This window comes from Artemia sp. Qi Xiang Cuo, chromosome 8, assembly GCF_049724085.1.
Source record: "Artemia sp. Qi Xiang Cuo chromosome 8, ASM4972408v1, whole genome shotgun sequence".
NCBI lineage: Eukaryota > Metazoa > Arthropoda > Branchiopoda > Anostraca > Artemiidae > Artemia > Artemia sp. Qi Xiang Cuo.
This window is the reverse complement of record NC_142801.1, coordinates 69,773,703-69,886,583: the sequence shown is the minus strand read 5'-3', so window position 1 is coordinate 69,886,583 and position 112,881 is coordinate 69,773,703. Positions and strand designations below refer to the sequence as shown.

The 112,881-nt window shown below is 37.6% G+C and overlaps 1 protein-coding gene across 1 annotated transcript; it reads right to left on the bottom strand.

Annotated features, from left to right (window-relative positions):
- Positions 1-5,675: 5,675 nt before the first annotated feature.
- Positions 5,676-72,526, bottom strand: Kaz (E3 ubiquitin-protein transferase Katazuke). The gene is made up of 7 exons (XM_089093726.1): positions 72,373-72,526; positions 40,280-40,474; positions 36,124-36,313; positions 28,250-28,490; positions 17,047-17,289; positions 13,389-13,581; positions 5,676-5,839 (listed from the first exon to the last, which is right to left on the bottom strand). Exons 1-7 carry the CDS (start codon positions 72,409-72,411, stop codon positions 5,738-5,740), a joined length of 1,203 nt encoding a protein of 400 aa, XP_088949852.1. The 5' UTR covers positions 72,412-72,526; the 3' UTR covers positions 5,676-5,737.
- Positions 72,527-112,881: the final 40,355 nt, after the last annotated feature.

The window sequence follows — 112,881 nt, the reverse complement described above, 5'->3', positions numbered from 1 at the left end:
TCTTGTACAGGAAGGGGGTATTTCAAATTAAGTATCGCTACAGTGCCAGTTGTGTCCCGTCATCCTAAATGAGGGTAGGTATGGCCTTAAATTGAAAACGCGAATCTCTTCGTTAACTGGCATCTTATTCTTAGCCTGGTATATAGTAACATCACGTTTTTGTAAAATACTGAGAACGTTTGGATAGCGTTTATTTAAAATAATTTAAAAACGCATTGAAAAGGAAAGAAAATATGTTTAATTGAAGCGCTTTGGATATTATAAACTTGGGATTTCATTATTGTAGTGTTTTCGTATATAGCCAAGGGCTAGATTTGATCTCAATAGGGAGGAGGGAACTTTTGTCACGATAGCGACCATTATATTTGGAATGAGTGATGACTGTTAAACCGAACGCTATAGCTCTTCTGCTATTGTATTTTCCTCAGCAGAGTAAATTGCCTAGAATATTACCTAACTAGCAACTACTTCTACTACTCTGAGTTGCATAAAATAGTCAATATAAAAATTTAGGGAATTCAGGAAATAGATTATACAAATAGAATGTCTAAAATTTGTAAAATAAACTTTGCAAAGTAAATGAAAAAAAAGGGGAAAGAGGAAAGAGGAATAGCAGATCCGCTTATTTAACACCAATTATGTAGCGGGGGAAGATTTTTTTCTTTATTATTATATGGAAAATTTCATTGGGGTAAAAAAGGAGATTTTTGTAAAAGTGCAGCGGGGGAGAAGTGATCTAATAGGGGAAAATTGACTAGGGAAAAACGAATTTAAACGGTGGTTATGGAGAGCATTATTGATGAAATGTAATGAAATTTAGTTCTCCTTTTCTCAAGGGTTGCCAGATTGACTGTGGGAAGAAGGGAGATAGAAGGGACTTTACACTCGCTAAAGCTAATTCTTAGGCATCTTGTTTAGATTGTCCCTTCTCCTCTATATTTTCGTGGATTAGTGTCCCCGAAGTAGCCTGTGCTACTAGATTCATGTATTCATAGAATTTCTGTTATTCTGTCCGCAATTCTTATGAGATGTCAGGATGCAAAACAGAACAGATTTACCACAGGATTTTGCGTGCAAATGAAGAATTTATGATCACATTAGTAGAAACAGCTTAATGTGATATCTGTTCCAGGATATCCATTGGGCTACTTTTTAAATTCTTTTAACATGTCTCTAAGACGTCAAATCATGAACAGATTCAATTCGTCTGAAAATCAACACCAAGGCTTTTTATCATTACAAGGAGTAAAATTGGGCCTAACAGGGTTTTCTGGGGCAGGTAGTTTCTTTATTCCAGAAATTTTCGAATCCCAACAACAAAACATATGGAAAACAGGAGAAATTATAATAAGAGTAATCCCAAAAATCTTGAGAGGTTAAAAATAGCACGATCCCAAAGGTCCCCTTCAGCATGCACCCGGCCGTCCTAAGGCTATTCTAAGGATATTTTGCCGAGAATATTCTATAGGATTAATTTTTATATTCTATTTGTTTTAATTATCCTTTTTGTGTTTTTGAGGACTTGGGGGTTGAGTTATCTTAACAGCGTAAGATAAACGTTAAAGAAATTAATTTTCTTTGCTTATTGAAATATCAGGGGAACGAGCTTCGCTCGGCAAATAAAAAGTTTTATACCGACAATTTATTGCTATTCTCTAATGAAATGATTTTCTATGATTTTTATATATTTCTTACCCTTGAAATTTTCACTTACTAATTACACTCTAGCCGGCACTCGGCTATCCATATATATTGTGTGTTCAATGGAAGCGACTGTCCCGCCCCCCCCCCCCCAAAAAAAAGAAAAAATGGCCGTTCAAAAATATCCCTGAATATTATCTTTAACGAAAACAATCTGTTTGTTTTTCCTGTTACGTTCATGTATTTATGAACATTAATTTCTGAAGAATTTAGCAGAACCCAATTTTCTTTCGAGAAAATTCGGGGAATTTCCGCAGATTTGGGTTTAGTACTATCGATATGGCGCTGGTCTTGACTTTTTTTTTTTCTTGATACTGGACTGTCAGGTAAAGGTATGCTCTCGTTCAAGTACATTTCGGTATCAATGAAGGTTTATTTTGGTCTATTTTGTCTTTAGTTTTTCATTCGTTTTGCCCTTATTCTTTTTTTTCAATTTTCGATAATTAATTTCTAGTATATGTTCATATTTTAAGTAAATTTCTTAGAAATTTATATTCTATTTCAAACATATTGTTTAAGTCAACATCGCTACTGAAGTAGCACAATCTGCTCTGTTTTAAAATTTCCAAGAAAAAACACTCGTGATTTTTAATTATGGGGGGTAACTCAGAGTCGGGTTATCATCTAATTAATGCCTAATTTATCTGTGCTTGTGACCAGGGGATGACTTGACTTACGGCTTTTGCCAGGACGGCGTAAAGAACGATGGGACCAGGCGCTTCCAGATCGACCTATCGCTTGCCAGACTCGCGGCTTTTTCCGCTATTCCGCTTTTTCCTATTCCATGTTCCTTCCACTATTGGCATTCCACCAGGAAATGCCTAGTCACGATAAACTAGCAGTCACGGACGTGGCTGTATCTTGGGAAGGAGATTACCAGGTTTCCAACCCCCACCCCACCCCCCCCCCCCCCCCCCCATTTTGTCCGACACGTACTAAAGTAGCAAAAATATATACATATATATACATATATATACATATATATATATATATATATATATATATATATATATATATATATATATATATATATATATATATATATATATATATTGTCTACGGTAAGATCATTTTTGCACCCCCCCCCCCCAAAAAAAAAAAATCTGGACACGACCCTGATAGCAGACAAGGGTTTGTCTCAATTTTTCAAGTAAAGATATAAAGTTTATTTTATACTCGGGGGGGGGGCGGGGGTTTGTGGTTTTTTTCTTTTTTTATTGAAAATACCAAAAAATAATTGGTGCCCCTGTATCTGATAATCCGTTTGCTAGAATGGGAAGATACTAGTTGAAAATACTAGGCTTTGCAGACTAGACTAGTGCAGACTTCAACTAGACTAGTTGAAAATACTAGGCTTCGTGGTGCTTCACTCGCCATGGTGCTTCTCGGCGTTTTGCATTCAACTTTTCAGTTGCCACGGCTGTTGTATGTAGTTCCGAAGGCGACATGCTACAATTTATCACTTTTTTCTGAAGGAAAACTTGGCGATCTTTTGCACTCACCTCTTCAATCGCTGTGACTGCAGTAATTCTAGTGGCTTTGTACTGCAACCAGGGCCGTATCTAGTATTCTTGTTCAGGGGGAGGGGCTACAAAAAAACGCATAAAAAATTAGTTTTACGACTCGTTTCTACGAGTCGGGCAAACATTTCGGGAGAAAGGGGGAGGTGGGTTGAAAGCCCCTCAGTCTCCCCTGAATACGGCCTTGTAAAACAAGTTAGTCTTATAGAAGGGCTACAAAACGAAAATCTAGGTTTGAGTTTTTTTTACTATTCTTAAAAAGCAGTTGATTGCGGAAAAACTTATTTTTTGCATCAAAAGTCATTGATACAAAGGTCAAAATAAGTTCCAAGTCATTAGCTTTGTTTTCGAAACAGAAAGGAGATGTCATCCCTGTCACACACAAAATTCCTATTTGACTTTTTCACTCTTCTCAGATAATTGTCAAAAACTATTAATTACTTTTTTCTAAGGGGGAGGTCACCAGGACAATCTAGATCAGGAGGATCAAGGTGTGATAGAATATTGTTGCTTATTGATCTCCCTTTTAAGAATAGCTTAGAAAACAATTTTGGTATATCTGGTTGAATATTAACTGCCCTGCTAATCTTCCTTGCAAGGAAAATAAACACTTCGACACAGAGCCATATGCAGGGAGGGATTACAATGTTCGAGTCCACCACCCCAAAAAATTCGCGATTCCAGTAACAAAAATGCATGTTAACAAATTTGTGTTATGTTTTGTAAAGTTTGTTTGCAAACCACCCCCCACCCCCACCCGAACAAAAAACCAGGATAAGGTCCTGCTTAGACGTATTTATGACAAAAAAAAATACGACTATATTGGCTGAACCAAAGAGTATGGGTAAATTTAAGAGTGGAAACTGGCGCTGGTGTCCACAAAAAAAACTATGAACACCATCTAACGTTTGGTAACACTTGGAATTTTTCAAGCTTCGTAATCGTTTTTTGTCAGGAACTGTGATTAAACACTTATTTTTACCCTAATTTTACCAATTACACTACTTATTCTGATTACTGCACTAAAAAAATGCCAAGCGTCGCCGCTAGATGGCGTGATAGTTTTTTTTTTACACTAGCACCAGTTCCCACTCTTATAAGCTACCCATACTCTTTGGACTGGTATAGTCGATAGACAGGACAGGATTTAAGAATTTTACCTGCATATCTCAGAGTGACAAAAAGCGGCGTTTATTGTCTTCTGAATTACTGCAGCCATACTACTTATGCCTTTTTAGTGGGTCTTGTTCAAATAGTAACGGAAATTTTCCAAAGGGTTTAGTTGATCAAGCATGGCTAGCCACATTGTTTTTTGTTTTTAATTTTTTTTTTTTGGAAAGCAATTGTTGAAAAGCAACTGTTAAATTTTTAAGGACGGTGCCCGTAAGGTTGACTTTTATCAATTTTTGAGTAGTTGAATCAGGTTATTGGAACGAGTTCCCAGGTGATATCTGCTAAACATTTTCAATGTTTTTCTCGTGTTTGTTCTTATTGTAAATAATGCCTGTATTTTCAAGTGCCATCATTCATCAACCTCTTTCTAATAATTTCTAAGAGTGACTTAATACCACATTTTACAAAAACTCTTAGGAAAATGAGGGTAGATGCCAATAAACAGGAGTGAATAAAAGATTAAGTCAGAGTGGTATTTGTCCCTACGTTCCCGAGTTATATTTATCCCCCCTCCTCCCAACATAAATAAAAGTTATAAATAATAAAAATTACACAACAAATAGCGAAAATTCAAGAGGTTGGAAAGTAAATAAATCCACCCAAGTTATCCACCAAATTATATTTCTGATGAATTTTCACAGACCAAGTAATTTATTGGTATTAACAATAAATTTCGATGAATATAAATAATGGGAACTTTGACGGAAACATCAAGAAATGAACTTAGATCTATGATTTAGTGTCAGATTGAGATAATTTTGCATAATTGCCTAATCGTTTTTGTAATATATTTATACTGCCCAGACATCAATTATAATCTTAGGTGGAAACATCCCTGATCTGAGGGAGGCCGTGGTCAGAGAGTAGTTCAATGCTTGCGGCTTGAGTAAAATCAAAGAAAGTGTTGTTTTACACAGCTACTCTTTAGGAGGGGGGGGGGCTACGTTCCTACTCCACTCCAATCAGTAGGTTTGTTGTGCATTAGTAAACTAAAAGCTTGGTCAAGACATATAAAATGAGAAAAGAATGGGCCGGAAATGATGGCACTTTAGGGAAAACATTGAATGGCGATCAAGGGCGTATCCAGGATTTTTTTTTTTTTCGGGGGTCCAGCAAACTTTGTTTATATGCAATTTTGTTACGTTTTTACGAGTTGGATAAGAATTGGGGGGGGGGGGGGGGTCAAGCCCGGAAACCCCCCTTCCCCTGGATACGGCCTTGATGGCGATTGTTTGACACTTAGAGTGTGTTTTTGTAATTTTGAACTGTGATATATGATAGTAACGAAATAAACCGAGTTTAATTGCAAAAATAATTGTCAAAAAAGGTAAAGCAATAGAAATTCACATAAGGTAGACTTTTTTCATTTCTCGGATGTCATAAATCTCCTTCGTTTTGGGGCACACAACGATTCCCTCATTTTCAGCAGCCAGGGCTTGCAAACTCTGCAAAGAAAAATTAAAGATGAATAGGTGTTGCCGCCCCCATAGCCCCCAGGTCATGTTAAATTGATTTTCTGTTACGCTTTTAACCTTCTAGCCTCCAAAAAAAAGTCTTGAAACTATTAAAGGTTCTCCGATTCAATTCTGACACTAATTGATTAGCAAACACTGTTTTAAATAAAATTTTGCTGGAATTCGTCAGCTTTCCCATTTGAATCCGGAAAATATTCAGTAGATTCCATGTCACCCAGTGATCATAAGAGGAACCTTGTGATGAAGTGAAAGGTAGTCTCAGCAAGAATCTGGATAAAGCTGACGCAGGAGTTGAGCCGGCTAGCAGAAAAGGGCATGGGCGGTAGGCTAGCTGCACTCCAGTTAATTTTTGCCTGTAAAAAGGACAGTAGAACTCTTAATTGAATAGGCCCTTTTCAAAGTTTCTACATTACTACATCTCAGCCTGGTAGAACTCCGGCTTAAACATAATACTTACATAGCAAAAATGTACTTACCAATATGTATGCAATAGCTCTGTGGCGTATTTATCGTTCATGGGTTATGGGACGGAAATAGATCAAGTGAAACCATTCAGTGTGAAAATCAAATTAAGTTTAGTAACAAATAACTCAAAAATTGTCTCACAATTATGCAAAAAAAACGACTTAAAGTTAGCCAAAATCTATTTCCAATTGCCCACTTATGCCAAAGAAGTTAACCCTAAAGAAAACAATAAATCTCAGAAAAAAAAGCATAGTCTATTACGAGTAATCCGATCGTTCATGGTAGCGAACCGTGAGTGAAGAGTGGGAGATATCAATCGCCCAAGTTAAACGAAGGTCTTTTTTTTAAGGTTCATTGAGTATATTTAAATAAAGAGCGAACGAAAATTAATTCAAAAACTAGTTTTTCTTGGGAAAGTGAAGAGCGAAATTGAAACTTAAAACTAAAATAAATTATTGTTTTGCCAATAAATGTTTTTACTTTTAAAACTTTAATAAATCAAGTAATATTAACATTTTGAATAATAAATATCAGTATATGTATATTGAACTGACAATGCACATTCTTTTGTATTTTTTTCAGTAAAGTGCAAATTACGTTCTGGCCTTGGAAAGGCATAGAGGTTTGGAGCCAAACTTATGTTAGTTTCTGCTCGTTTTGAGTTTGACTCGGTTATTTATTGTAATTTCTGTTTGTTTTGGGTTTCATTTGTTTATCGATGCTGATTTGTGGTAGTTTCACGCTTGGTAGATTATTTGATTTTATTTTTGCTCATTTTTTGGTTTAATAGAGTTCTTTAATTTTCTTTGAAAAATTTATTTTGTGGAAAAAGTTTTTTTTAATTAATTTCTGTTCGTTGTATATTGACATAGTCTTTTCAGGGAAAAAGAAAATAATAGTTTAAATCTTTTCGTTTTTTTAAGACTTTATAATTTGGCCTGCTATTTGTATGCTGGAGAAAATTTTTCAGCAATTTTTAACAACATACGCCCTTTTAAAAATCTGGACACAAATAAGTGTTTAATTTAGTTTCATACCTCCTCTAGTTGACCTGAAATAGAAAACTTGATACCATTCACAAAACAAATCTGTTTACTTCCTTTGATAGGTTTGATACACTTACAATATTTTGATTTGATAAAATTTTAAGAGCAGAAGTAGCCCCAAAAGTTTGAACATAATACCCTCAGTCGTTCTTGGAATCCTGCTGAGATGCCTTATTGGAAATTAGCATTAACACAGTGCATTTTGATTTAATCTTAAGGCAACATTTAGTTTTTAAACATAATGGGCATATGGGAGGATGGGCTTGGGAGGGGGATTAGGTGCCCTCCAATCACTTTCAACTATTAAAAGGGCACTAGCCCTTTCTATTTTCAATCAAATGAACCTTTTTCGAAGTTTTTGCGACAATTCCTTCGATACGAAGTGCCCTGTTCTAAACAACAACAAAAAAAAAATACATTGTACCCACACCGCTCTTTACTATAAAATGTCAAGCTTTCCAATCACTTCAATTATTAAAAAAGGCACTAGCCTTTTCAATTTCCAATCGAATAAGCCATTTTTGAGTTTCTACGACAACGCTTTCTATAAACACCTTATATGCCCACAGGGCATAAATTACAATCCTTGCCCTGAGGGCTGTGATATATGGAAAACAAATTACTCGGACGAATTTGAAATTCCTGAAAAATGAGAGCCAAGAGAACGTCATGGAGGACTTTCTATGAAAGTATAGTCAGATGAAGCTAGTAATAGGCTACTAAAGACTCTAAAGTAAGATCACCGGGCACACTTGGGAAGTATGGCGAGAGTAGATGGTACTCTCACAGAAGACCCGGAAGAAACCCTGAACCGCATGCATGAAATACACGTAAAAGACCCTGAAGAAAATAGTCCCATGCCAGCTTATTTTATAAATCCACATATGGAGGAGGAGGAGCTGGCGTTCCGAATTGTAAGGGAGGGCTGTGTCAAAAAAGCTGTGGATGATTTTCAGCCAAGACCCTTGGATAGGATATACCCTATAATGCTACAGAAAGGATGGGAGAAAATACAAACCTATTATATAGGTATTGCAAAGACAAACCTCGCGTTGGGGTATATCCCACGTGCATGGCTCAAGGTCATGGGCGTTTTCATACCTAAACCAGGGAAAGAAGACTACTCAAAGCCCCGGTCTTATAAAATGATTGCGTTAGCCTCCTTTCAATTGAAACTGATGGAAAGATTGATTCCTGAGTTTCTGATAAGTAATCCGGAGACGAGGAACACGATATTCGAAGAGCAAACGGGGTTTAAGATAGGAGGCTCTACAGACTCTGCGGTTCACCTATTGGTGTGGCGGGTAGAGCAAACCTTAGAATGTAAAGAACACGACTTGGGCCCATTCCTTGACATAGAAGGAGCATTTGATAATGCTGCTTTTGAATCCATAGAAACGGCCACTGAGCAAGCAAGATCGGATATATCTATTCAGAAATGGAATTCTTATATGCTCATGAATCGACAGATAGTCTTTGAGCTATGGGGAATAAAAAATCGAAGACTGTTCAGAAAGGATGCCCATAGGGGGGGGGGTAATCTCCCCATATATGTGGAACCTGGTCCTTAGCAGCCTGCTTTATTAAAACAGCAATCCGGATATAGGTAGGTATATGCGGATGACCTACTGTCCTTACTGAGAGGAAAATGTCTAAGGACAGTGTTTGAATTGGGACAGGACACGCAGGACAAAATCCAAATGTGGTCACAGAACCATGAAGTATGCTTAGAACCTGAAAAGAGTGGAGTAGTAGTATTCACAAATAAGAGGAAATGACAAGCTCCCTTTGCTGTAGAAATATATGATCACCCGTTTTTCCTGAAAAAGCAGATAAAATACCTAGGGGTCACAATTGATCACCAACTAAGTTCGAAAACTCATTGTCTTGAAAAGGCACGGAAAGCCACAACTTCTTTAATTCAATGTCAACGAATAATGGGAAAGAACTCGAGCTTGACTCCCAATGAGACAATTTATATCATGTATATAAGATGGTAATTAGACTGATTCTGTAATATGGAATAGTGGTTTGGGTGAATTTGCACCCTTAATAAGGGTACAAAGACTAGCATGCCTAATGATTACATCAGCATATCATGGAACCGCTACGGCATCCATGGAGCTTATCTTGGGACTTTGACCGGTAGAAAATTTTCTAGAGGAAGAAGCAGTAAAAAGTGCTGTTAGACTAAGGATAAATGGTCAATAGACCCAAACATAGCAGATACAAAATGGGAAAAGTATAGACCATGTTGGTATCTGTAGCCAGTGCAAGAAGCTGTAGATGCCTAAAGATAATACTATCCCAAAAATAAAACTGGAGAGGCAATTCAAAATTGTCAGGAAGGACAGAAAGGAAGTGAAGCAGGAGATAAAGCTGATCCACGTAAGTAACGCGATAATATGTTATACTGATGGTTCGCAGTTTGATGGAAAATCTGGGACAAGAGTAATACTTTATCAGAATACTATACTACTATATGCAAACTCCGATTCAACCGGCTGCTTCTAGCAAGCTTGTACAGCGTCATCGCTCTACCTTACATTTTATATGCCACGCCCTTCTGGAAACTTCTCACTAAACTGACAAGAATAAAATCGGAGCGATGTATTTTCGTTTTGCGAAGTATTTGCTTCGTCTACCTCCGTGGTATAGGAATTCGCATGTAATTGAAAAATTTAAAGTCGCAGACCCTGACGTTGCCGTCGCTAGACGAATAGCGAAGCATAATAGACAAATACGCCGAAATCTACACGAATGGTCCCATCTGCTCATTCAGTGGTTCAATGATTCGATTTCTTTGTTGGTTCAGTATGTTTTAGTTTGTGTCTTTTTTATTCTTTTTTTTTAAGTGCTCCGTCTTGTTGTGTGTTAATTTGACGGGGTTTTTCAATAAATAAATAAACACTCCTAATGTGGACAAGGAGGTAATCAGTTATACCTGAGAAAGGAATAGAACGGGCAGCTGGAAGACTGTTGGAAAGGGAAACTACAGGAAAAGGTATATGTATCTTAACTGACAATCAAGAATGCCTAAAGGCTCTTCAGAATGTAAAGAGCCAGCAAAAGAGAGAATTGGAATGCTAGGAAACCTTAAATAGCTTGCCATTCAAAGGAAACTAAATACCCCGATGTGGATCCCAGGGCACTCTGGAATAAAGGGTAATAAGATGGAAGATGAAGCAGCTAAGGCTGCGAAATCATTGAGATACTATGGTCCAGAACCTTCCATCCCAATTTCTGGAGTTGCTGGAAGGCGGCAGTGAGGGGTTACAGTGATGAGAGAGCGGGACAAACTTGGCATAGAAATGTGGGGTGTAATGAAACAAAGGAACTACTCACCAAATTCAACCCCACCCTGACTTAACATTTTCTACAACTGAAAAGGCCCGAAACAATAATGGTTACAGAAGCCATAATACGAATTGAACATTTTGGGAAACATCTTTCCCGAATAGGGAGGGCTGAATCCCCACTATGCCAAAAGCTGACATTGCCACTGTGGAAACAAGAAGGTGTCTGATAGAAGAATGTCAGGATTAGACACCGACTTGAGATATTTCAGAATGTTATTGTTAAGCTGGAGGACATAGTAAGGTAATGAGAAGTTCGACAGCTGGCAAGATACATGGTAAGGGTGGGGAGGCCAAACTCATCACTGCCCCCCCCCTCCAACCATAAATAGAGCATAGTTTTTGGGGTGTAGTACTGTAGAGGCAATGGGCCTTGAAGGCCTGAGCCTTACTGATAGTGGGTCCACCCCTCCTAATAATAATAATAGTATCTTCCTTATTTGAAAGCTGAACCTTAATGAATTTCTGTTGGTTGCTTAATTGAATAGCGCTAAATAGCAATTTTAATAGCAACTTATTATTTTAATAGCAACTTAAATGAGCTGAACTGTGCCTTAAAGGCAATTTTAAATATTGGGGTACTAAATGATTAAATGTATCAAAAGTTGGGAAGATGAAGTTGCTTAGACTAGGAATAAATGAAGGGAAAAGGTTGAAATTTCTATTATATAGCGTTAGAAGTGTCAATTGGACCACGTAAGCCCCGCCCCCCCCCCCCCTGGAATTCAGCTTATGGTCGCCCATATATGAAACATTAAGTTGTACGAAGAATGTGATTTGAATCGACTTTCCGTGGTTGTATTGAAAGAAAAATTAATATTTCTATATCATGTTTTATGGATGGAGGGTGACAGGTTGCCAGAGATTGTGCTTTTTAACCATCTATCTGAGACCAAAAAAAAAAAGATCGTTCCCGAATGGAGTGGGTAGATCTCATAAGGACGGATTTAAAGGAAATGGAACATAGGAGGGCGTAAGAGTGAAGCATTGAATAGATTAGAATGGAGGAGGAGAGTCGGCACTTATATTGTGCCCAGGCGCCTTGGTGCTGCACTGAGTTGTTAGTCGTATTAGCAGTAAAATATGTAACAAAAGTATGTTAATAAATTACATAGGTAAGATATAGGGAGACGCTTTCTAATGGGAAACCTTCTAGGAATACTTCACAAAGTTTCGCTTTCAATCAGGTATACCAGCCAGATTTCGAATGACGACGTCGCTAAATCGTTTTCACTCCAAAAAATTTATAATCCTGGTTTCACTCTTCAAATCATATTCTAATAATTTTTCAGGTTGCGTAACTCTTAATTTTAATTTTACGTAACATGGCAATTTCGTTTCTTTCCTGAAAAGGAGATCCGGATGGGGGAATGTGTTTCAACAAGGTACTATATCTCTTCCTTCCATTAAATAAATTAAAGAGGTGTGAGTTTCTGGGGTGTTTAAAGTCCAAAATCACTTAGTTACTTGATTTTCTTATTGCGTAAAACGTGTTTTTTTTTTTTTTTTTTTTTTTTTTTTTTTTTTTTTTTTTATTGCGAAAATTATTTGGATTACGGGTACTCAAACAGCAAAACACATGAAATAGAAAATATGGTTCGTAATACTTTGAAGTATTTAACAATTTTTGGGGAAGTAATCTTTATCTCCTTAAGTTTCTTCCAACCAATAGATAAAAGCCAAAAAGGCAGGAGCATTGACGGCCGGGCCCCCAAACTACTATATTTTACATAATTTCTAGGCAGTTCTTATTCAAATTATGAAATTTTGTAAATCCCCCCCCCCCCCAAAAAAAAGAAAGAAATCCTGCGAACGTTCCTGTAAATAATTTCTAAGTATTCCAGGAAAGCAAACTCATTCTCTCCCCTTGCGCTTGCAGGACCCCTTGACTAAATTGTTTCGAGAATAAAAACAAAGTGCTCCTTCACATGTCAGGGATTTTAAACAAGACGAACATTAAAATGTTGTCCCATGTCCCATTATTTTTTTTATGATATTTTTTATTTTTTTTTTTTTTTTAGTTTCTTGAATTACAAAGTATTAGAATAATTTAGATTTTAACTTGGCCGAACTAGGAAATAAAATGCACACAAAAAAACTACTACTACTACTTACATTTCACTGCAGCACCATCCACCTCAAACCAACCTAGCTGCGCCCACTCATCCTTCACCCCAATCTATTCAAAGCTCTCCTCTTTACCCCTCCCTTAAAATTCCAATCTCCGTTAAAACCTTCCTTATGGTGTCTTCTAACTCCATTAGAGAGCAACTAGACGTCGATAATTTCGAAGCCCACACTGGCTTTCCATGACGATGAATAAAAAGTGCAAATAGGGATAAATCCTTTTAATAGACAGTGATAAATTTCATAAAACAAATACTAGATATTTCGGTCACATATGCAGTGACCGTCATCAGTAGTTTTTGTGAAATCTATCACTGTGCAATTAAAAGGATTTATCCCTATTTGGACTTTTTATTTATCGACTAGACGTCGATTAGAAACTTTACTTGAGAGTTAATAGTGAAACCAGGAACACGGTGGGATGAAAAAAGGGCGTAGGCACTGTGTAACCTCAGGTGACTTGATGTCATGATGAGTAAGTAATAAGGCTAACTAGAAGACCCAAGATAACTAAAACCTCATTACCTTTTCTCCATAGACATAACCATTAGGAAGCATCATTGGTACATTATCCGAGTTCATAGGCTGACCTGAGATGGAATCAATGAGTCGCGATTGAGAGCAATGAGCATAAGGTGAGTTTTTGGCGAGCTCATTGAGTAGCTCCTCACAAATGGGACAATCTGGATTCTTCTTGTCACGACTGCCGTAGCATTGTCTACAATTAAAAGTTCGATTAAGCGAATATGAAAATGGGAAAACCAATTTCGACTTAGATTTACGGATTTGTGCATCAACCAATAAACTAATATTAATAAGTAATAAATTGAACAGTTAAAATATAAAACAAGATAATTTAAATAATAAATTAAACAAAAACAAATAAACTAAATAACAGATAAAACTAAATACACAAACTATTTCAATTTGGATTTCAAGTCAAACACTTCGTGACAACGAATTGTAAGTAAGGAGCAACTCGGCCCAATACAGAACGAAAACTAAAAAAAAAGGAATTTTGATAAACCAAAGTTTGATACGCACTTTCCGCTAAAATTTGATTTTGTCTGAATTTTTTTAAGAACGACTCTTGAAACACAAGGGCCGTTGAATTAGGACAAGAAGTTGTTTTGAAGTACAAAGAAACTTTAGCGTAAAGAGCGAGGGATTGAAGAGGGGGTAGCCCCCTTCATATACAGAATAATACCTGTTTGTTTCAATTTTAATGTTACTCCTTATGTTCAGTTGGTGTTTTTTTTTTTTTTTTTTTTTTTAATAACAAAGAAGTACAAGAATCACTGTTTTAACCGGCTTACACTATATTTCTATTAGACTTGTTATAAATGCTATATCTTGCGTAAACAGAATCGATGAGCATATAAACAACGGTGTCCCACAAGGGCCGCAAGTGACCCGCCTTGAACTTTTTGTCGGCCTGCGAGGTGCATCACACTTACAAAAATTATGGCCAAAGTAGTGAAAACCAATCTATTATCAAAATACATATTTTTGCATCCATATATTTAATAATTCACTTTCAAAATAATGTCGCTGTTCAAGGCCGTATGGACTTACTGGGTTTGAACCCCCCTTCCCCCCAACCCGAAATTTTTCTCCGACTCTTAAGAAGTAATCAAAATGCTTACAACAATGCAAGTTTAATCATACTTACAAAATATAATGGCCAAGGTAGTGAGGACCGATGTATTAACAAAATACGTATTTTTGCAACCATATACTTAAAAATTCACAGTCGAAATTATCCTCACCGCTGAAGGCTGAATACAGGGCTTGAACCCCCCCCCCTCTCCCCGAAATTTTTTCCTACTCGTAAAAATTTAACAAAAATGCATATAAACAAATTCTTGATAATTTTTTTGTAAACTCTCCCCCGACCGTATCTGACATTTTCACACTAAAGCGGTTTCTAACAACCGTTTGCACAGCTTTTTCTCAAATGAAAGATAGCAAGTTAATTTAGATCATGGGAGAGGGATTAAACTTTGATTGGACAGTACATTGCCTGCTGATTCTCCTTTTGAATACAGCGCAACAAATAGTTTTTGGAAGAAATTTCATAGGTTTGAAAATTTCAGATACCTTTTTTAGCTGTAACAGCGACGTTGTGAGAAAAAATCAATTTTGATGTTTAAAAGATTTTGGAAAATTTACCAAATTAACAGTCAAAATCGAAAATATGTTTTTATATCACTTGCTTCACAAAGGAGGAATTCTCCAATTGGAAAAACCTGGCGCAAAAGCTTGTTAGCGATTTTGGTTCCACTTTCACTTGCGAACCTTTTTTTCTTTTTTTTAAGAAAATTGACCTAACAAAGAACACGCTCATACATAACTTACGCAAACCTGTCAAACCAATAAGGATGTGTAAATTCACAAATTGACATTGATTTGCAAGAACTAAGCATTTAAAAAAACACATTAATGAAAAAAAAAGTGTTTTATGATCTACATTTAAGTTATACTTATATATTTATTTTTATTTTTAGTGCTACACACTTCTTTACAGAGTGCCTTTGATATCATCGCTATTCCATTATTTGTGTTTAGATATAAGAATAATAGTAAACACAACAGTAGCTAACTATGTTTCAATTTTTCATTCCAAATGTCTATAGTGGGTTTCAATATAAAATGAGAAGAGATAATTTCATAAAACAATTTATAAAATAATTTTGATTCCATGAACTAAACAGAATAATAATGACCTGATATGATCTATATGTAGTCAGATATCCACATTCTCATAGAGTTAGAAAGCTAAGCAAGTCTAAAAATCTTTATACGCATAAAAAAGTTGTTACGTTTTTTTAGTCGACTAATTTAGGACGAAAACTTACAAAAATTATATTGTTCATTAAATATATTCAATAAAAAGGTCATTCGTTATATCTAACATTTTAATTCATAGGCGTGACTCAAACCGAAATTTCATGGTGAAGTAATAGAATTTGGCCTAGGTTGGGTCCTAGAAGAATATGCGCCTCCAATTTTTTTTTATTTATCAAAATTCTTGAAGTCAACCCGAAAGATGAGGGAATCCCCCCTGGTTTAAAAGCAAAGCTCGTATTTCAATGTAAGGTCTTAATTTCAAGTATTAGGCTACAAATTACTCGATTTCAAATTTTTGTTTCATATTCTTTTGGTTATTTATGTCTTCATTGTAGTTTCCATGTTTTGGCTGCATCCTTGAACTCTGGGGAAAATCCCGGAATTTTAAATACCAGCATGGGACTTGATTAGATTGTACCCCAATGGATAAAGTAATAGATATCCTCCCAAACCATTGCTAGCGCTTAGGGCGTCGAATTAACCTTGCTGCGGCAGGGATAGAACTCGGGACCCGTAGTACCAAGCAGAGCATCAATTTACTGCGCTACAATATCATCACAATAGAGCCTTAGGCTAAATCTAATTATTTTTTGTTTGGAACGAAAAGAAAAAGAAATTAAACAAAAGAAGAATTAATGGCCACTTATATTGAGAGGAGTGTAAGTTAGGATTAGGTTTCTTATAGTATCATGAAAACCGTTGGCTTGGAATGGTTCAATGTAACTTAAAACTACTTGTTTTTAATATCAAGAAAAAACTAATTTTAAAGACCTAATTACTTAATTACCTAACAGAAATACCTAATTAGAAATACCTAGTTTAAGTACAATAAACATTAAAAATTGAATCTGATAGTTTGTTTTGATTAATTGGAAACCTAGACACCCTATATATATTCTTTAAAAATTAGGAAAAATTTGGGAATTTAACATTAAAGCGTTACTAAAATTAACTAATTCGTTTTGCTTCTTTTTTTTTGCTATTCAACCTGACAACACTTAAGAAAATTAAGACACTCGTAAAAACTTCCTCATTTCGAAACAACCAAAAATTTAGATATATTTGGTAGTTTAAGAATTTACGGTTATGAAATAGGAGACAATAAATTAATCAAAAACGGAAAAGATGAACACTATTTTCGGTAGAGATGCTGTAGAAGAATAAATCTTGTAGAAGAAATAAAATGTGCCATCGATACAAAATGAGAAATGTTTTTGGCATACTACAAAATTACTCATTATCATTTTTACATATTAATAAATGAAGAAAATGTCAAATAGATAAGAAAATAAATTAATGATAACTCCACTTAAAATAGGATTAGCTTCCTTACGGTGTTTTAAGAACAGAGAGTCCAGCTTGAAGAACAGCTGAGAAGACAGACTGAGTACTCAGTTGAAATAATCTGTAGTTTTCTGAACGAAACTCTTCAACTAGATGGCTCCATCGATCTGGATCTAAGAGATGTTTATAGGGTGAGATTGTATCTGAGGTTGAGAAGGCAAACATGCCTGTGCACTGTTGAACTTCCTCAAAACAAACATCTTCTTGACCTACTAAGTATTTACGCGCATGTCTGAAAACAAAACAAAAAAATAAGACACAAATCATACTTTTTTCGCAATTTTGTCGGGGCAAATGAACACTTATGATGACATGACATTTATGAGAGGGAGGAGGTCGTAAGAAAAGATTTAAGACAAATAGGAGCTTCAAAAAAGGGAGTAGAGAGTCAATTTTTGAACAAACGGGGGCTGAGGGGGAGTATTCGCAGATGTTATGACCTTAGGTGGTTTGATATTGCAAGTTGTCTGTATTATTATTATTCATTTATTGCCCGTAAAAAAAGGAACATAGACGGAGTAATCACTAAAGTAACAAAAAGATAGAGGAAAAAAGCACACATCAAAATCCAAATATATCACAAAAAAAAAATAAAAAAAAAAAAAATTTAAAAAAACAAAATAAAAAACAAAAAAAAAAAAAAATATAAAAAAAAATCATTACATACATTGCATTAATACAAACAAACTACTGTGAATAAATTGGTGATCATGGATGATTAAACTTACTTTGAAAATGGGATAGAGATTTATCAATGCTAATGTTAGGGTCAGATAGCTTATACAAATGAATGATTTTACGGTTTCTTGTCCAAGGGGGCAAATGTAAAAGATATTTAGCAAATCTGAAGAAGTATTGATCGTAGGTACTTTTTATCTGTAACTGTAAATAATCTCCAGAAAGGAGCAATGTAAAGCAGATATGGAAGGGCTGTGGCGTTGTAAATGGATGCTAGAAGGTAACGGTGGAGACTTAGTTTACTTTTTACAATTCCAGCGTAAGAAATGCTAATTTTACGCTCAACGTTAGAAATGGGCCAACGACATGTGTGGCCAATAGATGTGCCAATTGGAAGGCTCAGGTATGTAATATGGTCTGCGGGTTTAACAAGAGAACCGTCCAGATTTAGAAGAGAAGTAGAAGGATTTCTCCAATTGAAAAGGACAACTGAGCTATTAGTAGCTTAGCTTTGTTTCTAAGGATGTATGAAGTGTTCAGCGTTAGAATAAGGTAAGTCCAGAAAAAAAAATTGAGACTGAGGCCCCCCAGAGTAAGAGACTGAAAACGAATCTTCAATATTGTTAATACTTTGTACAACCAGTACTTTACACAATTACAAGAATAATTTCTAAACATACCCTGATATTATAGAACCGCTGGAAAACGTACTTACTCACCGCCACTGGTACGGAATTTTGTAACCGTCAATTAAAAAAAAAAACAATTACAAGAAAAAATTCCAACTTGAGGATTACAATATTGAAAATTCAATGAGCAATGCAAATTCAATTAAATTCAATTGAAAAAATTCAATGCAATTGCGTCCCCTTCTCCTTCCAGGGACTCTTTATACTTGGGCAATGCCTTTAATGTTCTAAAAAAGTCACGGCTGGAAACCCTCGGGACCCTGGTTCGAACCTGCCTTTCGCAAGACCAAGGAACTTTCGCAAGGTCAAAGAACTGGCACAGCTGTGGGGTGTGTTGACCTCAGATGGCTTTCTGCTACGATCAGTTCCCTCTGACTCAAGCTTACCTGTGACAAGACATTCTCTTTCGAGGAGTAGCAGCCGTCAAGATAATTACAGCCAAGGAACTGGCACAGCTGTGGGGTGTGCTGACCTCAATTGGCTTTGTGCTACGATCAGTTTCCTCTGGCTCAAGCTTACCTGTCACAAGACATTCTCTTTCGAGGAGTAGCAACCGCCGAAATAAATATAGCCAAGGAAGTGGCACAGATGTGGGGTGTGTTGGTCTCAGATGGCTTTGTGCTACGATCAGTTCCCTCTGACACAAGCTTACCTGTCACAAGATATTCCCTTTCGAGGAGTAGCAACCGCTGCGATAAATATAGCCAAGGAACTGGCAAAGATATGGTATGTGTTGGTCTCAAATGACTTTGTGCTACAATGAGTTGTTAGGAGCAGTAACTTCAGATAGCCAAAGTGAAGGGCAGATATACTCAGAAATATCTGTATAGTATGAGCATTCCCGATCCGAGAATAACAGTCGCTTTGGCTGGGTAAACTGTTGACGTTTTTCAATAGTAGAAAAAAAAACAGCTGACCATTTTCCCTTCCTTTGTTTATGTTCACATAAATTATTTGTGTGTTGCTTATCCTTGCTATATTGCTATAGACGTCTTTGTCTGCCAGGAGAATAGTATATTTTAAAGGCGTGTTGGACTTTCAGGATTTAAATTTACCAAAAGTCTTGCAAGTTTATCACATGAAAAATAAAGCTTTCTAGACTCTGACACTAGAAGACATACTGGAAACATTGAAACCTCATAATCTAATTGGTACAATGTTCATCCAAAATCAAAACGGAATATGAGTATTTTTATGGCTTTGATATACTCTGTTCTTGGTTCCTCGGTAGACATCAGTGAAACCTTCAGGGCTTTGAACTTGTATCCTTATTGCAAAATAATTCTCTTTCTTTTCAGTTTTTAATGCAGGAATTCTTTCTAGAATTATTTTCCATCTTTTCTTATTTAATCTAAATGATTTCACCATTTTCTCCTTTTTAAAGAGCACCCTCCCAATTGCCAAAGAATTCGTCAACCATCCTATCTTAAAAACTATTTAATAGATCCCTATGAGTACTCATGAGTACCAAGTACATATGATGAACAAGGTGTTGTTAATTAAAAAAATGTCGAGATAACCAACTGAATATTCCGTTAGAGTTCCAAAGAAAGAAGCAACAAGTGATACAACAATTATACACCCCCCCCCCCCCCATAAATGAAATACCTTCTTTCTTGCTTTAAAGCTTATTAGTTACTGAAGCAATTATTTTTATTCTTCTGCTAAAAATAATGACTCAACCAAGGATTATGAATTACTGATTACGCTACTGATAGAGATGGACTTTGAAAATAAATAACGAAAAGTGAGAAACACCTGATAAACAGTTGTACGAAATTTTATATTAAAAAACAAAATACATTAATATGTCCTAGAGAAGTTACTCAAAAGCTAGTGAGCAATCTTAACCTCTTTTTTTTCATGTTGTCACGAACCAAACATTCAAAATTAAGGTAAAAAAGAACAGTTCTAAAGTTCATCACTATTCAAACTGTTATCAAAGCGTATACCGCAAATTGCATTTTTCCTCAATAGTAAATATTTATGTTTGATTTTTTACGTTATTCTCTTTTTTGCAAACAATGGAATGTGAATACCAGTCCAAAATATTTATTATTATTCTTTTTTCTCGGTTAATCCTAATGAAATAATCAAACAGTTCGTGGTAACGAACTGTAAGTAAGGAGCGACCCGGCTCAATAGTAACCGAAACTCTAAAAAACGGAATTTTGATACCAATAGATGCATCAAAAGAATCAGATTTTTATGCTTATTTCAAATATATAAGTTTCATCAAATTTAGTCTTACCCATCAAAAGCTACGCGAAAACAGAGAAAATTTGCCTTATTTCTTTATTATTTATTCTTTAAACTTTACTTTTTACTTTTACTTATTACTTTTTTATTATTCTTTATTATTATTCTTTTTCTCGATTTTCCTTGATCAAGCTTGTTTTCAATTATTTTTTTTTGTTTATCGTTCGTAATTTAGTCAATAGATTTTAGCGCGTTTTCAACTATTTTGCTTTCTCAAATGGAATTCAAATTGATTATGAAACTTTTTAAATTTAGACCGATTAACGTGGCCCCTGGCTAATTGACTATACGTCTTATCTCCTACACCTTCGGTCTTGAAAGAAATAATAAAAAAAACAAGTTTTTCAAATGAAAATAAAGAGCGACATTAAAGCAGAAACCGAACCAAAATTAGCCTTGTAATGGGGACGGGTTACCGTCCCCATAAAACCCCCCATTTACGCTAAAGTTCAACTACTAATTAAAAAAATGTTTTAGAGAAAAAAAACATAGTCTTCTGTTAATTGTAAGTCTTCTATTTATGCATTTCCTTTCAGGACATTTGAAGTAAAAACTTTAGTGTTTAAAGCGAATCCGACTAAGTAAAGATTTCCATCTTCGAGGCACTGTGAAAAATAAATATTGTATCAACTTTCTTTTTCTATAAAAGCAATCGATCTTCCAGCTTGCGAGAAATAAAGTCAAACTTTACCTCATAGAGTCTGGGATTCAGAGGGTGGGATCCCCCCCCCGACCTTTTTACGGGATAATTTGTGTTCTTCTTCAGTTTTGATGTTGCTGTTTACTTGTATTCGAGTAAAACCGGGTTTTTGATTTAATTTGATTTGCTTCCTTTCAGAATCACAATTTTAATATATTTCATCCTTTCTTATCGAAATAGCTATTTCGATACTGATGACCATCAGTATCACATCACGTTTTGTCACGATGGAACCCTGGCCTTTCATAACCCCAAATATCATCCGACTCCTAAAAAGGGCATTAGATCTCGTCTATAAACCCCTCTTCTAATATTCTATTGCTACTGATTTAGTTTAACCATTCCTTGTTATCGTATTTTTGGGGAGATAGGTCTGTCAATCATGCAGGACCACATCCGCTCCTCCGAAATTGACTATACCTTTCATAATGTCACTGTACGGTGACGTTTCTTCCAAAGTTCATTGATTAGTTTTTAGACACAGAGCCTATCCTAGATCTATTTGTAAATAGGCCTATTAAAAATGAACAACCATTCATAACTTTTGCCCTTGACCCGATTCAAGGCCTGCCTTCTTGATTGAAATGGCTGCTTATAAATTTTGACGTAACTGTATGTTGGGCTCTGATAAGCCCCGGGGGTCGACAAGAGGAATAATTGTATCATGCGAGAGCCTTTGGCTTTTGCATGATGAATTGTTGTATCATTCCATGTCAAGCTTTCTATATCTTTAGCTGCAGTGATATTTTGTTTTAGAGGGAGATGGATTTCTTAACGTCGTGGTTGTAAGATTGTGCTGCTAAATTGTCACTTTTACTGCTTAGTCTTATTAGGTTAGTCTTCGACGTATTGTAACGGGGGCAAAATGAAAGAAGTAAAAAAGGAATCTTAGATTCTCTAGTTCGTTTTGTATTTGCTGTTTTGTTTTGTCCCTGCTCTTGCTTGTCTGCTTAGGAAAGTTGTTTGAGATTGGGCCGGAATATTAAATGTTTCCTACGATTGACAACGATGTAGGTAGTCTTGTAATTTTCATTAAGTGTGCAATAGAAGTGGCATAATCGTTTGGACCTTAAGACTATTTTGAACAAAAAGGCTGTCTCAAAATTTTGATCAGATATCTTTGGGGGGAGAGCAGCTAAAAAGGGCTTAGGAGGGGGATTGCTGCCCTCCGGTCACGTTTAGTGTATATATATGTGTATACTCAGCGAGTAAGGTACCTCCATAGGAAACACAGACCAAGGGGGAACCTTGTCCCTGGGGGTCCATAATAGAAACTGGGGCACCCCTCGCCTGGGACCGTAAATACAGATGGAGGATGAAGTAGACCCCTCAAATGTACACTCAACAGGGCCCACCGGCGTGTGCACACGTCCCGTGACGTAAACATCTTCGCCCAGTAATGGGTTAAATTGCACGGTGACGCCGAACACCATCGTGGGGGGATCCCCTATATGAGGACAACTGCGGCAGGGCTTAAAATCTAGATCTAAGGACAACGTCCTCTCCAAAGGGCTGCCACAACCCTTTCGGGGTACCTGCAAGACTGGGTACCTTGCGGCCACCTCTATTCACACTTGAGGAATGGCGCCCCTCGAAGAAATTATAGCTTAGTAAGCGACACAGCATTCGCACGGGATCTGATTTGGTATGCTTTGGCGGGTGTTTTCGGGCTGAAAAACCTCTTCCTAGCTAATTTATCTACTATGGGTTGCCTCCCCGTAGTAGCATAATATTTGCAGGCATACATATATAATGAGTCGGAGGTAATAGACTTGAAATTGTCTGGGCAGGATTTCAACTCTTGTTGATAGAAGAGCATCGCCAAGTGCTAAAAACCATGTTGTGACCAAGATGGGTCCAGGATTGCACAAAACCTCCATTCATACTGGAGGTCCCAACAACTTCTTGCAGTCCAGTTCTAAACCGGCTTAAGTGCCTCGGTGTAGACTTGAGAAGATATGTTGGTCCCCGTCCTGCACTGGTGTCCGGGACCATTGCTTTTCCTAAGGCCAAAACAATTTCAATGATTTGGAGAATATGAAAATTGGAACTTGGAATGTTACGACGTTAAAAAATAACTATCGTATCGACGTTTTGACTGACGAATTCAGACAACTTGAACTGGAATTATTAGGAGTTTCAGAAACTCATATCCCAGGGGTAAAAAGCATGAAATTAGGTGATATAGAATTTGTTTACTCAGGCAGGAAGGATGGGGTACATAGACAGGGAGTAGGGCTCATGATGAATAAGGAAGCTGCTAAGTCTTGTTTGGGCTGGGAAGGCATTAATAATAGAATACTAATTGCTCATTTTATGACTAAAAAGTCCAGGGTATCAGTTAAAGTAGTATATGCTCCTGCAGAACCGACTGACGGACATACTATTGACTCAGATGAATTTTACTTACAATTACAGGAGCAAATAGGCAGGGTCCCAGATAGAAATATGATGTCTTTATTAGGAGATTTTAACGCCCAGGTCGGTAGAAATAGGGATAGATGGTATCCTAGCCTACGTAAATTTGATATAGGAATGAAAACAGTAATGCTGCAATTTTGTAGCTATAACAATCTAGTTCTAACCAATACGGTGTTTGGTCATAAAATGGCCCATAAGTTAACATGGTATTCATATAATGCTAAGACGGCAAACCTTACTGATTATGTTATTGTAAACCGAAGACTGGTAGATCTATACAAGATAATAGGGTATATAGGAGTGCTTTTATTGACGTTAAAAGTAAAGATCACCATTTAGTAGTGTCTAGGGTTAACTTAAAGCTGATATTTTGGAAGGGTAACTACCTCCCGGGAAGTTATGATGCTGGTAGATTCCAGGATGAGAATTTGAGAGAAACTTTCCACAAGTGAATACTAAACTGGAAAGTTTAAAATTTGACAATGTGAAAGATGGATGGAATAATTTTTGGAAAGCAATTTGTGAAGTTGTTGATGGTATCTTAGGGAAGAAAGTTGGGAGCGCAGCTAGGAATACAAGTGAAGCTTTATGTTTAATAGATAGGAGAAGGGCTTGTACAAGAATTACCTGAGTGATAGATCATATGAAAATAAGAAGAATGTAAAGAAAGTAGAGAAAGCATTAAAATATGAACTAAGGAGGTGTGAAGTGGAGGCCATGGATAAAATAGCCGAGGATCTGGAAGATGCAGCTAGACGGCATAATAGTATAATATTGTACTGACATGTTAATAATTGACATGTTAATTAAAGAGAGATGGGCAGAACATTTTGATAATGTGCTAAACCGAGATAGAATTGCAGGAAAAGATATAGAGGGAAATGAAAAATTTTGTGATACATTGAATGTGAAGGAAAATTTGTTTTGTGAGGGAGAATTAGCGACAATATTAAAAGGTTTAAAAAAAATAATAACGCCCCAAGTGTTGGGTGTGGTAAATGAGTTTCTTAAATATGGTCGCTCTGAGGTTAGAAGTAAGTTATTGAAGATTATGAAAATAATTTTTGAAAAAGGGAAGTACTTAACAATTTTAGGAAAACCTTAATTTAGCTAAAAAAGATGATAAAAGTGAGTGGGGTAATTATCGAGGCATTAGTTTGATCTCTGTAGATAGCAAATTACTTAGCAATATGATACTTTTTAGACTGAGAGATGCTGTAGACAAAATTATAAGCAGGCACGGATCCAGAACCTTGATTTGGGAGGGGCAGCCGCGTTAGGAGGGAAAAGTGGGACATCACCCCTCAATCTAGAATTTCGTTCGAAATAGGTTTGTTAAGGCCGGGGTTACAATCGACGTAACGTAATGCAAGGGAAAGTAAAAACCAGGTGTTATAATAATTGTTGTAAATTTTTGTGAAGGACGGGACGCTAGTTAGGGGTCCATGAGGTGTGAAAAAGCCTATTTGGTCCAATTTGCCATGATTTTTCATTTTCGAAAATTTTACCAACCCTAATTTTTTACGCAATGTAAAATACATTAAAAAAATGATTATGGCACGATATAATCACACTTAGGCAGGTAGGTCCTACTGGTCTCTTGGTTGAAAGCACATATACCCCAGTAAGGCCGCTGTGATAACACCGATATAATTAAAAACACTAATCAAATAAATAGTAATTACATCGTGCAGCAACTATTTTTTATATATTTTTATATCACAACATCACTGCCAAAAATCTATTGATAAGTTAAAAAGGTGTAATATCATATTTACGATCTATATACAACATAGTTACAAAACACATCATTCCACAGAAGTAACGGCTTTATGTTTATTTTCAGATGTAACTTAAAGAAATAATACCTAATGAATTATATATTATGGTGCAACTTTAGTGGTGTTATATTATGGTGCAACTTTAGTGGTGTTATATTATGGTGCAACTTTAGAAAAAGAAAACGCATAGAGTCTTTTCATCTTTTGTCCTTACATCTAAAAGCCATCATAAATTTGAAAGCTTATATATACAATGTATTGCGTAAATAGACTCCAACTTCTTATGACCACGATAGTGGTGTTATTTTGTGTGGATTTTGCTAATATCCCTAAAAATCTAAAGGAACAAAATCTTTATCGAGTTCGTTAATTACAAAAATCGGACTAAGGTGGTAGAAATAGGAAGGGCTTTTTCAAAAGCAGAAAATCCACTATTGTCCCTTAATACAAGGGATACACCATTAATTTAAATTTATTAAAATGAGATTTTTCTAAAACTTATGCTTGGACACATTTTTAATAGAACCATTTTAAAAGTCAAAGGTGAAAAAAGCTTTGGCTGAAGAGAAAAAGAACATTTTTATTAAGCCAAAATTTATGTTTGAGCTATGGGGTTAAACGAGAAACAACATCTCAATTTCGTTATTTATTAGTAAAAGTAGATCAAATTTGTTTATGTCAACATGAATCAGTTAAATAAAGCGTACAATTTTTATTTGAAACTGTTTTTTACAACTCTGTTAATACTCATGAGCCCAGTTTGTTTTTTTAAGCCGACAAGAATCAGCTAAATGATGCTAACAACTGTTGTTTAAAACAGTTAGGAAAATGAAAGGGAAAGAGAAAGAGATAATGGTAGGGAAATGAGGAGATGCGTCAGGTTGGTCCGCCTGGACTCCGGCAGCGTAAGTTAGCCACCCTTACTTTTAAAATAAGTAACGGTGCCACCGTTACTTTTATAGTAAGGAGCCGAGCTCCTTATTTAAAACAATATTTTTCCTTCTCTGGCTCCTTATTTATTGCAGCCAAATGGCTGAATTCAATATTATTATCGAAATCTAGGCCCTCCCGTTGGCCAACCTGAAAAGGATTTCTTTCAGTTATGTCTCTCTCAAATTCACAGCAAATAGTTTATAGGACAGAAGAAAGACCACGAAGCGTTAGAAACCTTGTAAGGTCAGAGTAAGTTTGGCCAGTCTTGTTCCTGAAAAACTCTTTATGATGAAAGTTTTGAGAAATAGAGGGTAGAGGCTGTTGCAATGTAACTCACTCTGCAAATGTCAATCCCGACCACAACTTAGTAACACAATTTACACTACGTGTAATTTAAAAACCTTTTTAGAAATTATTATAAACTATCAAGCAAGAGAAATAAACTATAGTTTATAACTATAGATATATAGTAACTACTTGCTATACAAAGTAGACATGAAACTTAAAAAATACCGAAACTCATTCGTTCCATCTGCTATTCCTTTTTCTGAATCAAGAAGTAAACATATAGATATATACGCTTCATTCTTTAATAATATAAATAAAATGGAACTTACCGTGGCAAACTTTACCAAGCCAGATGTAAAGCAAAATAAGACGCACAAACAATTAGCCACCGACAGACAATTTGTTTTTTTCCGTCTCCGGAGAGCACTGATAAGTGTTACCATATCATAACGAACCACAACCAGGGATGCCCCCCGGTGAGGGAAAAAATCATTAGATTTTAGTGATTTGTTTGTTGGTTTAGTGATTTTCTTCAATAGTCTAGTAATTTATATGCTGATTTAGTGATATTTTGTTTAGGCAATATAAAAACCACTAGAAATAGAAATAGTGATAAATCATTAGGGGTGGCAACTCCAGCCACAATACTGTCACCGTCGACAACCTCCTTGCTCATGGTTTACCCTCCGCTGGTTTTTTTTCTCACTTCACAGAAATGTTTCAGTCTTACGTACATAACACTGACTGTGTATGAATAATTTTACTGTTTGTGATAAAATTTGAAAACGATGGGTATTTCTCAGTTTTTATTTCTCGAATATAAATTCTTAGTACTCAATTTTATAATTTAGTAAGGAGTCTTAAAAATTTTGTTTGGAGGGGGGATAGCCCCCGTCGCCCCTTTCTTGACCCCTTGCTTGGTTATAAGAGAAGAACAGTGCAGTTTTAAAAGGGTAGAGGATGTGTGGACCAAATTTTCCCTCTTAGGTTAATAATTGAGAAGTGCCTGAATCATCAAACACCTTTAGTCCTCAGTTTTATAGATTATGAGCAAGAGTTTGATTCTGTTGACAGACGAGCTTTAAGGGAAATGGGAACTTCTTGGGAGGGTTTAAAGATGAAGGCTTTGAATAGATTGGGATGGAGGAGAAGCGTGCGTAGCTGTGTTGGCCTCAGGCGGCTTGGTGCTGCGGTGAGTTGTTATTAGTAGTAGTAGTAGGCTAATTAACTAAATTAGTTAATTTAATTTATATATCAAACAGGATCAAAATCACAAAGATTTTGCCGTTGGGTGCGACATTCATTGTCCATACTAGAATATTAGCCAAAACCAGATTATCAAGTCAGATTAAAATTGAAAGGGGTCAAATTCCTCCCCCGTGTGCAACATTCATTATCCTTTCTAGAATAATAGCGAAAGTTTTTAAAATGAACTAAATTTACCTGACTGCTTCCACTCTACGCCCAGTACGAATGAGCTCAATAAAATCTTGCTTTCTCAAATGAAATTCAAACTGAGAATGAAGCTTTTTCAATTTAGAGCGATTATCATGGCACCAGGCTAACGCAGTAGCTGTTTCTCTATTCAACAAACTAGTTTCAACGGCTTGAGCCACCAAATAAATATCTATGTTGGTTAAGCTCTTCAATTGTAGATTATCATCAATCAATTTCATGGCAGTAGCTAAAAATAAACTGAATTAGTTTCAACGGCTTGAGCCACCAAATAAATATCTATGGTGGTTAAGCTCGTCAATTGTAGAGTATCATCAATCAATTTCATGGCAGTAGCTAAAAATAAACTGAATTAGTTTCAACGGCTTGAGCCACCAAATAAATATCTATGTTGGTTAAGCTCTTCAATTGTAGATTATCATCAATCAATTTCATGGCAGTAGCTAAAAATAAACTGAATTAATTTCAACGGCTTGAGCCACCAAATAAATATCTATGTTGGTTAAGCTCTTCAATTGTAAATTATCATCAATTTCATGGCAGTAGCTATAAATAAACTGAATTAGTTTCAACGGCTTGAGCCACCAAATAAATATCTATTTTGGCTAAGCTCTTCAATTGTAGATTATTATCAATCAATTTCATGGCAGTAGCTAAAAATAAACTGAATTAGTTTCAACGGCTGGAGCCACCAAATAAATATCTATGTTGTTTAAGCTCTTCAATTGTAGATTATCATCAATCAATTTCATGGCAGTAGCTAAAAATAAACTGAATTAAATTCGATTAAATTGAATAACTAAAATTTAACAGTTAACCGAACAAAATTAAATTCATGGCAATCACTAAGAAATAAACTTAACTGAATTTCATTCAACCGAATTAATTACAACTAATTGAAATTAATCAGTTTTGTGCCAGTAGCTAAAAAGCAAACTTATTTAAACACGAATAAATTAAAATTAGTTATTAATTTAATTAAATTGAAAGAACGGCATGGCAGTTAGGAAAAATAAACTTGACTAAATGTGATTAAACTAATCAAAATTGTTAATTAATTAAATTAAATTAATTCCATAGAAGTAGCCAATTAATAAATTGAATCGAATATCATTAAATTAATAGCTATTCACTGAAATAAATCAGTCTTGTGGCATTAGCTAAAAAGTAGACCAATTTAAGTGTGACATAATTAAATTAATTACAATAAACTATTAAGAAGTTAAATTTAATCAACTTTATAGCAGTCGCTAAAAATAAACTGAATTGAATATGACTAAATCAATTAAAACTAATAATTATCTTAATCAAAACTAATTTAAAGACAAAAGTTAAAAATAAACAGAACTAAATTTGACTGAAATGAATTAACTGAAAATTAATTATGAATTGTATTAAACTGTATCAATTTCATCACAGCAGCTAAAAATAAACGAATGAAATGTGAGCAACCTAATTAAAGTTAATAATCAATTGAGTTGAATCAATTTCATGTAATGGCTAAAAGATTAATTGAATTATATCAGGCAAAACTAAGTCAATTAAAACTAAAATTAAACAATTAAATTTGGCCAATTGAATTAACTCAGTTTCATGGCAGTAGTTATACATGAACTAAATTAAATGTGTAAACATGAAAAAGTTCAAAGTTCACATTATTCCTGATAGAAAGAATCATGGGTATATACTTTTGTCTCCCTCAGTACAAAAAAAGAGGAGTATTCACATGAAAACAAAACACATACTACAACTTTAATAGGACAATAAGGCAACACGTCCAAACAACGATCATGTTCAACCGGGGAAAAGTGACCGGATCAGTTCACTAAAGTGAATGAATTTCTTAAAAGATACACCATAAAGTCAAATCTTTTTTTTAATGGAACCTCTTTTTTATCACACAGATAATTCTGTGCTTTTTTAACTAAAGACTTATACTTTTTCCTCACAGCACTGGGTTCATACTTCTATGCATATCTGTTTAAACCTGCAAGCCGGTAAATATCAGTGGTGGTCCTGACCTCTCTTGTGCTCTGGGCCAAATTTTGATTAGCACAAGCCCCCCCCCCCTCCGTCTCCCACAAGATTTTCAGGCCAAATTTTAACACAATTTTAAATTGTTAATAAAATTATTTTCAATTTATTAATTAGTTAATAATTATTATTTTTTATTATTTAAATTATTTAATTATTATTCATTATTTTAATTTAATTATTATTATTTCATTAATTTTTATTGATCTATATTTATTTAACCAATTAATTAAAGGTTTATTAATTACTTTCATTAATAAACTTCACTCTCTACTTTATTTTAATAAAAATCAAACTTTAGAAATAAGAAAATGATTATAACCGTTAGATTATTTATGTGAAATTTTGCGCCTGGTGCAAGTATCCCCTCTGTCCCTCCCCTAAAACCCTCACTGGTAAAGATATATTACAAACGCTTAGAGAAAATCCGAGTAAAAACTAAAAAGTACTATGGACAGTGAAGTTGAAATCTGGGTACTTGTATGATAAACGCCCTATCTAATGTTGTTCATTCATTGACAAATTATACAACCGGTTCTTTTTTCGTTAGTTTTTTTCAGCTTAGCGTGAGACAAGAAAAAGAGAAGTGACAGAATAGATGAAAAATAAAATTTGGGCTATATATTTGCACATTAGGGGGATGGGTAAAGTATTTGGACAGTGTGAAGTTAGAAAACAATTCTTACTACATTATATGCAGAATAATTGTACCAAACACATTAGGCATGCAGACCCGCTATACTTTACCCACACACCCCCCCCCCCCCCTAATGTGCAAATATATAGCCATAATTCGTTTCTAAAGTATTATATTTTTATCTTACTTTGGTATATTTCATTAGGATTGAGCGTCAGAGAAACACATTGGAAGAACATTAGATAGGGCGTACATCATATAAGTACCGAAACCTAATTGTCTTAATTGATTAAATTGAAACTTATACAATCTTAAAATTAAAAAAAAAAGGAAATTCCAATTTTAATGCAATACCTATACACTTGAACTTGAATTGATCCATTAGCAAAATAAGACAATACATAGACATATTCCCGTACTGCCAAAATACCCGAGGCTATAAACAACCATTCGCAGATTTTGAGAAATAAATCACTTAGCTAAATTATCGCATCGAACAGGACAAATACCTTATTCACAGAACATTAAGCAAAACTACTAGACAAACAACAATGCATAATCTGCAGTTAAGCACGCACATGGAATTAAGTTTTTGGTAGTGGCGGGCATAAAAAAAAGAAGGAAATATTGGGGGAAAATAAGATAAAAACATATGGCACAAAATCGCTTAAGACGGCACAGCTTTCCTTCGAAGGAATCACCCAAGATACTAGGAATCACCTTGAGTAGTTTTTGGGAATCACCAGTTTGTTAATGTTTGAGTTAATGTTAATAATAAATTAATATTTTTATTAACATTTTAATAATGAAAATATTAATAATTAACATATAATAAAATTATTAATATATTATTAATTAAGCTGTTAATAAATAATAATTAAATTGTTAATGTTTTCAATTTAAACAGACGAATAGTGTTGTCAAACTTAGTTTATTAGTTTGGCTTATTTATTTTCGCTGGTCAGCGTTACGACACGTAAGAAACATAAAAAAGCCCTAAAAATGTTAAAATTTTGAAACAACCAAAAGAAAAATCCAAAGAAATTGTGGTTTTTAGACCTAAGAAACGTCAAGGAACAAAAAATACTACATTTTGTATCCTTGGTACTTCAGGATATTTAAAATTATGCCACTTTATTTTGGGAAGACTAAAGTTATTTTTAATTAAAATTTTTATTTGATTTCATTTGAAATTAATTTTTTAATATATTTCACTAACTTATTTAATTTCTGATTTACTTATTTTATCAATCTATTAATTTTTTATGTACTAATATTTCTATTTTAGTTAATACTAATTTATTTAAGTGAATATTTAATTTAGCATTGATAATTTTTATTTTATTTTTTAATTTCATTTATTTAGATTTTAATTTAATTAAAACAATTTTGAATTTTTTTTGGAAAACTAAGAATTTTTTTTTAATTACTGGGAGAGAGCCATCGGCTGTATGAAGTGTGTCTAGATAGATCATTTCTTATACTGCCATACAAATGAACAGAAAATCGAACGCCTTTTGAATTTTTAATCTCTACTCAACTTATTATTGAATAGGATGAAACATTTCTAATAGAAGAATACAAAACAAGGTATATCACCGAATCCAAAGCATGGAAGACCTTTGTTAGGTATTCTTTTGTTAGATATTCCCATTGAGCCCGAAATTGATATCTATTAGCACGGCAACCTTATTCAGGCTTAGTTTAAATGAAGGGAGATGAGTGATTAATTCCCCCCCCCCCTGCACACATACTTTTACCTATACTTTTGTGAAGGTCCATAGACAGTTGGACAATTTAGGCATTGAAACACATTCTTTCAGGCTTGTGATACCTCTCCCCCCACACAATACCTACCAACCATCTTTAATAATAGCTGATGCGTAATCATTTATCACAGCACAGAATTTCACGAAAAATCTTGGAAATGAACTTAGTTAGGGCAAGGATTAAGATAATAAATGCCAATGTTTAGTGCTTCTCTTATATGGACTACATTACTTTTCAACCACAAATGCCCCACAGCACAGCTTTAACCATTTAATGCCTTTGTTTGGTGCTTCTCTTATATAGACTAAACTACACTACTTTTCAACTACAAATGCCCCACAGCATAGCTTTAACCATTTAATGTCTTTGTTTAGTGCTTCTCTTATATGGACTAAACTACACTACTTTTCAACTACAAATGCCCCACAGCATAGCTTTAACCATTTAATGCCTTTGTTTAGTGCTTCTCTTATATGGACTAAACTACATTACTTTTCAACTACAAATGCCCCACAGCACAGCTTTAACCATTTAATACCTTTGTTTAGTGCTTCTCTTATATGGACTAAACTACACTACTTTTCAACTACAAATGCCCCACAGCACAGCTTTAACCATTTAATGAATTTGCTTAGTGCTTCTCTTATATAGACTAAACTACACTACTTTTCAACTACAAATGCCCCACAGCATAGCTTTAACCATTTAATGTCTTTGTTTATTGCTTCTCTTATATGGACTAAACTACACTACTTTTCAACCACAAATGCCCCACAGCACAGCTTTAACCATTTAATGCCTTTGTTTGGTGCTTCTCTTATATAGACTAAACTACACTACTTTTCAACTACAAATGCCCCACAGCATAGCTTTAACCATTTAATGCCTTTGTTTATTGCTTCTCGAATATGGACTAAACTACACTACTTTTCAACCACAAATGCCCCACAGCACAGCTTTAACCATTTAATACCTTTGTTTAGTGCTTCTCTTATATGGACTAGACTAAATTACTTTTCAACTACAAATGCCCTACAGCACAGCTTTAACCATTCAATGTCTTTGTTTAGTGCTTCTCTTATATAGACTAAACTACACTACTTTTCAACTACAAATGCCCCACAGCATAGCTTTAACCATTTAATGACTTTGTTTATTGCTTCTCGAATATGGACTAAACTACACTACTTTTCAACCACAAATGCCCCACAGCACAGCTTTAACCATTTAATACCTTTGTTTAGTGCTTCTCTTATATGGACAAGACTAAATTACTTTTCAACTACAAATGCCCTACAGCACAGCTTTAACCATTCAATGTCTTTGTTTAGTGCTTCTCTTATATAGACTAAACTACACTACTTTTCAACTACAAATGCCCCACAGCATAGCTTTAACCATTTAATTCCTTTGTTTAGTGCTTCTCTTATATTGACTAAACTACATTACTTTTCAACTACAAATGCCCCACAGCATAGCTTTAACCATTTAATGCCTTTGTTTGGTGCTTCTCTTATATAGACTAAACTACACTACTTTTCAACTACAAATGCCCCACAGCACAGCTTTAACCATTTAATGCCTTTGTTTGGTGCTTCTCGTAGTTTAAATGAAGGGAAATGAAAAATTAAGCACTCGCTAATGTTTTTTGGAGAAAACTAAGAGACAAGAGTGGAAATTCAATATTGGTATGATATACTGACCAATCATTGGTCTTGATTTACAAAGCAACTATACTCATCAACTGTGCATGCATTAATAAATGGAAAAGAATGGGTTCATTCACCATATGAATATATAGCAGGCCTCTAATAAGTAATTCTATAGGTTTGTTAGAAAACTGAAGAAAAGAATATTTTTGTGTTTTGTGTAAGTCAAGTTTTCCAACCAGCCTTAAGAACGACCTAGCAGAGCTTGGCTATGAGTTGGCTACCTAGCAGAGCTTGGCTCGGCTATGAGTTGGCTACCTAGCAGAGCTTGGCTTGGCTATGAGTTGGCAACCTAGCAGAGCTTGGCTTGGCTATGAGTTGGCTACCTAGCAGAGCTTGGCTATGAGTTGGCTACATACCAGAGCTTTGCTTGGCTATGAGTTGGCTACATACCAGAGCTTTGCTTGGCTATGAGTTGGCTACCTAGCAGAGCTTGGCTCGGCTATGAGTTGGCAACTTAGCAGATCTTGGCTTGATTATGAGTTGGCTACCTAGCAGAGCTTAGCTATGAGTTGGCTATCTAGCAGAGCTTGGCTACATAGCAGAGCTTGGCTTGGCTATGAGTTGGCTACCTAGCAGAGTTTGGCTTGGCTATAAGTTGGCTACCCAGCAGAGCTTGGCTATGAGTTGATATAGCAATGATAGCTATTTTATTTTATTGATACGTGCATAGTCACAGGAAACTATAGAAGTAGCCTACTTGTCAAATAAAAAAAAAAATACTTCTTGAAAAAAGGCAAATCAAGAAAAGAAGGAAGAACGGACGCAAATCACAAACCAATACCAAATTTCCACCCATTACTAAAAATTTCTGAATGCAATCAGCACCATCTATATGAAAACAAATCTCTATATTTTTTTAATGTGAGAAAAAAATTCAAATTTATGATTGCATGTCACCTCTTGTTAAAATATAAACTTATTTTTTAATTTGGATTCATTTTTAGCATTCATTTTAAAATTGCTAAAAAATTTCCATGTGACCGTCTTCTTTAAATATAAATTTAATCTCGTATGTATATTAAAGAAATTAACACTTTTAAAGAGTAAAAATATTTAAATTCATCTACTCAAGAAACAATCAATGAAAACATTAGTATTTTTTCAGGTCATAATAAAGGGCTCACGAAATGTTATCAAAGGGAAGGGTTCAGGAAAATTCAACCAGGTAATAAAACTCAAATTTTACCGATTATTTTTCTGTAACAATGATGGTTGGTTCGATTTTTTTCTACCATTCTGAAAAAAGAATTTCATCAACGAAAAACTGTCACCTAGCCAATGGTAAGGAAGATAATCTTCATATCTGTAGCTATATCGTTAAGGCTGTGTTCCACAGACTTGTCATTAAAGAAACAAAACAGAGTTCAGTTTTCGACACAACACCTTAGATTAGATATCCTTTTCCCAGACCACACTGCCTTTCTATGACGAAACAAATATCCCGATTTGATCGTTTATTTGTTTCGTAACAGGGTTCAGGCATAACCCCTCCCAGCCCCAGGTAAGTAATAACCATACATTCAGTGCAGTAATATCCTGATCGAAGAAGATGTTCGACCAAAAAGCGACCCAACTTAGTTTTTTTCTATTCCGGCAACAGACGGGTTGCATTTAACACTTACCATAATACCCAACAGGAGCAAACTGTTCAAGAAAAAAGCAACCTTTTCTTTCATTGTGGCAACTTATTCAGTGCGTGCAACACTTACCATAATGTCCAGTGCGAAGAAGGTGTTCAACCAAAAAGCGATCTAACCTAGTTCTCTTCCATTGTGACAAGACTGGCTCGTTATTCGGGTCACTAGCATTTTCAAAAGCCGATGCTCCCATTCTCAAATGCTCAATCCGACGCTTACAAATTTGGGCCGCGTCAAGCTCATCAGTAAAAGACTCTTCAATCTAAAAATATAGTTGAAGTTAAACTTTAATATATTCTTTATAAAAATCAAGAGATACACCTACTGAATGTTCAAATATGCTCCTATGAAAAAAAAACCACAAATCTCCATTCCCTGCTCTTTCTTACTTACTTTCTGCGGGACCAGATGTGGACGCCTCACACGGCATCTAGAAGACTCTGTATGGCTGACTCCCATTTGCCGCGATCTTGTGCTAGTTCTACAGCAAACGGGAGCCAGCAGCTCTCCCACTTTCTGCCAAGCTTTCAAAATTCACCAATGGTATCAAGTTCGTTTTTGACATTTGCCCACCAATTCTTCAATTGACCGCCAGGACGTCTGCGCCAACCTGGCGAAGGAGCAGTTACAAGGAGCTTGCTTAGTGATATATTCATTGTGTCTTCTTAAGGCATGGCCAAGCCAACACAGTCTTCTTTGTTTGACAATCATGGCTGTGGCCTCGATGCCCACAGCCATGTTTGACAGCAGCGGTGACGCACATCAGCATTTGAGATTCTGTCGGAGCATCGAATCCTCAGGATTTTTGTAAACAGCGGTGGTCAAAGACTTCCATATCATAGAGATGAAGCTACTTCAGTGGCCAAGTTTCAACTGCACAGAAGAGAACAGACCAAACAGCCGCTTTATAAACAAAAATTTTGTCTTCATGCTGATTTCCCGTCGGTTTCACGAATGGCGGTTGAGTTTAAAGAAGATGGCTTGGGCCTTGTTGATTCTGTCCTGTACGTCAAGGTTACAGCCTCCAGGAGAGTCTATTAGCGAGCCAAGATAAGTAAAGCTATCGGCTTTTTCCAATTCCTTTCCGTAAAGCACAAGCTGGTAATGCGACTGTATATTTAGGTCAATGACTTTATACTGTTTTAATCTTCATACCCAGCAGCTGAGAGAAATATATTATTTCATTTAGCATTTCTTGGGCAGTTACTGGATGAGCAGCAAGAGCAACAATGTCGTCCGCGTAGTCCAGGTCAAACACTTTTATGCTCAATCCCATAATGACACCATCAGAGCTCGAAAGTTCTCTTTCTAGAATCCAATCTAAACAGTAGTTTAACAAAACGGGGGAAAATATGCACCCCGATTACGCCGCTATCCAAATTGAAGGGCTCAGTTTCTTTACCTAGCACCCGCCATGGAAAAAGTGGGGTAGCATAGTAGCAATGCTAATTGGCAGTTTTCTTGGCCTAGTGAAATTTGTTGGCAGATTTGGCAGCTTTTGGAATTCTACTACTGGCTGCTTTGGAACTCTTTTCATACCTGCCTAGCACTATTATGGTCATTTTCAATGATTATAGTATGCTTTCAGCAGCTCTATGAATTCAACCCACACACCATCTTCTGCCATGATTCGTCAAAGGTTTTCATGGGTTACCAGAGTCGAAAGCAGCCATAAAATCCAGAAACATGCTAAATATCGGGAGGTTGTAGCGTTCACACTGTTGTAGAATAAGACGAAGAGTGAAGATCTGATCGGTGCACCCTCTCCCTCTTCGATATCCACACTGATTTTCATTTGTCCGCTTATGCCTTGCTCCTTCCAACCTTTTGAGCAAAATCATTGCGAATACTTTCGTGGCCATATCCATGAGTGATCTCCCTCGGTAGTAACGGCTGTCATATTTGTCCTTCTTTTTAAATACTGAGATTATTACTGACACCTTCCAATCGGACGGGGAGGTCTTCTTCTCCCATATCAGACTGAAGAGGGATTCTAGTTTCTCCGCTATAACATGTAGTGAGGTCTTGTAGACTTCAGGAGGAGAGAATCTTCGCTAAGCGACTTATGGCTTTTCAGTCGTTTGATCACGTTAAGTATCTCTGAAGTTGATGGTAATGCCATGTATATTGCATACGGTGGTTTTTCAGCTATTGGTGGAAGCGTCATCGTTTCATCTAGCCCATCTGTGTTTGCATTAAGACCCCATATCCGACTGAAGAGGGATTCTAGTTTCTCCACTACAACATGTGGTGAAGCCTTGTAGACTTCAGGAGGGAGATATCTTCGCCAGGCGACTTCTGTTTTTCGGCCATTTGATTGCGTTTAATATCTCTGAAGTTGATGATGGTGCCATGGCAATTTCATACGGTGGCTTTTCAGCTGTTTGTGGCAGTGTCATCGTTTCCTCTTGCCCATCTGTGTTTGGATTAAACAGGTCTTTAAAGTGATTTTTCCAATGATCAAGTTTACCTTGTACGTCAGGAGTAATATAAGCTGGTTTTAACCTGTTTACGTAGTGACTTTTTTAGTGAAGTTGATGCGTTTGATGCCTGTCGTCTAGCCTCAATTAGCTCTACATTTTTCTCTGAGACACAATTTTTTCTCAACTTTGGAGGATAGGCAATAACTTCAGCGGCTATATTTTCAGTGGTGTCCTGGAATTGTTTTCACGGGGTGGTGCCGTGGTGGGATCTTCATCACAGTCTGTCAGGCTAGAGATCCACTAGAATAGCACTTTCAGCTATTCCACGCCTAACTTTTTTTTGGGGGTTGTTTGTTCCGCACGCTGAACTTCAGGAGTATCTTTATACCTACAAGCGCATGGTCACTTCCAAATTTTGAGATTATGATCCGTGCAAGCCCATCTGTAAGCTCGAGAATCGGTGCCTGAGGAGCGCTCATGCTGACAAATCAATATATGGTCAATTTGGGCAGCTGCTGAGCCCTCGTTTGAGGACCAAGTTATCCTTTGAGAGGGTTTGTGTTAGAACATGGTTTTGATGATGATAAGGTTATGGGATCTCGAGAACTAGAGTAGAACATCCCCATGGGAGCACCGCTGGCCGTAATTCAACAGACCAACAATATCAGGAACATTGGGTCTTTCGAGCCAATATGGGAGTTCCAATCACCCACTAGCATCAGGAAGTCTCGTTTGGGGCATTTCTGCATCGTAATCTCCAGATTAGAGTAAGAGGCCTTACCAGCATTCGTTGTCACTCTCGTTGGTGCATAGACAGCAATGCTAGAGATTTTGGATAGTCTTCCTTTCAGTCGTAGTCTGGCTATTCTGGGTTTCACTGGATACCAAACAAGAAGGGCTTTTTGCACACGGCGGCCAATCATAAAGCCGACTCCATGGTTGACGGATCCATCATACGCTCCAGAGATGAGGAATAATAGGAGTTGTCGGAGTCACGGACTGGTGTGGTTTCTTCGGACACTCCGTTCAATCTTGTCTCTGACAGACAAAGAACGTCTGTTTGGTAGTGATTCTTTTCCTCAGCCATCACTAACCTTGTTGATTCTCGCTTCATGGATCTCATATTCCAGCTATAAGCTCAGAATTCATCCTTCTGTAAATTAATGTCACAGGAAATGGCTCGCTCACTTGTCGATCTCACCCCTATTCCAGAAGGCAGAATCTTCTCACTTGAAATCGCGGACACCGTAACAGCCAAATCTCAGCGGTGTATTTCGATAAAACATACAAACGCGAAGAAAGGAAAAAAATGAGGAAAGTATTATTGTAATTTTTCTGCCAGAATGAGTAGCATTTAACATGAAGCAATTAAGAATCCGAAACTCAGTCCAAAGCTGTCAAATGGCAAAAGTTTCAAAACTGCTCCTAATTATGGTCAAGGCTTTCATACTTCACCATTTGGAAACAGATATTGAAAACACCTTTTATTAGCCTTTATACTAAAAAAAAAAACCACCCTGGACTTTCAAAAACACATCTGTTTGTATCTTCATAAGAAAACTCGAGACCCCTCCCTACGTTTCATGAATTGGCACCCCTTTAAACCCACGGGTAAAATCTGATAACATATTTGAAATCAGAGAAAAACAGTAAGGTTTCCACAGCGTCATACTACTTTCCCATTTGCAAGAAAACATGTTTAATTTGTTGAACAAAGTTATTACAGTGGTTTCTTAACATATAAATCTTACTGTAAATGGCCCTTGAATTAAGCAAATTAAGCAATCTGTGAGTATACAACTAACCTTTCTTTTATAATTTACTAGTTTGACAACAGTATTATCTAAAAGATCACAGATTCCAGCAACATTGGGGGCCAAGTCCACATCCATAACACTAGATTTGTCAATCTCCTGGCATGATGAGAAAACAGCAGCTGCTTCTCTGTCAAGGGTCTTCTGTGAACTCCGGAATTTCTTATTTAATATCTCATAAGGCACCTGTAAAAGAGCAGGGATATTTATAGACAAGGTATCTAACATGATGTTATTTTTAAATCACCACTAAGTTTCATGAAATATGTGTTCCTAACAGCTCAGCCCCCGCCCCCCTTCAACATATATACAAAAAACATTGGCTATACCATTGTTTTAACGTCCTTCCAAATCAAGAATTTTCTTGGGTCAAATCTGAAATAAAAAAGAACATATATGACTTTTTTTTCAACTCACTTCCGCCACCAACATCTGCAGAAAAAAATGCTTCCAAATTAAATCCATCTTCTTTTATTGCTAAATCTTGGAATTATTTTGAGTGTTGTGGTAACTTGCTATCTTGCCCATATGGATAAAACATTTTAAGAGCCGAAAAATATTTTTTCGCTCTATTTTAGCCTTTTCTGTATGTACTTCAATAACATCTTACATAGCAATATCGGTGTCTTCCATCGTAATGTCGCAGAAATAATAAATTGAGAAACAGCCCAAAAACGATATAATTGAGTTATGCTCTTGAATATCTTGACTTTCAGCCATCCTCTCTCCACCAAAATTGACTATTCCACTGGAATATTCATTCTTAATAGCCAGATTTGAGAACAATAATGAGAAGACTGTTTAAGCTTTAACTGAGTTGTATTACTCCATAGCAGTGGCGTGACATAGTCAAAATCTTAGGAGGGGAGGGGGCCTAGTTGGGGCCAATTTTCCAAAATCAAGCGAAAATGACAGTGAAAACTGAAAAATAAGTCTTATAGTACTATAAAGGTAGTGATATACTAAAAAAAACTGACCAGTTTCTATGGATGCTTGAATTATGCAGGCGTATTTTAGTTTTGACAAGATCTTTGAAGAAACTAAATTTCAGCTGGGGGAGGGGGAACAAACTGTGGTCTAGAGGGGGGCAAGGTCTGGGAGGGGCAGTTGACCCCCAGCCCTATAGCAGATTACGCCCCTGTTGCATAGCTCAGCTTTCAGCTGTTGCGTCTGGAGCCATCCTCTGTCTGCTAAACTGAATATTCCATTGTGAATATTCTGATTCAATAGCCAGATTTAAAATACTATTGAGAGAACTTTCTAAGCTCCAACTAAATCGTACTGTTGTTCAGGTCTCTTGGTTGGAGCCATCCTCTGTCTGCCAAAATTGAAAATTCCATTGGGAATAGCAAGAGTTGGGAATTTAATACTCAGATAAAAAAAAAATACTAAATCTTGTTATTACAAAATTCAGTTTGAACATGCAAAGTTAAGAGTCAGTCTAGTATTAGCCTATTAGCCTATGATATTAAAATCTTAAAAATGAAGTTAATTACATGGAATGGAATATGTTTATTCACAGGAATAGCTTTAAGTAACCATCAATATTGACAGAAAAAGAATTAAATAAGGCAAGCAGCTACAAAACAGCAACATCAAAAATCTAAAGTAGCAACTACTGCCTCATGATCAACAAACGAGGTGATTTACAGCCTCTGAAAAAAAAATTAAGCGCAAATATTTAAGCCAAGACCACCACTTAGCCATCCTTAGTACTAAAGGTAAACAGGCAAACCTCAGAAACGAAACGAAAATTAAAGTCAAGGAGTGGATCAAACTTCTATCAAATGGATATAACATCAGGCTATTGTCCAATCAACATCACTAAAGCTTTTGACAGAGTATCACATTGTGCCCCGTTAAAGAGACTTTACGTGTATAGTGTCTGAGGACATTTGTTAAAATTGATCAAGCTTTTGCTTGTTTTCAGAGCGTTTGCTTTGCTTGATTTTGCTTGTTTTATTTTTCAATAAAAGTAAAAAAAAAAAGTGTTTTCAAAATTCAGGGCATCCCCCCCCCCTTGTATCTCTGTTAAGGCCGGCTTTTTGGTGGGTATATTTTTTGTTTCCCAACAATTTGTTGAATCATCATATTCAGCTCGTGTGTTCTTTGAACTGAGGTACTTGGTAGAGAGGAAGAATGTGGCGTGAAAGTCAGGCTATAGGCATTTCAGTTGAAAGTCTACAGTCAGTTTATTCCATCTTTTATAAGCACAAAACCGCGTTAACCAGCTTGAGCTCAAACTAGACGACATTGAGCAGGAAGGGAGAAACGATTCCCTGCTTTTTAACGGGGTCAAGCAGACTTCCTCGCAGAGTGTACATGATGCTATGAAACACGTGTTGTTAGTGAAGATGGGTCTGACTAACGTTACTGATTCAGACATAGTCGGTGTTCAGCAGTTGGACCTAATAATGATTAAAGACCAGATAAAGCTGCCCCTCTTCTCGTGCAGTTTCAATCTAAAGAGACAGCCTGTCAGGTTTTTAAAGCAAAAAAAAGATTAGTGGCACAGGGCTATTTGTAGCTGAGAATCTCACAAAACGAAAGCGTGATCTTTTGAGCTCTTCGAGAGATAAGTATGGAAATCGTAGTGTCTGGTCCGATCAAGGCCGCATTTTTGTGCGTGAAATTGATACTGCCCTGATCCGGCGCATCTGGTCGATTGACGATCTTATATGGTACGTTTTTTTTTTTTTTTTTTTTTTTTTTCTTTTTTTTCTGTGATCGGAGGGGTTTTCCACGGTAACCGACATGCAACGCGTGTTTATATTTTGTTAAAAATTTTGTCTTGCGGATTTCTAATTGTCTCTTTACTGGTATTGAAGTATTTGATTAAAATTGTGTTGCATGTCGATAAGTGGAAAACGCCTTTTATTGCAAGATTTCTGTTATTTTTCTTCAGATGTCTGTCGGCAATACGAATAAAAATTATTCCAGCTCCCGACTGGAACTTCTACAGAGTAAACCGTTTCGTATTGAGAATATTCTTTCGGTACCTCTAGCCAGTGATCTAACTGGCCCTGTTTTTGGTCCTCTTCGCCAAAGTAAATACCTGTATTCAGCTGCTAGTGATTTTGATATTCGTAGTATGTCAGTGCTTAAAGTGGCTCAGTGGAACTGTCATGTATCCTTTAACCACCATGATGTTAATAATTTTCTTGAAATTTTTAAAGGTAATATGGATATTGAGATTTGTGAATCTTTTTTTTACTCGGGAGAATTGTCTCTCGTCACATTATTTTCCAGGGTATCAGATTGTTGGCAAATCAAGGACAGTAATGAGGGGAGGAGGTTTGGCGTTTCTTGTGAAGAATGGTATTAATTTTACAGTGCTGAATGATTTTTGTTTTTGGAATGAAGGTAAGCTGGAAATATTATCTATTGAAGCCCACATTGATAAAAGAAAGATTTTTATATCTCCGGTTTATCGGCCGCCTAGTGCTACTCTGGATGATTTCTTTTTGGGGATTTTGAGCGGTTTATGACTTATGTGCTTCGAAGAAATCGCGAATCTGTTTTTATTCGTGGTTTCATCTTTGATCTGCTGAAAGTGCCGACCCTAATTTTGCTTTTTTTAACTTGATGCTTTGTCATGGCTACTTCCCAACTTTTACTATTCTGACAAGGATTACAGAAAATTCGGCAACTTGAATTGCTAATGTATATTTTTCATCTCACCTCATTGCGCAATGCCATTCAGACGCGTCAGTTACTCCAGGTTCAGATCATCTCCCATCAGTTTGTACTACCAGATCAATCTCGAAGCCTAAAGTAGCTAAAGGGAAATATCTCTCACGGGAGATGAAGGCCGAGAATCTGAAGAAGTTCAAAGATGAAGTGAGTGTGCTGTCTTGGCAAGAAGTGACAGATATTAATGATGATCCGTCTCGAGCATTTGATAAATTTATGGATATTCTTGGTCCAATCTATAATAGGTGCTGTCCTGTTCTTGAGATCCAGAAAAGAAAGAGAACCCCCCGTAAGCCATGGATTACCGATGAAATTACTGACCTAATGCAAGTGAGGGATGACCTGTTTAAGGCATACCTGAATTGTGAGTCTGATAGCAGTTGGGAAGCATTTCGTAGGGTTCGAAATAAAGTAAATTCCCTTCGCAGAACTGCAATGAAACAGTTTTATTCTGATAAGTTTGAACAACACAAAGGTGAAATGCAAGGTACGTGGCAAACTATAAAGAATGTGCTCGATACTGGCAAATCTTCAGCTTTCCCAGAAAAAGTGGAAATTAACGGTCATAGTGTCCATAATGAGAAGGATATTACAAATGAATTTTGCAAATATTTCTCTAGAATTGGTAGTGATATTTCTAGCGAGGCAGGAAAGAATAGTGACCAGTTTTCGGAACAGGAATTCCTTGACAACCGAGGTGAATCCCAATCCTTTAGTTTTGTTGAGTGTAATCTGAATGAAGTAAGTACGGCTGTTAAGTCAATAAAATCAAACTCTGCTGAAATGGATAGACTTAAACTTAAGGAGTTTAAAGTTGTAAGTGCTTACCTCCTACCGGTTCTCCTATACCTAGTAAACCTATCAATGAGAAAAGGTGACTTTCCACGTGCGTTAAAACAAGCTAAAGTGATTGTACTTCACAAAGGAGGTGACAAGAATGAGTTGTCAAACTATAGACCAATATCAATTTTACCTTTTTTTCTAAGATTTTTGAAAAAGTTATTTATTCCCAAGTTTATTCTTATTTAGATTTTTGGATTTGTTAGTGATAAGTCAATTCGGTTTCAGAAAGCGTCACTCAACGTTGCACGCAATACATGATCTTTTAGATAATTTGAATAATGGATTTGAAAGAAATTTAGTTCCTTTAACGGTATTTATTGATTTGAAGAAAGCGTTCGATACAGTTAATTTTAATATACTTTTGAAGCGGTTAAAAAGTCTTGGAATTAAAAATAGTGCTTTAAGTTGGTTTGAATCTTATCTTTTCGGTCGGTCTATAAGTGTTGTGCACAAAGATATTGTCAGTGAATTGATGCCTGTTACTTGTGGTGTGCCGCAGGGTTCCATTCTGGGACCTCTCTTGTTCCTAGTTTACGTAAATACATTGCGGTATTATGTAAGTGATGGTGTTGTTACTTCATTTGCTGATGATACAGCTATAAATGTTTTTGCAAAGTCTGTTCAAGAAGCTGTTGAAAAAGCTAACCATGCACTTCAGTGACTCCGCGTATTTGTGAGTGTGATTTGCCTCGCTGTTAATGCAAAGAAAACCAGTTACATGATTTTTAGCAGAACTGGGACTCTTTCTCCACTGGATTCGGTAGTTGTATATGCCTCTGAGGTTATTCAACAAGTATATGACCTCCGTTACTTGGGTTTTCATATCGACTGCAATCTCAGCTGAAAAAAACACAGCGAGATAAAATCAGCTAAAGCTGCGAGAGGACTCGGGATACTGAGAAAACTGAAGCATACCTTTCCTCTGTCAACCCTCAAGCTCATTTACAGCGCTATTGTAGACCCTTATATTGGGTACGGATGCTCGCACCAACGTTAGTCCGAAGGGGAGCCGGTTCGTGTTTAGTGCCACCCGATTGCTGGCACTAACAGATCAGACCCCCAACTCTCGACAGGTCACTGCACGAACCCTACGGTGGTTAGGCAATTTGGTCCGCATGCCAGCAGAAACAACCGCCATCACTCTCTTCAATTTTGATTCCCCTGTGTAGGGCCGGAAGCGCCCCTACGGAAGGTCCCGGTTCAGATGGAGGGACAGCCTCACCCAGTACCTCTCAATTATCGGCACTGATATACAAGAAGCAGTCACGCTTGCACAAGACTTCCGAATGGAGGCGAAGAGTCACGTGTCTCTCTACGCTGGACCACCAGCAGGAGCATTAAGTCAAGTAAGTCATGCTCGGTATGGGCCAGTAATTTCATCGGCAACTATAAAAGGATACAAATTGTTCAGAATAAAGCAATCAGAGTACTCGGAGAGATGTGCCATTGTGAAAGTACTGCCCAATCTTACAAAAAATTTGGCATTCTGAATGTTGGGCAGCAGCGTGATTCAGAGTTTTCAGTGTCTGTCTATCAGTGTCTGAATATGTTATCTCCTGAGTACTTTTGGAACGTATTTTCCCGCAATTCTCTCTACCACGAATATTCTACACGAAATGTTGACCATTTGGTCAGTGAGATCCGACATTCAACAAGGTCAAATTTTTCTTTTCGGAACACAGGTGTTTTGCTGTAGAATGGTCTCCCGGATAGTATTAGAGCGGCCGATAACTTAGTTTCAATTAAGAAAGAGTTAAAGAATTTTGTTGTTGAAAAAGGAGGATAATTTTTGGAGATTGGGGTGAGGAAGAGGGAAGGGGGGAGGTGGGGAGGAAGAGGGAAGGGGGTGGAGGGGGAGGATGGTTAGAGTGTGACAATGTAAATTGTTTTCTTGACTTTTTTTTCCTTACTTTTTTTTTCTTTTTTTTTGAAAAAATAAGAATTTATTAGTAATTATTATTGTTTTTATTTATTTTTTATTAAAGGGCGGTTAGAAGATACAGCCACCAACAGGATTTTTTTTTAATCTTAATGTGGTTGTCGAGTTATTTCTGATGTTTGTTGAATGTTTTTTTTTTTGTAAAATAAAAATGTCTATGTCTATGTCTATGTCTAAGTTTTACTTACAAAATTAACAGGGACAATGTAACAACGTTCTTGGTTTTGCTTTATGGGGGTATCAAAATTATATGCGTTTTTTGAAGGTTTTCACACATGACTTTGTCAAAAAAGGAAAACAGTGGGGATGAAGAGGCATGAGAGGGCGATATGCAGGAGGTTGGGGCATATTCTCCGCCTTTCCATCAAAGTTTTCAAAATAACTTTTTTTTAAGTATTTTTGCTGGAAAATTCTTTTCTTTTATATTTTCTTCATTGAAAAAACTGCCTCTCCCCTAGATATACAAAAATATATTTTAGGTACTTTCCTCTGCATTTTCGTAAATTGGCGCCCTGTTCAAAACGGTTCGTGGTAACGAACTGTAAGTAAAAAGCGACACGGCTCAATAGTAACGGAAACTAAAGAACGAAATTTTGAAACCAATAGATATACGGTATCAAAGGAATCGGCTTATTATGCTGATTTCAAATATGTAAGTTTAGTGTTACCCATCAAAGGCTACGAGCCTGAGAAAATCTTCCTGATTTTCGAAAAAGGGGGATACACCCCCTAAAAGCCAAAGCATCTTAATGAAAATCACACTGTCAGATTCAGCGTAACAGAGAACCCTATTGTACACGTTTCAAGCTCCTATCTGCCGAAATCTGGAATTTTGTATTTTTTGCCAGAAGAAAGATCATGGATGTGTGTTTATTTGTTGTTGTTTTTCCAGGGGTGAGTGTATTGACCCAGTGGTCGTAGAATACCGGGAAAGGACTCATTCAAACGAAAATTAAAAGTTTTAGTGTTTTTTTTAAGCATCAAAAACATTGGGGCCAACTAGGCCCCCTTCCAGGCCCCTTTTTCCAAAAATCGTCCAATCAAAATTTTGAGATGACCATTTTGTTCAGCATAGTTGAAATTCCCAATAACTATGCCTTCGAAGATAACATAACCCCCCACAGCCCCGGGGGAAAGGTCTTTAAGTTATAACATTTGCACATTGTTTACATGTAGCGTTTGTCATTAACAAACATGGATATATTTTTCGGGTGGGGGACGAATTTTCTGCTGGTTTTTTTTCCACGGGGATAATTATCTAGAGGATATTTCCATGGGGGGGGGGGGGGGGTAGGGGTCCGTGAAGGTGGAGCCAGATTCCCTGGCATTATTTAAAAAACAATCAGAAATTGAATAAAAAAATAGTTTTTTTCAACTGAAAACAAGGAGCAACATTAAAACTTAAAACGAACAGAAATTATTACGTATACGAGGGGGGTTAACACCTCGCTCTTTATGCAATCTTGAATGTTGCCCAAATTCTTTAAGAATAACTCCTGAAACACAAGGGTCATTTAATTAGAACAATAAGAAGCTTTTTTTTAAAAGTACTATAGAGCTTTATTGTGAAGACCAAGGTGTTGAGGAGGGGGTAACCCCCTCATATACCTAGTAATTTATGTCCATTTTAAGTTTTATTGTTGCTCCTTATTTTCAGTTAAAGTAACCTGTTTTTTTTTATTTAATGTCAAACAGAGTCCATTGGATGTCTTGGTAATCTTAATATTGTACAGGATAGTTATATGGATTTGAATTTGGTAACAACGACACAGTTAATAGATTTTTTTCAGCATGAAATAAACAAATTTGTTATTGCATTGACTTCTCATAGTTATTATAAACATATACCATGCAATGCAAAAATTCCTTGTTTTTTCTCAAGATGAGATTTATTCGGTGTGAAATACACAAACAATATTACATTTTACTATTCCCCCAAAGGCTCATTGGCCAGTAAAGAAGGGGGGAGACAAACAAGTCACTTACTCACAGAGAGAAGAGCAAAAAGGAGAAGAAAAGAAAATATAAATAAATAAAAACTATAAAAAACAAAACTAAACAGATTGGATAGACTAAATTAATTAAGTAGATTAAATAGATTTCAATAACATAATAATAAATATATAAGAAAACTAAATAATAAATAGATAAAAATAACTTCTAAGAAGCCAAAGAATGTTTAATAATTTTTGAACAAAGTGATTGAGGGGCACCTTTGAGCTGATTCAGGCAACTTATTCCATACAATATGACTCGCCCTTAAAGGATTAAAGTCTGACCTTATACAAGGACTAAATGGAACTTGAATATGATTTGTTGTATTGCGTAGTTTAGAATTATTCTGATCAGAGGTAAAAGATGGCGGAACACTTAGGGGCCAGGGGAGGTCACCATGAGGCATAGAAAAAGTAAAACATGCACACGAAAGAATATACAGTGACTAGAGATCAAGTAATGGGATAACTCCCGAACAATTAATTTCCTAAATGAGGTTTCTAGCTTTATTGTAAACCTTAGAAAATGGTTTTAACAGTGAAGGAAAGGTTGACATCCATACTATTGGAAAGCAAAAAACGTAAGATTGGGTCAAGCAGTGAAAAGGGATTTTCAAAATGGATCCAGGAAAAGTATGTTTAAGTTTCCTTAAAATACCGAGACTCCTGCATATCGTCATTTTAATCAAATCAATATGACACTGGAAAGACAGGTTTTTATCAACAAGAATGTCCAAAAAACGAATATATCAATCTTTAGAATTCTATGAATTATCCCATTTGGCTGGTGAATTTCAGATAACTGGGGATAAAAACTGAGAAACACGCGGAAGTCCACTAAAATACTCTCTCAAGCAAATTTCCCAAATTTAATCGAAGCTCTGATTCGCGATTTCCCGAAGTGCTGTCATAAGCAAAACAAACAAGGACATCAGAAGAAGGCGAACTATAGTTGTCATTATGGGCAGGGGAAGGCTTAGGATGACAAAGTGTAGAGAAATTAATAAGTTTCTGCTTTTTTACAATATAAAAAAAGATCATTTGCATAAATCGAAAATAGCACAGGCCCTAAAAGTGATCCCTGGGGGACGCCAAAATTCACTTGTGAGGGTGAGCGGAAAAGTGGATCAACAGAAAGTAGCCTATCATTCAAATAAGACTGAAATCAAGAAAATACATTTCCCATGCCAAAATGAGACATCTTCGATGTAAGGAATCGAAACCTTAAACATATCTAGGAATATAGCAGCCAGAATTAATCCCAAATCTAACGGAGAATGGATAAAATTCAAAAGGATCATACAGGCATGTTGAGTGGAGTGCTTCATTTGGAAACCAAATTGAAAATCATGAAGAAAATTTTTAGATTTTGGAAAAGTAAGGAGACGAGAAAGCATAGCCTTTTCAAAGATTTTGCTAAAAAATGATAAAATTAAAATTAGTTCTGGAAAGCACATCCTGGGATAATGTTATGAATACAGAAGATGTTAATGGAGGATTTGAGGAATTCCATAATATTTTTATGAGAAAGTATACAGATTGATGCTCTAAAAAGCATACAAGGAAGACTGGACGGAATCAGCCCTTGAATTCGTCATGGACTGCTCCAGTGTATTAATAAGAAAAGTAAGCTTTAGATTAATCACGTAAATGACCCTTGCACAGCGACGCTTGAGAAATATATTCAATATAAAAAATGCCTTCAATCAATTTGACGTAAAGCTAAGAGAAATTATATCATTGGAAAAATTTTTGAAAGTGGAAAAGATTCACGGAAGATATGGAAGGTTGTAAACACTTTACTGCGTCCCTGCAGCGCCCCACCTGAGCTTCATTCAGAATTATCTGTAAATGGGGAAACTATATCGGGGCCAGAAAACGTTGCAAATGCACTGGGATCATTTTTTGCAGAGGTGGAAAAAAAACAGCTAAAGAAAGCTAGAATAGTTCCCTTGCACAAAGGAGGTTCTCAAGCTGATCCTGCGAATTATAGATCTATTTCCATTCTTTCAGTTTTTTGAAAAACCCATGCGGCAGCAGCTACTCCAGTTTCTGGAAAAATAAATGGGTTTTTCAATACTCATCAGTTTCGGTTTAGACCAGGACGCTCCACCCAAGATGCACTAGTGGCTTTGAGTTTATGGATCAACAAAGTTCTGGATTCTGGCTTTCTACCTGCAGCGGTCCTGACTGATATCAGAAAAGCAGTTGATAGTATGTACCAACCTAGTCTCCTCGGGAAACTGGAGCACATGGGAATAAGAGGCTACACTCTGCATTGTTTTAGATCATACTTGAGGGACCACATGATTTATTTGGGAGAAGATCCAGGAAATAATGTAGTCGTCAATTATGGTGCCCCCCCCCCAAGGGTCAATATTAGGACCACTACTGTTCCTGTTCATGTTAACTATCTGAGGAGCGTATTAAACCTGGCACGCACTATTCTTTGCTGCTGTAAACTGTGTCACAATGAAGCTTCTTTTCAGCCTCTAGATGATGATGAACTTGGCTGCTGTGAAAGGGATAAAACAGCGCTCATTTCCAAGCTTAGGATCATTCTCGAGGAGACATATCTCTGGATGAATTCTAACCGACTTGTGGATAACACTGAAAAGTCGTGCGTTTTATTTTTAAGCCGGGTTGGAAGTGTCCATCCAGAGGTGTGGGGTATCAAAGCGTCCAGAGGTTTGATCAGTTGGCCAGAAAAGTGTTTTGCAAAATACCTGGGAGTCCTGCTTGATGAGAACCTGTCATTCCTGCATCCCATTCAAGCAGTAGAGCAGAAGATATCCCGAAATCTTGGAATAATAAAGAAACTAAAGAACACTTTGCTGCAGGAAACACTGGTCCTGCTATACAATGCTCTTATCAAACCCCATTTACAGTAGTGTGCAATGATCTGGCAATTGACTTTTAAATCTCAGCTGCACAGGCTCAATTTGATCCATAAACGATTTTTGAAATTAATTAGAAAAAATTAAGAGTATTTGTCAATGGAGTTGCTGCCTCATCAATCATGCTTGACCTATGTGTTCAGGTTTCTAGCTGATGAACTCCCGTCTGCATTTAAAACATTATTTCGACCAATCTCGGCTCAGCATAATGTAAATAGCTGATCATCATCAAACCTGCAAATACCCTTCACCCCGACTGTACAATCGAACTTTGCTCCAAACATAACTTGTGCAAGGTCATGGAACCTATTCCCAGAAGAACTGAGAGGTAGGAACGGCCTCGCGTCATTTAAAAAAAAAGTAAAAAATCATTTATTAGCATTGGAAAAGATTAGTTAAATAACGGTAAAAAAAATATTATATAATATATTAAATGTAAATAGATAAAAATAAAGTTAAAATTTAATTTTCTTTTTGTATGAGGAGGTTTCCCTGGGGCAAAGGGCAGGATGATATATGATAGTTATGTTGGAAAAAATTAGAGGTAAGGATGTTTCTGAGAGTAGGAGCAGTGACCACGCTGCATATTAAGTTTAAAAAGTAGCAATTGAGGATCTTGGCGTCCAGGAATGGACTGAGTATTGTTATTATGTGTAATTTATTTTTTGAACTGATAATAAACCCCCATTGAACTTACGACTATCAAGAAGTTTTGTTTGGAAAAATATTAAACGGTTGACAAAGTAGTAGATACTTTGGACTTGGAATATACCATCTTTGAGAGATATCCATTGTTGTTTTAAAAAAGTGTGTTTTTGCTATATTATGCAATTTAGGAATATGATTATCCATGTGCCTGGAGAAACCAGAACTGGTCCACTTTCTGAGGGCAAGCATTTGGGGTTGCAAACATGCAAATGAAATTTTCAGTTCCACCTGAGTTAATGCTCCCACTTGCCAAGCTAATTTTTCCCAGACCTGGCTACTTCCCATGATTTTACTCAAATGACAAAATAACTTACATCCTTTTAGTATAAATGAAGGAGATTACTAAGAGCCATTTCCATGCTAAGATTCATATCAGAGCTATGGAAATTTGGTCAGACAATAGTATAATGAAGGCTCTTAATTACATTATTAAGGCTCCAGTTCTACCCCAAATACTTCAAGGAGTATTATTTCTTTGGATTCAAAATGCTGTCTTGAAATCCTGTCCTGAATACCACAATTGAATAAATGAGCTTTTCAGAATTCAACTGTATTTCCAACACATTTCTAGCCACTCACGTATCTTTGGCAGTCATTGTGCTGACAAAATTACAGAAGATGATTACCGTAACACTTGCAAGTGATAGGATGATTGTATGATTTCAAGTATAACCATACAAGTCGGGAGGGGGTTCACTACCTTGAGAGACATTGCATGTGGGCAAAATGAAGCTGATTGTGAAGGAGGAAAAATGAGGATACTTCGAGCCACTAAAAACTCTTTTGGGCTCCAAATCTTTTTCTCCTTCACAATTTACGTCGTTTTGTCATGCATAGCCAGTAAGTTCATAAGTTTATTAATCCATATTCATAAACAAATAAATTAATTAAACAACACTTTCACGCTGAAGAAAACCTATGAAGGTTTGCGATCACGCAAAACTCCATGTAACTACTTACCTAATAACTCAACTATTTACATAAACGTCAACTATTTAATTAAAACTGTTATAAATAAACCAAAAATAGATAAACTATATCCTGTATATATATATAAAAAAAAAAATAATAATAAAATATAGAAAAATAAATAAATAACTGAATTAAAAATGATAATATATAAATAAAATATAAAAGAAAAATAATAATATAAAATATAAAAGAAAAATAATAATAACCAATCCAGTCTCCATCCCTCATTATACTCAATGTGTGTTTCAAATCAACATCGTATGGTCTTAGGAATTATTTATGGCTTGCTGGAGGATCCTGGAGACCCTATGATTAGAACCCTCCAAAATCCTCCAATACACTTTTAATGCACAATCGGAGTCACGCAAATACTACTGGTCTAAGCTTTCAATTATTTTTCTGTATTCCAAATCTCTAACTCAATTGGTTTCCAGGCATAAATTCAGCCATTTTGTAGCAGGGATAAAGTTGGTATTGGTAAATAACAAAACCAAATTTTGGACAATAGTAGAAGTGAGTTTCAGACAAAGGATAATTAGGTCTAGGCACGAGTTGAAAACAAACTTTGAATATACAAATATATTTGCCAAATGTGAAAGAGTTAAAATGCTCAAAGCAATTTCAAGGCTTTTATAACTTTCCAGCTTTGTTTTACAAAAATTTTTAAACCACATAGTCTAAATAAGAATTTAGAAAAGACATGAGGCTCTAAACACAAGTTTCAGGACTAAATTTGAAGCCTAAATTATTACCCAAGAAGGCATTTTGACAACATTCTTTTGCTAGGCCTTTTCAAACTAAATACTAAAATTAGGCCAAAGAATTTTTATATTAGTAATTTTCAATTAAACATGTTTGGGTTGCATTGTCAGAGCAGCAAATAATAATGCATCCAGAGCCATAATGATCTCCTGGGGAGATAGTAAAAGCAGCTACCTCAACTCCTTCAAGAGGGCACTGACCTTTGATGACCTTTAACAATTTTTGTCCTACGAGAGTAAAACTTTGCAGAATAGAGTAAAGGTCTTCAATTGCAGTTCTTTGCAAGGAGACATTCTAGAAAAAAGAGACATTTTTAGATTGCTAATTTTATGTTATTTTTATGGTTTGATTGTGTTTTGACAATTCATTAACAGCTTCCCTCTAATCGTCGCATATGGCCTTAGGCTATGTAAAAAAAAAAAAAAATTACACAACCATTGATGAAGACTGAAAAAAAACAAGGATATATGATTGATTGATACTTGCTGCATATTATAAAATAATAATTACATTATTTTTTGGTTAGTTTTCTATGTAGCTTAGGACTATATGAGACCATGAGGATGGGCTGGGGGGTGCTGCATTCTCAAAAATGTCAACAAAACTATAAAAATGAGCATAGAATTGGGAATCTTAAAGTGTCTATCTTTAAGTTCAAGCATATCTCCTTCTGAAGAGCTGTTGTTCTAGAATTGAGTTTTTTAATGCTCAACAAAGTAAAGTGTTTTCCGTCATACTTTTGCTGTATCCTAGTTTATAAGGGTTTGAAAGATCTGTATATCTATTTCTCAAATTTAGGAAAAATTTTCAGCATAGCTTAAAATTCTACTGAGATAACAGGAATTCCATAAGCTTTCAAAACATCCTATTAATACACAAATGTGGCAACATTTCTTCTCTAAATATGCTGTCAATAATTGGAATAGTCTTCAAGCTGAAATAGTGATTGCACCCACAGCTGCATCCTTTAAGTCCACACTTGACAAGGAATGGAATCACAAGTAATGGAAATACGAGCAGGGCTGACTGTCCCATTCAATTACCCATTGATGCCAACCTCATCATGCTGGGAAGCTGATGCTACTTGTCATGCCCAACCATCTCACATATTTACCTCAAATTGCACTTGCCAGCAATAAGGACAAGTCTTGTGAATGCTGGTCACTGTTGATGATAACTCAACTTGTTAGATGCAACCCATATTGTGAGCCAAGGTTTCTTGGCTCACAATAGCATCATAATCTATCCAGATTTGCTGCTATGCAGTGGTGTTGGCTTTGAGCTACTGGAGAATGGTCATCACGGGCAATATCTACCTTGTGGTCACCATTACAAAGTAGGTTTAAATTGCAGCAGACCTCTCTGCTGGAAATAGGGCATGTCACTGGGCCCTAACACAGTGACAAAAATTCACTGTCTTCAATATGGAGCACAACAGATCCAGCTTGGACCATAATTTGGTAAAGTTCTAGTTTAACTACTTCATGCTATCTTGGAAAGGGGTTATGTTAGGAAAATGAAACTTTCAGAGATGGGCCTACAGACTAAAGGATGTCCCAAGAATTTATTTTGAAGTACCTATCTCTACTCCTTTTCCCTCTAGAGGGAAGTGACCTTTGATGACATTTTAATATCTTTGTGTTATGAAAGTAAAACTTTGCAAAACAGATTTTCTGCTTAAATGAAGAACAAAAAAGTATTTTCAGCTTCACGACTTTGCTCAATCCCAATTTATGAGGTTTCAAAGATCTGCAAAATTAATTTCCTAAATTTAGAAAAAAAAACATTGATATGGCTTAAAATTTTACTCAAATAGCAGGAATTGCATTTTCAAAACTAAAACCAAAGAAAAAGAAGCTGATAACTGAAAAGTAAGGTAAAATGTTGTTTTGTCAAACTTTCAATAGAGTAAAAAACCAGTATGCAATTGAGCAAAAATTTTTAAAACTCAAACCCTCACATCTTATTACCAAATAGGAATTGAGAAAACTGTATATATCAATGATTGGCTAAAATCTAAGCTATGAATCAATATGGTTATTATTAAAACTATTTGAGATCAAACACTTGAAATTATTAGGGTAAAGGAGAAGACCTCTTTTTGAAAAAGACCACTTGTCTTTGGCATTCGAGAAAAATAGAGATGGCTTCTTGGACTGTCCCCATTGGTGAAATTTTCACCAATATATCATCATCATAAATTCAAAGTTTGGTTTCTGTTTTGACAAGCAATTGAAAATGAAAAATTGTATTTAAGAATTGTGATTTAGAGAATAAATATCAAGCAATAATAGTTACATTTTTAGGTTCAGAAGACAATCAGCTTTCTGCTAATATATGAATAAAACTGAATAAATATGTACATCAAAATAGGATAATTAATATTCCAAAAATAGGTCCTTCTATGTAAGTCAATAAACTAATAGTTTCATAAAATAGCTATATTGATACATAGCTTAGATTTTTATCTATTCATTGATATATACAATTCATCTCAACTCCTATTTGGTAAGAAGATGTGAGGGTTTCAACTTTACAAAATTATGCTCAATTGCATACTGGTTTTTAACCCTAGTTTATTGACTTACCTAGAAGGACTTCTTTTTGGAAATACCGATTATCCGATTTTCAGTGGCGTCATTTAGGGGGGGCTGGCTGGGGCTATAGCTCCACCCTGATTTTAGGAGGGGCCCCAAATCAGCCGTCACAATTTCTGTCAATTTGATTTGAAGTGTGAAAAAAAAATGTTTAAAAAAGTGTTCTCAATATAAAACAAATCTGTTTCTAATATAGCTGTACTTCACACAAATAGGCCAATACTATGGGCTTCATTCCCAAACATATTTATTATTCTTATTTCATATATTACAACACATTTTTACTGCCTTGTTGTTACAGCCACGGTGACGAACTTTCATTACAGTAAAGTAATTGACCCAGGATCTGTAATAAAACTAATTAAAAAAAACTTTTTCCACAAGATAAGTTTTTCAAAGAAAAGTAAAGAACTCCATTAAACACAAAAAGAGCAAAAATAAAATCAAATAATCTAGCAAGCGAGAAACTACCACAAATCAGCATCAATAAATAAATGAAACCCAAAACGAACAGGAATTACAATAAATAACCGAGTCAAACTCAAAACGAGCAGAAATTAACATAAGTTGGGCTGAAAACCCCCTATGCCTTCCCAAGGCCAGAACAAAATTTGCACTTTCCTGAAAAAAATATACATGTTTTTACTTTTATAACTTTAATAAATCAAATAATATTAACATTTTGATAACTAAATATCAGTATATGTATATTAAACTGACAATGCACATTCATTTGTATTTCTTTCAGTAAAGTGCAGGCTTCATTTATTTATTGATGCTGATTTGTGGTAGTTTCACGCTTGGTAGATTATTTGATTTTATTTTTGCCCATTTTCGTTTCATGGAGTTCTTTACTTTTCTTTGAAAAACTTATTTTGTGGAAAAAGTTTTTTTTAATTAATTTCTGTTCATTTTATATTGACACAGTCTTTTCAGGGAAAAATAAAATAATACTTTAAATCTTTTCGTTTTTTTTAAGACTTTTATAATTTGACCTCCTGTTTGTATGCTAGAGAAAAATTTTCCGCAATTTTTAACAACATACACCCTTTTAAAATTCTGGACACAAATAGTAGTGTTTAATTTCGTTTCATACCTCCTCTAGTTGACCTGAAATGGAACACTTGACACCATTCACAAGAAAGTTTGTTTACTTTCTTTAAGAGCTTGGATACACTTACGCTATTTTGATTTGGTTAAATCCTAAGAGCAGAAGTAGCTCCAAAAGTTTGAACACAATACCTTCAGTTGTTCTTGGGATACTGCTGAGATGCCTTATTGAGAACTATCATTATCACAGTACATTTTCATTTAATCTCAAGGCAACATTTAGTTTTTAAACATAATGGGCAAACATAATGGGCGTGGGAGGGGGATTAGTTGCCCTCTAATCACTTTCGACGATTAAAAATAGGGCATCAGTCCTTTCTATTTTCAATTGAATGAGCCCTTTTCGAAGTTACCACGACAACTCCTTCGATACGAAGTGCCCTGGTCTAAACAACAACAAAATAATACATTATACCCAATTCAATCTGTGTTATAAAAATGTCGAGCCTTGCAATCACTTTGGTCTTTTAAAAATAGCACTAGGCCTTTCAATTTATAACCGAAAAAGCCCTTTTTAAACAATAACGCTCTCTATAAAAACCTTACATGCCCCAGGGCATAAATTACAACCTTTACTCGATGAAGCGTTAGGGCGGTTGCCGTTCTTTATCATGTAATTTCCAGAACTTTCAACTACGTTAAACAAAATAGCTATCTCAAGGTTTGGATTGGTTGTGTTTGAGGAAATGGTGGGTGCGTGAGGGGCGGTAGTTACTCTCCAATCACTTTCAACTATTAAAAATGGCACTAGCCCTTTCAATTTTTAATCAAATGAGCCCTGTTGAAATTTCTACAGCAACACTTTCAATAAAAACCTTACATGCCCCCAGGGCATAACTTACAGCCCTTGCCCTGAGGGCTGGGGGGGGGGGGTTGTCATTCTCAAAGACATAATTGTCAGAATTTTCTACCACGTTGAACAACATGACTATCTGAAAATTTTGATTGGATGTGTTTGGAGGAATGATGGGCGTGAGAGGGGGGTTAGTTACCTTCCAATCACTTTCGACTATTAAGAAGGGCACTAGCCCTCTCAATGTTCAATTGAATGATCCCCTTTTGAAGTTTTATAACAGCACTATCTAAAAAAAACCTTTTATGCCCCCAGGGCATAACTTACAACCTTTACCCTGGGGGCTCTGAGGGGTTTGTCATCCTTAATTACACATTTTCCAAAAGTTTCAACTACGTTGAATGTTTTTGGGGAAATGTTGGGCGTGAGAGGGGGGTTAATTACTCTCTACTCACTTTCGACTATTAAAAGGGCAATTTCACAATCAAATGAGCCCTTTCTATATAAAACTTATATGCCTCCAGAGCATAACTTACAACCATTGAACTGGGGGCTTTGAGGGGGTTATCATCCTAAAAGACATAATTTTCAGAACTTTCAACTACGTTGAACAAAATGGATATCTCAAAATTTTGATTGAATGTATTTTGGAAAATGGTGGGCATGAGAGAGGCGTTAGTCCCTCTCCAATCACTTTCAACTATTAAAAAAGGCAGTAGCCCTTTCAATTTCCAATTGAATGAGCTCTTTCGAAGTTCTATGACAGGGCTTTCAAGAAAAACCTTATTTGCCCCCAGGGCATAACTTACATCCCTTGCCCTGAGGGCTCTAAGGGGGGGGGGGGGGGTCATCCTTAAAGACCAATTTTCAAAACTTTAAACTATGTTGAACAAAATGACTATCTAAGAATTTTGATTGGATGTGTTTGGGGAAAAGGTGGGCGTGAGAGGGGGGTTAGTTGCCCTCAAATCACTTTCGACTATTAAAAGAGGCACTAGCCCTTTGAATTTCGAATTGAATGAGATCTTTTTCAAGTTTCTACAACAAAGATTTCAATAAAAACCTTAAATGCCGCCAGGGCATAACTTATAACCCTTTCCCTGAAGACTGTGGGGGAGTGTCCTGCTCAAAGATATAATTTCCTGAACTTTAAATTGCGCGGAACAAAATGGCTATCTCAAAATTTGATTGGATGTGTTTGGGGAAATGGTGTTCATGGAAGGGGTGTTAGTTGCCTTCCAATCACTTTCCACTATTAAAAAGGGCACTAGCCATTTCAATATCCAATCAAATGAGCCCTTTTTGAAGTTTCTTCGACAACGCGTTCTATAAAAACCTTATATACCCCTAGGGCATAACTTATAACCCTTGTCCTGAGGGTTGTGGGGCAGTGTCTTCCTCAAAAACATAATTTCTATCTGGAAATCAACTATGCTGAACAAAATGGCTATCTCAACATTTGATTGGATGTGTTTCGGGAAATGGTGGGCGTGGAAGGGGTGTTAGTTGCCTTCCAATCACTTTTGTCTATTAAAAAGGGCACAATCCACTCCAATTTCCAATTGAATGAGCCCTTTTTGAAGTTTCTACAACAACTTCTTTGATACAAAGTGCCCTGCTCTAAAGGAAAAAATAATAAACAATATATTGTGCCAACATCATTCTTATATGCCCCCTGGAGCATTACTTAAAACCCTTGCCTTGGGGGTTGTGGGGGAGTGTCCTCCTCAAAAACATATTTTCTATCTGGAAATCAACTATGCTGAACAAAATGGCTATCTCAAAATTTGGATTGGATGTGTTTGGGGGAACGATGGGCGTGGGCCACTCCAATTTCCAATCAAATGAGCCCTTTTCGAAGTTTCTACAACAACTCCTTTGATACCTGGTATGGAAAAAAAAAGGATTAAAAAAATAAATAATTGCCAACATCGTTCTTTACTTAGGCAGCGCCAATGCGTTGCCTATGATTATACATGTGATTCTAGTTGTTGTTTATGTGATTTTAGAGCAGCGGTCCCCTCTATATATATGTTTTATGTACTCTATATTTCTTTGAGTCTGTTTATGAATCTGTTCTGACTCTTTTCTGAGTCATGTGTGACTCAAGTCTTTTCCCATTTCTGCACTTGCTACAGTAAATAAAAAATCATTTTTTACAACAGCAGACTCTTTGCAATCCTAGCAGCCATAGATATATTATTGTTAATAAACTCCAGACCGTATGTGATTTTGTAAGTTCCTTGTGCTTTTCCTTCTTTACCTCCAGTCAATACCTTCAATTTGAAATTTGGTTTCATTCAAAATGGTTATTTCATGAATTTTGTTTCTCAATTTGTCATTGAATTTAGCTTCTTGAATTTTGAAAAAAATCAAAATGGGAATTTCCAAATAATAAATTTTTTTTCATTTCAGGAAAGATAAGAAAGACAAGAAAATCATATATTATTTACTTACTTATTTATTTTTTCTTTAGACCAGGGCACTTTGTATTGAAGGAGTTGTCATAGAAACTTCAGAAATGGCTCATTCGATTGGAAATTGGAGTGGCCTGTGCCCTTCTTAATAGTCAAAAGTGATTGGAAGGCAACTAACATCCCTTCCATGCCCACCATTTCCCCAAAAACATCCAATCCAAATTTTGAGATAGCCATTTTGTTCAGCATAGTTGATTTCCAGATAGAAATTATGTTTTTGAAGAGGAAACTCCCCCACAGCCCTCAAGGTAGGGGTTGTAAGTTACGCCCTGTGGGCATATAAGGTTTTCATAGAAAGCGTTGTCAGAGAAACTTCACAAAAGGCTCATTCGATTGGAAACTTAAAGGGCTAGTCCCCTTTTTAATAGTTGAAAGCGATTGGAGGGCAACTAACCCCCTCTCATCCCCACCTTCTCCCCAAACACATCCAATCAAAATTTTGAGATTAATGTTTAAAGTTATGCCCTGGGGACATATAATGTTATTTATAGAATGCATTGTCATAGAAACTTCAAAAAGGGCTCATTTGATTGGAATTGAAATGACTAGTGCCCTTTTTACTAGTCGAAAGGGATTGAAAGGCAGCTAAGATACCTTCCTCGCCCAACATTTATCTAAACACATACACTCAAAATTTTTAAATAATAATTTTGTTTAAAGTAGTTGAAAGGTCCGGAAATTATATCTTTGACGACGACACTCCCCCCACAGCCCTCAGGGTAAGGGTTGTAAATTACACCCTGGGGACATATAAGGTTTTTATTAAAAGATTTGTTGTAGAGACTTGAAAAAGGGCTCATTTGATTAGTAATTCAAAGGGCTAGTGCCCTTTTTAATAGTCAAAAGTGATTTGAGGGCAACTAAACCTCTTCTCACATCCACCTTTTCCCCAAACACATCCAAACAAAATTTTGAGATAGCTATTTTGCTCAACGTAGTTGAAAGTTCTGGAAATTAGGTTCAGAGGCAACGCTATAGCGTTGCCTATAGTAAAGGCCATACGGCTCCAATGTTCCATTATTATTTTTTTTTCCCAGAGGCACTTCATATGGAAGGGGTCGTTGTAGAAACTTCAAAGGGGGGCTCATTCGAGTGCAAATCGAGAGTTCTAGGGCCCTTTTTAAGAGTCAAAAATGATTGGAGGGCAACTAGCCCACACCCCCAATTCAGCCCATCATTCCCCCAAACACATCCAAACAAAATTTTGAGATATCCATTTTGTTCAGCCTAGTTTATTTTCCAATAGAAAATATATTATTGAGGAGGATACTCTTTCACAGTCCTCAGGGGACGGGTTTTAAGTTATGCCCTGGGGGTGTATAAGGTTTTTATAGGTGTTGTCGTAGAAACTTCAAAACAGGCTCATTCGATTGGAAATTAAAGGGCTAGTGCTCTTTTTAATAGTCGAAAGTGATTGGAATGCAATTAGCCCCCCCACCCACGCGCATCATTTCCCCACACACATCCAATCAAAATTTTGGGATAGCCATTTTGTTCAGCGTAGTTGATTTCCAGATAGAAAATATGTTTTTGAGGAGGACACTCCCCCACAACCTTCAAGGCAAGGGTTTTAACTTATGCTCTGGGGGTATATAAGGTTTTTATAGAAGGCGTTGTCGTAGAAACTTCAAAAGAGCCTCATTTGATTGGAAATTCAAAGGGATAATACCCTTTTTAATAGTCGAAAGTGATTGGAGGGCAACTAGCCCTCCCCGCCCATCATTCCCCCAAACATATCCAATCAAAATTTTGAGATAGCCATTTTGTTCAGCATAGTTGATTTTCAGATAGAAAATATATTTTGAGGAGGACAATCCCCCACAACCCTCAGGGAAAGGATTTTAATTTATGTCCTGGGGGCATATAAGGTTTTTATAGAAGGCATTGTTGTAGAAACTTCAAAAAAGGCTCATTCGATTAGAAATTCATATAGTTAGTGCCCTTTTTAATAGTCGAAAGTGATTGGAGGGCAACTAGCCCCCCCCCCCCCACGACCACTATTTTCCCAAATCCCTCAAATCAGAATTCTGAGATAACCAATTCGTTCAGCGTAGTCCATTTCCGTATAAAAAATATGTTTTTGAGGAGGATAATCCCCCACAACGCTCAGGGCAAGGGTTTTAAGTTATGCCATGGGGGCTTATAAGGTTTTCATAGAAGGCGTTGTCGTAGAAACTTCAAAATGTATGGGAAGAACACATAATAAATCTATTATAATTATCCAATTATAAGGTTAAAATACATACTCTGTGATAGATGCAAAATTGCTGTGGCACACAAAATCCTATTAAAGTCAATTCCAAACAGTTGTGATCCCTTTGTGTCAGGAAGTGAAATGGTCAAAACACCCTTATTGGAGCTATTTTTTCAATCCATTCATTGTTGCCGATCGCTGTCCACAAGTTATGCAAGCTGTCTATTGTTCATATATAAGGTTTTTATCAAAGAGGTAATCATATAGACTTTGAAAATAGCCTCATTTGAGTTAAATTGAAAGTTCTAGATCCGTTTTTTAAAGTCAAGAATAATCAGACAGTAAGCAACCCCTCCCCCATGCAATAAAAACCTGAAACTTTTTGCAATCAAAAACAAACAAAAATTAATTAAAAAAACTCCGAAAAATAAGTTTTTCAAAGAAAAATAAAGACCATTTTAAACTTAAGCTCAAGAGATGTCTGTTCACATTGATAGTTTATTTAATTTCTGTTTGTTTTAAGTTTCATTTATACTTTAATAGCAAACTATTTTTTTTCGTTTTCAGCTTGATTTTCATATTCAATCTAAGCATTACTCGCTTTTAAGATCTATTTATTCATTTATATTATTACTTGTTATAGGTTTTTTGCCATGATTGTTTATTTAATTTATGTTCGTTTTGGATTTCATTTATTCTTTAATAGTAATTTCTGGTCGTTTTGAGTTTGAATTTTAACAGGTATTCATATTTCCTGAGCTTAAGTTTAAAATGGCCTTTACTTTTCTTTGAAAAACTTATTTTTCGGAAAGTTTTTTTAATTAATCTTTGAAAATGACAACCCCCCACAGCCCTCAAGGCAAGGGTTTTAAGTTATGCCCTGGGGACATATAAGGTTTTTGTAGAATGCATTGTCATAGAAACTTCAAAAAGGGCTCATTTGATTGGAAATTGAAATGGCTAGTGCCCTTTTTAATAGTCGAAAGTGATTAAAAGGCAACTAACACACCTTGCACGCCCACCATGTATCAAAAGACATCCAATTCAAATTTTGAGATTCCCATTTTATTCTAAGTGGTTGAAAGGTCCGGAAATTATATCTTTGAGGATGACACTCTCCCCACAGCCCTCAAGGTAAGGGTTGACAAACTTGAAAAAGGGCTCATTTGATTGGAAATTCAAAGGACTTGTGCCCTTTTTAATAGTCAAAAGGTATGTGAGGGCCACTAAACCCCCTCTCAAATCCACCTTTTCCCCAAACACATCCAATAAAAATTTTTAGACAGCCATTTTGTGCAACATAGTTAAAAGTTTTATAAATTAAGTCTTTGAGGATGATAACCCCCTCAGAACCCTTGGGGCAAGGGTTGTACGTTATGCTCTGGGGGTATAAGGTTTTTATAGATAGTGATGTTATAGTAACTTTAAAGAGGGCTCATTTTTTAATAATCAAAAGTAATTGGAGGATAACTAACACCCCTCTCACACCCACCATTTCCCCAAACACATCCAATCAATGTTTTCAGATAGCCATTTTGTTTGATGCAGTTAAAAAGTCCAGAAATTATGTTTTTGATGATGACACTCCCCCCACAGCCTTCAGGGCAAGGGTGGTAAGTTATGCCCTGGAAGCATATAAGGTTTTTTTTATAGAAAGCTTTGTTGTAAAAACTTGAAAAAGGAATCATTGGATAGAAAATTGAAATGGCTAGCAAATTGTTTAATAGTCAAAAGTGATTGGAGGGCAAGTTACCCCCCCCCCTCTCACGCCCTCCCTTTCCCCAAACACATCTAATCAAAATTTTGAGATAGCCATTTTGTTCAATGTAGTTGAAATGTCTGAAAGTTATGTTGTTGAGGATGACTACCCCCTCAGGGCAAGGGTTGTAAGTTATGCCCTGGGGCGTTTGAGGTTTTTATAGATAGTACCGTCGTAGAAACTTAAAGAAGAGCTCTTTCGATTGGAAATTTAAAAGGCTAGTATCTTTTTGAATTGTAGGAAGTGATTGAAGAGCAACTAATCTGCCTCTCATGCCCACTATTTCCCCAAACACATCCAATCAAAATTTTGAGATAGCCATTTTCTTAGACGTAGTTGAAACTTGTAGAAATTAGGTCTTTGAGAATGACACCCCCCCCCCCCCAGCCCTCAGGGCAAGGGTTGTAAGTTATGCCCTGGGGGCATATAAGGTTTATATTAAAAGCGTTTTTAGAAACTTCAAAGGGGCTCATTCCAGTGAAAATTGAAAGGGCTAGTGCCTTTCTTAATAGTTGAAACTGATTGGAGAGCAACTAATTCCCCTCTCGCGCCCACCATTCCCCCAAACACATCCAATAAAAATTTTGAGATAGCCATTTTGTTCAACGTAGTTGAAAGTTCTGGCAATTAGGTCTTTGAAGATGACAACCCCCTCACAGCCCTCAGGGCAAGGGTTGTAAGTTATGCAATGGGGGCATATAAGGTGTTTATAGAAAGCATTATTGTAAAAACTCAAAAAGGACTCATGCAATTGGAAATTGAAAGGGCCAGTGCCCTATTTAATAGTTAAAAAGTGATTGGAAGGCTTGACATTTTTGTCAAGGCTGACTTCATATCAAAGGAGTTGTCATAGGAACTTAAAAAAAGAGCTCATTCAATTGAAAATAGAAAGGGCTAATGCCCTTTTTAATAGTCAAAAGTGATTGGAGGGCAACTATTCCACCTCCCATTTGCCCATTATGTTTAAAAACTAAATGTTGCCTTAAGATTAGGGTGAATCGGGGAAAGTCCGACACCTTAACATGTTTTTTTTTGTTAAATTGACTCTCAAGATTTTTTTTTAGGAGTATCTCATATCATCTTCTATCAACCATTTTTTTGCAACAGTTTCCCATATTATTCACTTTCTGATTTTCCCATATACTGTGCTTGTAGCCCATCACCAGGTCTCAAAGTTGGTGGAGCCTGCTATGTTGGACTTACCCCAGCTTTGGGGGAAGTGCAACATATCCTACTAGCTTTTTTCAACAATATGTCAAAAATAATATGACTTCACCATCTTATAGGGCATTGAGGAATCACTATAAGTCCATAATCAGACATTTTTTATGTCAAACTGACAGGCATCAAGAGGCCAGAGCATACTTTTTTCTGCTACTGTGGGGTAACTCCGACAGTGTCGGACTTACCCAACAGATAAATGTTACAAGTATCATGGCCAAGGTGCTCACATCACTGAATGTAAATGATTGCTTGTATTTTAAAAAAGAAAAACATATCACACAAATTATGGTTTGACTCCAGATACAAAAAGTTACTCATATATGTTGTAGCTTACGTGTATGGGCATAAAACAAAGATGTACTGACTCTTGCTAGTAACTGCCTTGTACGATACAATAACCTGACGGATTTGGGGTATTTCAAATGGTCCGGTTTTCCCACTAAGTTTACTGGTCCTGCAAAATGTATTTGTCATCCACAGTATCGATATCGTCTTTCTTTGGCCAATTGAAAGAGTAGGTGGCAAGAATCAAGCAGTGAAGAAACTTGAGCTTAACTTTTCCCTCGTCAGGAAAGTCTAGAACCCTTCCTATGTAACCTTGTTCGTCATTCCTTGCATCGTATCTAACTGCATAGTTCTCATTTAGCTTGGGAACAATCTTTTGCTTACTGGGTGTCTCCTTGTCATCGCTGTCACTTTCTTGAATAGTATCTTGAATACTCTGATCATCCTCATAAGAGCCAAGTTCAAGGCTGATGTCTGATTCGCTATCACCCGTATCTCTATTGGCTTCCCTCTTAGGAAAATTTTTTTTGTTCGATTTTATACCCTTCCCATCTGAACTTTTCTTCTTCCCTTTGCCTTTTGCTTTCAGATTTTCTTCCCTCTTAAGCACCTCTAGATGTTCTTTTGATGTTATCACTTCTGTCTCTCTTGCAATTTTCTTCCGTTTTTCTATTCCTGAAACTGATGGTAGGTCGGGCTGCTTGATTGAGTCAAGAAGAATCTCTTCAAAAGTTTTTGATTGGTTGCCAAGCAACTTCTTTGGACTAAAGGTAACAGAAAAGGTAATTTTTTCTAGTTCAGTGTTGACAGTGGTTGTGACTTTAGATGTGCCTGAATTTTCCTCTTTCTCCTTTTTCATTTGTGCATAGCGTCAACTTGGTAGGTTCAAACTTGGTTTGGTCAATTACGGATGGGTTTACTCTCATTGGAACACTCAGGTCAAAGATTCCAGTTGCTTTGAACGACTTTTCAATCAGACTAGGAGTGAAATAGGTATCCCATACCTTTGATAAGAGACATACAAAATCCTTCTTTGACAGAATGTTGCCAGGGTGCTCCACCTGCCATTTCGAGAGATTCTGATCATAAGACACTTTCAGTCCCTTGAAAACCACTTTATGGAGAGGTTGAAGCATGTGGGATGCATGTGGAGGTAGCTTGAGAATTGTCACGTTATTTTCGTTTGCAAGTTTTGCAAGAGCAAGAGAAAGCTTTGCAAGTTTTGCAAGAGCATGTGTGTCATGTCCATCTAAGATGAGAAGTGCCTTTCCCTTTACATGAGGAAGAAACTGGAATTCAAACCAGTTCATAAAGAGATCAGACGGCATCCACCCTTTATTGGTAGATGAGTAAGATGCACCAGGGTAAGCTCCATCTACAGGTATCCATGAGGTCCAGGTATTCTTTGCAAAGAAAACTATTAAAGTTGTGAATTTTTCTCCGTTTGCATTGATACAAACCAAGGCAGTTGTATTTTCACGTCCATTACCACCTGTTCTACGAGTCGCTGGTGAGCCTTTGGCTCCAGCAACTTTCGTGTTGCCCGGATCCCTGCAGAAAGATGTCTCATCCAAATTAAACCAGCACTGGAGCTTGTCAAGAATATCCATCGCCGTGGCAGTTTCATACAACAGCTCATAAAAACCATACATTATGAAGAGGTCAGATTGCTGCAAAAGTCTTTTGTTTTCTAACCTTTCTGGTTTCTTTAGTGAAATTTTGTTTCAGCACTTGAACCCCACCCACCAGCCATGACCAGGTTGGTTGTCCTTAAATCTTGTTTGAACTTTGTTCTTGATGAGATAGTCTTGGACTTGGTCAAAAAATTCCTGCTTGCTGAGACCCATGCCCCACTTTTCAAGTATTCGGAGACCCTGAGCCATATCCTTTTCTATTTCAGCAGGAATTTTTTGACTCCTCCCTCAACCACAAACTGTTTTTTTGACTTTTGTCTTCTTCATAAGATGGTCATGCAAGGTAGTGCACAGTATTTGAAATACTTTTGAAGCCTGTAGCATAGACATTCGCTTTGAAGATATCTCTGCTAGCGCGTTTTGTAGCTGAGTTGCATCATATGTTCCTCCAACCCCACGTTGTGTTTTCCGAACATAATTTCTAGGCATCTAGAAAAGACAAAGGAATTATGAATGAATGGATGAATTTATTTGAAGGGGAATTATGAATGAATTGATGAATGTATTCGAAAACCCGTCACAAGCAGGTGTACAAAAAATTCCAAAACAGCCAGTAGCAGAATTCCAAAAGCTGCCAACACTTTAGCAACAAAATCTGTGATTTGACAGCTTTTCTTTGAGCAAGAAGTATTTCTATAGGTAAAATTTTCAGAAAAGTAACAAATGTAACTTAGTATAGCTTACGGTTAGAAATATCAATAGTTTTCTTAATCATATTTAATCATATTAAAGTACTGTCTCATATTTACTCTAATACTGCTAATGGCGCATAGTATTCAAAGTCTCAAGTATGCAGTATATAGCTAACTGCTGATAGTTTATGGATTGAGTTGTACACTCGAATGATATTGGTATTATAAAAATAATACACACCCAACTGCATTCTTAATATTCATTGATCACTGTACTACAACTATAAAAAGGTCAGTATACTTTTACTAGCATAGGAAGAAAGGTCAGTAATTCAATGATCTATGTCTGGTTTTGATGTGTAGTAAATAATTGAGACATAAACTTTTGAAAATAGTGAAAAAATTATTTCAAGTCAAGTGAAAGTAATAGTTACTATTGGTGGATTGTCGTCAGTTTTAAATCACTAGGGGTGGCAACCCTGAAAGAAAGGGGATTTTTGGGGAACCGATTTTGAGAATGTTTATGAGAAGACAGATTTTGGGGGAAATCCCCAAAAATTTGGGGATAGTGGAAGCACTGGTATTTTTAAAAAAAAATGCCAACAAATTTTACTAGGCCATGAAAACTGTCCAGTAGCATTGCTAATATGCTATCCCACTTTTTGCACAGCAGAGCACGACTTGTGTTTTGACACCTTTTCTTTGAGCAAAAATTATTTTATATGTAAAAAGGGTATTTTCAGACAAAATCTGCCAACAAATTTGATACATGCCAAGTAGCATTTCTACTTTTCTACACTTTTTGCACGGCAGGTCACAAGTAAAGGTTAAGACGAAAAACAAATTACAAGGGAGAAAGATAAACGAAAGCAGGCACAGAACTGCAATACATGAATGATCAACACAACACTACATTCCACTAAGTTAGTAGAGCCATATAAGGATGGTTACTGGCTTCAACCTTTATTATCTAAAGCTTAGAATCTGTTCTACCATTTAAAATATCCATCTTTGGTAACATGGGGTAAGTCCGACACCCCAGCCAAACTTCCCCTGTAGGGGGTAAGACCGACATGTCGGACTTTCCCCAGATGGGCTTTTTCGGGGGTAAGACCGACACCCCTCTTATCTGTTCAACTAATAACATTAGCTTGTTTAAAAAGAAAAAACAGGAAGATGCCCCTGGTCTTCTAGTTTATAAGAAATGAAAACAAATTCTCTATCTCACTTACTTTATAATCTGCACAAGTTAAAGTAAAGTTAGTTACCTGTGTTCCTAAAAAATCGCCGTCCAAAAAACTTCAAAACCCTCTGAACAGAAGGCGTGTTAACTCTGCCAGAAGTTGATGGCACTGTTGCCTACTGCTACTAATATGGAAGAAAATATGAAAGCCTCCCACAGATACAATGGACCATAGACAAATTGAAGGTCGGTATCGGACTTACCCCACTGTCGGACTTTCCCTGATTCACCCCTAAATCAAAATGCACTGTGTTAATGCTAATTCCCAATAAGTCATCTCAATAGTATTCCAAGAATGACTGAGGATATTATGTTCAAACTTATGGGGCTACTTCTGCACTTAAAATTTAACCAAATCAAAATAGTGTAACTGTATCAAAGCTATCAAAGAAAGTAAACAGATTTTTTCAAATAAAAGATAAGTTTTTCAAAGAAAAGTAAAGAATTTCATTAAACCAAAAATGACCAAATATAGAATCAAATAATCTACCAAGCATGTAACTACCACAGATTTAGTGAAAATGCAGTAAATTTCTAGGTGGCACTATAATTTAGCTAGGACAAAACTAAAAACATCATTTGATGCCTTTTTTTGTTCTTTCATAATTCAATAATTGCTTCTGTTGCAAATTGCATCTTGAGCCCTTAAAGGGGCTTCAAAGGTATTTCATTTTTGTAGCCACACAAAAAAGTTTTCAACACTAGTTGTCATTGAAAAGTGTTTTTTTTTTTTTTTTCAGGAGCATAATTTTATTTAGACATAAATTACAAAGTTAAAAACATATAACAAGTTTATAAATAAGTTGTTAAAGAGTAATATACTCTAAAAATACTTATTTATAACAATTCTAATCCTCATTTATTGGGCAACTCAAATATAAACTGTTTTCCTACTGTTTCAAGTTTTTCATATGCTGTTGACAAAAATAGCACTGAATTTTGCAATTCAAAACTTTGCCATCAACAATTCAGGGTATATATTTCCACATTAGAGGGGGGGGTAAAGTTCATGGTAAATTTGCAGTGTGTCATATACTTTAGCTAGGATGAAAGTGAAAAAATTATTTAATGCTTTTTTATGCTCTTTTATAATTCATATAAAATACCTTTGGGGCCCCTTCAAGGGATCAAGATGCAATTTGCAATAGAAACAATTATTGAATTATGAAAGAGCATAAAAAAGGCATCAAATGATGTTTTCACTTTCATCCTAGCTAAATCATAGTGTCACCTAGAAATTTACCAAATAGGCTCTTGGGAAATTGTTGGAAATCAAGGCTATGGTTGATATTTTTGGGAAAATGAGCATAAAAGCTTGCAATTAAACTGTAAATTCCTTTCCAACTTAAGTTCTCTCTGTATTCATTAAACACCTTTAAAATGATTATTACTAGGCCCTATTAAGGTAAAATTCTACTTTTAGCTACTTTTGGCTGTCTTGGGAAGCAGTGAGGTTAGAAAAATGACACTTTTAGGGGTGGGTATAGAGGTTAAAGTATGTCCTAGGTAGGTATTTTGAACTACCTACCTCCACTCCTTCTCCCTCTAGAGGGTCCTGAAATTTGCTTACATGACAGGTCAATACCCATTGAAATTTTGACAAAACAACATTTTACCTTAATTTTTAGTTATCATTTTCTTTTTCTCTGGCTTTAGCTCTGAAAATGCAATTTCAGTTATTTGAGCAGAATTTTTGTGCCATATCAATGTTTATTCCCAAAATGTAGGAAATGTATTTGCCTATCTTTAAAACGTTAGAAATTGGGATTGAGCAAAGTTGTGAAGCTGAAAACAATTTTGTTATACTTCATTTAAGCAGAAGATCTATTTTGCAAGGTTTCACTTCTATAAATCACAGATTTTTAAAGGTCATGAAAGGTCAGGACCCTCTAGAGGGAGAAGGAGTGGAGGTAGATACTTCAAAATACCTACCCGGGACAAACTTTAGTCTGTAGGCCCATCCCTGAAAGTTTCATTTTCCTAATCTAACCCCTTCCTAAGATATTCAAAAGTAACTAAAGTAGAATTTTACCCCTATTAATTCTGGGAGAGACTTGTGCTGACCACTGTGAAGAAATATTGATCTTAAGAAAATGTGAGCTAGCCAATTTAGAAGGCCCACAGAGGTTGCAAGCTATTGGTGAAAATTTCACCAAGGTGGGAAAATTTCACTATTTGATCCGGACTGTTGGGCCAATTCCAGCCTAGATTGACAGCCATAAGAGATCTTTAATTTACTAGACTAGGCCTAGCCTACTTCCCAATCACCTTTAATGTTGGATGTTCCAGAGACTGAATTTCCGACATTCTTGAGCCTAATGTGTTGTTAACAGTAGTTTAAACGGATTCCCCTGTGCACAGTCACTTCGATGTTACTGTCACTTTGGGCTTGTCAATTGAGCTTAATAAAAAAAATCCCAAAATTTTGTCATGAATATCATGTTCTATCTGAACAAAGAACTGATTGCAAATGTAAGAAGGCTACAGTATAGATAGCACTGTACTTAGGTCCTGGCCATCCTTTTTGGACGCTTTGGGGTCATTCCTCCTGTTAGCTCATGTGCAATGGCTTGGTACGTTGTTCTATCTGGTGTGATACAGGAAAACTGGGCTATCTTGACGTTGATTAAGGTGAAGTTCTGCGTCCATCGTTTTGGTATCTGCCTCGTGGACGAAGGCTATGAAGAGATCCTTCAAAGGCAATTTCAAGGAGGCGGCTCGGCTCCATTTGCTTGACAAGACCAAACCAGCACAGTTGCTCTTTCTTTATGTCGCTGAGTATTGTTTCAGTAGACTGGAGCCTTTGGTCTACATCTACATTTGTGATGTGGTCGTGTATTTGATTCTAGCCATGCGACGAAGGCAGCTCATCTCGAAAGCTGGAAGTTTTCTTTCGTCTTTGTTTTCAGTGTCCCTGTTTTGCATCCATACATGACTATTAAAATTACTAGGCTGTTGAAAAGGAGTACTTTCAGCATGTTAGATAGAGGGTAACTTTTCCAGAGGTTGGCTAGTCCTCGAAGGCTAGAGCTAGCAATTGCAAGTCGACGTTTTACGTCAGAAATATGGAAATTATCAGAGAGAGTAGGCTACAAGGGTGCAGGAAGTGGTCAATTGTTTCAACCCGTCTCCCGCCTATGGTGACAAAGGGGTAGATTGCATAGTTCATTTCTTGTAGTTACCATGACCTCGATCTTTCTGAGGATAACCTCCATCCCGAACGGCTTTGTGGCATCGTAGTGTTTATCAGCTCGCGCCTGCAGTTCTTGTGAAGAGTTGGCTAGCTCATCAATGTCATCATCATAGGTAAGATTGTCTACCACTAGCCCACTAATGCTCTGCCATATTCCAACTGTATAAGTGACATAATGGTGTTTAGAACGAGGTTGAAGAGGTGAGGTGATAAGATACAGCCCTGAAATATTCCTCAAGAAGTTGTGAACTCTTCTGGCAACCCATAAGTGGTTAATAACTGGCCTCAAAACTGTTCATACAGACTCTGAGTTACCTGGACTATCTTATAAGGGATCCCATAGTGAAGTAGGATATGCAGAATCCTTCGTACAATATCAGGTCAAACACCAGACGGAAATCAATAAATAGTAAGTAGATTTCTTGGTTGAACTCGATGCGCCGTTCCATAAGTTGTCAAACGACAAACATCTGATCAATTGTGGATCTTCTATGGTGAGTTTCTTGGATTGGCAAAAGCAGTTGTCACTTGTATATATCGGAGTAGTAATTTTATTAGGACACGTGACTGATAGCTCACGAGACTGATTCAACGGTAGTTTCCGCACTTTTTCTTTGATCCCTTTTTGTGAATAGAGACAATTGCAGCCTTGCACCATTGACGGTGTACGTGGCCAGTTTCCCACAACGCAGACACAATGGCGTGGTATAGATCACTTACATCATTAGATCCAACGTTTATAAATCAAGCGGTGACTCCGTCTGGGCCAGGAACTTTTCCTCTTTTGAGTGTCTTAATTGCTCGCTCGGTTTCTGACTTGAGTAAGGGTGGTGGTTTGAGTTCTTGCTCGGGTTTGGGGAAGCGGCATAGTATTTCATGATAAGCAGTTAAAGGGGGATTGAATTTATCTTTGAAGTACTTTTTCCATCTTTCAGTTTCGTCTTTGAATTGCTAAAATATTTTTTTCTGTCTTTGTCCAACATCACTGATGTTTCCGGCTCTTTTTTTTTCTCACTCAACTCACGTAAAATTTTTAAAAACTACTGCACTGTACACTAATTCAGTAGCTTAAATTTATTTCGCATTCCATAGGCTTACTGTAATTGATTTTTTGTAACTTTTAGCCAATTGTAACTTTGAATAGCCAATCGCAATGATTTAATTGCACTCAAAAGCACTCAATTAGTTGCAATTGATTATTTTCCTATTGTGCTTCAGAGCTCAAGAAACTACAATCCGTACTTTGATTATTGATAATTCAGAATCTTTTCCATTATATCTATACCACTCTTTAAAATATACTTTTTAGTCGTTTACTCATCACTAGAACAAAAAAAAGACATTTTTAAGTTACTATTTTTATGCTATTTTCTTATGACTAAAATTTCGTTTGTGACAGTTCACCCCCACTCCCTTTGTAGTCCCATATATAGTCCTAGGCTGTACACAAAACTAACATAAATGGAATTATTCTGTTCCTTATGTTATACTCTTTTCAGCATAATAGTCATTAGCCTAACAATGCCACTCCCCCCTGATAGAAACATATACAGCCTTAATAATATATTTTGCTGTCGTCCTTTCCATTGTTTGATCCATTGTAAAACCGGCTACTCTGTGTAAACCAGATACATTTTATTCCAAACAAATTAGTAGTCCTGGGTCAATTCTGAAATTCTTGGTCAACCTTCATAAGACCATAGGCGGACGTGCCTTGTTTGCCTCTCATTCTAGGCAATCTAATGGTCCCATGTCAATTTTAAATTCTTAGCCAACCTGCCTGAGACTCTAGGTAATGTGTACCTTTTTAAAAACTAACACACAAGTATTTTCCAATAAGAGAGTCATACTTACTCCCACCAATTATCCGTACCATTTAAACATTTTTGCCTTTCAATTACTCGGACTATCTGTCTTGTATATTTTCTACAATTAGCCATGTCTTGATGCCTACTGCAAAATACTTGATTTTCATAACGGAAAAGATAAAAAAAAAATCTTAAACAATATTTTCGATTGGTTTTATACGTTCTATGGATTTTGAAGATTCTTTTGCAATGAAATCGCATGCGTTAAATAGAGCACACTAATTGTACCTATTCAATAAGTTATTGTAATTAATTGTAATAAGCTGTATTGAATGTATTCATTTTTATTTTTCTATATTTTCTCTTATATTTTTCTAAATATTTTCTTTATTTTTCTTTATTTTGCGGCTAGTATTCATTCTTACGATCCCACTTCTCCACCTTATATCAACCGTTGACAAAAGGCATTTAATATTATATACTTTTTATTCGTGGCTGCGAAAAAGCCAACACCTATTTTGAATTATTCCTGCTCGACCTAGCAAGCATAAGTATTCAAGATAAGCAATAATTATCATCGTCGATTCGAATTTACAATTTTTAAGAAAATAATCTACAGCGCTTTGTTGGTTTTTAGGATTAAATTAATTTATACCTTCAATAGATTTCGATTAAATTAGTGTATGACTGTAAAGTATTTAAAAATTAGCAGGATTGCCAGCTATTCGTTAACTCATCAACACGTGCGAAAATAATAGGTTGGCAATCTTGCAAAAATTAAATAGGAGGAGGGCGGCTGTCTTTGCCAATACCCACTGTCTGCATTTAAAATTTCAAAGTAAACAACAAAATCACCAGGTAAGATATATTTTTTTGGAACGGAAAAGATAGATAAAGAAATGGTAGAAACTTGCCAATAGGCCAAACTTGCCATGTTTTGCCATTCCATTTTCTCCTGGAAAAGAGTTTAATTTCTTCCGCTGTTTATAGATTTGTAATTATAGCATAATTTGTCTAGTGGGTTTTAACGCTAGAAAACCAGTGTCTTTCCCATTAGCTTAGGGAAAGGGGGGCTGCCCCCTAGAACTTTATATTTACACTATATATTAACGAGAACTTTTCGTATGCTTGAATTTTAAACTGAAATTTTCAAATATTCTTTCCAATACCGGTATTTACGTTTCGATATTCAATATTGATTTTTGGTCTGGTATATAGATAGGAGACTGGCCCACGATCGGCATGTTTTGACTTTTTATTTCTCCGAGTATTGATTCAAGAAATAAGACAATTGGAAATACTCCATCACTGTTCCATCTGGATGCCTCTCTATCCCATCGGTCAAAAGCGCCGAACCTGAGCCTCCCTGGTACTGGTTCGGCCGTCTCTGGCTTATGTTCGGCCACCTGACAAAAGAAGCAGAAAAGTGGCTTTGGAAACATTAAAAATTGTTTTTCGGCTACAAAATTAACAAAGAATATGGTCAGTATAAAAAACTACAAAATCAATTTCAGTAAGGTTTATAAAAAAAACTAAGCACAAAGTATTTTACTCCAGTCTCTTTCAGAAAAAGGGCCTTAAGTTCTTCAATTTATACTTTTTTGATAATTTTAATATAGTGAACAGTATGCCCTTTATAGCTCTTCAGCTCAACCAGGATGTAATCACCAGCCTTTACTTTTCTAATGTCAGTTTGGAAGTCACTGGTAGGGTGCTCATTTTCAACGTCCATACTGAAGTCTGAAGAGCTGTATACAGGCTCGTCTAAGTCAGAATCACCACTCCCACTGTAACTTTTGTTGCAAAAAACATGTCCTTTGCTTTTTAGCCTTTTCACCTCTGTAACTTTCTTCCTGTCCTGGAGTAGGACTTTCCTGACAGATACATCTTTTATCCCAACGGTAGTATATTCTTTCACTGGGGCGTCAGTGAAAACTTTGACTTTTTCATATCTTATTTCTGTTGATTTTTCCGTTGAACCTCTTCAAAAGGTATTTGCATGGACGATCTCTTTTAACGAATCATCTGCTGACTTTGCTTTTCATTTAGAGATAGAAGCTGTGCTGTGTCCGTTTCGGGGTCTATGTTAAAGAAGGATTCTAAATATCGCACAGGTCAGAAAATTCCTGAGTATAGAAAATTCCCTGGTAAGTGCTTCACTATATGTGGTAGGCATTCTGTCTGAGACATATGATAAGAGGAACTCATAATGCTTGAAGACATCTCTGTTGATGAGGTAGGCCCAACTTGCTCTGAATCCACTGCTTATACTCTCAGCAGTGAAAGCCTTTGGATATGCTTTCCCCAGTAACTCAGCAATGTTATACACTGATATAGTTTTACATTTATGGGCAGTCATAAAACTTGCAGCTTCCTGGTTGCAGTAGGTCTTAAGGGGACCCATGCCTGTCCATTCTAGAGGCTGAAGTTTGTGAGTAGTATGGGGAAGGACAGTTAAAAGTACGGCACCATTATTTTTAGCGAGATCAAGCGATTCATTGGTGTATTGGTTGATCTAGTCGTCTGTTTTTGTTTCCTTTCAGTGTTCCATAAAGGAGTTCAATTGGGTATGTTTATTGTTTTTTACTCCTTGCTCTTCTGGAATTTTCCTGACAAACCGCCGATTGCAGTAGGTAAATGATGACTCTTTCTTCAGCTTCATCCCCGAGAGGTATCAAAGATTTTGATATGGTATGATTAAAGAATTTAGAAGTCTCATTTAAATCTCAAGCTTATTTTTGATCAAGAAATTGGTCAAGAAAATGATTTCCATTTGTTTGATGATAATGATTTTCCTAGAAGTAAATATGTAATTTCTAATTTAATTACTGGGAGGTCTTCCGATTCTCGGCTTTCGGTATTTCATTTGAATTGCCAAGGACTGTATTCCTCATTTCCTGATCTAGAGTCGACATGTCGGGAGCTTAGACCAGATTGTATAGGTCTATATGAAACATTTATAACACAAAAAACCGAAAGCCTTTTGGATATTCCAGGTTACGCTAGCCATTTTCTCCACAGAAAACAGATGAAAATGGGTGGTATAGCAATTTATATCCGCGACACACACACGGTTCAAACTAGGCAAGACCTTACACGAAATATTGAAGGAATTTTCGAGTCGCTGTTCCTAGAAGTATGGCTGTCGCCAAATAAAAAAGTTATTGTGGGTGAAATTTATCGTTCTCCGTCAGGGTCAACGTCTCAGTTTATGGAACATATGGCTCGAATTCTGGAGCTAGCACAGTGTCAAAAAAATGAGCTTATTCTCATGGGAGATTTTAATATTAACCTTAGTATTCCGCTAACAGCCGAAGCAGCAGATTTGCTAAATAATATGGCAGGTTCAGGCCTATACCCTGCTCTTACGATTCCGACACGGGCTACTGAGATTACGCATTCACTTATTGACATCACATTCACCTCCTTGCTCCCAGAGTCAGTGGCAGTCCTCTTCAGCGACACATCAGACCACTTCCCCATTCATGCAACACTCGCCCTTTCAGAACCAGCTAAGATAAGGTCACGAATCAACCCTATGTTACCGATTATATGTTTAACAGAGGAAAACTTGAAGAATTTAAAACAGGAACTAGAGCAATTAAACTGGGATAACGTAATGGAGATTCAAGATGTAAACGAACCATTTGGGTCATTTCACTCGACGTTCTTGGATGTATACTGTAGATGTTGCGTGAGAAACCTGAGAACTAATAAACGACAAAAAGACAAGCCAATTAGCCCCTGGATGACGGATGGTCTTCTGGCATTTGTGAATAAGAAAAACCACCTTTGGGGAGAGGAAAGACGCTTTCCGAGCTTAGCACGGCTAGAGGAGTATGAGCAATACAGGAAAGTCCTTCAGACTGTGTTACGAAGAGCAAAGCGTGGCTACCTGCAGCAAAAGCTGAAGGAAAGCGGGAAGGATGGTCGAAAATTTTGGCAAATTATCAACTCGGTACTACCGCCAACCACTAAATCTTCCACATTACCAGCGAAATTGGTCGTGAATGATGAAGAAATTACCGAACCTACACAGGTTGCCGCATCGCTGAGTACATTTTTCGCAAATATCGGCGATACCACAGCAAATTCCGTCGGGATGCCATCTAAATCATACAAGGAATACCTTGGCCCGAAGTGTATGAAATCAATGGCAGTGAGTCCTGTAACACCAGGTGAGCTCGAATTACTCGTATATTACTCGTTCTGTGTCATACAGACACAGAAAATTATAGACCAATTTCAATCTTATCAGTTTTCTCGAAAGTCTTTGAAACGCCAATGAAAAACCAGCTTTACCGACATTTAGAGGCCAAAGGTTTTTTTAACAGCCGCCAATTCGGGTTTAGGGCGGGCCATTCAACCGAAGACGCCCTTATTTCACTAAGTTTATTCGTAAACAGAATCCTAGATTTGGGTGCTTTACCTGCAGCAGTGCTTTTAGATTTTAAGAAAGCGTTTGATAGCATGCACCACGAAATATTACTAGGAAGGCTGGATCATATTGGAGTTAATGGCAAAGTACTAGATTCTTTTAAGTCTTACCTGGAAAATCGTCGAATGTACACAGAAAATGACCATACGAACGAGGTTGTAGTTAACTGTGGGGTGCCAAAGGACTCTCAATTGGGACAGGTATTGTTTCTTGTTCACGTAAATGATCTTCAGCGAGTACTGACTCCTGCAAGTCGTAGCCCTTATTGCTGCAAACTATGTCACCCACAAACGACGCCGGGGTCTATAGTAGAAGCCGATGACGAACTAACGGCATTTGCGTATGATTCACTTATGGCAAGCTTAGAATGGAACATCAAGTCTCTCAAAACAAAGCTACAAGACATTCTTGAAGAAACGTACCTGTGGATGGACCCAAATCGTCTAGTCATCAACATTGACAAATCGAGTGTTTTATTTTTTTCACCTATAGATTCGCTGGCTCCTGATGTGATTGGTATTGAAACCTCTCGTGGACTTATCAAGAGACCAGAAAAAGGACACGTTCGTTACCTAGGGGTTTTAATCAACGAAAACCTGTCGTTCAGACACCACATAACAAGCGTCGAGACGAAGCTTTCAAGGAACCTTGGAATCTTGAGAAAAATCAGGCACCATTTCCCTAAAAAAATACTGATCCTGATTTACAATGCAGTTATCAAGCCTCACATTCAATATTGTTCTACAGTTTGGCAATGTAATTTCAAGACACATTTACAGAGACTAAACTCACTTCACAACAAAGCACTTCAAATTTTAGGCCCAGCACCGAACAGACTATCAATGGCATCACTTTACAGACTATCTTGCACCGTTTTTTGTTTTAAATATTTTTCAGGAACACTCCTATTACCTTTTAAAGGCTTATTCACACTAGCATCAAAAACCCATAGTTTAAATACACGATCTTCATCAGACATTTGTATCCCCCGACACCGACAGCTAGGTCGGAATTTTCTCCTGGAATTGCGTCTGCTAGAGAGTGGAATGCACTTCCGCAAGAGCTGAAGTCATATAGGTCTCTCGGCTCCTTTAAAAAGAATATGAAAAAATATCTAAAAGATTAAAAATTTATTTACTAGATTTATTTTATTTTTATTATGTTTAGAATTTTTTGATATTATTATTATTTATTATATTTTAGTTTGACACTTTAGGGGGTGTGAGCGGAGGAGAAGTTGTGTTAAATTTATTGTTATTTGATGGCGGTTCGAGGTGGAAATTGGAGAGGACAGGAGGCCACGCTGTATTTAGAGTGCACAATTATTACGGGCCCAAACGTGCATCAATGCACAAGGAACTGAGTTAAGTGTATTTTTATATTTTTTTTTAATTAAAACCCATATTGAACTAGAACTTGAAGATAAAAGATTTACAAAGACTGACCATGTACTGACCATGTGCACAGGACTTTGAAGGAGGTATTGAAGAGAAGAATAAAATTTAGTATTAATTTAGATAGGAAAATGATACTGAAACAAGCTATTTGATAGCTTTGTTTGTTTTTTTCAGTACCAGGCTATATATAATTAAGTGTATATAAAAAATGGTACTTAATTTCCATATACACGAAATATCTTTACACTTAATTTATTATTTTTAGAACAGTGAATATTATATCGCAAATTTATATAAACTAAATTATAAATAGCAGATATCTTCATTATTAAATAGAAATTTATTAAAATCGCCAAATATCGAAATGAAAAAAGGAGTATTTTATTATAATCATATATATTATTTTTAATTCATTGCAAATACTATGCTTTAAAGCAGTGGTGGATCCAGGGTAGTATTATTAGTAAAGATGGTGGGAGCAGTGAAGATGTCAAAAATAGAATAGCCAAGGCTCAGGGTGTTTTTTCACAGTTAAAAAAAGTCTGGAAGAATAGGAAGATAAGTCTGCTAATCAAGATTAGAATATTAGAAGCTACAGTGATGACAGTGGTCAAATATGGCTCTGAAGCATGGACGCTCCGAAAAGCGGATGAAGATTTGCTAGATGTTTTTCAGAGAAATTGCTTATGGATTGTTCTGGGTACCCGGCTGACTGACCGTATTTCAAACAATAGGCTATACGAAAAATGTGGTTCAATACCGCTCTCTAGGGCTATAATGAAAGAAAGGTTGAGGTGGTTAGGGCACGTTGTGCGGATGAAGGATGACAGATTGTCGAATATTGTTCTTTTCGACCAACCATCTAGGGCTAAACGGAAAGCAGGTCGTCCCCGTCTGGGGTCGGAGGACGTCATAAAGAAAGATTTAAAGGAAATGGGAACTTCATGGGCGGGTGTAAAAAGAGAGGCTTTGATTAGATTGGGGTGGAGGAGGATCGTGCGTAGCTGTGTTGGCCTCAGGCGGCTTGGTGCTGCGGTGAGTTGTCAGTAGTAGTAGTAGTAGTGCAATTTACTTAATTAACGCAAGATTGCCTTAATTAAACTTGCTCCTAAAGCAAGTTTATCGGATCAACCTATTTTGCACAATTTTTCAGCAATTTTTAACAACATACACCATTTTAAAAATATGGACACAAATAGTAGTGTTTAACTTAGTTTCGTACCTCCGCTAGTTGACCTGAAATGGAAAACTTGGTACCATTCGCAAAAAAATCTGTTTACTTCCTTTGATAGCTTTGATACACTTACAATATTTTTATTTGGTTAAATTTTAAGAGCAGAAGTAGCCTCGAAAGTTTGAACATAATACCCTCAGTCTTTCTTGGCGTACTACTGATATGGCTTACTGGGAATTAGCTTTATAACAGTGCATTTTGATTTAATCTTAAGGAAACATTTAGTTTTGAAACATAATGGGCAAACGGGAGGGTTGGATTGGAAGGGGGATTAGTTGCCCTCCAATCACTTTCGACTATTAAAAAGGGCATCAGCCCTTTCTATTTTCAATCGAATGAGCCCCTTTCGAAGTTCCCACGACAACTCCTTCAATACGAAGTGCCCTGGTCTGAAAAACAACAGCACCAGCAAATATCACTGACTACTTTTGACTATTAAAAAGGGCAATAGCCCTTTGAATTTCAAATCAAATGAGCCCTTTTCTGAATTTTCTACGACAACGCCTTCTATAAAACTTTATATGCCCCCAGGGCATAACTTAAAACCCTTGCCCTGAAGGCTGTGGCGGAGTATCCCCCTCAAAAACATATTTTCTTTCTGTAAATCAAATCCGCTCAACAATATGTCTATAACAAAATTTTTATTGTATGTTTTTTGGGTATTGTTGGGCGTGGGGGAGGGGGGTTAGTTGCCCTCCAATCACTTTCGACTATTAAAAAGCAAAGTAGCCAGTTGAATTTCCAATCGAATGAGCTTTTTTTGCAGTTTTTACGACAACGCCTTCTATAAAAACATTTTATGTCCCCAGGGCATAACTTAAAACCCGTGCCCTGCGAATTTTGGGGGATTTACCCCCTCAAAATCATGTTTTCTATCTGGAAATCAACTGCGCTGAACAAAATGGCTATCTCAAAATTTTGATTGGATGTGTTTGGGTGAATGATGGACGTGGGGGGGGGTTAGTTTCCCTCCAATCACTTTCGACTATTAAAAAGTGCACTAGCTCTTTGAATTTCCAATCATATGAGCCCCTTTTGAGGTTTCTATGACAACGCCTTCCATAAAAACCTTATACACCCCAGGACATAACTTAAAACCTTTGCCCTGAGGGTTGTTGGAGAGTGTCCCCCTCAAAAACGTATTTTCTATTTGGAAATCAACTACGCTGAACAAAATGGATATCTCAAAATTTTAATTGGATGTGTTTAGGGAAAGGATGGGCGTGGGGGGACGGGGGCTAGTTCCACTCCAATCACTTTCGACTATTAAAAAGGGCACTAGCCCTTTAATTTCCAATCGAATGAGCCTTTCTTGAAGTTTCTACGACAATGCCTCCTATAATAACTTAAAACCCTTGCCTGGGGGTTGTGGGAGTGTCCTCCTCAAAAACATATTTTCTATCTGGAAATCAACTACGCTGAACAAAATGGCTATCTCAAAATTTTGATTGGATATATTTGGGGGGATGATGGGCGTGGGAGGGGGGCTAGTTGCCCTCCAATCACTTTCGACTATGAACACGGGTTCTAACCCTTTGATTTTCCATTCGTATAAGGGTGTTTTAAAGTTTTCACGACAACGTCTTCAATAGACCTCATACGTTCCCCCAGGCCATTAGTGTAAACCATTATCCTGAGGGTCTTTGGGGAGTTTTCTCTTTAAAAAAAAATTTTCTGTCCGGAAATACACTACGCTGAACAAAATGGCCATCTCAAAATTTTGATTGGATGTGTTTCGGGGAATGATGGGCATGGGGGGGGGGGCTAGTTGCCCTCAAATCACTTTTGACTATTAAAAAGGATACTAGACACTCAAATTTCCAATCGAGTGAGTCCATTTCGAAGTTTCTACGACGACTCCTTCGATACGAAGTGCCCGGGTATGGAGAAAAAAAAACACAAACAACAAATTGTGCCCAAATCGTTCTTTACTTATTCAGCACTATGCCTATGAAAAGCTGAGCGTGAGAGGGGGGTTAGTTACCGTCCAATCACTTTCAACTATTAAAAAGGGCACTTGCCCTTTGAATTTCCAATCAAATGAGCCTTTTTTGAAGTTACTATGACAAAGCCTTCTATAAGAACCTTATATGCCCCCAGGCCATAACTTAAAACCCTTGCCCCGTAGGTTGTGGGGGAGTGTCCTCCTCAAAAACATATTTTCTATCTGGAAAACAACTACGCTGAACAAAATGGCTATCTCAAAATTTTGATTGGTTGTGTTTGGGGTAATGATTGGCGGGGGGGGGGGGGGTCTAGTTGCCCTCCAATCACTTTCGACTATTAAAAAGGGCACTAGCCCTTTGAATTTCCAATCGAATGAGCCTTTTTTGAAGTTTCTACGACAATGCCTTCTATAATAACTTAAAACCCTTGCCCTGGGAGTTGTGGGGGTGTGTCCTCCTCAAAAACATATTTTCTATCTGGAAATCAACTACGCTGAACAAAATGGCTATCTCAAAATTTGATTGGATTTATTTGGGGGAATGAGGGGCGTGGGCGGGGGGCTAGTTGCCATCCAATCACTTTCGACTATTAAAAAGGGTACTACCACTTTGCATTTCCAATCGAAAGAGCCTGTTTTGAAGTTTCTACGACAATGCCTTCTATAAAAACCTTTTATGCTCCCAGGGCATAACTTAAAACCCTTGCCCTGAGGGTTGTGGGGGATTATCCTCCTCAAAAAAATATTTTCTATCTGGAAATCAACTACGTTGAACAGAATGGCGATCGCAAAATTTTGATTGGATGTGTTTGGGGGAATGATGAGCGTAGGGGGGGGGGGGGTAGTTAGGCTCCAATAACTTTAGACTATTAAAAAGGGCACTAGCCACTCCAATTTGCAATTGAGTGAGCCTTTTTTGAAGTTTTTACGACGATCCCTTCGATACGACGTGACCGGGTATGGAGAAAAAAAAACCACATTGTGCCCACATCGTTCTTTGCTTAGTCAGCGCTAGCGCGCTGCCTATGAAAAGGTGGGCGTAAGAGGGGGGTTAGTTACCGTCCAATCACTTTCAACTATTAAAAAGGGCACTAGCCCTTTGAATTTCCAATCGAATGAGCCTATTTTGAAGTTTCTATGACAACGCCTTCTATAAAAACCTTATATGCCCCCAGGGCATAACTTAAAACCCTTGCCCTGAGGGTTGTGGGGGAGTGTCCTCCTCAAAAACATATTTTCTACCTGGAAATACACTACGCTGAACAAAATGGCTATCTCAAAATTTTGATTCGATGTGTTTCGGGGATTGATGGGCGTGGGGGGGGGCTAGTTGCCCTCCAATCACTTTTGACTATTAAAAAGGACACTAGCCACTCAAATTTCCAATCGAGTGAGACCATTTCGAAGTTTCTACGACGAATTCTTCGATACGAAGTGCCCGGGTATGGAGAAAAAAACAAACAAAAAACAACACATTGTGCCCACATCGTTCTTTACTTATTCAGCGCTAGGCCTATGAAAAGCTGAGCGTGAGAGGGGGGTTAGTTACCGTTCAATCACTTTCAACTATTAAAAAGGGCACTAGCCCTTTGAATTTCCAATCAAATGAGCCTTTTTTGAAGTTACTATGACAACGCCTTCTATAAGAAGTTTATATGCCCCCAGGGCACGACTTACAACCCTTGCCCCGAGGGTTGTTGGGGAGTGCCCTCTCCAAAAACCTAATTTCAGATGGGTATTTAAAACCGCTGAACCAAATGACTATCTTACAATTGGAATTGGATGTGTGGATAGACATGGTCTGCGTAGGGGGGGGAGGCTAGTTGCTCACCAGTAATGTGCGCTTCCTGAATGTGATCCCATCCAGTTGGATTTTTAATCGAATGAGCCTGTTTCGAAGTTTTTACGAAAATGCCTTCTACAAAACCTTATTTGCCCCCAGGGCATAACATAACCCTTGTGCCCTAAGAATAGTGGGGGTTTGTCATCCCAAAAAACACGATTTCCTTTTTGAAACCCGCTACGCTGAACAAAATAGCTATCGCAAAATTTTCTGTGGAGGCATTTGGGGAAATGATGGGCGTGGGGGTGGGGGGTTAGTTGGCCTCCAATCACTTTCGACTATTAAAAAGGACACTAGCCACTCCAATTTTCAATCGAGTGAGCCCTTTTCGAAGTTTCTATGACGACTCCTTCGATACGAAGTGCCCGGGTATGGAGAAAAAAAAAACACCACATTGTGCCCACATCGTTCTTTACTTAGGCAGCGCTAGCGCGCTGCCTATGAAAAGGTGGGCCTGAGAGGGGGGTTAGTTACCGCCCAATCACATTCAACTATTAAAAAGGGCACTAGCCCTTTAAATTTTCAATCAATTGAGCCTATTTCGAAGTTTCTATGACAACGCCTTCTATAAAAACCTTAAAGGCCCCCAGGCCATAACTTAAAACCCTTGCCCCGAGGGTTGTGGGGGAGTGTCCTCCTCAAAAATATATTTTCTATCTACAAAAAAAACTACGCTGAACAAAATGCCTAACTCAAAACTTTTGATTGGATGTGTTTGGGGGATTGATGGGCGTGGGAGGGGGAAGGGGGGCTAGTTGCCCTCAAATCACTTTCGACTATTAAAAAGGGCACTATCCCTTTGAATTTCCAATCGAATGAGCCTTTCTTGAAGTTTTTACGACAATGCCTTCTATAATAACTTAAAACCCTTGCCCTGGGGGTTGTGGGGGAGTGTCCTCCTCAAAAACATATTTTCTATCAGGAAATCAACTACGCTGAACAAAATGGCTATCTCAAAATTTTTATTGGATGTATTTGGGGGAATTATGGGCGTGGGAGGGGGGCTAGTTGTCATCCATTCCCTTTCGACTATTAAAAAGGGAACTAGCCCTTCGAATTTCCAATCGAATTAGCCTGTTTTGAAGTTTCTACTACCACACCTTCTTTAAAAACCTAATATGCCACCAGGGCATAACTTAAAACTCTTACCCTGGGGGTTGTGGGGGAGTGTTCTCCTCAAAAACATATTTTCTATCTGGAAATACACTACGCTGAACAAAATGGCTATCTCAAAATTTTGATTGGATGTGTTTCGGGGAATAATGGGCCTGGGGGGGCTAGTTGCCCTCCAATCACTTTTGACTATTAAAAAGGACACTAGCCACTCAAATTTCCAATCGAGTGAGACCTTTTCGAAGTTTCTACGACGACTCCTTCGATACGAAGTGCCCGGGTATGGAGAAAAAAACAAACAAAAAACAACACATTGTGCCCACATCGTTCTTTACTTATTCAGCGCTAAGCCTATGAAAAGCTGAGCGTGAGAGGGGGGTTAGTTACCGTCCAATCACTTTCAACTATTAAAAAGGGCACTAGCCCTTTGAATTTCCAATCAAATGAGCCTTTATTGAAGTTTCTCTAACAATGCCTTCTATAATATCTCAAAACCCTTGCCCTGGGGGTTGTGGGGGAGTGCCCTCCTCAAAAACATATTTTCTATCTGGAAATCAACTACGCTGAAGAAAATGGCTATCTCAAAATTTTGATTGGATATATTTGGGGGAATGATGGGCGTGGGCGGGGGGTTAGTTGCCATCCAATCACTTTTGACTATTAAAAAGGGTACTAGCCCTTTGAATTTCCAACATAAAGACCCTGTTTTGAAGTTACTACGACAACACTTTTTATAAAAACCTTATATGCCCCCAGGGCATAGCTTAAAAACCGTGTCCTGTGGGTTTTGGGGGAGTGTCCTCCTCAAAAACATATTTTCTATCCTGAAAAACACAACGCTGATCAAAATGGCTGTCTCAAAATTTTGATTGGATGTGTTTCGGGGAACGATGGGCGTGGGGGGGGGGGCTAGTTGCCCTCCAATCACTTTCGACTATTAAAAAGGACACTAGCCAATCAAATTTCCAATCGAGTGATCCCATTTCGAAGTTTCTACGACGACTCCTTCGATACGAAGTGCCCGGGTATGGAGAAAAAAAACGAAAAACAACACATTGTGCCCACATCGTTCTTTACTTATTCAGCGCTAGGCCTATGAAAAGCTGAGCGTGAGAGGGGGGTTAGTTACCGTCCAATCACTTTTAACTATTAAAAAGAGCACTAGCCCTTTGAATTCCAATCAAATGAGCCTTTTTTGAAGTTTCTATGACAACGCCTTCTATAAGAACCTTATAAGCCCCCAGGCCATAACTTAAAACCCTTGCCCCGAAGGTTGTGGGGGAGTGTCCTCCTCAAAAACAAATTTTCCATCTTGAAAACAACTACGCTGAACAAAATGGCTATCTCAAAATTTTGATTGGATTTGATTGGGGGAATGATGGGCGTGGGGGCTAGTTGCCCTCCAATCACTTTCGACTATTAAAAAGGGCACTAGCCCTTTGAATTTCCAATCGAAAGCGCCTTTCTTGAAGTTTCTACGACAATGCCTTCTATAAAAACCCTTTGTGCCCCCAGGGCATAACTTAAAACCCTTGCCCTGAGGGTTGTGGGGGATTGTCCTCCTCAAAAAAATATTTTCTATCTGGAAATCAACTACGTTGAACAAAATGGTTATCGCAAAATTTTGATTGGATGTGATGGGGGGAATGTTGAGCGTGGGGGGGGGGTTAGTTGGCCTCCAATCACTTTCGACTATTAAAAAGGACACTAGCCACTCCAAATTCCAATCGAGTGAGCCCTTTTCGAAGTTTCTACGACGACTCATTCGATACGAAGTGCCCGGGTATGGAGAAAAAAAAACACCACATTGTGCCCACATCGTTCTTTACTTAGTCAGCGCTAGCGCGCTGCCTATGAAAAGGTGGTGAGAGGTGAGAGGGGGGTTAGTTACCGTCCAATAACTTTCAACTATTAAAAAGGGCAATAGCCCTTTGAAGTTCCAATCAAATGAGCCTATTTTGAAGTTTCTATGACAACGCCTTCTATAAAAACCTTATAAGCCCCCAGGCGATAACTTAAAACCCTTGCCCCGAGGGTTGTGGGGGAGTTTCCTCCTCAAAAGCATATTTTCTATCTTGAAAACAACTACGCTGAACAAAATGGCTAACTCAAAATTGTGATTGGATGTGTTTGGGGGATTGATGGGCGTGAAAGGGGGAAGGGGGGCTAGTTGCCCTCAAATCACTTTTGACTATTAAAAAGGGCACTAGCCCTTTGAACTTCCAATCGAATGAGCCTTTCTTGAAGTTTATACGACAATGCCTTCTATAATAACTTAAAACCCTTGCCCTGGGGGTTGTTGGGGAGTGTCCTCCTCAAAAACATATTTTCTATCTGGAAATCAACTACGCTGAACAAAATGGCTATCTCAAAATTTTGATTGGATGTATTTGGGGGAATTATGGGCGTGGGAGGGGGGCTAGTTGCCATCCAATCACTTACGACTATAAAAAAGGGTACTAGCCCTTTGAATTTCCAATCGAATGAGCTTGTTTTGAAGTTTCTACGACAACACCTTCTATAAAAACCTTATATGCTCCCAGGGCATATCTTAAAACCCTTGCCCTGAGGGTTGTGGGGGAGTGTCCTCCTCAAAAACATATTTTCTATCCTGAAATACACTACGCTGAACAAAATGGCTATCTCAAAATTTTGATTGGATGTATTTGGGGGAACGATGGGTGTGGGGGGGGGCTAGTTGCCATCCGATCACTTTCGACTATTAAAAAGGACACTAGCCACTCCAGTTTGCAAACGAGTGATCCCTTTTCGAAGTTTCTACGACGACTCCTTCGATACGACGTGCCCGGGTATAGAGAAAAAAAAAACAAAAAACAACACATTGTGCCCACATCGTTCTTTACTTATTCAGCGCTAGGCCTATGAAAAGCTGAGCGTGAGAGGGGGGTTAGTTACCATCCAATCACTTTTAACTATTAAAAAGGGCACTAACCCTTTGAATTTCAATCAAATGAGCCTTTTTTGAAGTTTCTATGACAACACCTTCTATAAGAACCTTATAAGCCCCCAGGCCATAACTTAAAACCCTTGCCCCGAAGGTTGTGGGGGAGTGTCCTCCTCAAAAACGTGTTTCCCATCTCGAAAACAACTACGCTGATCAAAATGGCTATCTCAAAATTTTGATTGGATGTGTTTGGGGGACTGATGGGCGTAGGGGGGGCTAGTTGCCAGTATAGAGGACCCTAGTACTCCCATCCCTCACCCCTGCTGCCTCTACAATTTAGTTTAATGCCGACGGGAGTCCATATATGGGCATAGAGTCCCTAGGGCGATGGTTTTTCTCACTGAGAATGAAAAAACAGGATTTTTCACACTTTAATGTATTTTCAAGGTCGATTTATTTGTTGTTTTCAAGTGTATTGTCTCAGGGGCGAAGTTTGCAAATGCGCATTAATGGTGGGGCACCATATATGGGCATGGAATCCCCAGGGAGAACACGTTTCCGAGAACTTGATTGCCTAATCAATTGGGAATTTTATTGATCCGATAACGGGAAACGAATCACGTGTCTCCTTTTAAGCCAATCAGAGGGCTGGTTACAAATTAGCGGGAAAGGATTGCAGGGAATATGGAGAAAGGATTTTTGTAATAGTTTTATTAGTCTGTGCATAGAATTCAAAGGGGTGAGAAGAAGAACAGTTAAGCTTCATTCATTCGGATGTATATTTTCGTGTTGATGATGACGAGTGGTCTTTTCACCCCCTTTGAAGTTGGTGCTGGAGTTGATGGCAATAATAATAGAGCGCCTAACATTTTGGTGGAAACCAAAAGAGGATCACGGCTTTGTCTGGAATGGGATGAAGTACATGCAAGATATGTGATGTCCTTGAGCAAATTCAAAATGGAGGATCAATTATGTTTCGCTACAAAAGTTGATATAGCACATGTGAATAGACTTCAATGTGCTTTAAGTGCATTAGTGAAACATATCGAAGACAATAAACTGTATCGCTAATTGTATATGCTTAGTATTATTGTTGTTGTAATTATTCAATAAAATTGTTTCGAAATCGAAAACGTTTCCTTTCTTTTCGGGTCAGGTTAGGTTAGGGCTAACGATTCATGGTCAGTCTAAAGTCAGCAGTCAGAGTGAAAGGATTGAAAAATGAATAAATTTGAGAAAGAGAGAATTAGATCAAATCTAGTGTGTATGGAAAAACATTTGATTTTGGATGACGAATTTCTCGAGTTATCTCTTCAACGCAGGATATTCTCTCGGGGAATACTTGACAATATAATAAAAACTGATTCTCCCCCATTGGACTATTGTATGAAACTTTTAAGATGTGACTCAAGTGCTTATAGTCAATTTATTGATATATTAATTGGAACAAAGCAGAATAATATCGTGGATATACTTCTGAAAACATTACCATAGATTCGATGTAGATGGCTCCACCTTCGAAGGAGGTAATGCCACAGAGCTACTCCTCTCACCATTCCTCCACCTTGAATTTATCGAACGAGGATCAGTTTCGTTTTAGCTGTGAGAGAGTTGACATCGGAAACCAAAAAAAAAAAGTTCTATAGATGTCCATTATGCATGTACACTCTTGGCAGTTGGACTCAATGTGTGAATTGTACAATTATTGATGACTATAGTGAAAAGTGTAAATTAAGTAATCCTTTTAAATTACATAGAGGCTATGCAGTACAAATTAAAGGATGTAATTCATGTCTTGAAGAGGTGTGTGACTCTCACCCTAGAGGACATCTGTGCTCCAATTGCCACTATGATAAATGTGATCAGTGGGAGAATACTTACGCCGCTATGATTGGAAAGAATGCCAAACGTGATTTTAGTTTATTTCTACGAGATTGGTATCGTTGTGGATTTAAATTATTCTGGGAAGAGGAATCTGGTGTACGATTTAACTGTTGGGGTAACAAAACGATTTGGTTTCTACGTCATCGTTATGACGACACTGCCTATTGTGACTATAAACCAAGTGGTTTTTATTTGTCAGTTGCTGAATATGATTCACCATCTGAAAACAATGTATGTGATATTTCTTCAAATAGACAGATTGAAACTCGTGAATTTCATAATATGAATGCAAATAGTATCATTGACTATACAAAGAGATATGACAAGAGTGAAGTTACATTGTACTGTAGAAAATGTGACCCTGACTTTGCAGTCAATCAAGATCAATAGTGAATCCAAATGCTTTACCAGCATTAGTGGTTCACGACGGTTGCCTATACATCGATGAAGAAATCTAAAGTGTAGATTTAAAGACATTGTTGTATATATATGCATTTTATTAATAAACAAATTCACAAACATTTTTTAAGCACTTTACTCTTAGGGCACTGAAATCAATATTATATAGGTCTGAGAGGATATTTTCCACTAGAAAGTCGTTCAGACGTGGATTGTTGCCATAAATGTAGAGAAACTGCTTGTAAGTATAGCCGCGACATCAGAACACAAAATATAGTAGTGCATGGAAGCCACAGCTTTTAGTCGTTAGATCCTGCACCGACTTCCGATTTTGAATATTAGTTTTCCCACTGCTCTCAATATAGTTGCTAATGTGGGGTGTGTAAAATGTATAGGGTAGACCAAGAGGATAAAAAAATTCAATCGTCTTCATTGTTTGAAAGATGCACAGCCAATGACCCGTTAGCACAGTCGACGGACTGCTATTAACAATAATTAAACTATTGTTTGCACTTTGAATTTTTCCAAGAAAGTCTGAGGGCAGACAATAGGATTTGTACTGTGACTTGTAGGGATCCATATTAAATACATTGATTATTTGACTGGTGTTCATGGCGCCAAGTCTAGTAGAACACTGCCTTCGGGAGTGATTTCCCAATAGGTTTCATATTGATTTAGGGAGATTAGTGCAATACTCTCAGCCAATGGGTCGGCAAATGTACACTCTAAACGCACACTCCCAGTACGTACTATACTCATATCCTGCGTGCCAGACAAATCCAGTACAATGATACCATGTGTCTTAGCAAACATATCTTCGGTTATACCATTTTCAAATAGTTGCGAATCATGATTTAGAGGTTTGCATGGTCAACTCATACAATGTTCTATAGGATTTATCAAAAGATAGATTGTAGAGTGGGATTCCGTTTACTTTGCACACAAGAGATGAAAGTCAAAACATCTCGAATTTATGTGGGCATCCAGTCCGCGATCTTATTGCACTGGCACTTTTTACAAATGCCAAAGCGAGTTTTGACGGAATTTTGCCATTGATAAAGGATGAATCGGTGAAGGTGAGTGACCCCATGGCAATATGACGTTGATTGGTGATTGTATGAGGAACAAGTAGTTTAATATAATTTCCAATGGCTCTCAGTTTTTCCACTGCCAAAACAACAGAACTCATGACCTGTTGTTTGCGTACATGAAGTATTGCCGAGGTGAGGGTGAGACTTACATCAGGATTGGCAGCAAGTTCTTTTCTCAATATGAAATTGGATGGTGCAAGCGTCAGTTTTATATCCACTTTAACATTGGGCGGCAGCCATTGGGGTATATTAAATATTTAATGATATATTTTTTCCAACTAGATGTAATTGACTAGTTGTAGCATTTTTAAGTGCATCTGTACTATCAGTATTAGTAATATATTCATATCCATTGGAGGTGCCTCTCAATTCCTTGTATGACTTGGGTGTCATCAGCATGAATTGCATATAGCTTGTATAATTTGAGAGATTATTTCTTGTGCTCACCAGCGTGCCATTGATGTAGACAGTGAGTTGACGAAATAAAATATGTAATATACAATTTTCATAGGATATTCCATAGTCCCAAATTGGCATTGTAATATTGGATTTCTGGACTTTCATTTGTTAATCTATAAATGTCAAAGATACGTCCATAAATTAGTCTTTATTGGAATAAATTTGAAAGTGAATATTATCGGAGAGGGGTTGTTGAGGATAAAATTGTTCATAGTATCCATGCTTGACACTCACATCAACATTTTCAGCTTCAGTTCAGTTCAGTTCATTTTATTTAACATCAAAATACATTTAACAAATATGCCAATACCCGCCCCAAGAAAGATACCAAAAAGCACTTGCGACTGGGCGGGTACAAAATCCCGCCCATTGAATAGATTCAATGAGGCGGTGATTGAAGGTTGAGAATCCTTATGCGCCAGGTAGGACATCTTAGGAAAAGAAATCTAGTTTCGATTTAACAATTCTCTTCCTGGGACTTCTTCTTCTGTTTACAGTATGTGTTGGCTTTTTCCTTCTTTTCTTTGACAAGAGTTGTGATGTTTTTCGTTTCCAACCTGAGTAGAGACTGATGAGCCATGCATTGTTTCTGGACCTTTTTAAACCTCTATCATTTTGTTTTAATTTCTCGCCAAGGGTTCGCGCACTGGACCTAAGATTTTCCGTAGCTCTTTTTTAAAATCCTTGCCAGAGCCCAAATCGTATAGTGTAGAGGATGCAAAATCTGTCGCAGCCGGTACAAGATATTTTCTAGCCAGTGGTAGTGAAGAGCGAAACAGCTTAGCAAACCAACTGCCGAGACCATAGCCAGACATTGACGAGCGAGCTTTGTAATAGTCCATTCCATTGCCCTGTTCTCTTGGGCCAAGAGTATTAACATACCAGTCAAATATCAGGACAAGTGAATACCACTTTTCTATTAGACATCTTGTTGTTGTTGTTGAACGATGGGCCGAAAATGGCATGTAATCACAGCCAAACCTTTTGAAATTGCTATGGGATCACCTAATTCAGTTCTTAGTGTTAACTGACAGAGTTCCAAATAGGAAGTGTTTACGGGAATATACTGAAGATGCTTTATATTGTAGTGGTGAATATATTCTCGATAGGTTTTTCGTTCAAGAACCCGTAGGAGGGGAACATTTGAATTACCATCCCAAGATGATTCCAAAGATGAGGCGTAGAGAAATATACAAGTGTCTATGGAGAAGGCACATGGGTTGTCAGCAAAAATGAAATTAGTGTTTCCAGCAATTTTACCGTCGATTATATTGAGCTTAAAGCCCAGAACATCCTTTAGGTTATCACTGAAAATAATCTTTTCGTAGACAATAAGTTAACTAATATAGATCTTGCCCTCCTCCTTTGAATAGTTGAAATGAAAAGCTCATTTTTTACGAGCGGAAATTCTTTTATTAATAGAACGACATAAATAATTCATACAGGTGAGTTCCTCGTAGGATAATTCAATATATGGATAATCCATCCAATTGATCTTTTGAATTTGTTCTTGATCACTTGAGGATGATGGTTGTGGCCAATCATAGGGTCTAATTTTTATTTCATATTTACGATCCTTTCTCAGGATGTTGTAGGTATTTTTGAGAATACAGACGATAAGAGCCACTTCATACTTTCCATTGTCGAATTTGATGGTGGGGGAGAGTTTCGTCCAAAAATCACTTGTTCTATTCAATTCATTGTAGAGAGGATCAGAAACATTGGACATGAAAGTCACATAAAGATCATAGGGCATTGTTAATATCTTTAGCACTGACCCAAGAGTCAAAATCAGAGTTGTATCCTTGCCAGCGAACAAGCAACTGTCTCTTGCCCCTACGAGTACGACTCTTTAATATCTTTTCAGTTTGATAAATTTCACGTGTTTCTAACTTTTTGCAGTTAATATTCATAAAAACCACCGAGAATCTTATCATCTTTGGTGTCTCGCAGTCAATATGTCGTGGGTTCGGTGTCCAGGATTTTTGACACTTTAAAAAGTTCGGTGCTCGATAAATAATACCCCTTTTCTAAAATATTGGTGGTTCTATTAATTCGAACACTATCACCAACATTGAATTTCTTCTTCACATTTTTTTTCTTCTTCACCATTGGAGTATTGCTTTAAAAAAGCATCAAATGTATTTTCACTGTAATGAACTTTCCGAGGGCTTGAGTTGGACAGAGATTGATGAGGTCGATGGTTGTATTTCCGCATGATTTTATCTAAATTATGAATAAAAGCAGATGTATTTTTCAGTGTACAATATCTTGAGATTAACAGACGAATCGCTCTCATCAATCGTTCAGCCAATGTAGCCTTATTTAGGATTTTACGGTAGTATAGTGTTGAATTATATATTAACAGAACCCCATGTCAGAAGTAATTAGCACAGAGACTGCCACGATCTGATTAAGCCTTACCTTGGCAATCTTCCTGGTGGTTGCACTCACAAACCCTGGCTATTTCTACACCTCTCTTAGTTTTTTATGGGAAGGTATAGAAGTGATAGACGAAGATGTCAGCAGCTACCAGAATATCGTTGTAGGGTGTAATGTGGCATCGTTGAACCATATCTAAAGTTAACAGATCCGTTTGCATTATATGCAGATGGAAAAAGGCTTTAGTTTGTCGATATTGTTTGCCACGAAGCCTGTGATTCCGGTGCAGTGTGTAAATCGGTTCATTCTCTAGATACTCTTTTGATTTCTTTAATATGCTGCCAGAGACAACTTTAGAAAGCGTTTTGGGAGAACTTAAACTTCCCGCTTCACCAATATTTTCATAGACACCTTTCAGAACTTCATACATTTTGAACGCAAACACGTAGTGTAATGTCCACTCCCCTTTTGCACACTGGAGGGTGAATCAATTCGTCTTCGCTTTTGACTAGCACCCACTGGTGTTATAAAATCATTGCTGCTGCTGCTGCTGCTAGTATTTTCAGATATTGAATCTTATTCTTTTTTAAATGCTGTTGGTGTTGGCGTTGTTGGAGGACTATATTCTCTTAGTTTATTTAGAATTTGCTTATTGCCAATAAGACCTTTGGGAAAGTTTGATACACTTAGAAAGGTGTATAGATTATTGTCAAATGATAAAAGTCCTTTACGATTCGTCACCATATCACAAATTAAATCAACTAGATTATAAATTTTTCCCTGAATTATAATTTGTTCCCTGTGCTGTCGACTTGAACTTGATGATCACCACCAGTTTCCAACATGAGCTTTGATAATACTCTTTACTCTGTTTTCGATAGGTCACTGGCAATAGGTTTCTAATTTTCGATACAATTGAATTCAATTCCTTCTCCTTTGATTGCACTGCAGCTGCTGCAAAATCTTGAGGAGATGTTTCCTGTTTAGAGGGATCGGTGACAGCGGCGGCGGGTCTCTCACGATAAGGTCTATGTTTGTCCACACGACGCAATGCATCTTGAAGTAAAAGCAGTTTTTTGTCATCGGCAATATTCTCATCATTAATGAATTTGCTTAGATTGTCTTCAAAATGTTCGACGGGTGAGAGGACAAGTTCAAATGGAGTCAATTCATATGGTTTCTCCATTCTCTAGAGAAAACTGTTTACAAGTCCTGCAATTATTGGCAGTAAAAGTGTGAAAAGGCTACCGCCTGCTTGAAGGAGACGTTTCCTTTTAAACTTTTTTCCCTTGTTTTTACAAGCCAAGGCGCGTACAGCGTAACAATGTTGCTTTGTCTTTTGTCTAACACCTTCTGGCAGTTGAACATTGCCCTCGGTCAAATTTAAACAAAGTTCAGGTATTAGATTAATGAAATCATTGTCAACACCATGTTTGAGTATGGCCTTCCTGAGTGGAGATTTTGAAGTGCTTAAAACGGAAAATAAATGCCGTTGTTCGTGTAGTTTCTCCAGTGTCATAATGGAAACTAATTGTCTTTTATATTGTTCACCAGAAGATATGCTGTAAATTTTTTAGTTAAAAATTCAGTAACTACACATAGATCCTCGGACGTGCTCTGATTAAGATCCCGCAAAATTTAATCTTAGGGCTTATTAGTCGCGTGAGTGTACGCTGAAAACAGATACTTAAGGATGCCGGAGTATATTTGCTTATTGAGAGTTATTAGCGATCTAGAATAACGAGCAATTCGAAAGATAATATAGATGGTGCAATTGAAAGCATGGTTTCGCATACATTTGCTCTGATGAAACAGATTGTGTAGAAGTAGGGTTATGGAAATGTGTTCATGGTGGGAGCGAACGGTGAACAGCTGTAGCATTTCCTGTGAGAACTGTTCAATGGATTCAGCCAAATCATCAATAATTAGCCACGAGTTCGGTTCCATACTAATGAAAACATCAAGTCTCCGTATGAATTGTATTGGCATGGTTGTGGCAATGGCTTTTATTTGATCGTAGGACTCCTGCCAAATACTATAGCAATAATAAATTTTCTTTGGTTTTTCCAAAAAACATTTTCTGACAATTTTGAATTATTTTAGCTAAAAGTGTTGTTTCCCCTGACATCGAAGGTCCACACAGATACGATCTGAAGAGCTTCTTAAATTGATAAATGCTACTGCTGCTGTTGTTGATAACAATTGGACCACAACTAACTGTAGATCATAAGTGTACATTAAATAAGTAGTCGTAATTTCCCCATTGATCTATCTACGTTAACAAGAGCAACAACAAAAACATATTTTCATGGTCATTTATTCAACGTAAAAACTCTGTTTGTTCAACAACAACAACAACAACATAAGAATGACACTTGTTCAACAAGAACCTGACGAAAAAGCAATATTTCATGGTCATTTATTCAACATGAAAACTCTATTTGTTCGACATGAACAACAACAACATAAAAATGACACTTTAAAAAAAAACACTTTTGTTCAAACATGAACAACAACAAAAGCAACAACAACACTTATTGTCTTAAAAAATCACTTTTTGTCGAGCAAGAACACTGTATGCTCATTAGCACACACACTATTTGTGAATCACTTGAAAACAACAAAAAACACTTGGAACATGAACTTTAAAAAAAATTGATAGCACTGTTGAACATTATAAATTTAAAATGGGGGACCCCCCCCCCCCCTCCGGGGCCGCGGGGCTGTAGCCCGGCCGTGGGCGGGAACCCCCCCCCCCCCCACCCCCTGGAGCCGCGGGCAGGACCTCCCCACCGCCCTCCGGGGCCGCGGGGGCAATGTGGGAAAAAAACTGTATACAATAGTTGTCGTCACTGCTGTAGGCTAGGTTGGGTTAGTGGTGGTGGTTAATGTGAGATTTGGTTAGTTAATTTATGAAAGGTTGGTGGTTGGGTGAGGTTGGATTAGTTCGTTTGTGGTTAGGTTAGTTTATACAGACCAAGTTGATTGCGATAGTCTATGCATTCAACTCGCTCTGAAATACGGTAGTGGCCATGTGGCAGTACACTTACACCATTCTCGAGCACATAGACTTTGTCGGATATACACGACATTGCATTTTTTCCACTCTTACACTGTAATTTCTATACTGTAGAGAGCGAATTGCAAGCACTTGTACTCTCGGCACTCGGCTTCTTTCTAGACAGTCTCTGTAAACAGTCATGTTGAAATTCTTCTCTACAAAATGTGTAGGCACCTCTTTAGATGCCTACTTTACATCCCCACTATGAGTTTCAACGCAATAAACTTTAGGACCCGGGAACACCCCCCTGGATATCAAATCACTCCCCGTCTCTGATTTTAACATTAGTAGTTGGTTGAGGGCTTGACGTTTCACCAACTCGGGGTAGAGGGACAGATTCCAGTTGGTGAAATCCATCCGCGAGCTGATGTGTTCCCCATTTTCTAAATCACCCAATAAATCCTCAGTTTTTACCTTTAGCAGCACAGAATCTGTATCCCCATAGTAAACTTTAACCTCCCCCTCCCGTGGCAATTGCACCTTACACAAACTTTAAAAAAACAACAACATGAGCTTTTTGGAAATTTCAAGTACTGTAATACCTCCTGCTATATTCTTGTTCAGTACCACATTTCTCTTTTTCCTGTGTAGAAGAACCATGCCAGCCTCTATGCTCGTGAACGATGTAAAATTAGGGTCGGCAATAATTCGTGCACACTTTTGAGGATCAGTCACGACGTCGCGGCGAGATCTGTTGCGTACGCTTTCTCACATTTTGCCAAACGCTGAATTTAGAATGAGTTTGTGCATTTCCTTCTCTACTTTGGAGTTTGCCCTAGAGCGTTTATCCACAAAAGTGTCGATAAACGTCTTTAAGTATGGTTTCTGATTGAATTGCAGAACCCTGTGTATTTTGGTGATCTTTTAAACCATTGTTCACCATCCAGTGCAAAAGCATATGGTGAACAACGATATTCACCTTAGGGTCCAAATCAGCAATCAGTTTTTTCTTAGAGGGGTTCCAGTGCATCCCCATATCCTCATCCAATGATCGATTGTAGGGGCTCAGTGAGTCCCTGCTCACGGGTCGATTGATACAGGGAAAAACAAAATCTCTGACTGAATCGTGAAGTGCCAGTGGACTATGCCCGTCAATTTCAACCATCCTTCTGGCCCATTGTCCTCGACGGTGTTAATGTCGGGGAACTCACAAGAATTCTCAAGCCATTGATAGTTCCCACGCGGCAAAGAGTAGTAAGACATTGCCGAGGGGTACAATGAGTTCATGTCCAAGAAAACTGCGGTTGACTTTTCACTGGTTTTTTTTCCGCTCGGATTGGTTGACAAGACGCGATCCCCATGAAAAACATACCCTCCCCTCATTGAACGCTCTACAAAAAGGTGCTGATCTACATCAGTTATTAGGCCTATTTCCTTCCTACTAATTTTTAAAATCAAATCCATCACTAAATGTGGCATGGAAAAATAATAGCCTATATCTACCCCGAACTCTGAATAGATTTGGTCTGTGTTCTTGCAGACTATATCTAACAGAGTTAAAAAGTCAATTGTCAAGTAAAGTCTATAATAATCCCACCCATTTTTACACTTCCCCTTCGCCCACACCTTCTTGGCAAACAAAAAGTCCTTGGCTGTGCATTCACTGTTGGTGAGTGAATTGTAAAAAGCTTCAATTGGAGGTAGTTTCACCTCGCTTAAGCTAGCGCCAAAACAGTAATAGTCGTATGCGTATACACCTTTGCAGGTCAATAGGTCATACATTTCACTGTCTGGAAAGTGCTGTTTAAGCAAAGGAAAGCTATCAAAATTGTCGCTTTTCTGCACTTGAATCAATTGAATCAATGCCTTGGGAAAAAAACTAAAAGAATCTAAAAACCTGATTTTATTGTATGCCCATTATTTACTACCTGCCATTTCAGCCCGAGAAGCAACAACTTCTCGGCCGATTTGGGAATAATGTTATAGGTAAATGAATTATTTACCAATGGACTATCTACTCCCCCTTCCTCCCTGTGCATACATGCCAGTGCCGGTAAAATAAACTTTAAATCATAATTTGAATTATGGATAAAAATTGGGATAAAAAACTGTTGGCTAATATTTATGTTACACGATTTATGCGCAACCCTTCTAAAATTACTACCCCCAGAGGATATTTCCTGCCACAAGTGATTGTCGTCTCTGACTTTTCTCTTCCCCCCTCTTTTCCCTCTAGTCCCTTTCCCCTTATCCCCCTCTTCAAACCCCCCCTTACAAACCCAACATATTTTCTGATTTTTAATCGCGAGACGATCCTCTGCAGACAACACCATTGGATAGTGCGTATTTCTCAAACGATAAATAGCGCCATTAGCTGTGCCAATTAATTTAGTCAGTGCCTTGATCATGAACTCTCCCTCATCCAATGTTTCTACTATTTCTAACAACTGCATGAGGTTAGAATTGTCTCTTTGGGCATGGGCATAGGACACTGCAATAGCTTGATGTTCTTTGATTCGCTTTGAAAATCGAGGATCGTTCACTTCCACCAGCTTAGCTTCACATTCCAAAGATATTTTGTTGCTCTGGAGGAGGGTGTTTTGAAAATTTTGAAACGTAAAATGGCCCTATCCCCTAGAAACCTTTTCCACTGTCTGGTAGCCATGCCGTCTACAATGCTTCATATGACTTTGCAGCTTTAATTCTGTCCAAAATCGAGACAGGCATGTCGGACAGTAGAAACATACCCCCCTTTTCTGACCCCCCCCCCAGAACTCTACTGATGTCTGTGATTGGGTTAAAATGTCCAATTGAATTGGCTAGGTCACTAGATGGTGGTGTGTACAACAACCAAACCCAGTGTTTAACCAAATCAATTAACGGGCCCCTTACAGGGAAAACCACACCCTTCTTTTTTGAAAGAACCCCATCTTTAAATTCAGTTTCATACTGAACAACAGTAACGCCGATATTTAAATGGGCATTTGACCTTTCAAAAATATCAATAGATATTAGCGTTACTGGGTATTTTCCCTCTAAACAAGTGAAATCTACAATGGGGAAATTGGACCCTTTCTTCCCATGTACAGCCCAATCATCTAAATTCGTCTTGGTAGCGTCACGTGCTAGAGGCTCGAATGCTGATATGAGGAAGGCGTACTTGAAACATTTTTGACCTGTTTCAAAACAGATCCGCTGGACGCCACGACAACCTACTAGATCAGGATTATATTTTAAAACTGTATCCCTATCATACCCCCCCCCCCCCCTGCCCCCCTCTTAAAATAAAATCTTACTTAAATTTACAGATATTAACACTTAAATTTTCAACAAATAAAACTACCGACTCACTTCTGTTTTCGCTATAATTCTCGAGAGGCGCAATAATATGACCTATCCACTCGGAAAAAGCACTCTCAAATTCTCTAAATTTGGATAAATCACACGCATCTTGGTGTGTACATAATGGTGGTAAACTTCACTTTTCCTCTCATTTAAATAAAACACCTTTAAAACAATAGAAACCTTAAATGAATCCCTCCCCCATCCCCTTAATTAAATTTGGTTCTCCAGCAGTGCTCGAATTTTATCTACATAGTCATGCACAATTTCTACGGGGTCAAACACAAAATTACCACACAATAGCAATATTAAATGGGTCACCAAAAGTTGCAGTGTAGACAACTATTGCATTTAAAATTGTATTTGATAGTTGAAAGTCGGGAAATGATGTAAATTGGTTATTACCCCCCTCCTCCCCCACCCCATCTTGTATATTATTATAAACACCCCTCCCCCACCACATTGTTAAATAATAGAGTTGTTCGAAGCCACTTCATTCGATTGAAGTGGAAGTAAGGTATAGGGGGGTAGAGGCGGAGGGTTCCCTGTTAATTCTCGGGTAAAATCATCTAAAAGCTGCCAGGTGTTTGGACTCAGCAAAAGTAAGTCTCCCTGCCCAACTTTACTATTATCAACATTTAAAAAATCACCTAAAAACTCATCAATATTATCTGGAATATCGTTAATTATACCGTCCCATGTTGAATTGTTGTGGAAGTCCACAGGCGTGTCCTCTCCTTCTCCAACTGACGAGCAGGGGGAGATGGTGAATATGGGACCAAAGCAACCTATAAATGAAAAATAGATTATTTTCAAAGTGTCTAAATCACCCCTACTGTTTTTTTAAATTGGATTATTATTACTTAAAAACACGTTTAATAGCAGTAGCATATACACTACTCAATATATTCTGAATGTTCCAACTTAACTAAAATCTAAAACATAACATAGTAGGTTTTTTTTATTTTGTTCAAACAAGTCCCCCCCCCCCCTTAATTTCCACTATTTAATGCTCCCCTCCAAGCTGGCCCAGCGGGCCACCGCAGCGCTTCCTGGACCCCGCGGAGCTCCCCGACCCGCGGCGCTTTCCGGACCCCAGAGCGCTTCACGGCCGCCACAGTGACCGCCATGCTTCCCGGGCCCCGCGGCGCTTCCCGGCCGCCGCAGCGGTCGCCCCCTCCTTGTATACGATAAACTATAATATTCTAGTGAAAAAAACAGCATTTTGAGATAAAATGAATCAATTTCTATAAGTAATTGACTAGAAATTAACGAAAAATAATATTAAGAGATATCGAAGAGATAGCGAAAATGCCTACAGTGGGGCCAGAGAAAATAACAAAGATTAGAAAAAACAGTGGTTTTCTTTGACAAAGCAAAACAAAAAAAATACATTATATTTAGATATCTCTCAGGGAGGGGGAGCAGAGAAATTTGAAACAATGGTTGGGGCGGGGGGTTAATATTTTAATATCTCTGAGACACACACACTTTTACAGCGCGATGAAAAATGGGTTTTGTTTAGATATTTCTATAAGTTAGATAAAAAAAATGCTCACATTTTTATATCCCGGCTGTATTTGTGTGCCTGAAGGCCCAGGCGAAGCATGCTGGAGGGCCACCTCCTGACCTTGTGCAGGTGGGGCAGCTCTTGAAGGCAACGCATGATGGAAAGTGAACGGGCCGACGGCGTTACATTCTTGCACCGATGTGGCAGAAGGGTTCTCCAAGCAGTGGCTGGCGTGCTGAGGGGCTGCCTCACCCTCCCTTGCTCTCTTCGATGGAGGAGCCGCACTACATTCTTTATAATTTGCCTTAAAAGAAGAGAAAAAAATTAGTATTGAAATAATTTTTCCCTTTTTCACAGAAGGAAAATTAGTACGCCCATAACCTAACCTAGCCATAATTTTGTTTAGAAAGCATTTATCACAATTAAGTCCCCCTCCTCCCTTTTCAGCAATGTCCTAAAAATATTTGTTAGTAATTATTTTTGGGAATAACTCGTTTCACTCCTCCAAATACATGTTGCATAGGCCTGCGCTTCCTGGCCGCCACAGCGACCACCCCCCTGTATACGATAAACTATAATATTCTAGTGAAAAACAGCATTTCGAGATAAAAAGAATCTAGTTCTATCAGTAATTGACTAGAAATTAAAGAAAAATATTATTAATAGATATCGAAGAGAGCGAAAATGCCTACAGTGGGGGACAGAGAAACTAGGAAAGATTAGAAAAAAGAGTGGTTTTCTTTGACAAAGCAAAAACAAAAACAATTACATTATATTTAGATATCTCTCAGGGAGGGGGGGAGCAGAGAAATTTAAAACAATGTTTGGGGCGGGGGTTAATATTTTAATATCTCTAAGACACACACACACAATTTACAGTGTTGAAAAAAAGCGAAAAGAAAAGGCCTAAAAAGATGGAAGAAATAGGTAGAAACTAGAGGTGAAAATGCTCACATTTGCAAATTCCGGCTGTAATTGGGTACCGAATGGTCCTGGCATAGCATGCTGGAGGGCAACCCCTTGACCTAGCGTAGGTGGGGCAGCTTTTAAAGGTCCTTGGAGAGAAGCCATCCACTCGCTCTTTAATTTTCTACCTGTCTGCATTGGAGCCTGCGTGGATGGGACTTGGACAGTCAACACTTGTTTGGAGGGCTTCGACCCGTGACCATATTGCTTAACTGTCACCTTCGCAGGGGCTGTCTCGTCCTCTCTTGCTCTCTTCAATGGAGGGGCCGCAATACATTCTTCACAATTTGCCTTAAAAAGAAGAGAAAAAAGTTAGCATCGAACTAATTCCCCCCCCCCTTCTTCACAGAATGAAAATTAGTACGCCCATCCCCCTAACCATAATTTTATCTAAAAAACATTTATCACAATGAAGTCCCCCTCCCCCCCCCCTTTTCAGCAATGTCCTAAAAATATTTGTTAGCAATTATTTTTGAAAATAACTCGTTTCTCTCATCCAAATACAGGTTGTTTAGGCCTAGCTTAATTAACAGTAATATCTTTCTGCGTGAAACTGTTTTAATTTGACGGAGAAACACAATCCCTTTGGCTAAACCGCTATCGTAAACACACAGGAAAAGGATGCCAAACTAATTATAACCTTGCGCGGAGCTTTATGTCAAAACAGAGCGGTTTAGTGAAAACAGAGCGACGGATGTAAGTTGTCACTTTTGCTAGGATACAGAAAGGTGCATTGAAAATGCAGACGGGTGAAAAAGTCACCATTTTTGAGAAATAGAATTATTTCTATTGCGAGAATTACAGTCATAAACAGAGGGGGGTTTAGGTGGTAAAAAGAGCATATTTTACGTTTTCTAGTGAGTATAAAGATAGCATAGTGGAGTTTATATTAGAGTGGGAGGGGGGATTTTCCTAAATATACTGGAGGGTGACCAAGGAAAATAATTTTATTTTGAGAATACAAATGAAAATGTACTCACATTGTTAATCATTGTAGACGAAGTTTCCTTATCAATAATATTCATTGATGTATCCATTGTGTCACAATACTTTCTCATAATTTAATCACAATGCATGTCCGTTATATATGAAATCTCAAGGGCGAATTGCGATGTAATGGGGGAAACCATATGTAAGCGATCCTCTGATTGGCTTAGAAGGAGAAGTAACCAGCCTTGTGATTTGTTTAGAAGGAGACACGTGATCCTGTTTCCTATTTCTGGATCATAATATTCTCCCTAACATGCACTTGGACGAACAACAGCAACAACAAATTAATTGACCCTGAAAGAGGTGTAATTGACCCTGTCCCCGTTAGACTCAATAATCCAGCAATTGTTTATGTGAATTCTTGTTGACATGCAAGAAAACATCAGATGAATTGACTAACACTCATAACCGTCCAAGAAACATCCATCAAAGTGATAAAAATCCTGTTTTTTCATTCTCAGTGAGAAAAACCATCTCCCTAGCGACTCTATGCCCATATATGGACTCCCGTCGGCATTAAGCTAAATTTTAGATGGCAGCAGGGGTGAGGGATGGAAGTACTATGGTCCTCTCTGCTGTTGCCCTCCAATCACATTCGACTATTAAAAAGGGCACTAGCCCTTTGAATTTCCAATCGAATGAGCCTTTTTTGAAGTTTCTACAACAACACCTTCTATAAAAACCTTATATGTCACTAGGGGAGAACTTAAAACCCTTGTCCCGAGGTTTGTGGGGGAGTGTCGTCCTCAAAAATGTAATTTGTATCTGGAAATAAACTACGCTGAACAAAATGGTTATCTCAACATTTTGATTGGATGTGTTTCGGGGAATGATGGGCCTGGGGGGGCCTAGTTGCCCTCCAATCACTTGCGACTATTAAAAAGGACACTAGCCACTCAAATTTCCAATCGAGTGAGCCCATTTCGAAGTTTCTACGACGACTCCTTCGATACGAAGTGCCCGGGTATGGAGAAAAAAAACCCAAAAAACAACACAGTGTGCCCACATCGTTCTTTACTTATTCAGCGCTAGACCTATGAAAAGCTGAGCGTGAGAGGGGGGTTAGTTACCGTCCAATCACTTTCAACTATTAAAAAGGGCACTAGCCTTTTGAATTTCAAATCAAATGAGCCTTTTTTGAAGTTTCTCTGACAATGCCTTCTATAATAACTTAAAACCCTTGCCCTGGGGGTTGTGGGGGAGTGTCCTCCTCAAAAACATATTTTCTATCTTCAAATCAACTACGCTGAACAAAATGGCTAACTCAAAATTCTGATTGGATGTGTTTGGTGGATTGATGGGCGTGGGAGGGGGAAGGGGGGCTAGTTGCCCTCAAATCACTTTCGACTATTAAAAAGGGCACTAGCCCTTTGAATTTCCAATCGAATGAGCCTTTCTTGAAGTTTCTACGACAATGCCTTCTATAATAACTTAAAACCCTTTCCCTGGGGGTTGTGGGGGAGTGTCCTCCTCAAAAACATATTTTCTATCTGGAAATCAACTACCCTGAACAAAATGGCTATATCAAAATTTTGTTTGGATGTATTGGGGGGATTGATGGGTGTGGGAGGGGGGCTAGTTTTTCTCCAGTCGGTGTTGACTATTAAAAAAGGTCACTAACCCTTTTAATGTCCCCTCAAATGAACTTTTATTAAAGTTTTTACGACAACAAATTCTCAAAAAACCTTATATGCCCCCAGCGTATAACTTAAAAACCTTCTTCCGAGGGTTGTGGGAAAGTGTCCTTCTACAAACGATATTTTCTATCTGGAAATACACTACGCTGAACAAAATGGCTATCTCAAAATTTTGATTGGATGTGTTTCGGGGAATAATGGGCCTGGGGTGGGGGGCTAGATGCCCTCCAATCATATTCGACTATTAAAAAGGACACTAGCCACTCAAATTTCCAATCGAGTGAGCTCATTTCGAAGTTTCTACGACGACTCCTTCGATACGAAGTGCCCGGGTATGGAGAAAAAACAAAACAAAAAACAACACATTGTGCCCATATCGTTCTTTACTTATTCACAGCTAGGCCTATGAAAAGGTGGGCGTGAGAGGGGGGCTAGTTACCGTCCAATCACTTTTCAACTATTAAAAAGGGCACTAGCCCTTTGAATATCCAATCGAATGAACCTTTTTTGAAGTTTCTATGACAACGCCTTCTATAAGAATCTCATATGCCCCCAGGGCATAACTTAAAACCCTTGCCCCGAGGGTTGTGGGGGAGTGTCCTCCTCAAAAACATATTTTACATCTTGAAAACAACTACGCTCAACAAAATGGCTATCTCAAAATTTTGATGGGATGTGTTTGGGGGAATGATGGGCGTGGGGGCGGGCTAGTTGCCCTCCAATCACTTTCGACTATTAAAAAGGGTACAATCACTTTAAATTTCAAATAGAATGAGCCTGTTTTGAAATTTCTACGACAATGCCTTCTATAACAACCTTTTATGCCCCCAGGGCATAACTTAAAACCCTTGCCCTGAGGGTTGTGGGGGATTGTCCTCCTCAAAAAAATATTTTCTATCTGGAAATCAACTACGTTGAACAAAATGGTTATCGCAAAATTTTGATTGGATGTGTTTAGGGGAAAGATGAGCGGGGGGGGGGGGTTAGTTGGCCACCAATCACTTTCGACTATTAAAAAGGACACTAGCCACTACAATTTCCAATCGGGTGAGCCCTTTTCGAAGTTTCTACGACGACTCATTCGATACGAAGTGCCCGGGTATGGAGATAAAAAACACCACATTGTGCCCACATCGTTCTTTACTTAGTCAGCGCTAGCGCGCTGCCTATGAAAAGGTGGTGAGAGGTGAGAAGTGAGAGGGGGGTTAGTTACCGTCCAATCACTTTCAACTATTAGAAAGAACACTAGTCACTCCAATTTCCAATCGAATGAGCCCTTTTCGAAGTTTCGACGACGACTCCTTCGATACGAAGTGCCCGGGTATGGAGAAAAAAAAAACAAAAAAAACCACATTGTGCCCATATCGTTCTTTGCTTAGTCAGCGCTAGCTAGCTGCCTATGAAAAGGTGGGCGTAAGAGGGGGGTTAGTTACCGTCCAATCACTTTCAACTATTAAAAAGGGCACTAGCCCTTTGAATTTCCAATCAAATGAGCCTATTTTGAAGTTTCTATGACAACGCCTTCTATAAAAACCTTATAAGCCCCCGGGCGATAACTTAAGACCCTTGCCCCGAGGGTTGTGGGGAAGTTTCCTCCTCAAAAGCATATTTTCTATCTTGAAAACAACTACGCTGAACAAAATGGCTAACTAAATCTTTTGATTGGATGTGTTTGGGGGATTGATGGGCGTGGGAGGGGGGGGGGCTTGTTGCCCTCCAATCACTTTTGACTATTAAAAAAGGCCACTAGCCCTTTGAATTTCCAATCGAATGAGCCTTTCTTGAAGTTTCTACGACAATGCCTTGCCTTCTATAATAACTTAAAACCCTTGCCCTGGGGGTTGTGGGGGAGTGTCCTCTTCAAAACATATTTTCTATCCGGAAATCAACTACGCTGAACAAAATGGCTATCTCAAAATTTTGATTGGATTTATTTGGAGGAATGATAGGCGTGGGAGGGGGGCTAGTTGCCCTCCAATCACTTTCGACTATTAAAAAGGGTACTAGCCCTTAGAATTTCCAATCGAATGAGCCTGTTTTGAAGTTTCTACGACAGCACCTTCTATAAAAACCTTGTACGCTCCCAGGGCATAACTTAAAACCCTTGGCCTGAGGGTTGTGGGGGAGTGTCCTCCTCAAAAACATATTTTCTATCTGTAAATACACTACGCTGAACAAAATGGCTATCTCAAAATTTTGATTGGATGTGTTTCGGGGAATGATGGTCGTGGGGGGGGGGGGGGCTAGTTGCCCTCCAATCACTTTCGACTATTAAAAAGGACACTGGCCACTCAAATTTCCAATCGAGTGAGCCCATTTCGAAGTTTATACGACGACTCCTTCGAAACGAAGTGCCCGGGTATGGAGAAAAAAAAATCCAAAAAACAACACATTGTGCCCACATCGTTCTTTATTTATTCAGCGCTAGGCCTATGAAAAGCTGAGCGTGAGAGGGGGGTTAGTTACCATCCAATCACTTTCAACTATCAAAAAGGGCACTAGCCCTTTGAATTTCCAATCAAATGAGCCTTTTTTGAAGTTTCTATGACAATGCCTTCTATAATAACTTAAAACCCTTGCCCGGGGGGTTTTGGGGGACTGTCCTCCTCAAAAGCATAATTTCTATCTGGAAATCAACTACGCTGAATAAAATGGCTATCTCAAAATTTTAATTGGATGTATTTGGGGGAATGATGGGCGTGGGAGGAGGGCTAGTTGCCATCAAATCACTTTCAACTATTAAAAAGGGTACTAGCCCTTTGAATTTCCAATCGAATGAACCTGTTTTGAAGTTTCTACGACAACACCTTCTATAAAAACCTTATATGCCCCCAGGGGATAACTTAAAACCCTTGCCCTGAGGGTTGTGGGGGAATGTCCTTCTCGAAAACATATTTTCTATCTTGAAATACACTACGCTGAACAAAATGGCCATCTCAAAATTTTGATTGGATGTGTTTTGGGGAATGATGGGCGTGGGGGGGGGCTAGTTGCCCTCCAATCACTTTTGACTATTAAAAAGGACACTAGCCACTCAAATTTCCAATCGAGTGAGCCCATTTCGAAGTTTCTACGACGACTCCTTCGATACGAAGTGCCCGGGTATGGAGAAAAAAAACCCAAAAAACAACATATTTTGCCCACGTCGTTCTTTACTTATTCAGCGCTAGGCCTATGAAAAGCTGAGCGTGAGAGGGGGGCTAGTTACCGTCCAATCACTTTCAACTATTAAAAAGGGCACTAGCCTTTTGAATTTTAAATCAAATGAGCATTTTTTGAAGTTTCTCTGACAATGCCTTCTATAATAACTTAAAACCCTTGCCCTGGGGGTTGTGGGGGAGTGTCCTCCTCAAAAACATATTTTCTATCTGGAAATCAACTACGCTGAACAAAATGGCTAACTCAAAATTTTATTGGATGTGTCTGGGGAATTGATGGGCGTGGGAGGGGGAAGGGGGGCTAGTTGCCCTCAAATCACTTTCGACTATTAAAAAGGACACTAGCCCTTTAAATTTCCAATCGAATGAGCCTTTCTTGAAGTTTCTACGACAATGCCTTCTATAATAACTTAAAACCCTTTCCCTGGGGGTTGTGGTGGAGTGTCCTCCTCAAAAACATATTTTCTATCAGAAAATCAACTACGCTGAACAAAATGGCTATCTCAAAATTTTGATTGGATGTATTTGGGGGAATTATGGGCGTGGGAGGGGGCTAGTTGCTATCCAATCACTTTCGACTATTAAAAAGGGTACTAGCCCTTTGAATTTCCACTCGAATGAGCCTTTTTTGAAGCTTTTGCGACAACGACTTCTATAAACACATTATATACCCCCAGGGAATAACTTAACACCAATGCCCTGAGGGTTGTGGGGGAGTGTCCTCCTCAAAAATATATTTTCTATCTGGAAATACACTACGCTGAACAAAATGGCTATCTCAAAATTTTGATTGGATGTGTTTGGGTGAATGATGGGCGTGGGAGGGGGGATAGTTGCCCTCCAATCACTTTCGACTATTAAAAAGGGCACTAGCTACTCAAATTTCCAATCGAGTGAGCCCATTTCGAAGTTTCTACGACGACTCTTTCGATACGAAGTGCCCGGGTATGGAGAAAAAAATCCAAAAAACAACACATTGTGCCCACATCGTTCTTTATTTATTCAGCGCTAGGCCTATGAAAAGCTGAGCGTAAGAGGGGTGTTAGTTACCATCCAATCACTTTCAACTATTAAAAAGGGCACTAGCCCTTTGAATTTCCAATCAAATGAGCCTTTTTTTAAGTTTCTATGACAATGCTTTCTATAATAACTAAAACCCTTGCCCTGGGGGTTGTGGGGGAGTGCCCTCCTCAAAAAAATAATTTCTATCTGGAAATCAACTACGCTGAACAAAATTGCTATCTCAAAATTTTGATTGGATGTATTTGGGGGAATGATGGGCGTGGGATGAGGGCTAGTTTCCATCCAATCACTTTCGACTATTAAAAAGAGTACTAGCCCTTTGAATTTCTAATCGAATGAGCCTGTTTTGAAGTTTCTACGACAACACCTTCAATAGACACCTTAAACGCCCCGAGGGCATAACTTAAAACCCTTGCCCTGAGGGTTGTGAGGGAGTGTCCTCCTCAAAAACATATTTTGTATCTGGAAATGCACTACGCTGAACAAAATGGCTATCTCAAAATTTTGATTGGATGTGTTTCGGGGAACGATGGACGTGGGGGGGGGGATTAGTTGCCCTCCAATCACTTTCGACTATTAAAAAGGACACTAGCCACTCAAACTTCCAATCGAGTGAGCCTATTTCGAAGTTTCTACGACAACTCCTTCAATACGAAGTGCCCGTGTATGGAGAAAAAAACCCAAAAAACAACACATTGTGCCCACATCGTTCTTTACTTATTTAGCGCTAGGGCTATGAAAAGCTGAGCGTGAGAGGGGGGTTAGTTACCGTCCAATCACTTTGAACTATTGAAAAGGGCACTAGCCCTTTGAATTTCCAATCAAATGAGCCTTTTTTGAAGTTTCTACGACAACGCCTTCTATAAAAACCTTATATGCCCCCAGGCCATAACTGAAAATCCTTGCCCCAAAGGTTGTGGGGGAGTGTCCTCCTCAAAAAGATATTTTCTATGTGGAAAACAACTACGCTGAACAAAATGCCTATCTCAAAATTTTGATTGGATGTGTTTGGGGGAATGATGGGCGTGGGGGGCGGGGATAGTTTCCCTTCAATCACTT

Excerpts from the sequence above, each read along its gene's own strand:
- Kaz (XM_089093726.1), bottom strand. The coding sequence starts at position 72,411 with ATGTCGGAAATTCAGTCTCTGGAACATCCAACATTAAAG. Across the intron at positions 13,582-17,046 it reads CTCTCTGTTCTTAAAACACC|ACAATGCTACGGCAGTCGTG; the intron begins GTAAGGAAGCTA and ends TTTTAATTGTAG. Across the intron at positions 5,840-13,388 it reads GTTATGTCTATGGAGAAAAG|AGTTTGCAAGCCCTGGCTGC; the intron begins GTAATGAGGTTT and ends TTTTCTTTGCAG.